General features: G+C 36.4%; 2 protein-coding genes, 1 long non-coding RNA gene and 1 other non-coding gene across 4 annotated transcripts; 1 reads left to right on the forward strand and 3 right to left on the reverse strand.

Moving 5' to 3' along the window:
• The first annotated feature begins 5,359 nt into the window (after positions 1 to 5,359).
• On the forward strand, positions 5,360 to 78,493 carry FSD2 (fibronectin type III and SPRY domain containing 2). Its single transcript, XM_012541662.2, has 13 exons — positions 5,360 to 5,548; positions 13,874 to 14,624; positions 14,703 to 14,798; positions 22,912 to 23,142; positions 30,523 to 30,545; positions 36,684 to 36,805; positions 43,190 to 43,345; positions 50,852 to 50,986; positions 53,477 to 53,630; positions 55,921 to 56,054; positions 62,772 to 62,904; positions 74,300 to 74,476; positions 77,901 to 78,493. Exons 2-13 carry the CDS (start codon positions 13,947 to 13,949, stop codon positions 78,151 to 78,153), a joined length of 2,292 nt encoding a protein of 763 aa, XP_012397116.1. The 5' UTR covers positions 5,360 to 5,548; positions 13,874 to 13,946; the 3' UTR covers positions 78,154 to 78,493.
• A 4,096-nt stretch (positions 78,494 to 82,589) lies between these two features.
• Positions 82,590 to 86,792, reverse strand: LOC116421879 (general transcription factor II-I repeat domain-containing protein 2-like). Its single transcript, XM_031955685.1, has 2 exons — positions 85,845 to 86,792; positions 82,590 to 84,040 (listed from the first exon to the last, which is right to left on the reverse strand). Exon 1 carries the CDS (start codon positions 86,758 to 86,760, stop codon positions 85,852 to 85,854), a length of 909 nt encoding a protein of 302 aa, XP_031811545.1. The 5' UTR covers positions 86,761 to 86,792; the 3' UTR covers positions 82,590 to 84,040; positions 85,845 to 85,851.
• An 851-nt stretch (positions 86,793 to 87,643) lies between these two features.
• On the reverse strand, positions 87,644 to 93,394 carry LOC100934908. Its single transcript, XR_002769415.2, has 4 exons — positions 93,138 to 93,394; positions 90,003 to 90,122; positions 88,048 to 88,208; positions 87,644 to 87,655 (listed from the first exon to the last, which is right to left on the reverse strand). It is a non-coding gene; the product is annotated as an uncharacterized LOC100934908 (long non-coding RNA).
• Positions 89,740 to 89,872, reverse strand: LOC111719168. The gene has a single exon (XR_002769425.1).
• Positions 93,395 to 112,811: the final 19,417 nt, after the last annotated feature.

Consider the following 112,811-nt stretch of genomic DNA (forward strand, 5'->3'; position numbering starts at 1 on the left):
TGTTAAATCAAATATGTGCATACATATTTATATAATTATCATGCTGCACAAGAAAAATCAAATCAAAAAGGGGAAAAAATGAGAAAGGAAACAAAATGCAAGCCAACAACAACAAAAAAGCGAAAATACAATGTTGTGATCTACAGTCAATTCCCACAGTCCTCTCTCTGGGTGTAGATGACTCTCTTCATCTACAAGATCATTGGAACTGTTCTGGATCATCTCATTGTTGAAGGGAGCCACGTCCATCAGAATTGATCATCATATAATCTTGTTTTTGCCATGTACAATGATCTCTTGATTCTGCTCATTTCATTCGGCATCAGTTCATGTAAATCTCTCCAGGCCTCTTTGAAATCATTCTGTTGATTATTTCTTATAGAACAATAATATTCCATAATATTCATATGCCATAACTTATTCAGCCTTTCCCCAACTGATGGGCATCCATTCAGTTTCCAGTTCCTTGCCAATACAAAAAGAGTTGACACAAATATTTTTGCACATGTGGATCCCTTTCCCCCTCTTTATAAAATTTTTGGGATGTAAGCCCAGTAGAAACACTGCTTGGGTCAAAAAGTATGCACAGCTTGATAGTCCTTTGGGTATAGTTCCAAATCACTTCCTGGAATGGTTAGATCAGTTCACATTTCCACCAACAATGTATCAGTGTCCCACTTTTCCCACATCCCTTTCAACATTTGTCATTGTCTTTTCCTGTCATCTTAGCCATTCTGAGAGGTGTGTAGTGATACCACTGAGGTCCTTTCTTGAGCTAAATTGCCAGACATTCAAACTCTACTGCAGAGAGCACAACTCCATTAGACTAGTCACATTGTTGAAATGCCAAATGTACATTTACCTAAAAGACTATTTTATGGAGAATTCACACAGAGCAAGAATTCACATGATGATCAAAAATAGCAGTCTAAGGACTCTCTCAAGGCCTTACTAAAGAATTTTGGAATTGATTGTATGTCATGGGAGACACTGGCACTGGACAATTTGTGTCCAACCTGTGGTAAAGCAGGTTCTGAGCTCATATTGGTCTAATCAGCCACAGTTGAACTGTAATTTAACTCTGACATGATGATATCATTTTTGGTCTTAAAGAACAAAGGACAACAACCAAGCAATCAGATTGTGACCTTTTTGAGGGCAGGCATTACTTTTTTTTGTATCCTCAGAGCTTAGCACAATAGGTTAGCACCTACTTAGCATAGTAGGTATTGAATAAATATTTACTGACTTTGACTCAGTCCCTTATCACTTCTGCTTTTGAAAATCGATCTTCTATTTTCCTGTTTCTAGTTTCCTCTCTCTTCTTCCTTCACATAGCTGGCAAAATAAATTCTCTAGTACATAGGCCTGCCCATGAAAGACTTTCAGTCACTTCCTATTGCCACCAAAAGAAAATACAATGCCTTAGCTTGTAATTTAAAGCCTTTTTTAGCTGCCACTTCTCTTTCCAGTTTTAAGGCACCCTTCACTCTTTCAGAGGAGGTAGTTGGTGGTGAAATGGATGGTGAAATGGTGAAATGGGCTTGGAGTTAGAAAGATTTAAGTTAAAATTTGGTCTTAGACATTTTCTGTTTAACTCTGAGAAAGTCCTTTCACCTCTGTTTCCTCATTTTCCTCAACTGTAAAATTTGAATAACCTGTCCTGAAGGGTTGCTGTGAGGATCAAATGAGAGACTTGTAAACTATGCTTATCAGTGTCTGGCACATAGTAGGTATTTAATAAATGCTTGTTTCTTTTCTCCCTTACATTTTTCCTAAAATGCCTTTTCTTGATTTTTCCTTTGCCCCATCTCACTTTACTCTGTCACACTTATTTGTATAAATATGGCAATCCACCCCCTCTCCCCACCTTTCCACTTTGTATCTCCAGTACTTAGGACAGCGCCTTTGTGTGGGTAATCAGTGTGTGAAATTGAATTTATATAACACTTTGCAGTTTACAAAGCATGTTTTACATACATTATGCCATTAGGATGTTAGAAAAATCCTATGAGATTGAAAAGGCAGGTCTCATTATCTGTATTTTACAAATGAGGAGCTTAAAGTTCAGAGTAGTTCAATATCCAATGCCATGGGTCCAGCTAACAAGTAGATTCCTAGGTCAGTGCTTTCTCCAAAATATCACATTGTCTCACATTCATTGTAATTTATTTGGCTCGCTCTAGTTTAACAATTATAGATGATTGAGGACAATAGAAAATAGTGGATATTGGACTATTAATGGAGTTAGGAAGATCTAGATCTGCCTCTGACACCTACAGTTGTGTTGCCAAAGGCAAATCATTTAATTAGGCTGAGCCTCAATTTTCTCATCTGTTAAACTGTAATGATAATTACATAAACACATAATTTATGTTAAGTTGCTTTACAAACCTCAAAGCTTTATATAGGTGTCAGCTTTTATTATCAAAATAAGTAAAGAGTTTTGCAAGCCTTAAAACTTATTGAGATGTCAATTATTACTGTGTTCTGTGGAACTTTTCATGACATATTCTCCTTAAAATGATCCTGATGGTGAGAGAGAAATGGTCACTGAGAAATATAACCAGAAGGAAAGAAAAGTTTCCAAATGAAAGGAAGAACATTCTTTTGAATGCAAGTAGACAACTATTTCATTTTTCTAGTCGGCTATTTTCATTCTGACTTCCTTTCATACAAGCTTATAACTTTCAGGACCACATAAATAGAAATTTAAATCATTGCTTCATTATTTGGGATCTTATTTAAAAAAAAGAAGTATCCAAGACAATACCAAAAAACTCAGCATGATGGAAAATTCTATTCACATTCAAAGAACTGATAGACTTTGAATATAGATAAAAGCAAAGTATTTTCATTTTTTTGCTTATTTTTCCCCATTTGTCCATTTTCTTCTTTCATAACATGACTAATGTGGAAATACATTTTATACAATTACATATATATGATCTATATCAACTTGCTCAACTCTTGGGGTTGAGAAGGGAAAGGGGAGAAAAATGTGGAACTTAAAATTTTTCAAAAAGTAAATGTTGAAAATTGTCTTTACATGTAATTGGAAAAAAATAAAATATTAAATTAAAAAATATATTAAAAATTTTAAATATTATTAAATTAAAAGAAATGAAAACATCTGATTAAAATTTCCATGAAAGATGCTGTATAATTTCTTGCTCTGTACAGAGAGACCTATACCCTCATATTCGATAAGAAAAAGATCTTCTCTTACTCAATTCTAACACATTCTCTTTTGGAGCAAAGTGGAAAAGATTAAATGGAAGAGCTGTAATTACCATCTAATACCAGTAATGTGACTTTCCTATTTCTTTCCCACCCACTGGGAATTCAAAGGTTTAGAGGAAAATAGAGGAGAGGATGACAGGAAGGAAAAAACAATCTGGAGAAATTTTGTCATTGTTCAGAAGCAGAGAATCAGACTGAAAGCATTTGGACTAAGAAACAGAACACTCTATTTCTCTCTCCACCCCCTACTCCTAACCCTAGCTTTCTAAGCATTGTCAAAGAGCCAAGGAACATTGGATTCTAGAAGACAACTACTCTTTCCAAAACTGACAATCTATAAACACATACCATTTTAATACTCACTTTTCTATGACACCCTGAGAATGCGTCTGGAAAATATCAGAGCAAGCACTTAGTACTTGTCTTTATATTCCCATAAGAAATTTTAAAATACCCATGGTTATTACAGAAAAATATATAGAAGTACACATGTTAGTTAATTAATTTTTTTTTTCCTGAGACAATTTCCCAAGGTCACACAGCTAGGAAGGTTAAGTCTCTGAGGACAAATTTGAATTCAGGTCCTCCTGACTTTAGGACTGGTACTCTATCCACTGCACCACCTAGCTGCCCCTGTTTACTTAATTTTTAGGAAGGCTTTGACCTTGGAGTCAAAAGATCTGAGTCTCTGATTCTCAGTTTTGCCATTAATTTGTTTGTGATCTTGAACAGCTTACTTTGCCTATTGCAATGTTCACCTTACATAAAATGTCTTGGATTAGATAACTATGGCTAGATAACATCTTTAATTCCTTCCAGCTATAACATTCTGATTTTATATTCTAATGCTATAATAATCTGAAACCTCTCAGAGAATCATATCAGACCAGTTATGAAGTAATAATAATAAAAGGTAGGTCACATTTCTTCATAATTCACAAAATAATAAGGATAGCATGATGTAGTAGATAAAGTACTGTTCATGAAGTAAGAAAGATCTGTGTTCAAATTCCATCTTACACACTAGATGTGTAATTTTGGTCAAATCATTTAGCTTTTCTAACCTTCAGTTTTCTCAACTGTAAAACAAAAGGGTTGAAATCTGTGATCTCTTCCAGCTGTAAATCTATAATCCAACAACAACCCTAATAGGCAGGTAGTATAAGGGTTATACTATGACCGTTTTACAGATTCAGAGAGATTAAATAATTTGCTTGAGGTCACACAATTAGTAAAAGGAAGAAATGGTACTTGAATTCATGTCTCTTGATGACAAGTTTAGTGTTTTTTCTATCCCACACTGGCTTGTCTCTGTAGCCCTAAATTTCAGGACTTCCATAGATTGTGACCTGAAATATAGCCAAGGAACTTCATATTGTTGGATTTTATTTTGAAGAGTATCTGCTTCTGAGCTATCTCTCAAAGCCAAGGTTGATCTGAGGGAAGGATGCTGTGTTTCTCTAGTCTACTCATAATTCTAGACCACTTTGGGATGAGTTCTTAGAAAAGTTCAGAACTATCCTCTCTCATTTTAGGATCCCCCATAACTTATCTAGCCTAGAATTGGACCTTTTGAGGGGTACAGCTATTTCCCTACCCTATCTGGCACCTATAGTCCTCTCTGTACCCATCTCTCTCTTTAACCCTGAGTTCTACTAGCTGATGCCTTTGGAAGCTGCTCTGGAATACTAAGACACCATCAGTATTTGTGCCAGGTTGCGGGGGCCACCCAGGAGCTCCTGCTACTCTGCTATCTCAGTGCCACCTAGAAAAATCTTAAGCTGAGGGACCACTTATGAACCTGATGGATGGACTGAAATATTGGAGCTCCGGACAATGTGGCTCCTTTCATTTGGGGCAGTGATGGTGTTAGGCAGCCCTCCTCCTTAACTTACAGACTCTGTCCTCCCCAAGTTTCCAGTAGCATAGTCTCTAAACAGCAATTGAAAGAATTAGGTTAGCAATGCTTTGTAAGATGAAACACATATTAGACAGAGGGCTTGAAACACTTGGTTCCACACCATGATTTCCAATTAGCTTTGTAGCATGTGACATTCTCCCTGATGACACCTGAGGAGGGGAAACTGCAGGACAGCTGGGCTGGGTCTATATTTGTTTCCTTTGCTCATGGTTGGCATGTTACTATTTGGGGGAAGGAGCAATCTAGAATTACTCCAATATAGTTTTCCTAAGTTACTCTCAGAAAGCTGGCACTGAAAGACTGAAGAGAATTTATTTTTTTTCTTTGCAGAAATTTGGTGTCATCTGAGTTAAAAGAAGAATTTATGGATTCTTAAGTTAGAAGGCAAGTTTATATATAGTCATAGTCACTCGTTTTTAAACCATTTTAGATTTTTTAAAACCCTTACTTCAGCATGCTGCATTGTAATGTGTCTGTCCTTGTAGAATAAGCAAACCACTCAATCCAAAAACTTTCTCTTATGTAAAAAAAAGCAATATGACTAATTAAAGATATGTTATGTAGGTATAATTTAATGGCAATAAATGGCATAAATCACTTTTATCCTTTTTAAAATCAGTAGTAGTGACAAATTCTCATCTTATAAATAGAATATTTTTCTATGCTAATGAAAGCTTTTGGAAGTGGTGAGAAGATAGTCTTTAAACAACTTGTTTTAGTCTATTTTAAGTACAGTGGCCAATTTAATATCCTACCAGTTTCTATAACATAGTATATTTCAATTATTTAGCTGTGTTTTTATTGATGAATTTTACATATGCATACAGATATATTTTTTTTATCACCAGATTTATGTATCCTATGTCATCCAAATGTGCTCATTGAAGATGCCAATTTCAGAAAATATTCTCCCATTTTCATTTTAGGATTGCTTCTCTTCTCTCCCTCTTCCCCACTGTTCCAAGCTCTAGAGAAAGAAAGTAGTTTGACTGTATAGTCAAGTTGTTTTGATGGAGCACTGAAGACTGGAACTCAAATTAATAATAGATTAAAATTTGTCACAAATATGTAATCCATTATTATTAATTTGAGCTCCAGTCTTCAGTGATCCATCCATATGTATGTATATGTATATCTTTATACACACACATACACTATATCTGTGTGTGGGTATATTCATAAATATATACACAGAGAAAACAGAATATAGTGGGTATAATGCTACACTTACAGCCAGGAAGAATTGAGTTCAAATAACCTCATTGAAGACAATCTGTGACTTTGACTTCTTGTAGCCTTAGCTTACTCAAATGAAAAATGAATCATAGTAATTCATTGTGTTAGTGAAGATCAAATGAGATTCAATGAACTTTGTAAAACAAAGTGCTATGTAAATGTTAGCCCAAATAAGCTTTTTTATATAATGTTTTGTGGTAGTAAAGTGCATTTCTCACAGCCATTCTATATGAGAGTACAAACAATGGCATCTCCATTTTATATATGAAGAAAATGAGATTTAAGAAAGTTTAAATGCTTTTAAAATTATTATACTAAAGTTTGGATTCAAACAGATATTTTTATTTCAAATTGTGTGTCCTTTTGTTTTTTAATAGTTTGTTACTTACATTTTTAAATTAACAATGAAAAAAATTAATCTGCCCTTTCTATTATATTCCCTTACCAACCCCTTCCCCTACCATACCTACCATTGATCAATGAAAAAAAAAAATTACTTAACAGCCTGGTGAAACAAACTCCCACATCAGCCATGTCCAAAATTTTTTTCATTTTAAGTTTGTTAATTCTTTGTCAGAAAGTATGTTTTATTTTTTTCTTTCAGGTTCTTTTTTTTATTATCACTGATCAGAGTTCTAAAATCTTAAAAGTTATCTTTTTTCCTCTAATGTTATAATTATATAAATTATTCTCCTAATTCTGGTTATTTCATCAGCTCATAAGATCCTCCTAGTTTATTCTGAAATTGTTTATTACATTGCTTTTTATGGCACAAAAATATTACATTCATAGCCACCATTTGTTTAAGCATTCCCCAATATAAAAATACTATTTTAATCTCTCATTTTTGCCTACCATTAAAAGAATTGCTAACAAGATTATACAATGATCAATTCTGATGGACATGACTTTTATCAACAATGAGATGATTCAGGCCAATTCCAGTGATCTTATGATGAAGAAAGCCATCTGCTCCTAGAGAAAGGACTGACTGAGTATGGACCATAACATAGCATTTTCACTTTTCTGCTGTTGTTTGCTTGCATTTTATTTTCTTTCTTATTTTTTTCTTCTTTTTGATCTGATATTTCTTATGCAGCATGATAATTGTGGAAATATGTATAGAAGAATTGCACATGTTTAACATATATTGAATTACTTGCCATCTAGGGGAGGGGATAGGGAGAAGGGAGGGAAACATTTAGACCACAAGGTTTTGCAAAAGTGAAATTGAAAATTATCCATGCATATGTTTTGAAAATCAAAAGCTTTAATAAAAAAATAAAAGAATTGCTATATATATATTTTTATAATTTTGGGTGGGGTATGGGCTTAATCGGGGTACAGTTGGGTCAAAGGGGATACATTTTGCCAACTTAGTAGCTGGAGTCCACTAACAATATACTAATATATGTTTTCCCATAGCTTTACCAACATTTGTCATTTTATTCTTTTGTTGTCTTTGCCAGTCTGATAAATGTGAAGGGAGATCTCAAACTTGTTTTAATTTGAATTTCTCGAGTTATTAGTGATTTAGAGCATTTTTTAAACATGTGATGATTTATAGCCTGGATTTCTTTCTTTGAAAGCTTTCTAATCATATTCTTTGACTATTTATCCACTGGGGAAATAACTCTAAGTATTTATTTCAATTCTTTTCATTCCACTATGTTGCTTCTTATATGCTATTCCATACTTAATGTTTTTTCTTTTACTTTTTAAAATTCTAGACTTAGTAATCCACCAGCAAAAAACATTCATCCAAATGAAACAAAAGGTGATTGTATATCACAAACTTCAAATGATGTATATATTATTTTTTTTTAAAATGTATATTAACAAATTCATACTATTTATTTTCAATTCACCTTCTCATTTCTTTTTCTTTTATATATTTTTGGAAGTTTTATCATTCTTTTATTATTATTTTTACATAGTCAGAGAAGTACTGTTTTGCTTTAGGAGGTCTAAGGGGATCTTTCTTACTGTATATTGCTCTTTTCTATATCTCCCAATTCACACTTTTACCAGTGTTTTGTGGAACTATGTGCCTGTTTTTCTGCAACTCTGTCAATATTGAATTTTATTGATTTTAACTTTCTTTGTCATCTTAGGAAAGGTGGTATCTCAGAGATACTGTCATTTGTATTTCTTTGCTGTTTGGTAAGTTTGGCCAATTTTTTCAAGAGGTTGTTAATATTTATTGAAGACATTTCTAATTAAACCTATAAATTGTGGACTCTCAGAAGTGTGTTTTCTGGGACAAATGGAAATAATTCTTTTTTATTTGATACTTTTTGGGGACTGTTCTGTGAAGTGAGATTGAACTGTAGTTAAGGAACTGAGTAAAGGCTAGGAAAGAAAATTGATGGCAAAGCAGGGACCAGAATGGCTTGTAGCTGAGTTTCTTTTGTTTCTTTAGTACAAACCTAAGGTATCAGAACTTACTTCAAGTGTTTTTCCTAGTTTTATGGGCATATGTAGAGTAAATTTAGTACAACAAAAAGTATTCTGTCTTTAATGTCTTATAGACGTAGTATCTCACAGGTTTTAGAATTAGATAGTTAGAGGTGAGTTCAAATACTGTCTCTGCTATTTACATGTGAACATGACTCTTATTCTCTCTGAGTCTCAATTTTATTATCTGCAAAATTGTAATAATAATCCTGTGGTACCTATCTTATTCGATTATTGTGAGGGGCTAATGACAAAATATTAATAACATGTTTTATGAACTTTAAAGTATATAAATGCAAGCTATTATTACTAGTTATTATCATCATTACATGCTTTTCTCTCCCCCTTTCTTTTTCTTTGACATTACTTTTCATCTATTCTGTCTGTATCTTAAATGTACTGTTATTTATATATTGTCTCCTATTAAGAACGTAAAATCCTTGAGGGTATAGACAACATATTTCTTGTATCCCTAGGACTTAGCAAATAGGCAGTGCTCCATCCTTATTGACTGACCAATTGATTATAACTTAAACCCAATCAATTCCCACAATTGAATTGAGTCTTTGACCAGGAGAGATTTCCATGACTTGAATGTCAGTAGACTGACTATGGCTATCACAGCCCAATTCTCTGTTGTTCCTTAGTGTGTTTACTTAGTTCCTAGGTTTTGTTATATTAATGTTCATAGACCATGACACATGAGTTCCAGGGATCTTGCTTTCAGGCCACACTCAATCATAGTCTAACTATCTGTCTTCCTTTAAGATTCAAGGGAATTTATTATCTCTTATTCATCTTTACCTTTCTCATCTGTAGAGTTGGGCTGGATGACCCTTCCAGCTTTCAAGTTCCATGTTTCTGTGGAGGGAGATTATAACAAAAAAGTTATCATTATTGGGGGATGAGAGGGAGTGCTCATGCATTGGGGATTTTTTTTTTTTATCTTTTAGCACTTTGTCTTATTTTCAATTGTTAACAGGACACTTAAAGGTCACATATATCAAGCCCTACCCTCAGCCCTCTGTATGTCAATTTAGTTTTTTTATGTGTGATTTCATCAGTGTAGTGGACTTCTAGAGAGTCAAGTTTTCCATTTTTCTATAAGAGAAGAGTTCAGAATTTGGAATTTTAGGAGCCATGTTAGAGTCCTATTTTTACCATTTAGGCAAATCTCAACATCACTGTGCTTCAGTTTCCTTACCTGTAAAATGGACAGGTTGTACTCTATGATTTCCAAGTTTCCTTGCCTCTTTTACATCAGCAAACTGGAGGAAACTTTATCCAATGCAGAAAAGCAACTCAGCTATGGATTGTTTTTAAGAGTTGCCCAGAATACTGAGAGGTTAACTGACTTATCCAAATGTGTCAAAAGCAGGACTTGCATCCAAGTGTTCTTTACTTCACAGATGGCCCCCCTACTCATTATATCACATGGCCTCTTAAACAGGGTTGTGCTAGAGCTGGATGAGACTAATGCCAGCAGGAATGTTAAATTTTCTATGTGAGGATTTACACTTCAGAAATTGGCAAAGGCTGGAAATCACCTATTGTTCTGATTTATTGTTTCATTGACTTTCTACATTTAAGAAAGTGTTAACACTACCGATTAAATTAAAAACTTCTAAGCCAGTTGTTAAATTTTTTTTTCCCAGCACATCTCTATTCTAACCCAAATGAAATCATTTAAACATTTAAATGTGACTTATCCAAACATTTAAATCATTTAAGAGTTTACCTCTGCTCATTGACTATAGGTCATTCCAGAATTTTGGTACCAATGAATTTTAGATTTCCACAATTTTATGTGTCCTGTGGTGACAATTAAGAAGCCAGTGTTCTATCCATTTTGAGTGCCCAGGGCAGAAATAGTATCCTGGTTGTAATTAACTCTGAACTCACTCCCATTATCAGATGTAAGTGACAAGTGGCAGACCTAGGAGGGATGCATGTGTAACAGGAAAGAATTAAAATATTTGGCAACTGTTGTAGTGAGAATAAAGCTGTTTTTTTCCTAATGTTTTTCAGTATCCTAATGATGGATACCAATTTCACTCAATTTTAATTTTTTGAAAAATTTCTTAATTTTGTAACTTAAAAAAATAAAAAAGGCTTTTTAAAGGCATCTTTTTCTTTGCATCCTTCACAGTTTCTAGGAAAAAAAGTTCTTGAACACAGTAAGTAGTCAACTCTCTAAAACTATATAAGATGCAGAATAGTTGCTGAGCTGCACTGAGATAATTTCCTATGCCACTGGATGAAATCATGGATCCAGACCAAAAGAGTAAAGACAATAACAAAATTAACTAAAATAATTGTTATGCGTCCATCATTGTGAACATCAATGATTGTCCTGAAATTTATATTTAGAAAGCGTGGCTTACAGGACTGAATATTAGGTTGACTTTGGGAGGCACCCCAAAATTTTTTTGAAAACCATAAATATCAGTTTGCTTTCTTGTCATTTGCCTAATATTATTCATAGTGAAAGTAGACGTTAGAACTCATGTCTTCAAACCATCTCATTTTACAGATAATAAAACCAATCCCAAAGAATTGAATGATTTATTAATAGCAGAATCTTGGTTCCACCTGAGGTCCTTGCTTTTCCCCCTATACCATGCCACTTCTATATTATAAAAAGGGAGCATAAAACATGCAGTTGCAAGTATCCCAATTGTTTTTTTTTTTAAATAAAATGAATGATTGAATTTCAGGCTGAAACTACCTTTTAGATTGTTTTCTTACTTTCTAGAACTTTTCCCTGACTTCCTCAGCATCCTTTGAACTTTCAGTGACATTCATTATATTATTTATAAATAATTAATGTAACAGACCAATTTCCATCCAACCTCACAAGTATTTATTGAGTATTTCTATATGAAAACATATTTATTATGTGTGAGGCAGTTGGGTGATTCAGTGGACAGAGTGTTCCACTTGGAGCCAGGAAGACAAGTTCAGATCCTGCTCAGACTCTTACTAGCCCTATGACCACAAGTCATTATTTCAGCCTCAATTTTCTCATTTATAAATTAGGAATAATATTAGCAGCTACCTCACAGGATTGTTGTGAGGATCAAAAGAAATTATATATGTAAAATACTTTACAAATTTCATAAATCTTAGTTGTTGTTGCTATGATGATAATGATCCTGGCCTTCAAGGAGTTTGCATTCTTTCCAGAGGTTACAACTTATCAATAGAATAATATATACATAAGACTTTAAGGCAAGAGAGAACTAACAAGTAGAGGGATCAGGAAAGGCTTCTTGAGAAAGGCATGCGTTCTAGGCATGGGGCACAGCTTGTACAAAGTCATGGAGGTGGGAGATGGAATGACAAGTTTGAGTCACAGCAAGTAGATTAGTTTGACCAGACTGTAGAGTATATGAAGGGGAATGATGCTAAATAAAGCTGAAAAAAGTACAGGTTGCAAAAGGATTTAAATGCCAAGCAGAGGTTTGTATTTTATGCTAAAAGAAATAGACCCTGAAAGTTCTTGAACAGAGTGAAATGGTCACATGTACTTAAGGAAGATTATTTTAGCAACTATCTGGAGTTTGAATCAAAAAGAGAAGACAGGATACTGGGAATCCATTTCTACTTCTGTTAGCTTTCACACTCCTTCTTATCTTAAAGTGTTTGCTAATGAATCATGTAAGATTATCTTTCATCATTTCAAGCTATTTTCTTTTTCAAATCTTGCTCATGATTTCAAAGATTTGTATTGGTACATTTTCTCCTCAAGACCTTAAGTCAAGGCTACAAAGTTTTCATTATTACCATTATTAGAAGACATAGTTCCAACCCCAAACTATCAACAAGCTCCTTATTATCTTTAAATTTTTAGCAGAATTCTAGGCAGAAGACACTTTAAAAATGACATATTTTGATAGGCTGCCAAAGAACACCATTCCTTGGTATAGTCTTTCAGAATGTCAATGAGGCTTTGGTGCAGGCCTTTTAAGGAGAACAAAGATATTACCAGACACATCTTAGTTCTTCAAGGTGAGGTTTTGAATTGTCTAACAATGGGATAGTTATTCTTGCAAAAGTATGAAGTTTCTGCAGAAGTTCAGGCATACAAAAAATAGATTGAAACCAATTAGAAAAAGTTGTCCTTTTCTGTGTACAAAAGCTCTGCAAACAACAGGTAAATGTATGACATTGTCTATGCTGATAAGAACAATTTTCCAGATACCAGAGATTTTATTTCATGGGATTCTGCAGCATGAATACTTTGAAGAACAGCCAAATTGTTCTTATTCTTCTTTAATTTCCAACACCCATCAGAATAAAACTGGGTGACCAGACTCAAAGAGACCAGTTTCATCAATATGGTTTGGGAATAAATTGTGTTCAGAAATGAGGCTCTTGAAAAACAAGATATTTTACAATTTCTTAGTTTGCTGACTATGTATGTTCAGAAAGGAGATTTTGACATTTTAAAGTGAGATATAGCATTAGAATATATGCTGGAGTAGATTTTTAAAAGTCAGTCAGTGATATTTGCTTATGAAAATCTTATACTTTATCAGTGAATATCATTCCAGACTTGTGCGTTGACTGATCTTTAAGTGAGAATCATTTATAAAATATAGTCTGGATCTATATTTTGGCAAATTCTGGTCCTCTAGCAATTTCATCATGGTATTCTTGCATTTTTAGTGGGATCTTGTCCAAAACACAGTTGTACAATTCTAGAAAACAAGATTCTCTCCTAAGAACTTTGAACATTCTCCAGGCCATATGATTTTCATTAGGACCCACTATACATAGCTAACTCTTTTCTTATTGATTGTGTAAAGTGAAAGTCACTCACTAAAATTTATTAAGGCCATACTATGTACCAGGCACCTTGCTAGGATGCAGAAAGAGGCAAAAAACATTGTTCCTGCTCTCAAGGGACAAACATTCTAATGGGGATGATTACAAGTCATCTATGAAATCCACCAAAAATTTGGAACTAGTGGATTCCAGACATATTAACATTTCATCTTCTTTACTGTCCAGGACCAAGAAAATCTCTACCATTTATCTGGAAAGGCCAGGAAGAGCAGGCATTCATTCCTGGGTTGTTGCTGCCATGGAGGAAAGAACTGGCAGGGCTCCAGCGTATACCCGGGACTCAGCCACTAGTCCTACTGCTGACCAGAGCTTCAACTTTTATCACATGGATCTCTATGACTCTGAAGACAGACTGAAAATCTTTCCAGAAGAAAAAATTCAAATGAGAGGAGAAGTCCTGAAAGAACCAAAGAGAGGTGAGAGGACCCCAGAATTAAGTATGGCCGCCCATGATCAAAAGGAAGTAGAAGAACTGGCCAGTTATTATGGAGTTGAAGATGATAAGGAGCTGGAGGGTGAGATTGAAGTAGGGAGTGTGCTCCGGTCTGGGGGTTCAGATTACCAGTCAGCAACTTCTTCCCTCAGACCCCATATAGTTCCAAAGAGGAGAGAACCAGGGAGAGAAGAGAAAGACTGGCAATATCTGGGGGAAGCAGAAGATGAAGAGGATGACGGATTCCCCACCTGGGGCTCTCGAGGTCACTACCAGGAATTGAGGGAAGCCTACAGGTACACTCGGGGCCGTTCCAGTGAGGAATATGAGTGCTATGTCATCCCAGAAGAAGAGGATGAAGAAGAAGCCCCCGATGTTTTCTGTGTCACCTGCAAAATTCCAATCAGAGCTTTTGACAATCTTTTTGGTGAGCACAAGGATCATGAAGTGACCCAGCTTAACACCGCAGCAGAAAATGCCCGGGTAAATAAGACACTTTTTTCTTCCTGTTTCTATTTAAAGAACATTCCAATTGCCACTCATAACTCTTTTGTTTGACAGGAGGAAATTCATAAAAACATGTTCAAATTGGAAGAGCAGATTATTCAAATGGAAAACTTTGCAAGTCATTTGGAGGAAGTTTTCATTACCGTAGAGGTAAGAGAACTAGTTTTTTGAGTTTTTTTTAAACTAACCCACTATTATGTGCCTTTTAAAAATCAATAATTGGTGGGTTAATATATCGACTCAACATAGATCTGATTGTAATAGAGACCAGGGGAGACAAAGAAATTAATGCTCCTCTCTCCCCTTTACCTGTTGGATGTTATATACACTTAAGCTAAATATACACTCAGAAGACATTCCAGTACAACCCCTGATTTTTACAGATAAGGAAACTGAGGTATAAGGAAGTTAAGTGCTCAGGGTCACACAGATAGTAAACATCAGAGACAATCCAGGTTCTCTGACACTAGAGTATGCTCCTCAGTATTATACTGGGGAAGAGGAAGGGTCAAGCCTCTGGAATTGCTGTGAAGGTGACAGATCAGTTACCCCTAAAATCCATATGCTGTTGATAAAAGTGACTTTTCTGTGTTTCCTTCTACCACATACTAAAATTAAGTCCCACCCATTTACTATGCTCCATTGTCTTATGACTTAAACTAGCATATGCTGCCCCACTATTTAATGAAAGTGGTAATTAAAGTGCTTCCTGGTTATAGATTTAGACAGTTGAGCTAAATGACTGCACACTCACAATGCAATGAGTAGAAGCAATAAGTGATAGTATCCTGTTATAGATGTTTATAGCTGGACAGGAACTTAAAGTACATCTAGTTCCACTCTTTCACTTTACATATGAAGAAACTGAGCTGTCTATTAAAAAGCCTAGCTATATTACCATAATTACTTTCTAGAACTAGTGGGTGGTAGGGGCAAGAATCTGATCTGAGAGGTGATATCTGTGTTTTGGCTATATGAATCATACAGAATCCCCTCTCCACTCCTAGTTCCGGGGACTTATCTGTGCTTCTGAGGCATCTGTCATATTACTCCTCTATCTGTAAACCCCTGACATTTAACAGCTGTCAGTGAGAGAAAATGCTGGCCACTCAGCAATTTCACCAAACTTTAACTCAAGGAGGAAAGCCCAGGCCAGCAAACTGCTAAAAGCAATGCCTCCATGAGGGAATAATTCACTATTTTCATTTGAAATCTCCCCACCATGTAAAAGAACATATTAAATATATTAATGAAGCATTTTTAGAGACATTAAGAGTTTTCCAATCCTATATTGTATTGTTTCTCAATCAGCAAAGCTATAACTAGGACAGAGTGAACAGAAATATGCCCTGGAACACCAAAATTGTTTACAGCACAAAGTACAGTTGTGATAGCAATTAATTCCCTCTCCCACTCCACTAGATTTTTCCTCTTTTTTAAAAATAATATTTATTTTTCCAAATACATGCAAAGATAGTTTTCAACATTCACCTTTGCAAAACCTTGTGTTCCAAAATTTTCTCTTTCTCTCTCTTTTCCACCTCCCTAAAAAGTAAACAATTTGATATAGATTAAACATGTGTATTCTTCTAAGCATATTTCTATATTCATCATGCTATGCAAGAAAAATTCGATGAAAGGGGGGAAATGATAAAGAAAACAACAACAAACAAACAACAACAAAAGGGAAAATACTATGTTTTGAGCCACATTCCACTGGATTTTTCTTAATGATTATTACATTATTTTCATAATTATAAGTTATAAAATTGATCTGAGAATTTTCTTCTCCCCTACCTTGGACATGCTATGATCCCAGGGGATAAAACAGCTAGTCACAGCTCTATGCACCAGTAAAAACTTATAATAGCAAATTATAGTGCAAGGTTTCCTTCAGGGAAAGAGAATCATAAGAGAGGTTGCCATCTATACCAAAGGAAAACACTTGCAAGCAGAAGCCCCTTTCCTGTGAAGGAGGGTTTACCATCCTGGGGCAAAGACAGGACTTATATACGTAAAAAACCACAAGTGGGCTGGACCATGACACAATCATTCTTATGTCTTGTGTACCAGTTCCCAACAGGCTACTGAATGAGCAATACAGGTGTTCCTGGCTCCTGTAGAATAGTCTCCAAGTTGAGCATCAGAGTTAGTATGGTAGGAACAGGATTGTAGTACCTGGTTCAGTTCACTTAGCAGTTACAAGAAAGGGTTTGTGAGCATGTCAAAAGATGTGATGGATAGTTCTCAGGTTCTGGGAAATAAGAGGACCTCCAACAAATCTAAATATGAAAATCATAAATCCCTCAGTGAACACCTGGTGCTGGTCAAAATAATACACTTTTGCTAGAGAGTGAGATCACTCCGCCTGCAAAGGATTTTTGTAATGTCAAGCTTAGGGAATAGCCTGCTTTCTGGGTCTTAGCTCTGAGAAACAGGGTACCTCCAAATATCTTGACTGTGGGGAGGAAGGGAAGGAATTAGGGGAAGATTTAGTGCATTTTAACATATATCAGTAAACCTTTCATCACACAGCTAAGGCTCAGCCAGCACAATGTGGTACCCTGGCTTTGAGCTCTGCAGTTCCAAAGGGCAGTGACTGATTAAAGCAAATTAGCCCCACCTGGTACAATCCTTGCCATCCAGCCCCCTTCTGCTTATCTCTTCATTCACAACCTGTTACTTCTGCCCAGAACCTAATTAAACTTTTACTGGATCAGACACAGATGTAGTCATTTAATTTGTTGACCTACAGCGCTCAGGCCTGCTTTACCTAAGATCTTTTCAAAAATTATCTGCATGCCTGATGCAAACTCACATTGTTGTTGCACTTGACAGATAAACTGACTGTTCTCACCTTTGGATTTTGAGAATATCTGACTGGTGGACCTATGGGATTTATGAATTTGTTCCTCTCTTCTTTAGTGAATGATCTTCCTCTTCCAAAAGTCCAATTCCAGGCTGATGTCAAGTATGAGAGAATACAGTAAAATATGGAGAAAGAATTATCCTGAGAATCATATTCTAGTCCTAGTCTGTCATTAATTAGTCATATGACCTTGGGTAAATGCATCACTCTGGATCTCAGTTCCCTCCCATCCCAACATTTGTATAGCCCCTTAAGCTTTGAAAAATACTTTACACATCTTATTTGGTTATAACAGCAATTCTGAGGTAGTTATTATCTCCATTTTATAGATTATGAAACTGAGGCTGTAAATTCTTAAAGGGATTTACCCAGGGTCACTTAGCTAGTAAGTATCTGGAGCATGATTTGAACTTGAGTCTTCTTTAGGTATTCTAAGTCTAATATCCTATATCCTATATCATACTACCTAACTACTATCTCCTGGCTTTCCCATCAGTGAAATTGAGGAGCACACATGAGGCTTTCTGTAAGGTCTCTTTGAGTTCTAAAATTATTGTTTTTAGTAGTATTTTTTCAATACATTTAAAGACAAATTTTATTGTTCATTTAAAAAGTTGAGTTTCAATTTTTTTCTCCCTTCCACACCCCTCCCTAAAATAGTAAGCGATTTGATATCAATTATATATGGGGAGTCATGTATATATCTTTCTATGTCAGTTATGTTGTGAAAGAGGAAATAGGCCAAAAGGGAGAAAAACATGAAAAAATAAAGAAAGTGAAAATATTATGCTTTGATCTGCATTCAGACTCCATCAGTTCTTTCTGTATGTGAATAGATTCATCTTGAATCCTTTGGAACTGTCTTGGATCATTATATTACTGTCAAGATTATAAAATGAGATAATGAAAAATGATATTTAAGGGAGAGAATTAAAGAAATGACATTTAGGAAATGTATCAGTGGATTGGAATGGGAAACACTTCAATTCAGGAAGATCAGTTCCTCCTTCCCAATGGGAAATATACATAGTTAAAATGTATTTGGCTACTATTAATATATTACATTTGTATGGTCCTTTATGTTTTCCAAGTGCTTTCATATACTTATCTCATTTAATATTCAGAACAACCTTGTGACACAGACAGTGCCCATATAATACTGTCCTATTAGTATTTCTCATTTGCAATGCTCCATATTCCATTTTTGAGCTTGGGTTCTACTGCGGGCTGTCCCCCATTCCTGGAAGGCTCTCTTTCCTCATCTCCATCTCCCAGAATCACTCAGATTCAGCTCAAATGCCACCTTCTGTTGAAAGTCTTTCCTACTGTTAGTGCCTTTCCCTCTGACATTAACTTCCATCTTCTCTGAAAAATCTTGTATGTACCAATTTATATCCATGTTATTTCTTCCAGTAGAATGGGAGCTCTTTGGAGGCAGGAACTGTTTTTGTCTTTTCTTTGTATTTGTGCCTGTCATGAAGTAGATATTTAATAAATGATTGATTTAGTAATAATACTCACAGCTGACTACATAGAGCACTTGAAAGTCTGCAAAACAATTTACACACATTACCTTATTTAGTCACTAATACCCATCATTATCCCTATTTATAGGCCAAATGAGACTTGAAAAGGCTAATTGATTTATTTAGTAAAACAATTAAAAAGTTAAAGATACAAAGAGAAAAAAAAAAACATTCTGCTCCTTCCCTCAAGGCTTTTACAGTCAATTAGGAGAAACAACATGTACACATATAATCAGATTATACATACACACACACACACACACATACCCCAAACACAAGAGTACTTGAGAGGCAGTCACTAGAAACTGGAAAAATCAGGTGAAACCTGGAGTAAAGGACTTTGAATTCTAAAAGGTAAGTACATAGTGTGTGGAAACCAGAGATAGAATGTCACATATGAAGAATAATAAATAACAGTTTGACATTTCATAGTGCACAGATTAGGTAATAATTTGTAATGAGTCTGGAAAAGTAGGTCGGAGATAAGTTGTGAAAGACTTTTAATGCCAAATGACTGTTTGTATTTCATCATAGAGGTAAAAGGGGAGCACTGGGGCTTTTGGAGCAGAAGGAATGACAGTATTCAGACCACCACTAGAAATGGGCAAGGGGGTAGATTGGAGGTAGGGAAACCAATTTGAAGACTTTGGGAATTAGTCAGTAAGGGTATATATGCTAGTGTATATTTAACAAATGGCTGAAGGAGGAAGTAATATCCCCACAACACATTTTTAAGTTTAATTTGCCCTATTTATATTTTTTCAATACTTTTTTAAGTCTAGACAATCACCAAAATAATAAATCAAGCCCAGATATATAGCTGGCCAATTTTCTAGGTGTAAATAGTCACACTAAAAATTTAACAATCAGCTCTACTACAGCTTTAGTTAGGCAAAAACTGATGAAAGCCTGAAAAAGAGTAGCGGCGATGTGAGAATGAGAGATATCCTTCAGGTAGAATTAACAAGGCTGGATACATAGCAAGGGCAAGTTGCAATTCAAAGGTGACCCTAAGGTTGTAAATAGAATGAGTGAAAGAGGAAGATAAGACCTTAGTCAGAAATGGGAAAATTGCAAAATTGGTGGGTTATAGATGGGCTACAGAGTTCTGTTTTAGAACATAATAAAGAATTGTTTTAGTCATTGTTTATTCTGAGTTGTATCAGTTGGAAATGGCTAATAGGAACTTGTTTTTAGGATAAAATACAAACTCTAGTTTGATTTTTTTTTTTTTTTGCTGAGGCAATTGGGGTTAAGTGATTTGCCCAAGGGTCATATAACTAGTCTGAAACCAGATTTGAACTCAGATACCCCTGACTTCAGGGCTGGTGCTCCATCCACTACGCCACCTAGCTGCCTCTTAGTTTGACTTCTAAAACACTTCACATGAACAACTATGATGGACATGACTCTTCAACAATGAGGTGATCCAGGTCAATTCCGATAGACTTGGGATGGAGAGAGCTATTTGCATCCAGAAAAAGAACTGTGGAGACTGAATATAGATCACAAATAGTAATTTCACCTTTTTGTTGTTAGCTTGTTTTTTTTTCTCTCATTTTTTTTCCTTTTTGATCTGATTTTTCTTATATAGCATGATAAATGTGAAAATATGTATAGAAGAATTTAAAAAAAATAAAAATAAGACACTTCACAATCTGATCTTTGAGGGTGTCTACAATCTTTTTCAGTCCCTCCTACACATCTAATCTTCTCTCTTTAATTGTTTCTCCATGTAAACTTTCTACTTTAGCCAATCTAGCTCCCCTCAAAAGAAACCATAAATAGATTCACCTCTGACTTTTTGCTCATGTTATTCCTTCTGACTCATTCCCTTTCCCCTAACTTTACTAGAGCCTATTTATTCTTCAAGACTTATATCACTTTCCATCCCCTCCACAAGGCCTGTCCTTATCTCTGCAGCTCACAGTGAGCTATCTCTCCCTTTTCCCCTGGCAGCTCCATAAAATTAGTACTTCAATTATGTGCCGCCTTATCTGGGATTATAATTGTATTGTGTTTTTTAGTCTTATTTTTTCAATGAGATCATAAGCTCTTTAGGTGCAGAGACTGTCTACTGTTGTGGCATCCACTGCCCCTAGCATAGCACTGTTGGTAAATGTGTGTTCATTGGTGCAAATGATAGAAAATACGTTATCAGGAAACATTAAAGAGGCCTCCTTCTGATTCTAAGATTTTATGATTAAATCTCTAACTCTCTGAAAGCGTGGGAAAGAGCATTGAAAATCCTTTCTTCATTCTTCCAGAAGATGAAATTATAGGAAATACATTTCAATAGCCAAAATAGAGATTGGAAGTTAGATACTTCTGTAAGTAAATGTTGGTTTTTTAACATTATATAAACTACACTTCAAAGGTTTCACAACTGAGTTTCCCAATGAGAAACTGATAGAATCTGACCTTGATAGCATTCAAGGTTATATAGTAGAGAAATGCTGCAATCAAATTTGGGAGAACTAGTCCTAAGTTCAGGTTTTGCCAATAATGTAACTGGATAGCCTTGATCAAGTCCCTTAATTCGAATGAGCCTCAGCATCCATTGAGAATAGAAACTAATTCAAATGATTTCAATTATTGTTGCTGTTTAGTTGTATCCAATTCTTTGTGATCCCATTTGGGGTTTTCTTGACAAAGATACTGGAGTAGTTTTTCATTTCTTTCTCTAGTTCATTTTACAGATCAGGAAACTGAGGCAAACAGGATTAGGTGACTTGCTCAGTGTCATACAACCAACTAGGAAGTGTCTGAGGTTAAACTTGAACTTGGAAAGATGAATCTTCCCGACTCTAGACTTGGCACTCTATCCACTATGACACCTTGTTATTTATAAAGCTATGTAATCCTTGCTTTATGTTGTTTCTGGAATGGTCAGAAAGTGGGTTGGGTTTATGATCTTGCCCACCCTCCCACTCCTCTCCCCAACCTTTTCTCCTCTCCCTCCATCCCTGAGATCATTCCTTTTGGAGTATGAAGACCTGGATTTTTATTCTGGCTCTGCCACTTACTACCTTGTAACCTTGGATAAATTCTTAACCTTTTTACACCTGCTTTCTTCATCTGCAAAATATAGAGGATGCAATAATTAATCTCTAAGGAAGGAATGAAACATTTAACACCTACTGTGTGCCAGACACTGTGCTAAGTGCTTTGCCAATATTATCTCACTTGATCCTCACAACAGAATTGAGATGGAGACACTATTATCAATCCCATTTTATGGATGAGGAAACTGAAACATAGGAGTTATTTGCCCAGGATCACACAGCTAATAAGCATCTGAGTCAAATTTAAGTCTTCCTGACCAGGCTCAGAGCATTATTCATTATGCTATTTCACTGTCTCTAAAGATATCCTTTTCCAGATCCCAGGCATTTTCACTGTCTCCCACCTTATACCTTATACAAGAAGCTGTTTCCAATCTCCCTTTATTAAAATGCTTCCCTTTGGTTGATTATTTCCAATTTATCTTGTCTATAGCTTGTTTGTAATAGTTGTTTGCATGGTGTCTCTCCCATTAAACTGTCAGCTCCTTTAGAGCAAGGACTATCTTTTGCTATTTCTTGTGTCTCCAATGTTTAGCACAGTGCCTGGCAACACAGTAAGTATTTAATAAATGTTTATTGACTTACTAGGACCAGGAATAAAAAGAACTTTGTCTTCCATTAACCACCTTTAATTAATCAAGTCTTAGTTTTCCTTTTCTACATACTGAGAGTTTGAATTAATCTTAAAATCCTTTTTAAATTCAAAAACTGAACATTTTAAAGTATTTAACTAAAACTATGGCTTAAATTTTTATGACTTGCAGTTAGGTAAACTAAAACAACTTATCTCAAATATCTTACAGGAGAATTTTGGAAGACAGGAGCAGAACTTTGAGTTGCATTATAATGAGATCTTGGAAATTCTTGCTCAGAAATATGAAGAAAAAATGCAAGCTTTAGGGGAAAAGAAGAGAGAGAAAATAGAAGCATTGTATGAACAGTTGGTCAATTGTGGTGAAAATCTTGACACTTGTAAGGAACTGATGGAAACAATTGAAGAGATCTGCCATGAGGAGAAGCTTGAATTCATAAAGGTAAGCAATAATACAGAAAAAAAAATTAACTGGGATAGATTTTGCTCATCTCAGCCTAGAATAATCCAGATTAACTGAGAGTGTAAAATGGTTTGATGCCATTGATGGTGAATGACATTATCACTTTCCAAGGGTAAAGAGTCATGACCTTCAGTGAAGGTGAAAACTGGGAAAACCAGTAGAATTAACAGGATGGGTGTCAAATAATAATGCACTGGACCTGTGACCTCATCCACATGGGCACTCTATACATTGGTACAGATTGCAACTCATCTGTGCCTTCTTATCTTGTACTATTCTTGTCCATATCTGTCCAAAAGATTCTCCGAAGTGGGTCCAGATGATTAACATTTTGGATATCTTCCTTTAAGCTATTTGTTACAAATAATCCCAAATGGTGCTAGAAAAACATTTCCTCCAAGTACTCTTGCTACTCCTGGAGATACAAAACCATGAAACCACAAGATTTCTCACAATAGAATGGAATGTAAGCTTTTCTTAGTTTCTACTAACTTCTGCCTACCTCCATTTTTTGCTAACTATATAGAACACATAAATGTGTATATCTCAGTTTAGAGAGATCTCTAATGACATATATTTTTAAAAAATAATTTTACTTCTAACTCAATAGAGTCATTCAAATAATATTTATGATCAGGTCCTATTAAGGGGAAGGCACTATGCTAATCACTAACATATAAAGGTGTATGAAGGTTTCATAACAAAGATTCTTCCCCTATCCTCAGAAAATAGCAGTAATACAAGGAGAGAGGCTGAGGGCCTATGTCCACAGCCTGTGGAGTAATATTTGGATTCCTTTCCAAGATTCCCTCATCTGCCTAGCTAAGTTGTGTTTACTGTTTATCAGTATGAATCAAAAGTGGAGACTGGAGCCACTACTAGGATGGAGAAGGATCTGTGCAGGTTGCATGACTTAGAAAAACATGTGAAAGTTATCAGTGTTTTATTATATTTTTGTTTTGCTAAATATTTCCCAATTACATTTTATTTTAGTTTGAGCCTTAGTTGAAAGTGTTATGGCCCTCATGTTCTATCCCTCTGCTATAGATAAATCTTTTAAATTCCAAAAACTTGGCCAGAGAGTAGAGGACTAAGCAGGTAGGTGTGAGCTGTCAAATCTTTAAAAATCCCCTGGCAGCTATCAGAATAACTACTGCAATGGATTTTTTTTCTGACTGCTACAATTGTAGACCAGGGGCTCTGAAGTATTCTGTTTTCTAATTTTTTTTTTTTTTTTTTTTTTTTTTTTTTGCTATTGCAGCATCTTTTCAGTATTGATAGATTTCTTGTCTTCAGAAATACTGGTGACACTGCATCTGTCTTGCCATTTAATATTCAGGACTGGACTTTGGGGTGTAGCCAATCCGAGCTTCCTTATTGCTCCCTCAGACCAGATTTAGGATTATTCCTCTTCATCCTGCACTGGCTTTTAGGATAAATGACCTAGCCTTGCCCTCCACATTCTTACTTTGTCCTTAGGGTAATGCAAGCTTTGGTAAGCATGAGGTAGTATAATAATTCTCAGTTGATCTCATTACTTGGCTGGCCCCAGTCTAACAATATGATGTTAGGAATGAGTATGGTTGAAAAGAATAATATGTATTCCTTTCCATCATATCCATGTTATCTGCTTTGCAATGATAGCTGGTAGTTGTCAAAATTCTTGATCTGAAGACCCCTTCATACTTATAAATCGAAGATCCGAAAGAGCTTTTATTAAGTAGATTATATATCTACCCAATGTTTACCCTTAAAATATCTCAGTATTACTAAGAAAATAGTCTCGACCTCGTAGACTTCCTGAGGAAGTCCCAGACTCCCCACATTGAGCCAGCCTCCAAGGAGTTTAATGGCTATGTTTAGAGCTGAAAGGGCCTTTGATTTTTTGGTCCAGCCCCACCTTATACTGAGGCAAAGAGCAGTTTGCCCAGGGTCCCACGAGAACTCCAGTACCCATCCCATCATTGCCCACCTCAGCCAGGTTTGCCCATTCCTTGAGGCTGCCCACCACCCTGTGACAGTTAGCAGCGGCGCTCCCCTAATAAGAGCCCTGCTTCAGTGCCCCTTCTACTGTTCCATCTTCTTTTCCCCTGCCCCACTGAACAGTTGCCAGATTCTCCTGATTCCCATTCTCCTGTGGATCTCTCAGCATCCAGAGCTGCTGCATAATTATCCCTCTGGTGCTGGCGCTCTGCCTAGGATGCAGGAGTCTGGTGGAACAAGGTCAAGAGCCCTTGGTGATTTGGGAGGAAGAGGGAAGAGCACTGACTATATCAGGAGTCAAGAGACCGGGCTCCTAGCCCTCTGACGTAACTGTTCTATCTGCCTCCCTTGTCAAACAGAGATAAAAACATTTTTGTACTATCTGCCTCACAACATGGCACGGCGAGTGGCGATCTGGGCTGATCTGGATTCAAGCTTCACCTCTGGCACATACTGGCTATGGCACGTGGGCAATCATGAGATCCTCAGTATTCTAAGGAATTCTAAGGCAGTTCTTGGCACGTGTGTGTGTGTGTATGTGTAACAGAGAGAGAGAGAGAGAGGAGAGAGAGAAAGAGGAGAGAAAGAGGAGAGAGAGAGAGAGAGAGAAGAGAGAGAGAGAGAGAGAAGAGAGAGAGGAGAGAGAGAGAGAGAGAGAGAGAGAGAGAGAGAAGAGAGAGAGGAGAGAGAGAGAGAGAGAGAGAGAGAGAGAGAGAGAGAGAGAGAGAGAGAGAGGAGTAAGAAGAGAAACAGAGAGAGACAGAGACACAGAGAGAAAAGAGAAAGACAGAGACATACACAGACACAGAGAGACAGACCCAGAGACAGAGACAGACAGACAGAGAAAGAGAGAGAGGTGTGTGTATGTGAGATAGACAGAAATCCTTTAGAAATCTGGTAAACCTGTGAACCTCTTCTCAGAATAATTTTTTTTTTAAAATTTCAAAATGGAAAGAAGTGCTGAATTTCAGTTAGAGGTTACAAGAAATATTTAGTTTCCCTCTCACATAAACTGATGGCTACTCCCCACCCCTCCTGAAATCTTCCCATGAACCAGTTCTGCATTCCCCAGGGTAAGAGCCCTTGCTCTACTACACCTGTAAACTGCAGAGGAGATTCTGATCTGCACTTAACTGGTAAAAGAGGTTTCTCATTCAGGAATTTCCTGGTATCAATGAGAGCATAGGTCCCACACTTAGCTTTCCTACCCCAGAAAAGGTAATAAGAGAAAAGATATAGGAAAATAAATGTGGAAACAGTTTACAAATCATAAAACAGTGCAAGGCCATGTACCTACAAGGTCATGTAATCCATTTATGCTTTTGAACCTGCTCAAGGAAAGAAAAGCTAAGTTGTGACAGGCGCTCTGGAAGCCATAGACATGGTCAGGGGAAAGGTTGGACACCACAAGCGAGTCCAGTTCAAGAGTACACAGACAGGAAATGTTGACCTCCCTAAGTCACTTCTCCATTCTCTTGATCTCTGCATCAGTAAAGCACATACTCCCTGGTTTATCAGTGAAAATTTTTGGCTCTGGATGGGGCTTCCCTGGTGCATTACCTCAGGTATTTGGGGGATTTAGTGCACAGCCCAAGGATTATTTTTAGTACACATACTTCAGGCCCTATAGGAAGCTGACAGCAAGGTCATAAAAGACTAAGAACCTTGGAATAAATGATCAGACCTTCCCTAGAACTACTAGAACTTGAAGTGAGATGACTGAGTCAAATAAGGACTGTTTCTGTGCCATCATGCTTACCCATCATCCCCCTGGCACAGGAACAAATTATGGGATAGTCAGATTGAAAGCTATGAGTAAGTTAGATAATTCAAATAAAAATAGAAAGTAAGAGATCAAGGGGATCCATTTAGGGCTATCCATATCTTACAGGCTAGCTTCAGAGACAGTGAATTAGTTCTCTAGAATCTCATGGATAGTTAGTGGGGAGGCCAGGCCTCTGAGATCCTGTCTAGTATTCTTTGCAGTTCCTCTTCAAGACTGCTACTCTGATCACTGATTTTACATGTCTTGTTATTCTGATATATATATGAAATGTTTTATATACATTATTTCATTGGATCTTCACAACAGCCCAGTCAGATAAGTGCTATAGATATTGTATAGATATTGTTTTCCCTATTTAACGTATGAGAAAATCGAGTCTGAGACATTACCCAAAGAGTCTGAGACATTACTCAGAAAGATGGTGAGAGAGTGTGGTCGTGGGACTTGAACTTCCAAGACTCTAGGAGATGCTCGATCCGCTGTGTCACAAAAGAAGGCTATTAATTCAGAGTTAAGAACCAGGAAAGTGCTGTGACCTATCTAGCCAAGTAGCTTACAGGTTCATGGTGCAGTTTCTTCCTTGTGACAAGGAGCGCCCCAGGTTGATGATGGCTTTGATGATATGGCTTTGAAGAATCTGGAGTGCATATTTATAGATTAGTAAAACTCTAATTGAGAAGTAAAGCTTTGCTACCCAGGAAACTTTCTTCCACTTTGTAATTATATCACCTATTATCCATTGCTGAGATTTTATTTTTCACCTGAGGATGGGAATCACATCAAGCATTCTGTTTTGTTCATTTTTCTTGACAGTTCAGCAAAATAGTAGAATGTTCAGAAATATCCTGAAACATACCTAAGGAAACCCCCTAGTGACCAATTAATGATCCCATTAGCCTTTCCTTTCCAGAGGCACCATTTTCTTTGGCAGGTGCCCCTTTGGGGGAAATAATAGGGATTTTCAAACACAGCATTTGGTCCTTTTGATCTGAACTGCCTCGTGACCCCTGTGCGTAGGTGCTTTTCCGCTCAGCACAGCAGTGGCTCTGGATCAGGATAGGGAAGGGGAAACTTTACATGCCAACAGCCTCCTACTTTCATTGTATCAAGCCACCTTGGGGCCCTTCTAGACCTTTTACCATTTGACATCATGCTTCTTCCTTTTCCTTTCTTCTCTCAAGATTAATCCCTATGTTCTCCTTGGTTTAGCACAGCTAGCTCTGCTGTTGTTCCCCTTTGCAGCTCTCCCTGGGTGTAAAGCAGATGTGAACAGCCCAAATTGTTTTTAGCAGCTGATACAACCTGAGAAGTATAATTGCAGTAATCTCCAAAGTAGCTGGGGCAGACAGTTCTTTTCATTGCAGAACAGGGACTAGCTTTGAGCACTCCACTCATTTCATGGTGTTAAGCTTTCTACTAAAAGGAAAAAAAAAACAAAAAAATTAACACACTAACTAAAAATACTCCCTAATGCCTCATTCCAGGAGAAAGAGAAGCTTAATGTTTTAATTGCTTCCAGATTTCAGAAAGCTTCCCCAATTTGTCCTAGGTGGTTTATTTTCTTTCAAGGAATGTGTCTTTGTTCCAATTGTGTTTTCTCCTGGACTCATCTGTATTCTTCAACAAAGTTTTTTTTTTGGTTTTTTTGGCAATAGGGTAAAGTGTCATTGTAAACAAAAGCCAATTGCCCTGTGTTTAATTTTTAAAAATAGACTAGTGGACATGACGTACTTTGATATTGAGACTTCTGATAAATATTAAAATGAAACGTGGACAGCCTGGGGATGAGTACAGATATAAAGCAAATCCTTTATTTAAATTTTCAATAGGGAAAAATTCAGTTAATTTTCCTTAGAATCTCTATTGTATACCACCAAAGAAATTCTATTTCTAAGAGGCAGGAAGACATAGTGGAGAGAATGCTGGGTGTAGAGTCAAGAAGGGCCAGGTTGAATTTCTACCTTAGAAACTTAGAAGTTGTATGACCCTGATAAGTCACTTCATCTCCTTTTTGCCTCAGTTTCTTCACCTGTAAAATAAAGTAATAGGAGTTGATGGATTCTAATTTTTTTTTCAGCTCTAAATCTTTAGTCCTACATGTAACCCCAAATGATACTTACTTCAAGCATAGATCAACTATATACCAGGCAGAAATAGTAGGCTATTCATTAATTATTATTGCTTATTCTATCTAAGCCTTCCAAATCTGCTTGCAAGTTACTTCAATTTCTGCAAAACTTTGCTATTAATATAATTAATCACCAAATTATAGCCTGTTGTTATGAATGGTTTGCAGTTTTCATGGCACCTGAAGGGAGTGCATTAACAGACCCGTTTTTCCTTTTCCTTAGCTCAAATTAGAAAAACCAAAATTGCTTAAATTTAGCCTTGCTTGAACTGGGCTGTCACTTGCTAGAGTAATGAATAGCTGCTTATGTCCTTAAATAAATTTAATCTACCTTTGCCAGTTTTGGTTTTAGGGGGCTAGGGAAAATGTTTTGTTCATCATAGTACCTTGCCCCTAGTTGGCACTCATTAAACATTTATTGAATCTAATGTAATATTTCTTTCTCCAATGAGATGCATTGTTCCATTTTGAAAAGTGGGGCAAGGTTCCAAGTACATGACTAGGGAAACAACAGGAAAGACAACTCTCAGATCAATTTGGAGAACTATCTCAGTTGAGAAGAGACTGGAGGGAAAAAGGACAAAGTGCCTTGGGACACTGTGAAGAGGCTGCTTCTGGGGGCACTGGATGGATTTGAATTTTTTAGTTTACCTGTATTATGGCCATCAGGAAGAAGGAACCGCCCAAGAGCTTCCTATTTTTAATGACTAATTTTCATAAAATTTCTAAAATTAAAATTGTATTTTTTAATTAGAAATATGCCTGTTCCTTCCTCCCCAATTACAAATGAAAGAAAAAAACCTATTAGTTAATATTATTTTTAGGTGCTGAGAGGCATTGTTGTGTAGTGGATAAAAAATGAATCTCTCACTCAGAAAGACCTGAGGTTAAGATCTGAGAGTTATCTATATCACCTGCAATCACAAACCCAGTCCTACTTCCTTAAGCCTGACTAAATCTGGGTATTTTAAGTTGCTAGAGGATTGGAGATGCAGTCAGCACCCTCTAATTTGAGTGCATTTGGACAAAGAACAGGTCTTGCACATGAGCCACCCAAAAATATTTGTAGTTGGAAGGATTTTTCCACAGCATATCCCTAGAAACTAGGACGAGACAGTACACACAGAAAGAAACAAGAGGTTCGAGAAACAATTTCTCTCTAGAAGTCAAAGGAGTGAAACTCACTTTTCTTATCTCAGGTGTAGGAGGAGGTTGCTTACATCAAACCAGATGTAAGGCAAGGTAAGGTAAAGTAATGTAGTGTTTCAACACTAACTTTCTACTTAGCTTTGGCATCAGTTAATTTTTGCCAAGATTACCTCAACTAGAATAAAAGTTGATTAAATTAAACCTGATATTGTGTAGTTCTTTTTTTTTCTTTATTTAAACACAATTCCTACTGATATGGAATACTGACCATTTTCATTTAAATCCTATCTCCACTCTTTTCTTCTCTTTCTAGGATGCAGTAACTATGGCTGACAGGTAAATATTTTTATTTTGGTATACATCACATTTTCTTTTTTCCCCCTTTTCCCACTCTGCTGCATGTCCAAGCACATTCAATTCCAATTAGTTGATTTGCCAGAATATTCTTCTGCGGTATGAATACTTTAGAGTGAAACCTAAATGGCTTTAGAATAATAATATTTTATAGCCAAAGACGAATCAAATCCCCTCACTTTGCAAATGAAGAAACTGAGGTCCAGAGAGATGATGTAGGTAACCAGTTATTCAAGATAGATAGGCAGAGACTTTCTACTTCCTAACCTTTCCTATCATTCTATAGTTTTTTCATCCATAAGTAGTACTCTCATCACTCTCACTTGATCTACTACAATAGCCTTCTAATTATGTCTCTACTTTGAGTTCCTCCCACTCCAATCTATCCTTCACCCAACTGCCAATGCATTCTTCCTAAAGGCTCGTTCTGACTCCATCACATACAATAAATTTCAATGTCTTCTTGTTACTCCCAGGGTCAAATATAACTTCCTCTGACATTTAAAGCTCTTTGCAGTTTTCCTCCTCTTCCAGTTTTCTTAGACTTTCCCCCTCTCTTTGCAGTCCATGGACCAGTCACACTTGCCTACTTTACTGTTCCTTACACACATCCCACCTCTCATCTCTGTACCTTTGCACTGACTGTTCTCCAAGCCTAAAATGTTTTCTTTCTTTATCTCCATCTCTTAGAGTCCATAGTTTCCTTAAGATTCAGCTCAACTTTGCTCCAATCCTACCTTCTGCAAAAGGCCTTCCAGTGGCTTCCTATTTGAGAGATTACCTTTTATCCACTCTATCTCTTATATATGTTGTTATTTTCATGTTTGTATTTGTATTACATCAAACCAGATGTACGGTAAGGCAGGGTAAAGTAATGTAGTATTTCATTAGATGAACTTTTTGAGGGCAAGGATTTCTTTTGTTTTCTTTGTAGTCCCAGTACTTAGCACAGTGCCTGACACAGCAGATGCTTGATAAATACTTGTTGATTAATAAATCTAGAAAAATCAACATAACTGACCTTATATATAGCCAATTCCTTAGAGATATGTTTTCAAAAACTGAAAAGTTAATATCCAAAGGGTTTGGAAATAGTTTTACATATTTTAATAAATAGATAGATATGTGTGTGTGTAGTAGTAGTAGTTATAGTAGTAGTAGTAGTGGTAGTAGATAAATGTCCTATAAGAGAGAAAAGTTATTGAATCTTGGAAGTCACCTTCTCTAGGAAGCCTTCCCTGATCACTTGATCACTTCAAATTATTTAATATTCTCTCCCTCTTTAAATAAATTCCTAATCTCTATTATATTCATGTTATTCTTTAACACTACCATCCTTCACGTTGCAATACAATGTAAGGACCTTGAGGCCAGGAACTCTCTTAGGGTTATTCTTTTTTTTTTTTTTTTTTTGGTATCTCTAGTACCTGAGAGGTAGGCTGACATAGTGGATAGATAACTGGCTTCAGAGTTAGAAAGACCTAGATCCAACTACTGCCTCCTACAAAGGAGTGTGACTATGTTACCCAGGGCAAGTTATTTAATTTCTCAAGGCTCTGGGCAACTCTCTAAGACCATGACTTATGGAGAAGATACCAATCTGAATAGATAGAGTTTTCTCCTTAAGGCTTCCCTATATCATTGCACTCATAGATGCTCCAATTACCAGCCACCTAGTGCCTAGCATATATCATGTATGATAAATTTTTGCTGCTTTGTTGAATGTAATCTGATCAGAAAAGAGCACAGTAGGACAATTATTTCTCCTGTTTTGGGCATCATATTTCTATTAATATACGGACTGTTTCATTTGTCTTTATGTCCCTAGATTTTAGCATAATGCCCTGCACATGTAGACACTTAACAAACACTTATTAAATTGAATTGAATCGCTTATGTATGCTACTAGTAACTTAACTACTTGAACATCAATGAAAAATCAAAACAATATTTTTAAAAATTTTGTAGGTGTAAGTTAGCTTAAAGAAAAAATAAAAGGCACTACCCTGCAAAAATCAACTGCTTTAGAATTTAATCAGTATTTGTAAGACAAAATTTTAAAATGCCATACTAAGTATACTAAGCTAAGGATATTCACAGTGCAAAAAAAGGAAAAAAAACACTGCCCCATAAGTCTGTCTTGGTTGATATGTTGATTTTAGAATTAAACCCTTTCAGATTTTGGATGTGTGCATACATGCACACACACACACATTTCCATGTGTCTGCGTCTCTATTTTTCTTTCTCTTTTTTGTCCCTTCTGTATGTGAATTTCTCTGTTTCCCCACAAGATTGTTTGTTCTATTGCCACCAGAAATACCAGAACTAAACTTTCTTGGATGTGCTATTCTCCTCACAGAATGTCTTTGCCACAGTAACATTCAGCACTACACACTTGTTATTGATGCATACACAACCCACTAGGCTTATCTTCATTGGCTTATAATGGCTCTGCAACACTAGGGTGTGATGATACCTGATATGACTGCTGGTGGTTACCAGTAAGGGAGGATGGGATGGGATCTTTAGAAAAAAGATCCTACCTATACCCAGCTATATAGTATGCATTCTATTGCCACTCTCTAAAGCCCTTGGGGACCATGAACAGCACTCAAGACTAAAGTCTCTTTTTGTTAGTCTTTCTGCTTCTTTCTTTTTTCACCATGGCTGCCCTCCCCACCCCTCTGCCCTGCCTTTTCTCCATAATTAGACATAACATAGTATGAAGAGTATTTGTATTCTGCATTTCACATTTCTCTGTAAGAAGCAAAACATTTAGGTTTAGGTAAGTAAAATTACATTTTACTTACATAGCCTGATTTCTTCTCCTGTAGAACAGATGATATAAGACTCCTTTAATTCTAAGGTCGATTTTAGGATTGTCCCAGCCTGCTTTGGATCATCTATCAGACCATGAGTAACTCACTTGATTTTAGTTTCCTCATCTGGAAAAAGGGTTCCACTTGACGATCCTTTTGGCTCCACCATTCTATGATACTGTTACTATGATTACTCACCACTGCTGTTCCTGATGCTGTATAAATGAAATCCAAATAGTTAATTAAGTAGTGAAAATATTTGGAGTGGGAGAAGAGTCAGAGGACTTTGATTAGAATTCTGGATTTGTTACTTGTTACCAAAGTATCACTTTAGGTAAGTCACTTCTCTCTGGATCTTAGTGTATATATCTGTAAAATGAGAGGATTGAACAAGGTGATCTAAGAGATCTCTTCCAGTTGTAAACCTATGATTCTATGTTTTGAGTTTTGCCTTCTCCCCCTTGCCTCAACAATCTAATTAGGGATCATTTCATAAGCCCAAGGTGGGTGGGAAAAGGAAAGAGAAGTATCTGTATCATTTCTAAAACATGCATTGGGCTCCCTCTCATTAGACTCCGAAACAGCCTTTGCCATAAAAATCTAAGAGTTACAGAATTGTATGCTCTTAAAGAGTTAGAAATGATCTTCAGGATCATCTAACTCCTGCCATCTAGATAATATAGGAATCCATTTTTATTATGTCCCTGATAGACGAACTTTCAACTACTGCAGGGAAATTTTTAGTTATGGAAAGCCAATCTATTCTATTCTAAGCCAATCCATTCAATTATTGCATGATTCTGTTGTAAGAAATTTCCTCCTATGCAGAATTCTTCCCTAAATCTGCCTCTCTGTACCTCCCAAGCTAGTTTTCCATGATGCTAGTTTTGTACTCAGAATTATGACAAAAGATTCTGCACTCTTGGATGGTCACTGCAGAGGTTCCTTTCTTACATGTCTACTTTGATCATTTTTTCAGCTTGCAAAATACTTTCCTCTACATTATCTCATTTCTTTCTTATACCAACTTAGCAAAATAGATTGGACATTATGTCAGTTTTATAGAAGAAACTGAGGTTTCCTATTTTGACTAGTTCTACATTATCAGGGAATGATGGGATAAACAAATTTTATGGCCATCCTGTTTAAGTCTATAAATGAGAATTCTGAGAATCTTTATTTGCAGGGTTGTTGGATGTGCGATAGAAACCATGGGACTATTTTATATAACTTTTCGTTGGATAAAATCTCTATGTTTGTAGCAGTACTGGATGAAGTTATGATTCTAGGCCCCTAAAATTCATGGTCTTACAATGAATGTAAAAATAAACCAGTGATGAAGGGTCCCTCAGTCATGCCTCCCTCAATGTTTCTGGGAAAGAACAATAACAAAGCACCTGAAGGGAAGAAGAGCATGGAGTGGCAATCAGTGGAGGGAATAAGGGGCAGAGACCTCTTCATTGAACTGTAGGACCTCAGAAAGCTCTAAGAGGGATATGGAAGGCCCTGGTAGACACATACATGGGTGAAATGATCTTTGAGAATTCTGAATCATACTGAAACTCTAAGAACCCTTCATAGCACAGTTTGGAATTTAGAGATCAGTTGCATTTCAGAATCTCTGAGGTTAGTGGTCAGAAACCCCTGCATGTCTCCTGAATCTCTAACCTGGAAATGCATGCCTATTTACTGCATTCAGTCTCCTTTTATGTCTCCTTGGTTGGAAATGGTTTCTAATGTACTCCCTTATGTCTTTGCTTTGTAAACATCAAAGTACTTTTTTGGCATGAATTATTATTGCTGCTTTTATAAGACATTTACCCAGAACTAGGAGAAAACATTTGTATGACCAGGTAAGATTTGAAAGCTATAACTATCCTAGTTGTCATTCTTCTCCTCACCACTATCTTTTATGTGTTGCTGACCAACAAACAGATTTTGAACCTTTCATTTTAATTCTTTTGACTTCTTAATGTAACAAATACCTAAGTACCAAGGAAAACAGAATTTTCTTTTTTTCCCTTAATAAAATAATTTATTTTCTTTTTTCTTTTTATATTAAAGTTTTTTTTTTATTTTCAAAACATATGCATGGATAATTTTTCAACACCAACTCTTGCAAAATCTTGTGTTCCAAATTCCCTCCTCCTCCACTCCCTCACCTAAATGGCAAGTCATCCAATATATGTTAATATGTTAAAAATATGTTAAATCTAATATATATATATTTATACAATTATCATGCTGCACAAGAAAAATCAGATCAGACTACCTGCCAGCTAGGGGAGGGGATGGAGGGAAGGAGAGGAAAATATGGAACAAAAGATTTTGCAAGGGTCAACATTGGAAAAATTACCCATGCATCTGCTTTGTAAATAAAAATAAATAAATAAATAAAAGAAAAATCAGATCAAAAGAAAAAAAAAATGAGAAAGAAAACAAAATGCAAGCAAACAACAATAAAAAGAGTGAAAATGCTAGGTTGTGGTCCACAGTCAGTTCCCACAGTCCTCTCTCTGTGTGTAAATGTCTCTCTTTATCACAAGACCATTGGAACTGCTCTGAATCACCTCATTGTTGACAAGAGCCATGTCCATTGGAATTGTTCTTTGTATAGTATTGCTGTTGCTGTGTATAATGATCTCCTGGTTCTGCTCATTTTACTCAGCATCAGTTCATGTAAGTCTCTCTAGGCCTCTCAGAAATCATCCTATTGGTCATTTCTTACAGAATAATAATATTCCATAACATTCATATACCATAATTTATTCAGCCATTCTGAATTTGGGCATCCATTCAGTTGCCAGTTTCCTGCCACTATAAAGAGGGCTGCCATAAACATTTTTGTACATATAGGTCCCTTTTCCCTCTTTTAAGATCTCTTTGGGATATAAGCCCAGTAGAAACACTGCTGGGTCAAAGAGTAGGCACAGTTTGATAGCCTTTTGGGCATTGTTCCAAATTGGAGAGCAGCATTTTCTGACCTTACAATATGTGCAGTTTTAAAGTGTCCTTTCTTGTACACTAACCATAGCTTTCATGCAGGGGTTTCTTATTCCTGATTCCAGCACTGAGCATATTTAAAACAGATGATCAAAACTAGGCAGATTTCCAGAATTCCTATTCACATTTTTTATGCAACCAACAGAAACCTAATACTAAGAAATAAAAAAACACTTTCTGTATAGAATAACAGAACAAAGAACTCCCCCTTCATCCATTAGCAGTGACAGAAGAGTGTGAGTAATATCCCAATGGCACCATTCTATGCATTGTTAACATGGTGTTTTAAATGTGCAGACTCGGAGAATTCCTGAAAACCAAAACAGATGTAGAACTTTCTGCACATCCAGATTTTGAAGACCAAACCATCGATTTCTCTGACATCGAGCAGCTGATGGATTCTATTAATGCCATTCCAGGTAGTGTTTAATACATGGACAAGCTTAGAGACAATTTCAGTTTGGATACTTGATACTTGGGAAATGTCTATTGTGACAAGCTAATGTTCCTTATTGCCTAAAAAAAGATTCAACATCACATTTTAGAAATACATATTTTTCCTAGCCTTCATGTTTGTTTTGTTTTGTTTTGTTTTTTTTAATATTTCTACTTCCAGAAGCACTTAAGAGATAGAATCCAGGATATTACTTGTTAGTGGGTAAAGGTGCCCATGGTAACTGTGCCCTTGGGTGATTCTAAGGCCTTAGATTTGTCACCAGGCAATATTAAAATGTCATTTTGAGTTCACAGCTGGTACAGATTCGTAAGTAGCTACCAATTCATGTAGTTTGTTCCAGGCAGGTATTATTGCTTTTATTTCTTTCACTGTACTTGTAATACTGTAGTACTTGTAGTACTGCCCAAACAAGTGAATCCATAAAGGCTTTGTATTTATTTATAAAATTACTACAGGAAAAGTTGACTCGGTTCTGTTTTTTCCATTTGAAGAGTTGTTCATTATAAAATCCTGTGAACAATTACATTGTAACTACAAAATGATGAGACTAATTAGTCTAAACCACATATTTTTAAAAAATCCAAATGTTCTCTTTAGGTTACAACTCCAGCTTAGCAGCATTCCATGAAAAGGAAATGAATCATTAGCCAGGAACACCAGGAAATGATCTTTTATTTGGATTCCTTTAAGAAACCAAAGTCTAATGCTGTAGAAAGATAATAGTTATAACAATGACTCATTTGTATATACTTTCAGACTTACAAGATGATTCATATCTCTTTGAAGACTTGGGGAAAGCTCTTTTCAAAATGTTAAGGTGATGAAGGCCTACCAAAACAGTCCAAATTTAGGATCTTGCAAATCTTGCAAAATGAATTTTATTCTCTAAACCTTCCCTCTTCTTTCCCTTTTAGTTAAAAACCCAAACAAACAAAAACCTGTGCCTCCCACCCTCCCCTTCAAGATCTAGCCAAAGATGTGTCAAAGTACTCGATTACAAATTTAGAAGTGAGATCTTGGTGGTAGGTTAAGATCAAGAAATCAAACTTCTTTTCCAAACATTTTCAATAATGGTAGCAACAGATCCCACAGCCAGCAGGTCAGCATTGGGCTCTAATTCCTATTTTATGCTGATAGGTTATAGAAATAAACCTTTTTGTTTAAAATGGTTCTTCTATCTTCTTCAAATGTGTTTTAAACTATTTGCCTGAAAAAAGATGCCTTTAAGATTTAGTGATCTCATGCTATTTATTTGTTTGTTTATTTGTTTGTTTGTTTATTTATTCAGTTATTTATTTTAAGGAGAAGGGGACAGGCCACTGGAAGATTGCTTTAGGATTACCAAGGAGATCAGCTTTATGGAAATATAGAACAAATAAAAGGAAGAATGAAGGAAATAATTCATAAATCAATTACAGTTATATTTTTGAATGGAAAATGACCATCTTGGGATTTTATAGAGAGTTTTCTCACTTTCTAATTCTGGCATCCATTAAAAGAAGGCTTAGGAGTCAGAGATAGAAGGGAGTGAACATGGAGTATGTTTAGAAAGTAATTTATGTCTTTTCTCTCAGGTGTATTTCACCTGAGAAAATTAGGCCTAATTTTCTAGAGTGCTCAAAAGTGCAGATAAGTTGCCTGCAAGGGCTTGAAATACCCTAAAGTCTTGACGTTCATAAACCAGAGCTGGAGCTATCCAAATGTTCTAAAAGTATTTTCTGTGTGAAGAAAAGGATCAGGATGAGTTTAAAGGCTGTCTTCTGCTTGAGGAAGAAGGAAGGCCATTAGAAGATTAAGCAGTAATTCATCATAGTTGAAGGTTAATAAGAAAGATAATAAATTATAACTAAACATTTGTATTTTAAAATCTTGCTTAAAACAACAAGAGCCTTTTAAACATGTTATGCTGAGTATAAATTAATGTTTAACTAATAAGTACACTTTTATACTTTTGAATCTTTAATAGAAAAAAACCATAGATTTATACCAGGAATGCAGGGCTGGTTCAATATTAGGAAAACTATCAATATAATTGGCCATGTCAATAACCAAATTAACAAAAACCATATGATCATCTCAATAGATGCAGAAAAAGCATTTGATAAAATCCAACATCCATTCCTATTAAAAACACTTGAGAGTATAGGAATAAATGGACTTTTCCTTAAAATAATCAGCAGCATCTATTTAAAACCATCAGTAAGCATCATATGTAATGGAGACAAACTGCAACCATTCCCAATAAGATCTGGAGTGAAACAAGGTTGCCCACTATCACCGTTACTATTTAATATTGTATTAGAAACGCTAGCTATAGCAATAAGAGCTGAGAAAGAGATCAAAGGAATAAGAATAGGCAATGAGGAAGCCAAATTATCACTCTTTGCCGATGACATGATGGTATACTTAGAGAACCCCAGAGATTCTGCTAAAAAGTTATTAGAAATAATCCACAACTTTAGCAAAGTTGCTGGTTATAAAATAAACCCACATAAGTCATCAGCATTCTTATATATCACTAACAAAATCCAACAGTCAGAGTTACAAAGAGAAATTCCATTTAAAGTAACTACTGATAATATAAAATATTTAGGAATCTATCTGCCAAGGGAAAATCAGAAACTTTATGAGCAAAATTACAGACCACTTTTCACACAAATTAAGTCTGATCTAACCAATTGGAAAAATATTAAATGCTCTTGGATAGGCTAGCAAATATAATAAAGATGACAATATTACCTAAACTAATCTATTTATTTAGCGCTATACCAATCAGACTCCCAAAAAACTATTTTAATGACCTAGAAAAAATAACAACAAAGTTCATATGGAAAACAAAAGGTCAAGAATTTCAAGGAATTAATGAAAAAAAATCAAATGATGGTGGCTTAGCTGTACCAGATCTAAAACTATACTATAGAGCAGCAGTTACCAAAACTATTTGGTATTGGCTAAGGAATAGATTAGTTGATCAGTGGAATAGATTAGGTTCAAGGGATAAAACAGTCAACAAATATAGCAACCTAGTCTTTGACAAACCCAAAGATCCCAGCTTTTGGGATAAGAACTTACTGTTTGATAAAAATTGCTGGGAAAATTGGAAACTAATATGGCAGAAACTAGGCATTGATCCATACTTAACGCCGACACCAAGATAAGGTCAAAATGGGTTCATGACCTAGGCATAAAGAATGAAATTATTAATAAATTAGAGGAACATAGGATAGTTTACCTCTCAGACCTGTGGAAGGGAAGGTTTTATGACCAAAGCAGAACTAGAGATCATTACTGATCACAAAATAGAAAATTTCGATTATACCAAACTGAAAAGTTTTTGTACAAACAAAACTAATGCAGACAAGATTAGAAGGAAGCAATAAACTGGGAAAATATTTTTACAGTCAAAGGTTCTGATAAAGGCCTCATTTCCAAAATATATAGAGAATTAACTCTAATTTATAAAAATCAAGCCATTCTCCAATTGAAAAATGGTCAAAGGATATGAACAGACAATTCTCAGATGAAGAAATTGAAACTATTTCTAGTCATATGAAAAGATGCTCCAAGTCATTATTAATCAGAGAAATGCAAATTAAGACAACTCTAAGATACCACTACACACCTGTCAGATTGGCTAAGATGACAGGAAAAATAATGATGATTGTTGGAGGGATGTGGGAAAACTGGGACATTGATTCATTGTTGGTGGAGTTGTGAACGAATCCAACCATTTTGGAGAGTAGTTTGGAACTATGCTCAAAAAGTTATCAAACTGTGCATACCCTTTGATCCAGCAGTGTTACTACTGGGATTATATCCCAAAGAGATTATAAAGAAGGGAAAGGGACCTGTATGTGCACTAATGTTTGTGGCAGCCCTTTTGTAGTGGCTAGAAACTGGAAACTGAATGGATGTCCATCAGTTGGAGAATGGCTGAATAAATTGTGGTATATGAAAATTATGGAATATTACTGTTCTGTAAGAAATGACCAACAGGATGATTTCAGAAAGGCCTGGAGAGACTTACACGAACTGATGCTGAGTGAAATGAGCAGGACCAGGAGATCATTATATACTTCAACAACAATACTAGATGATGACTAGTCCTGATGGATCAGGCCATCCTCAGCAACAAGATCAACCAAATCATTTCTAATGGAGCAGTAATGAACTGAACTAACTATATCCAGAAAAAGAACTCTGGGAGATGACTAAAAACCATTACATTGAATTCCCAGTCCCTATATTTATGCACACCTGCATCTTTGATTTCCTTCACAAGCTAATTGTACAATAATTCAGAGTCTGATTCTTTTTGTACAGCAAAATAATGTTTTGGTCATGTATACTTATTGTGTATCTAAGTTATATTTTAATATATTTAACATCTACTGGTCATCCTGCCATTTAGGGAGGGGTGGGGGTAAGAGGTGAAAAATTGGAACAAGAGGTTTGGCAATTGTTAATGCTGTAAAGTTACCCATGTATATATCCTGTAAATTAAAGGCTATTAAATAAAAAAAAAAAAAAAAAAAAAAAAGAAAAAAACCATAGAATGGAAACAACACATTAGGTCATGAACATAAAAGCCATATACCTATTGGTAGCTATTTAAAGTCTAGGCACACTATCTGAAAAGAAATAAATAGCCTCTTGTGTTCCAGCTTTGGGAACTCAAATCTATAAAGGGATAATCCAGATCTCATTTCCTCACACTCCTTTTCTTCCCTGCCCCTTAAAATATAATGTTTTGGCAGTCAATTTACCCAATTACTTGTTCTTGGTTTTTTTTGGGGGGGAGGTGTGTGTGTGGGACAGGGTTAGGCGACTTGCCTAGGGTCACACAGCTAGGAAATACTAAGTATCTGAGGCTGAATTTGAACTCAGGTCCTCCTGACTTTTTATCGACTGCATCATCTAGCTGCCTCCCCAAGTCACTTGTTCTATCCCACTCCCTCATGTCTAACTTCTTTCCTGAACAGAGGCTCATTTCTGCTTCTTGAGGCGGTTTACAACTGAAACCAAAGGGTCTCCAAGGTTTCTCTTCCCGCCCCCCCAAACACAGGCAATCTTCCTGAATGATGTATCCCATTTCTTATCAATTCACCAGTTACAGCAAGATTGCAATTCCTTTTTTCCTGTCTCATTTTTGTCCTGGGCTTTTGTCCCTGCCCTCCTCATTCTGGATGAGGTAGACGCTCCTGGGTGGGGTGATGATCAGCTAAACAGGCTCTCTCTGGCTCTCGGCTTTCTAGGTGGAGAATATCAATAGCTCCAATTCATAACAGCTGACAATGGGGCTATAAAGAATGTAGGAACCTAGCAGGAAGTAAAAACACACAAAAGTTGGACTGAAATAAATAGACTCACACAAGCCTTCATAAAGTAAATAGTCAAAACTTCCTGGCTAAAGTTGAATCTGTTGTATAATGCTTTCTGGTGGAGAGGTTAAGGGGTGGCAAGGGTGTGTTGTACAGGATAGGAGGAGAGTGTTTATATGGACAGCAGAGCCAGAACAACTTTTCTCTAACTATTGCTACTACTTTAAGCATTAACTTTGAGTTATATCTTGTAACTTCTCTGATGCTGATGATCTGATTTCCAATTTTTTCTTCATATTCTTAAGAGAAGTTATTGGAAATTAATCATACTGTTTCTTTCCACAGATAATTTATATGCATCAGCTCTTATTTTCTAAAGAGTCCAGTACCTAGAAAGGCATTAATTAGTCTATAGTTGGGGGAAAGGAATATGATGGGAGGGACTATTTGAGTTGCTTAGGTTACTAGGGATGTTGGCCATTGAATAAGAAAGTAGCCACCACTCAGCCTAACTATGCAGAGTATAACATCTCCTATCTCTTTATGGGAATATCTGGGAAAGAAGACTGAACTCTGTCATGAAAACTGTTATCTATATATTTATTAGTAATGAAGTTTTGGGGGACTGACTCATTTCAGCTGTAGTCACAAAAGACATTAGTCTTTGGCAATGGGAGATTTACCAATCAAGATAAGAAGGGTTGAACATATTCTATGTGTACAAAATAGAAAGCTCTCCTTTTTGTAGAATACATTATATTTTCTACATATAGGATGTATTCTACAAAAAGGAGAGTTGGAGAATAAGAATTTTCCTTTCTTCAGGACTGTTCAGGGAAGGAGAAGCTCTGTTTCTAGATGATTGCTCTTGATTATTGGAAAGAAAAATAGAATGGAGAAAGATCATTATGAATTGGACTAGAAAACACTAAATTTCTATGAATTCATCAAGCAAGCATAGTTTGAAATAAATCTCTAAAGCCTTTGTCTGTAGCTTATTTTTTTTCTTTCTTCACTATATATAGCTCCTTGTGCTCCAGTGATCAATACACAGACACCTAACTCAGCTACTGGGACATCAGTTAAAGTGTGCTGGAGTCTATTCTCTGATGACACTGTAGAAAGTTACCAGCTGTCTTATAAACCTGTCAGTGATGGTGCACCAAGTGAGGAGCAAAAAGGTATGATTTCACAAGAAGCATTTGTATAGAGCAGACTATAAGCAAGAGAATTACATTTGCTAAGTTAAATCTAGTGATCATGCATAGGATGAATTGAAGGATATGGGACTGGAGTGGAGGAATTGGAGCAGGTACTCCATAACTTCTGAGATCTGTGATCCTAAGAGACATCAGTTAGGAAACTTTGCTTCCAAATTTGCTAGTGTTGTTTCTCCTTTATTTTTTATTTACTTATCTATATACTTCTTTCACTCTAATATAATATGAGCTCCTTGAGGACAGAAATCATTTCTTTTTTTGTCTTTTTATCCAATGTGCTTAATACAGTGTTTGATAGATAATAGGCATTTGATAAGTCCTTTTAATTTATATTAAATAAAAGAAGTTAGGTGATACAGAAGCAGCTTAGGTGGTAGATGTTTTGAGTCATAAAGATTTGAATTCAAATCTTGCCTCAGACTTACTAAGTGTCACCCTTTCTGTTTGCTTCCATTTCCTCATCTATAAAATGTAGATCTTACCACCTAAATCCCCAAGGCCAATGTGAGGACCAAATATAAAGAACTAGTTATTATTTTTATCTGAGAATTACTGTAGTCTCAAAGGCTAGAGAAGCAATTTGGCATTGCTTGAAATAGGTAGTAAGTACCTCTCTACCTCCAAGAAGCCATTTAAAAACTAATTTTTCAAAGCAAGTAATTCTATCTCTACTTTCTGATATCCCAATAAGGAAAGGGAGAATAGGTAGATCTAACATTATAAAGAAAAAATATGTCACAGGACAAAACATCAGATTTTAAATTAATGTTGTTGTTGTTGTTTAGTTATTTTCAGTTATTTTTGACTGTGATCTAATTTTGAGGTTTTCTTTGCAAAGATACTAGAATGATTTGCATTTCATTTTCTAATTCATTTTACAGATGAGGAAACTGAGGCAAATGGGGTTAAGTGACTTGCCCAGGATCACATTAAATGTAGTAAATGTCTGAAACTGAAGTAGAACTTGTCTTTCTAACTTGATATAATCATCTTTCTTTGTAATTTTATATATTTTTATACATTTAAAAACATTATTTTGAGAAGGAATCCACTGTTTAACAGACTGCCGAAAAGATATATGACATAAAATAAGAGCCCCCACTCTTAAGCACACAAATAAAGACAAGCCATTTTTCCTACCCTTTGGTTGAAGAAATAAGCTATAAATATATAAAAAGTTGAATAACCCATGATTTAAAAGCCTATTTAAGATGACGATAAATGTCATAAAACCATCCATGATTACTTGCTAAATTAGTCATACACTTAGTAAGTGAAAAAGATGGTGAGATGTCAGCTGTAATAGTCCAGAGCCTTTTTATATTGCTACTTTTCATTCTAATTTGTAAATATGTATTCAACATAAAAATTATGTCAAAATGCATTGAGTGCCCCCAACCCAAAATATAATTGGGAAGATGATATTTAATTTCACCATGTCATCTGATTACTGACATTGAGTGGCTGCAGAAGTGCATTGGCTAAGAAATATTGCTGTAGGGACAGCTAGTTGGTACAGTGGTTAAAGCACCAGCCCTGAAGTCAGGAGCACCTGAGTTCAAATCTGGCCTCAGACACTTGACACTTCCTAGCTTTGTGACTCTGAGCAAGTCACTTAACCCTAATTGCTCCAGAAAAAAAGAAAAAAAATGTTGCTGTTCTTCCTTTGTCTTTGGAATTGCTATTTAACTTCCTGTTTAATTATTTAGGCTTACTAAGTGATAAGCTCAGTTGTTGAAGGTGAAAAAGAGGGAAATATTATTAACTCTCCTAAATTTTAATTCTCTAAGACAGAGCCATTTCTTCTTGGGCAAAGTTGTATTAGAAAATTTCTTGGTTAAGCACTTCTAGAAATAGAGCACTTTCATCAGTCACAAATATTAAATCCCTGTACATGTAATTCTAATATAGTTTGAAAAAGGGCCTCCTCAAACTATAAAATGCCTGATAGTCTTACCTGAGGAAAATTAACCAAATCTAATTGTACTTCTCTAAATTGGGGGGAGGGGAAGATAAATTTTTTTTTCCTGCTTTTAGTGAAACATTCATAGAGGATCATAGATTTAGAACTGGAAGGGATCTTAGAGATTATCTAGTATAACTCTTAAACTTCTATAAATGGAGAAATTGAGGCCCAGAGAGATTAAAAAACTTGTTTGGGATCACACAGGGAGCAATAGCAGAGCTGAGATCTCTTCCCACTGTATTAATCTGCTGTTATAGTTAGAGATCTAAAATTTGACAGGTAACTTTTAAAAAATGTAATTTCATTTAAAAATAAACATGGTATCAGGAGAACTAAGAAAGAAAAGAGGAAAAAGATCTAGAAATGGGTTTGTTACTATTTATGTCTAATTACCATGTAGGAATTTGTGATTATTCCTTTCCTTAAATGAGTCAGATTGATTTGAGTTTGAATATGATTTGATTATGACATTGAACTATTCCGTATACTCAGCCCTCATAGTTGGCTCCTGAGAATTGTCTTCTCACAACTTTAAAAATTAGAGGGAACACTGGTTCTAATGATACACAGCTTTTTCAGAAATAGAAATAACACAAGGGACACAGGAATTTATTCCACGATGTCAGAAAACTGAGGTTTGAGCACATAAATCTTACCAAATGCTAATTGAAATAATAAATAATTAGAAAACCACAGATATGTGTCTTCCAGTCTTGAGAAAGGGAGAAGAATATCAAAGGAGGAAGGAACTAACTCATATGGACAGACTATAAACTCTTTTTTTTTTTAGCTGAGGCAATTGGGGTTAAGTGACTTGTCCGGGGTCACACATCTAGGAAGTGTTAAGTGTTTGAAATCACATTTGAACTCGGGTCCTCCTGAATTTAGGGGTGGTGCTCCAGACTATAAACTCTTTAAGGTCAGAAATGGTTTTAATTTTTGCCCTTCTATTCCCCAGTACCTATCATTATACCTGAAGGATCATATAAGATAATATATGCATTACAAATCTTAAGGAGATATATGAATGCTAACTATTATTATTACATAGTAGATGCTTAAATTAATACTTGTTGATGTTGATTGAATGAAAGTTTTGGAGACTTTGATTAGACATTGGAAATCTACCTTGAAAATTCTAGAGATAACTAGATTTGAGAACTGATGCTATCAAAGGCATTCTAGATCTTATCTTGTCTAGAGGAGGAAGAACTATTTGAAAGGAGACAGATTAAGACCCATTACTTTTGGCCTATTTTTTTTTCCCCTCAATAATATTTTGTTTTTCCAAATACATGTAAAGATAATTTTCAACATACAACTTTTCTTTTTTCTTTTTTTTTGCTGAGGCAATTGAGGTTAAGTGACTTGTCTAGGGTCACACAACTAGGAAGTATCTGAGGACACATTTGAATTCAAGTCCTCCTGATGCCAGTACTGGTATTCTATCCACTGTGTCATTTAGCTGCCCCCAATGTTCATTTTTGTAAGACTTTGTGTTCTAATTTTTTTCTCCCTCCCTTCCTTACCTCTCCCCTCCCCAAGACAGCAAGCAATCTGATATGTTATAAATGTACAATCCTTTTAAATATATTTCCATATTTGTCATATTGTACAAGAAAAATTGTACTGAAAGGAGAACAAACCATGAAAAAAAAAGTGAAAATACTATGCTTTGATCCACATGCTGTCTCCATAATTCTTTTCTGGATGAGGATGGTATTTTCCATCCCAACTATGGGAATTATCTAGGATCACCACATTGCTGAGAAGAGTTAAGTCTATCATAGTTGATCATCACAACTTGCTATTACTGTGAACAATGTTTTTCTGGCTCTGTTCACTTTACAGAGCATCAGTTCGTGTAAGTCTTTCCAGGCTTTTTTAAAACCATCCTGCTCATTATTTTTTATGGAACAATAATATCCCATTACATTCATACACCATAACTTATTCAGCCATTCTCCAGTTGATGGGCACCCATCAATATCCAATTCCTTGTCACTACAAAAAGAGTTGCTACAAATAGTTTTGCACATGTGAATACTTTTCCCTCTTTCTATACAAACCCAGTAGGAACAATGCTGGATCAAAAATTATACAGAGTTTTATAGCCCTCTGGGTGTAGTTCCAAATTGTTCTTCAGAATGGGGTTGGATCATTTTATTACTTCCCTAGTAATGCATCAGTGTCCCAGTTTTCCCACATCCCCTCCAACATTTATCATTATCTTTTCCTATCATCTTAGCCAATCTAATAGGTATCAGGTGGCATCTTAGAGTTGTTTTAATTTGTATTTCTCTAATGAATAGTAATTTATAGCACTTTTTTTCATTTGACCATAGATGACTTTAATATCTTCATCTGAAAATTTTCTATATATATATATATATATATATATATATATATCCTTTGACCATTTGTCAATTGGACAATGCCTTGTATCCTAATAAATTTGACTCAATTCTCTATATATTTTAGAAATAAGGCTTTTATTAGAAACATTGGCTATAAAAAATTGTTTTCTAGCTTTCTGCTTCCCTTCTAATCTTAGCTGCATTTGTTTTGTTTGTGAAAATTTATTTAATTTAATGTAATTAAAATTATCCATTTTGCATTCATAATGTTCTCTAGTTCTGCTTTGGTCATAAATTCCTCCCTTCTCCAAAGTTCTGGCAGGCAAACTATCCCTTGCTCTCCTAAGCTTATAGTATTACCCTTTGTCTAAATCATGAATTTCTTTTGACATTATCTTGGTATAGGGTATAAGATGCTGATCTATACCTAGTTTCTGCCACACCATTTTCCAGTTTTCCAAATTTTTGTCAAATAGTGAGCTCTTCTCTCAGAAGCTGGAGTCTTTGGATTTATCAAAAACTGGATTACCATAGTCATTGACTGTTATGTCTTATGTACCTAACCTATTCCACTGGTCCACTATTCTATTTCTTAGCCAGTACCAAATGGTTTTGATAACTGTCATGTTATAATAATAGTTTCAGGTTTGGTACAGTTAGACTACCTTCCTTTGCATTTTTTCCATTAATTCTCATGATATTCTTGACCTTTTGTTTTTCTAGAGAAATGAATTTTGTTGTTATTTTTTCTAGCTCTATTAAATGATTTTTGTCAGGTTGCTATGGCACTGAATGAGTAGATTAATTTAGGTAGAATTGTCATTTTTATTTTATTAGCTTGGCTTATTATTTCAAGTAGTTTTTTTAATTGATTCTTTTAGATTCTACAAATATATCCTCATATCATCTACAAAGAGTAATAATTTTATTTCCTTGTTGCCTTTTCTAATTCCTTCAATTTCTTTTTCTTCTCTTATTACTAAAGCTAACATTTCTAGTACTATATGGAATAATAGTGGTGATAATGGGAATCCTTGTTCTACCCCTGATCTTTTTTTAAAAAAATTATCAATGGTATTTTATTTTTCCAATTATATGTGAAGATAATTTTCAACATTTATCTTTGTAAGACTTTGTGTTCTAAATTTTTCTCCTCTTCTCCCTTCCCTTCCTCCCTTCCTAAGACTGCAAGTAATATGATACAGATTAAATATTTGCAATCCTTTTAAACATATTTCCATATTTGTCATTTTGTGCAAGAAAAATCAGGCCAAAATGAAAAAAAAACCCATGAAAAAGAAAAAACAAACAAAAAGGTGAAAATACTATGCTTTGATCCACATTCAGTTTCCACAATTCTTTCTTTGGATGTGATTGGCATTTTCCATCCCAAGTCCATCACAGTTGATTAGCACCTGTTAATATATAATGTTCTTCTGGTTCTGCTGTTTTCACTCAGCATCAGTTCATGTTTTTCCAGCGCTCTCTAAAATCATCCTGCTGATCATTTCTTATAGAACAATAATATTCCATTACCTTCATATATAATAATTTATTCAGCCATTTAACAGTTGATGGGTATCCATCTAATTTCCAGTTCCTTACCCATAGAGCTGCTTCAAACATTTTTGCACCCCTGATTTTACTGGGAAGGCCTCTAGCTTATTCCCATTACCTATAATAATTGTTGATATTATTAGTTAGATATTGCTTATAATTTTAAGGAAAACTCCATTTATTCCTATGCTCTCTATGAATTTTAATAAGAATGGATGTTGTCTCCTTTTTTGATCACTGATAACTGATTTTTTTCTTGTTTTATTTGTGGGAAGGCTATTAGAATATTAAATTACTGGGTACCTGCAATATGAGAAAAACTTATAGTTGAGGTAGGCTTTGGTTATTGAAGATCAAGGTAAATGATTGATATCAGATTCTTTCCTTATTTGCAGCTGACTCTCAAGAGTAGTAGAACTTTAGTACTAAAAAGAACTTAGTCCAATCATCTAACTTTACAGTGGGGAAAATGGAGGGTCAGAGAGTGAAATAACTAACTTACTGGGATCACAGAATCACAGAACTTGAAGTAAAATCTCCTGACTTCTGGTTCAATCAGTGTTCTTTTCATTAAATTAGACTAATTTGGAAGGAGAATTTGGAGGTAGGATTAAGGTAAGGGAGCAAGTGAGTGCAGAAAGATAGGAAATGAATGAAATCTTAAAAAAAAAAAAAGAAAAACTGAGATACTAAGCATAAAGTTATACTTCATTGACAGAAGACTGCTCTATTCTAGTTCTTCTAATTCTTCTCAGTCTTCTTTACTGGTTTTCCCATCTAATGCGCTATAACCATAGAGGTCCCCCAAGGTTCTCTTTTGGGGTCCTTTCTCTTTTCAACTTGTATTATCTCAGAGAATGATCTCATCTGCTCCTATGGGTTTAATTATCATCTCTATGCAGAAGATACCCAGATTTATACATCTAGCCTCAGTCTCTCTGTTGAACTAGATGAACAAATTCTCAAATGCCACATGGCCATTTCAATCTGGTATCCTGTAGGCATTTCAAACTCAATATATCCAAAATGTCCTTCTCTCTCTCTTTTCTTCCTTCCCTCCCTCTCCTCTTCCTTCCTTCTTTTCTGTTTCTCCTCCCTCCTTTCTTTCCTTCCCTCCTTTCTTCCTTCCTTCCCTCCTTTCTTCCTTTCCTCCCTCTCTCTTTTCTTCCCTCCTCCCTCTCCCTCCTTCCTTCTTTCCTCCTTTTCTTTCTCTCTTCCTTCCCTCCTCCCTCCCTCCCTCTCTCTCCCTTCTTCCTAACTCCTTCCCTCCCACCCTTCTTTATTTCCTTCCTTCCTTTCCTCCTTCCTTCCTTCCCTTCCTTTCTTGTCTTTGTATCCCTTGCCCTAAGACAGTATTTTGCACTTTGTAGGTGTTGTAAAGGGTCGCTGATTTGAATTTAACTATAAAAACTTCATTGTTCTGAGAAGATTCCTTCATCAAAAGATGACTGTGCTTAAAGGGACTGGGCGGAGGACTGTTTTCAACATTTAAAGCAATGAAAATTCCATGAACATTCTGCCCATTTTTATGTTTTATAACAGAGATAAGGTCATGTTTCTTTTCTTTTTTTTTTTTTTTCATTTCAGCATTTTCAGTGAATGTCAAAGAATCACATTACTCTGTGACTGACCTTGTGCCTAATACCCAATATGAATTTTGGGTCACAGCTTCGAATAGCACTGGCATCAGCCCACCAAGTGAACGAGCAGTGTACGTGACAGGTAATGTGTTTCACTGATGTTTGGGGAGCCAGGCCTCTCTGCATTCATTCAGAGACACCCTGAATCTTGACCGGGCAGGAGAATCAGTGCAGTTTTGTGTGCCATTCAGATGAATAGATTGTGTGTTTTTGAGATAAATATTGGTATTTTCCTTTGGGACTTCCCAAGCATAATTACTCACTAACAAATAATTTTTTAAAAATGAAGGCACAGCACAGTAGTATGCTTGAAGAGTGGGGATGGGTGTAGGGGAATGGAGATGTGGAGATATGTGATTTACTTTGATTCCTAAACAGCAAGGATCTTAGAGTGGTTTGAAATGAAATAAAATCAGGACTGAGAATGAGAGAATCTCAGAGTGAAAGAAGAAGTGTATATAGTGATAAGGAAGAGTGGGGACAGGCGAGGAAAGGGCCAGCTGTGCCCAGAGACTCTCTCTTTTCACAGTATATCTAACCCTGTCCCAGCCTCAATCATATCATGTGATAGCTACCTCATATCATAGCTACAATGTAGTATAAGATCTTCTCATTCATGTCTAAATCAGACTCTGGACTTTTTAGTTTGTTTATGTTAGATTAGAATTATAGATTTAGAAGCAGAGCCCTTCATTGTACAGCTGAGGAAACAGGCATCTCAACCTTGACATGTCCAAAACAGTACTTACCACCTTCCTCCTAAAATGGTCCTTTCCTCTAACTTTCCAGTTTCTATTGAGGGCAGTACCATAATTACAGTTATTCAAGTGTCCAACCTTGGAAAGATATTTGAGTCTTCACACTTTCTTACTCCATTCCCCCTCATCCAATTACCAACAAAGTTTTATGACTCCTAGGGTAGCTAGGTGGTACAATGAATAAAATGCCAGGTTTGGAGGCAGGAAAAATAATCTTCCTGAGTTCAATCTGGCCTTAGACACTTATTAACTGTGTGAACCTGGGCAAGTCACCTAATCCTGTTTGCTTCAGTTTCTCATTTGTAAAATGAGCTGGAGAAGGAAATGGCCAACCACTACAGTGTCTTTGCCAAGATTCCTAATTGATCTTATCTTGTGTCTCCCCTCTCCAGTTCATCTCCCACAAAACCGATATTTGTAAAGCACAGGTCTGATCAATCATGCTCATGGTCAAGAAGGTTCAGTTGCCTGAATTATAAAATACTAGATCCTCTGTCAACCATTTAAAAAGCTTCATAATTTGGTTCCAGTCTATCTTCTCAAAAATATTACTCCCCCTCATACATTCATGGATTCCAGCAGAACTGACTTCCTCACTGATCCTGTTACACAACATTCTATCGCCTGTCTCTGTCTTTAATTACCTCCATCTCTTGGGATCCATTATTCCATTTAGGACTCAGCTCTGGTGCCACAGCCTTTCCTAGTGCCCTCCCCACAACACCTGAATTGCTTTGTATTTACTTGTCTACATATGTGTCATATTCCTTAAGTAGACTGTGGGCTATTTTAAAGTAGGGATTGTTTTGCTTTTATCTTTCCCAGAGTCTGTCTCAGAAATCTAGCCCAGAATTTTTCATATAGTGGACATTTGAATATTTGTTGAATTAGTTTGAATTTCAGCCCTAGCGTTTGATATCTCCTAATTCCAAAACAATTTGCCTGATACTCCCTCTCTGGTTTCAATATTTGTCCTTTGATCATGAAAAGTTTTCTTAGCTTTTCTCCCATTTTCTTTACAGGAATTTGCAGCTTAAAGTCCATACAATATTGGCTCTAAAAGCATAGGACTTAGAAGCAAGAGGTCCGAGTTAGATTTATAATCCTGGTAGTTATTAGCTGTGTCACCATGGGAAGCCACTTAACCTCTTTGTTCCTCAGTTTTCTCATCTATAAAAAAGAGATAATATTTGTATTACCTACATGGGTTATTGTGAAGCAAGTGCTCAATAAACTTATGACATACTAGTGGTACTAGTTCTTTTGTATTAGATCAATTGATTGAAATTTGGAAGGGATTCTGACCCAACAGTCTCCATTTTATCAATGAAAAGACTGATTGATACCCAGAGAGGAAAAATGATTTGTTTAAAGTTACACAGAAAAAATGAAGGCAGTATTCAAACCTAGACAATTTCAATTGTCTGTCATTATTTCACCCAATCTGTCATTATTTCACATGGTTTCCTAAAGAATCTTCCTTGATTTTTAATTGCAAAATATGTTGGGGAAAAGAATGGGTCAGGGAGGATTGCTTATGCTTATTTGCAGCCAAATATTAGATCAGAAGCAAATGAATCACAAGACCATAGATTTAGAGAGAGAACCAACTCCTTCATTTTACAGATTTAAAAAAAAGGGTGAGAGGGATATGGAAAACCAAAATGTGACTTGCCAAAGGTTACACAGCTAGTTAAGTGTGAGGTGAGATTTGCACCCAGGTTATCCTGATCCCAAGTTCAGTGTCCTATCCACTGTATACCACATGCCTCTCAAATGGTTTCCCATCTGCTTTTTTCCCCCCTGCGTCTTAGCTCCTTCACCTCCCATTATCAAAAGCAAAGAGATCCTAAGCTGTGAACATGCTGCCTTGGTGCGCTGGGAATCTGGAAACATGAATCCTGTGGACTCCTACACTATTGAACTGTCTAAAGTAGACAATGAAGAACCTGGGAATGTTGTTACAGAGTGAGTCAATGCTATAGCTAGAGAATGCCCCACAATCACTTTGATATCACACAGGACAATGCTCTCCAATCACATTGCATGTGAAACACAAGTTGCCTAGAGAAAGAAAATTAAATTTTGAAACAAGTAATATCTTTAACTTGGTCTTCCTTAGTTGTGGGGAAAAAAAAGAAAAAATATAAACCCCTCCCAGGATGGAAAGATACAGGGAAAATCAGAAAGGGCAAGAACTCAAAGGCTTTTCTTTATATATATAACACATATACATATATATTCATCTTAAATGTAAACCTTATGAACACAATAATCTTTTTTTAATTCCAATTTTTTTTCAAATAACTTAGGATTTTATTCATTTTCATTGGAAAGTGGAGCAATTATGTCTTTGTGACATAATCTCTCCTCCCTAAAATAGCAAACAATCTGATTTAGATTAACTATGTGTAATCCTTTTTACATATATTTCCATATTTGTCCTGTTGTGCAAGAAAAATCAGACCAAAAGAGGAAAAAAACATGAGAAAGAAAAAGCAAACAAATGAAAAGTGAAAATACTATGTTTTGATCCACATTCAATTTCCATAGTTCTCTTTCTGGATATGAATGGCATTTTCCATCCCAAGTTTTTTGGAATTGTCTTGAATCACCACATTGCTGAGAAGATGCAAGTTCAGCACAAGTGATTATTATATAATCTTGCTGTTATTGTATACAGTGTTCACTTCACTCAACATCTACTTATGTAAGTCTTAACAGGCTTTTCTGAAATCAACCTGCTCATCATAGAAAATACGTAATTTTAAATTAACTATAAAAATATTTAGGAGCCTACTTAGTAAGATATATTCAGGTCTTGTTTGACTACAAAAAGAAAACAAAGAAGAAATATCAGTTGTTCAAAATTGGATCAGGCCAATGTAATAAAAAATTACAATATTTTCTAAATGGATTTTACATCTTTAGTCTCATAATAATCAAACTTTCAGAGTTATTTGAAAAACTAAACAAAATAATAACAAAATTAGAGAAGTAATGAAAAAAGCAAGAATGAAGGGAGTCTAGCACGAAAAAATTAAGAGTGAAATGAACAGAACCAAGAGAATGTTATACACAGTTAACAGCAATATTGTTTGAAGAATTGTGAATGACCAAGTTATCATGAGTATTACAAATACTCAGAAGAACTAAAAAGGACCTATGAAGGAAGATGCTATCCACCTCCAGGGAAAGAAATGATAGAATGTATATGTCAAATGGTGGCTTTCTCTTGCATGAGACGGGGAAGGAGGGAGGGAGACATTTAGAAATTTAAAATGTATCTAATAATAATAATAATAATAATAAAAAGAATTGAGTCTAGTAGTACTGGATTTAAAACTCTTTTACAAAATTATAATCATTGAGACTATTTGGTACAAGTTTTAAAAAAGCAGAAAAATTGATCAATAGGTATATTTGATCAACTTGATTTTTAAAAATCGATTAAATTAAGTAAACAAACTTCAGAAATAATTAAACATAGAATGGACATGAAATGAGGAAGACATAGTGTGGACCTAGAATGAACACTTAGAATTCAAGTTGGGCTTCAGGTTCCCTGTACATAGAACCAAATCAGTGATAACAGGGGAACAAATGAGGAAGACCTGGGGCTGTACCTATACTTCAAAGGCTTCTCTGGTCTAGAAATTCAGTCTTAGGTATGATTAGAAATCAAACTCATTTGTTTGGTTATTCAGTCAGTCGATAAGCATTTATTAAGTGCCTACTATGAAACAGACACTGTGTAAGCACAAAGTCATTTAAAATTAGTTTTTCTTTTGGACCAACAGTGGTCAAAACAAGTCTCAAGTAGCTAGAAAACTGGGTTAGTTTTTATTCACTCTCAAGGGAATTCATATTGTATATTATATTCATATTGTATATTAGTTGGCTATACAATGTTTTAAAATTTGCAACATGCTTTATATCCATTATCTCATTTAATAATAATGATAATAAACTAGCATTGAGGTAGTGCCTTTAAATATGCAAAGCATTCTACTTATGTTATCTTGTTTAACAACCCCGTAAGTGAAGTAGGTACTACCCACAGGTGTTACCCCCATTTTAGAGATGAGGAGAATAAATCTCAGAGATCTTAAATGACTTGCCCATAAGCCTACTATGTCCTACTGCCTGGCCTTCAATAGTAGCAAACATTGGAGTGCCCAATGTTACGTGAGATGTTTATCAAGTACTTTATTATTAACACATATCATTATTTTTTGTTTCATCACTTTATTTTTAGGTCTATAGTAGGAATCCCTACCTGTGAATCTCTAATTCAGCTGCAACCTGGAGAAAGCTATCTAGTCTATGTAAGAGCCATCAATGTGGGAGGCCCTAGTGAAAGAAGTGAGCCTGCTACTATCCACACTACAGGTATAGTTTAAATTCACATTTGCTATTGGGAGCAAAGCTTTTGAATAATAAATTGAATATTGAAGGAAGCAGTGATGATCTCACTATTCCTGACATCTTTAAGTCTGGCATGCATGGGTCTGATTCTATTCTCTGTTTTTCTGCTCACTCTTTCCATACAGTAATGTTCTTGGACTATTCACCTACATAGTGGGTCAGTCATAGGAAGTTGATTTCAGGAAGTCTGTCCCCTTCCCTTCCTATTTCTAACTGTAGAATTAATCTAGGTTTGGAATTTGCATTCAACAGGCACAGACTTAAAAAGGTGAAATACAGAAGTTTAATACTGCTCAGAACCTTAAGATATCAGGGAAAAGGAAACTTATAGCATAATAGTAGTGCACAATTAATAAATAAGGCGATCACAAGAAACATATAAGAATCAGACAACAGACAACATACATCTTCACTTTGAGGAAGCTCCAACATCTGGATTCCAACAGCTGGGAGAACCTGAGTCACAGCTATCCAGTCTTGAGTGGGAAATGGTGTTAGGCAAGTAGTACCAACTTTCTAACTGAGTTCTCAAAGTCCTGAGTTCTCAAAGTCTCTTTTCACTAAGGGGTTTTTATTGGCAGACAACAAAGAAGGCACTGGGCCAAATATTCCCATTTTTGATACGTGATCCTTGAGATAGAACAGCCCCTCAGGCACAGGGATGTCCTATCACAAGAGTTCCATTAAGAGAGTATTATTCCTTTAGGAGGACTGCCTTTACTCCAGGAACTGGCCAGGTTTCCAGGGTAAATACAGACCTACCATTAAGGATGTTCATTAATCAAGGCACCAGGAAAATGCCCAGCAGCCCTCCCAGTGCCTCCTGAGATTTTTTGGATGGCTAGGAGCACATTTCAAAATTCTCAGCAAATAAATTTACACAAAGACATGGCTGAGACTCACTGGGATTCCTCACTAGGATTCCCTACACTAACCTTGGAAGGAACATGGCAGAGTGCAAAGACCTAGGAATCAGGAGACCTAAAGGCTGGTCTCTGCTACTGACAAGTTACTGATCATGAACAGGGCATGGCCTGGCAAACATGGATGTGCACAGAGACCTTGTCCTGGCTCTGAAGCCTCAAGAGGGGGGCAGCTTGCCTGGCATCTGCAGCCCCTTATTGCAGCCACTGTTCCTGCTTCCCAGCTTCTGTCAAGCTCTGGCTTGTGCAGCTGGTGATCTGGTGGTGGTGAAGGTCAAGGCAACTTTCGTGGCAATCTTGCCAATTTTTTCATGCTGCCTCACTGCCCCACTGGTACTTCTTGGCAAAGCCTGATTTTTATCCTCAGTACCCCCAAGAAGCTTGTGCCCAGGAATCCCAACTGGGTGTAGCGGGGTTGGAAAACAAATCAACTAGTCCTTTATTTCCCCTTTACTCCTCTGGTCACCTCGTTGTCCATGGCCTTGGGGTTCTAGTTAATATGGGGAAAAAAGGCAAAAATAAAATTTTAAATTTTAAAGGGATTTACCACTGGTTCTTCCTTACAACAGAGAGCAGAGTCTAATATGAAAGATGTCTTTAAAACAAAACAAAACAAAATGAGGCTTAAAAAATTGTTTAGATTAGAGAGCAAGGATAAGGGTAAGATTTAGAATGAACCTTGTGAAAAGTTTTTATTTTAAAAGTAAAACTTACTGTTTAACTAAAAAAAAACTCGTTTTAATTTCTTTAATTTGATGAGTAAAAGTGATATGTTTTATGATATAGTTACTATTCATCTTTAAAAAAAAAAATTCCTTAGGTGCATGCCTCAATGAAATGTGTTGTATGTGTCCAAAAACACGAGCTAGGGCAAATTACTTTTCTAAGCTTCAATTCCCTCATTTGTCAATGAGGGACTCTACTAGTGATTTCTCAGGTTCCTTCTGACTCTTAACATTCTACAACTGTATAATTCTAAGTTTATAATTATAATTTCCATATTAAAATTCCAAATTAAAACAGACAAATTGCAAGATTCTCACTTTTGGGTTGTTCTTTCATATATAAATCACATGGACTAGAGTTTCATTATGCTCTTTCTGCATTGTTCAGTTATCTACTTAGCCCACATATAAGAAATTAAATATTCCTGTGGAACTTGTTGTATTTATTTGAAGCATTTCCTGGAGGAATGACCTCTTACTTTAGCAAAGAAAAGCAATCCATCGCAATGGCTTCTGGAGATATGAATTAACTTTTAGGAAAAGAACACTTGTATAGCATTCATTCATTCATTCAACAAATATTTACTGGGTAAGATCATGATAAATGCTGAAGATACAAAGGTTAGATACAGTACTTTGAGTAGTGGTGCAGATTATTAGTTCAGTAAGAGCAGAGATGGGCTCTATATGATCTTGTATCTCCACTATACCCTCAAGACTTTGCACTTAATAAGCTAATGGAACAGTCAATAGAATGCTGCTCTTAGAGTTAAGAAAACCTGGGTGTGAATTCCACCTCTGATACTCACTGGGTGTATATCCCCAGACAAATCACTGAATGGTCCCAAGCTTCAGTTTCTTCATCTATAAAATAGAAATAATAATAACATTAGGTAACCTCACAGAGATGTTGTGATAATCAGATGTATGTAAGCTGTCTTGAAAACTTTAAAGCACTATAAGAAGATTGAAAAAGAAACCCAACAATCATTTAAGTGTTAAGTGTTTACTATGTACAAAGCATGATGGTGAGTGAATGCATAATTATTCTTGTTGAAGGAGTAGGCTATATCAACAACAGATGTGGTATCAGCTTAAAAGGTTCAGTTCTTCAAAAAAAAAAAAAAAATACAGGCAAAAACACACACCACCAGCAAGAAAAGCCAAGAGAAAAAAAAAGTCTCCTCGAAGTACATTTAACTACTGACCAAGCTGTCCAAAACTAACATGTGAAAAACAATTTCTGATAATACCCCTATAAAGTAGTTAAGAAAAAACTGTTATCTTTATTTTCATTTGAGAAAATAAATATCAAGGATGTGAAAATGCATTTCACATCATGACAAGTAAAGAATGGATATGTCTCTTCACTCTAAATATGCATCCTAATTGAGATATTGTAGGATATTGAACATAAAAGAATTATATTAAGTCATGAGCCAATAGCCAACATCAACAACAATCAAAGCTCTGGGCTACAAGTTTTCTGGAAGAGTTCAAAGAGAATGCAAGATCATAGATTTGGAATTGGAAGGGGAGTCAATCGCAGCCCTTACTTAACAAAGACAAAGGTTCAAAGAGAGTGAGTTGCCCAAAGACACCTGGGCTGTAAGTAGAAGAGCCAAAATTCAAACCCAGGTGCCCTATTTCAAATCTTGTCTCTTTTTGCCACATTAAAGAGCAAATGATCCAACTCCTCTCATTTTTCATTCAGAAGACTTGTCTACTTTGGGCAAAGGGCAGAACATCTCCTCTTTTTATCTGCATAATGAAGATTAGTAAGACTTGATCTCAAAGAATTGCTGTGAGAATCATCTAAGAAAATGGATGTGAAAGTGCCTTGAAAAGTATTGTGTGATGCAGAAGAAAATACACAATGCCTACAATGGTTAAATGAAGATAATACAAAAAGACCACGATTTTAGTTAATATAGTGATAAATAATGATTCCAGGTGATTGAAATATACTCCCTTCTTTTTTGTTAAGAAACAACCAACTGGGAATGGAAAGCTACGTGTGCTGACAATTGCAAACACTATATATTTAAATGGATTTCCTAAGCTGCTTTTTTTTAAAGTGAAGATCTTACATCAGACTTGTTTATTGAGAAATGATTGTAAGTCCAAATAAAAATGTCAATTAAAAACAAAATATTAACTATTATATATAAATTTTCAGATATCTGTTTCCATATTAGAGTTAGAGACCCTTAGTCTTTATTGTTTATCCGTATGGGGGAAATCAATAATGAATCATACACAAGTAAAAAACAATTTGATTGAAGATGATTTTTTTTGAGAAGGAAATATAGAACATTCAACTCATTTACTTTCAAAATTAGGAACAAAGAATATAAAATTATGTTCAATGATTTCAGTGAAAATATTTCAGTTCTGTATTGTGTCCAGTTAAGATAGAGAGGGAGAGAAGCTTGGAGAAGTGGAGGGAGTTAAGGGAGAAGAAAAAGGAAGAGATAGAAGGGAAAATTAGACAGATGGAGGTTGGAAGGAGAAAGAGAACAATAAGAAAATAACAAAGATTGGAGAAACATAAACAGAAATGAAAAAGAGAGAAGAAACAATGGGAGAATCAAATATGGAGGAGAGTAGTAGAGACAGATTCAGAGAGAGTGAAATAGATTCAGAAGTTCTGAGGTGCAGATGGAAGCCATATTAGGGTTTTTATCATACTCTATGATTCACTTGGACTGTGAACATCAGATTATGTTTTTGATTAAACTGCTCCCTCCAAGTGTTATGAACTTTTAAGGAATTAGTTTCTACCCACAACTATTCATTGATTTTTTTTGTTCTTTTAATTAATCTTTTCTACAAAGAAACTGATCATGGAATTCTAATTCTTTAGACTGTGGTTCTGGGTTGCTAGAGCAATACATTTATGTATTCATGTATGCATGTGTATTACATATGTATATGTACATATACAAATATATACTCATATTTTGTGCATATGTAATCCCATAACTCACATATAGATACATACACACATATATCATGGATAAAATATACATCCTATGTACATATATGCACACATATACACTTATATATACATACTATTTGAGCAGATTCATTCTAGAGCAAAGTATAATATATGTTTATGTATTATGTATCCTACATAAACATATGTATGTCCCATGTACATATGTTATCCTTTATACATATCTTATGTACATACATGTATCCTATATATAAATTATATATGTGTATATATTCTATATATATATTCCACAGCACATATGTGTATATATATATGACATAAATATATATATATATATATATATACACACACACACATACACTTTTATATATATAGGATACTTTGTTTTAGAATGAATCTGCTCAGATAACCCTCATTCTCTTCTTCAGCCCTTAGCTATTACTTATCTATCCTATCTTCAAGTTTTAGAAGATATGCCTTGGGTTTGACCATTGGTTCCCTGTACCTTCTGCTATCGTCCTTCCTCACCCTCTCCTATTAAACAACCGTTTATTATTTGCATCTTTTATATACGACTGCTTTACACTTTTTTAAAGTGTTAAATAAAAGTTTTCTATTATTCGAAAAATAATTTCAAAATTGCTTAAATCCTGAACACATGCATTTATTGGGTACTCCTTTGTTGAGGGCAATACTGATGCTTCAAGGGATGTGAAAGAAAAGACAGTATCCACTACCCTTATGGAGCTCACAGTTTAGAAGGGAGATAAGAAATGTATGCAAATGATGAGTGGAAAGAACAATGAACTAGCTTCCAATTCCAACTCTGTTATTTATTCTCTGCGTAATATAAGACAAGTTATTTGCCTTCTCTGGGTATCATCTGTTGAAAAAAAAAAAAGAAGGAGGAGGAGGAATCTTCATAGATGGTCCCTTTCAGTGTCAAAACTCTTACTCAATTGTTTATATGGACTGAGCTCTCGACTTGAAACTACGAGGCCTAGGTTCTACCTGTGATTTTGTCACTAATTTGATGTTTGACTTGAAATAAGTCACTTGATTATGCTGGACTTCCATACTCTTATCTGAAAAATGGAGTCGGGGGGGGGGGTTATAGTGGGAAGAATGGATTAAGAATCTTTTAAGTTCTCTTCCAGTGCTGACATTTAATGAGTTTATGATTCCAGACTCATTATAGTGACTAAATTAAATTTAGAATTTCTCAGAGCTGTCTGTGAAAAAAAATATGCAATGCATGATGATAGCTCTTCTGGACATAGAGTCAGAGGATACGAAGGGGATGCAGCTTCTAGGAGAAATATAGCAATAGATCTAGTAGTTATAAGCCTATACCAGAGACTACAAACAAATCACTTAAATTCTCAATTATCATTAGTCTTTCTCTTTGGGAAACTCTTAAGTAATAATCTGAGACTCCCCAGACCTTAAGAGTGCTATTGTCAATGATCCTAAAGTCTCCTGGTTTTAGAAATACTGTTTTATAAACTGCCAGATAACAATCTGTCAGTGATTGTTATCACTCAGTAACTGATGGTGACTGAGACAAATGGTGAAGAGTATCCCAGACTACTCCTCTGTTCTACCTCTGGGCCATAAAATTAGCATATCAGTGACATGAAGAACCAGATCTCTCTGTCTTTTTCCTATAAATTTGTCTTCTTACTCCTGATTCTTTGCTAAATCCTTTTTGGAACTTAGCCTGCTTCAATTGGGGTCACAATTACAATAAACTTTACCCCTTGACTTAGAGATGGGTTCAAGTCTGCAAATTTTTTTGAGACACCTGGGACACCAGTCTGTGACCGCAACCTCTTGGGGTCTCTTTTGAACCTCAATAGATAAGGAGTTAAAACTCAACTCATCTACTTTCTCTCCATATGACACTGGACAAGTGTGTCCCTCTCTCTGGACTTTATCTGCAAAACTAAATGGTTGAGCCACATGACCTCTATAATCTCTTCTAGCTTTAAATGTGTGCTTCTTTGACTTTACATCAGTGACATGCCCAGTTAGCTCAAATTCACGTACTTGCTATGTATTCTTCCTTTCCTAGGTACCTACTTCTACCTTAACAAGGACACCAATCATCCTTTGCTGTCCATTTCAGAAGATGGGTTTACAATTGTGCGCAGTAAAGGAAAAAACTCGGCAAGTGAGCCCTGTGATAGTGACACCAGATTTACAAGGTACTTAATCTGTTGTAATCTCAAATTCTCACAGGGAAATGTCATGCAGCAGAGAAATATTCTGGGATGGAATTAGAAATGACATATGTTTAAATCTCAGTTCTGGGTTTTTACTGCTTCCAGGCTCATATCTGTGACAATCTCTTTATTTTCCTCATTTTCAGTTTTCCCATCTGTAAAACAATCATAATAATACTTACTATCTACCTTAGAAGTTAATAAGGGGAAAGTGCTTTGTGAATCTTGAAATGCTATGGAAATATAATCTACTACAACATAAAACTTGCCAGGCTTATTCCACTTAACTTACTCTACTATGTATCTCTTCCAGATCTTAAATCCAACAGTTTTCCTATAAACAGTAAAAATAACTTTTCATCTTGAAATTGCTTAAATCCCAAACCATGCTCCAGGAGCACAAAATCCTGAAATATTACCCCAAAAGGATCCCATCCTACACAGGAACAGCTTTAACTGTGAAAAAGTGAAGATAAATCTCCCTTTGGAATGTCCATTCATCATTAAACCTCCTAATTCTACCCTTTGGGGCAAAGGAGAATAAATGTAATCTCCCTTCTAAATTTGTAGTGCTCAAGCTTGACCCTAAAAAAGCTATATGGGAAGGTCCTTTTGTTGAAGTTGGGAAGGGACCCTAAAAAGTTTGGGATTGCAAACATGTCACAAGGTGTCTCAAAAGAATTTGCAGGGTTGAATCCATATACAAGTCAAGGAGCAAAGTTTATTGTAATTGCAATGCCAATTGAAGTGGGCTAAATTACAAAAGGATTTAGCAAAGGAGAGATAAAGTTATAGGAAGAAAAGAGATAAAGTTAAAGGACAAAATTAATCAGAGCTTCATGTTACTTTATTTGCTCATTTTAAGGCTTACAAGTACGTCTGAGGGGTGGTCTATACACTATTGTCTCAAGAACTTGTTTATCCAACAGATTATCTATCTGACAGTCAGTAATGTTTGTAGGACTATTCTGAGGCTAGAAGACTGAAATCATTGACAGATTGTTAGAACAATAGCATTCTTAGATCAGAGGACCTCAGTATCAGTTATGTATCTTCCCTAAAATCTAAGGAAAGAAATATTATTAAATTCCTAGGCCAGAGGATTTTTACAATCATTGACGGACAGATTGCAAGAATAATAGCACTCTAAGGTCAGAGGGACCTCAGGATCACAGATTTCAAAGCCAAAAGACTTTAGAATCACTGACAGATTGTTAGAACAAGCACCCCAAAGTCAGGAGGGCCTCCCCACTACTGTCTTCCCTAGAAGCTATACTTTCTCATTTTCATTTAGGAACAATGAATTTTGTGGTGGTAATTCTTTCCATTTGTGTTGTTTGTGATGATTGTGTATACTGGTTTCCCATTTCTGCTTACTTTACTTTGCATCAGTGCATAAAAGCTTTTTATAGGGCAGGGACTGCTTCACTTTTGACTTCTCAAGAACAGCATGCCTGGGGCATAGCAAGCAATTAATAAATTCCTGTTGATTGAGTGAGGGATACAACAGGGTTCTGTGATCCCTTTTGTGTGTGCAAGTGGCTACTGAGGGCCAGAGACTGCAGCTCAGTACACTCAGCGGATAAAGCAGGGCATATTAAACTTTTTCCACTTGCAATTTTTACATGACCCAGGGAATGTGGATATGAAATAGGTGTACAAATTAAGCACTTACTAATAATAAATCATAATTTGTTACATTCAATTACAAGACCCCATATGGGGTTGTGAACCACAGTTTAAGAAGCTGGTGGGATAAAGTATAAATCTAGGAGTTATAAGCCTATACCATAGACTACAAACAAATCACTTAAATTCTCAATTATCATTAGTCTTTCTCTTTGGGAAACTCTTAAGTAATCATCACACTCTACCTACCTACACACACACACACACACACACACACACACACACTCCACCTTTAAATATGCACACTAAGGGAAATAACCTCAGGCTTATGAAGGTGTTGAGAGGTTTAATTAGAGGAAGGTTTTTCATAAAGCAATGAGATGCTCCTTAATGATGGGTGGATCAGGGTGCAGTGAATCTTTCCTGTATTTTTATGGGCACCAAAAACCCACGCCCAATGAAATGCCCTAGAAAACATTTTGAGAAGAGTAGGGCTGGTATCCAAATGTGACTCAGTCCATTAAAACTATCAGCAAAGGGACTAATGGGAGCTCAGTCTTCCTAATGGATCTTTAAGAAGTTTCTGACCCATCTCTGCAGGTGCTAAGTGAGGAGGATCTGTTTTGAAGCCGAGATCTAGATGAGTTCTTCTTTCAAGCCAGGTGGGCTGTTGGGCTGAAAATATATAAAGAGCCCAAATAACTGTTTCACTACATCTAAGTCAATCATTGCACATTATTATTTTTCTTAATGTAAGTTTAATCAGCCATACATTTAGGCCTCAAGTCATTCAGCTCCAAGTCCCAGACCCAAATGGCACTAATAGTTAAGCTACTGCAATAATAATAGCTCGTATTTATATAGTGTTTTGAAGTATACATTATTTCATTTGGTCCTCAACATAAATAGTCCTCTGAGATTGGTGCTATTAAGCATCTATTATGTGCCATGCACTGTGCTGAACACTGGGGATAGGATGACAAAACATAAAATAGCCTATTTCTCAGGGAACCTATGTTCTGGGAAAGGAGACAACATGTATATTAGAATAAATACCAAATTAAATCAAGGTAGTTAAGTTTAAAGTAATTTAGGAGGGAAGGCACTAGTGGTTGTAAAAGTTGGTGCTTAAGCCGAGTCTTAAAGGGAGTGAAGGATTGGGGGGAATTTCAATCTTATGCAGGAAGAACTGAGGCTCAGAGAGATTGTGACTTGTCTAATAAAGCATCTAAGAAGGGATTCAAAACCAGGACTTATTGACTTTGAGTCCAGCAATCTATCTCCTATACTTCAAGAAAGCTTTGTTGTTTTTATGGTTGCTCAGCTGTGTCCCAGTCTTTGTGACCCCATGGACCATAGAGTGATGTCCAATGATAATAGAGTGGTTTTCTTCTCCAGCAGATCCAGTGGATCCTTTTGTCAGGCAATCAGAGATTGTGACTTGCCCAGGGTCACACAGCTAGGAAGTAGCTGAGGCTGGATTTGAACTCAAATTTTCCTGACTACACACTCAGGGAACATTGAACATGTTCCACTGAACATTGAACAACCAGCTAACTGCCTTGGGAAAGCCTTGGCCATGGGTTTATATTTCACACATAAGCTGTCTTAAATTTACAAAGATGTACTATCAAGTACATTGAAAGGTCTTCACAATCTTGCCCCTAACTTATTAATCTTTTTTTTAGCACTCTATGGCAGACATATTGGTCTGCTCATTGTCCCTCACACAAGACAAGCCACATTCCATCTTCTGTCTCCATGTTTTTATATTGGCTTTTATCTTTCATGCTGGGAATAGTGTCTCTCCTAAATTCTCCTTTTAGAATTCCAGACCTCCTTAAGATTTAGAGCTCAAATATAACCTCTCCCAAGAGGTTTTTCCATATCCCCCTAGATGCTAGTGCTCTCTCCCATCTCCCATCTACTCTGGATGTATCTTATATGTACATGTATATATTGTCCCCCATTATGGTAAACTCCCTGAGAGTAAACTAGTTTTTTTTGGTCTTGTTTTTTTGTTTTGTTTTTTTTTGTCTCCCTAGTACTTAGCACAGTGATTGGCATGTAGGTGAATGCTTATTGATTAATATTGATAATTCAATCAAGAAGCACTAAGAGCTTATTATGACCAAGGCGCTAAGATACCCACTGAAACTAGCAGGACATAATGAAAAACAGCCCCTGTCCTCAGAGTGTATATTCTTTTGGACAGTTGGGATAGGGGCTAATTATGTGATTTCATTGACATAGGGAACACCAAGGTTCTCGTCATAAATATCCAACTGCTTCTAGAACATCTTGAAGTGAATGTCCCAAATGTATTTCAAACTCATTATGTCTGAAACAGAAGTTAACATTCTCTTCTAGCTCCCTCACACCTTCCCAACTCCCCAAAGCCCCCAACAACTATATTCCAAATTTCCTTATTACCCAGTCACCCAAGGCTAAGGCTGACAGGTGATTTGTTCTTAGTAAGCATTTAATAAGTGCTTTCTAAATTAAATTATCAGGGGAGGAAACTCTCTCTACCAATTGACACCTCTGCAAGTTTTTAATGTAACTTTGCTTACTGAGAAGTTGAGACTTGCTCAACCCAGCAGGGCTGTGATAGAGGCAGGGTCTTAGCTTAGGTATTCCCTACTCTGAGATCTGCTCTCCATCCACTGTATCACATTTTATACTACATTTAAGCATATCAATAAAGGAATTTGAGGTAATTTGAGTAGAGATAGGGCAATAATAATTGCCCTATATGGACAGAGGGAAGGAAAGGAAAAACAAAGGGAAAGAAAGGGTCTCACTCCAAGTGCACCAGCTAGCTGTCTCTAGGTATCTCTTGAACTGGACCTTGAAGGATGATTAGGATTTAGATACATAAAAAATTACTTCAGGTGGGGGCTGGGAAGGGCAGAGAAATGAGCAAAGGTGGTGGGAAAACATACAGCATCTTTTTGAGAGAGAATCTGGCTAAAGAAGAAAGTTTCATATTGAGAAGTAATAGATCAGATTGGAAGGGTGAGCAGGGATCATATTAGAGAAGGTCTTCAGTGCCAGGATATCAAGTTTAGATTTTTATTCTGTAGTTAAAGAGAAAACAATGAACATTTCTGAGCAGATGAGTGATATGAGTGATATTTTGCTTTAAAGTTTTATTGGTATTCAAAGTAATTTCCAGATATACTCTTCCACCTACCCTATGAGTGGGATTTTATAAAGATTAAAGTGACAGCAATGTGCGGGATGAACTGGAAGGGGGATAGATGAGTCATAGAGACTACTGACTATAGTGGGATATTACTGTGCCTTAAGAAATGATAAAAAGGACAGTTTGGAGAGACTTGGGAAGATATGTATAAAATCATGTACAGTAAAGTAAACAGAACCATGAGAACAAGTTATACAATAACAACACTGGAAAGATAAATGACTTGGAAAGACCTAAGAACTCACCAATGCAGTAGCCAGCTGCTGAGATTCAGAAGGAAACTCCAAAAAGTTGGGGTCACAAACCAGTGTCATGAGGTGTCCCAAAAGAATATGCAGACTTGAATCTATCTTCAAGTCAAGAGGCAAAGTTTCTTGCAATTGTAATACTAATTGAAGTGAGTGAAGTTCCAAAAGGATTTAGCAAAGAATCAGGAGCAAATTTATGCTATTCTTCATATCACCGATAAGCTAATTTTATGGCCCAGAGGTAGAACTAGGAGTGGTCTCAGGAATTTGGTTAAGACTGACCGGCAAATTACATATCTGACAGTCAGCAATGTTTGTAGGACTATCCTAAGACCAAAGACTTTAGAATCATTTACAAATGATTAGAACAAAATTACTCTAAGGTCAGGCCTTAAGATTATTGCTCAGTTTCCCCTAGAAGTTGTACCCTATCACAGTCATGATTCCAGAGGATTGATAAGGAAGCTAGCTATGCACTTCCTGACCGAGAGATGATGGGCTCAAAATGCAGGAGACATGCACTTTTGGACACAGCCAATGAAGTGCATTTTTGTTTTTTGTTTTTCTTTTTAAAAATTGAGGAGGAGGCACTGTGTAAGTGATGGAGATACAAAATAAGGCAAAAGACTGTTCCTATCCTCAAGGAACTTACAATCTAATGGGAAAAACCTAGCAGGAAAAAGATAATAAATGATTGTTAGTTGGAAAAAGTTAAAATAAGGAGACTATCACAATAATCTGGATGTGAAGGGTAAGGAGATCTTACCAAGGAAGAATCAAAAGAACATCATAAATGATGTGTATAGAAGGGAGAAGGAAGGGGCAAGAGACAATGAGGGAGAATAACTGGGTGAATAGGGGAATGAATGGCATTACAAAGACAGGGAAGTCAACAAGGGGAGCTGTTTTGAGGAGGAGGCTGGGAAGGTTTTCTGAGGTTCTTGGGAACCCTGTTCAATTATCCTCCTAAGTGAAAGTGTTGTCACTCTTGAGCAATATCTTCAGGATTGTGGAAGGACTAAACTTGCCAGTGTTTATGAGGTGTATATTTTTGAAGACACTTAGAAAGTTTAACTTGGGCAATCAGAAAGTGAGATTTTTGAGAGTGGGTGAATAGGCTCAATGACTCCAGTTGAATCAGGAACCTTGACAACTTATAAATTAGATCTTGGATAGTGTAGGAGGCTTCTGAAGAGCCAGTGAAGCAGAAATACTGGTAATGACATGCTTTGATGGATGCTTAATTTCCAGTGAAGACCTTCTTTTGCAAAATCCCCTATATAGGACAAGATACAAATCTAATGTTTTGTACATTCAAAAAACCTAAAGTTATTTCTAAAGGTTTGCATCGGTATCAGACTGCCCAGATCCCCTATGCTACCAAACCCCATCAGTGACTTTTGAGTCTTTTCTTAATACTAAAACACTAACACTCCTACCCATTTCACTCTTGCTATCCTGTGGCTTTTCCCTATGATTGCCTTGAAAAATTGCAACCTTGATAATGAAATCTGCTTGCACAGCTGTAAGATAGGGACGCTATGTTCCATTCCCTCCCCTTCACACTGCTGGGCTCTCCACTGAGATACCAGTTCTTATTAGTCTCTGCCACTGATTCTAGGTGGAGTGAATTATCCCCCATTATAGCCATTTCTATTATAGCAATTAGCTTAATAATCCTCCACACTGGCTTTGCACTTTATGCTCTGGAAAATTATTTCGTCTGCAAGCTTCAATGTATATAGTTGTCTTTCTTCTTTTGTGAGCTGTCAATTCATTCCCTTTCCTCTTGTGATTTACAATTTTAACTTTAGCCAAGTTCTTATTTTTATAACTCTAAAAACCACAGTGATTTTTGTAAACAATCACCTCCTTTTTGGTGTGTTTCTTCTTTATTCTATTTCATTACCATCAGAGTAATTTTACTTTTCTCATCTTCAGAAGAACTGAAGTTATTGAATTGTTTTGAGAGGATAGTGCACAGAAAGATGAATTAAATGGTAATAGCACCTGAGAAAGTGCAGCAGCAAAGTGGCCTTGGATACCTGATGTGATGGGGTTTGTCACCAGATGATGGCAGGCACCAAAAATTGGGGTTCGGTCATGTGAAGAATTCACAATGGCCATTCTCTTTGTTTTTTTTTTTTTTTTAATTTAATAGCCTTTTATATACAGGATATATACATGGGTAACTTTACAGCATTAACAATTTTTTTTTTTTAATTTAATAGCCTTTTATTTACAGGATATATACATGGTAACTTTACAGCATTAACAATTGCCAAACCTCTTGTTCCAATTTTTTCACCTTACTTCTACCCTCCCCTAAATGGCAGGATGACCAGTAGATGTTAAATATATTAAAATATAACTTAGATACACAATAAGTATACATGACTAAACATTATTTTGCTGTACAAAAGAATCAGATCTGAATTATTGTACAATTAGCTTGTGAAGGAAATCAAAAATGCATGTGTGCATAAATATAGGGAGTGGGAATTCAATGTAATGGTTTTTAGTCATCTCCCAGAGTTCTTTTCTGGGCATAGCTAGTCTAGTTCATTACTGCTCCATTAGAAACGATTTGGTTGATCTCGTTGTTGAGGATGGCCTTGATCCATCAGAACTGGTCATCATCTAGTATTGTTGTTGAAGTATATAATGATCTCCTGGTCCTGCTCATTTCACTCCAGCATCATTCGTAAGTCTCTCCAGGCCTTTCTGAAATCATCCTGTTGGTCATTTACAGAACAGTAATATTCATAATTTTCATATACACAATTTATTCAGCCATTCTCCAACTGATGGACATCCATTCAGTTTCCAGTTTCTAGCTACTACAAAAGGGCGCACAAACATTCGTGTACTACAGGTCCCTTTCCTTCTTTATAATCTCTTTGGGATATAATCCCAGTAGTAACACTGCTGGATCAAAGGGTATGCACAGTTTGATAACTTTTTGAGCATAGTTCCAAACTACTCTCCAAAATGGTTGGATTCGTTCACAACTCCACCAACAACAATGAATCTGGCCATTCTCTTTGGCAAAAGGTAGATTTATTTAGGGCAAGAGGTTACAAAGTGAAGGGATACAATAGACACCCAGAATGGTAAATACCAAAGAGTGGGAGAGTCCATGAAATTCAAGTTCTTCAGTAGAACTCATAATTACAGTAGAAAAGGAGCACCCCATGAGGCAGGGGACTTATTGGACAAATCCTGAAAGGACTTAGCCCCCTAGTTAGCTGTAAGGAGAAGTGGGGTTGGGAAGCAGAGTGGAGTTAGGGGAGATACCATGTGGCACAGGAGAAGGGGAAAGATGCCAAGAGGCAGAGGGCCTTGGTGGGCCAATCCAAAGAGAGATAGCAGCAAAGCCATGGGCCATAAGTTGCATTATAGGGAAAATTTAGCCTGAGGGTCTTGATATAACTTGGATTTCTGACTGAATTATTTTCAGAGGGTGGGACCACAGAACTAACCAGATCTCCATTATTAGAGCTTTCTTCCTGTCTGCCTCAAGGATTAATTTTTATTAATTCCTCTGCTAACCACACCCAACATTTTAGATCTCCTCTTAGCCACAAATCTGCCTAGAGAGTGGCTCAGGTTGTAGACCAACACCATTCCTTGTTTTACAAATGGCAACATGGCAGAATGGATAGCATATTGGAGCTGGGAGATCTAGGTTTGAATTCTGCTGCCCACTTAATAATTGTGTGACCTTGGGCAAGCCACTTAACCTTAGTCTGTTTCCCAATGGGGATAAGCAGGATGAATACAGAGAGGCTTGGAAAGATTTACATGAACTGATGCTGAGTGAAATGAGCAAAACCAAGAGATCATTATAAATTCAAAACATACTGTATGAGGATATATTCTGATGGAAGTGGATTTTTTAAAAAGAGAAGATCTAATTAGTTCCAATTGATCAGTGATAGACAGAATAGCACAACCCAGAGAAGGAACACTGGGAAATGAGTGTGAACTGTTTGCATTTTTGTTTTTCTTCTCAGGTTATTTTTACCTTCTGAATCCAATTCTTCCTGTGCAACAAGAGAACTGTTCAGTTCTGCATACATATATTGTATCTAAGATATACTATAACATATTTAGCATGTATAAGACTGCCTGCCATCTGGGGGAGGGGGTGGAGGGAGGGAGTGCAAGGGATAATGTTGTAAAAAATTACCCATGAATATGTACTGTCAATAAAAAGTTATTAAAAAAATAAAAAATAAAATGGGGATAATAGTGATGAGGGGTGAGGAAGTAGCAAGCCTGAGAAACCCCACATCTGGCTGCTTGAGATCGCCAAGACTCCTGGTCTTGAATGTCACAAACAGTGCTGGCCAATAGCAATAATTCAATACTGACTCTGTTGGCTGGTAAGCTGTAGAACTCAATGATGAGACTATCACACCCCTACCATTCCTCAATTGTACCTCTAAACTATAATAATTTCTCTTTCCCATAAAGTTATCTCCCTGATTCTGACTTTTGCTAGATTCCTCTGGAATTAGCCCACTGTCCAGCGACACAGTAATTTCTTGCTTCTGCCCCTTTGCTAAGCTCCTTTGGAACTTTAGCCAGCTATCAAGCAGCATAATAAATAAATCTTTGTCCTTAACTTGGAGACTGACTGTACAAATTCTTTTGTCAAATCCACAACACTGACTAGAGGGCCCTAATCTTATTGGGGTGTCTTTTTCCTCAGCAATAGCAGCACTTACCTCCCTGAGAATGAGATGTGCTATACAAATATCAGATTTTATTCTACCTACAAATACAAAAATCTTGCTTTACATTAAAGTCCCCTACCCCCAAATCCTTCACAAGGTTCCTAGTACCTATCAGATAAAGTTCAAAATCCCCCCATAGCATTTGAGGGCTTCTTTAATCTGGCCTCCATCTACTTCTCCAGCTTTCTCTTTGACTCTTCATTACCCAGGAGCTTACTCTCCCATCTCTGCTCAGATGATTCTCACTCTTCCTCCTACCACTGGTTAGGACCACATCTAAGTGTGAAGGGGCAGTTCTATTCTCTGAAAGCCCCCATAGCTGTGAAACACAACAACCCTGAAGGAATTACAAATCAGCCTTTACTGACTCAGATGTTGCTTGTAGATTGGGAATGAAATAAAATGGAGGCAAGAGAGGAGAAAGGTCAGAGAATTCAACTGCTTCTCAGTTTCCTTTTATCATTATTATTCTCTCACATGAAGAGATCTGTTCTGCTGGTCAGAATTAAATCCCCAGCAGCCACTAGCAGGTAGCTCCTGTAACATACCACCTCTGCCTCTCTGTCATATCTACTCTGCACAAACTGAAATGCTACCTCTTCACAAGACCTTCATGAACCTCCCCCCCTCCCCCATTCACTTCATGCAAAGGGTATAATCTCTTATATTGTATCCTAATATGCAGACTTTTTCTTCTACTTAATGAAAATAAGGTCCACATCACATTCATCTTTGTAGCCCTCACAGTGTTGAAGTTCAAGAGACCCCGAAAAGTTGGGATCACAGATCTCAAAAGAATTTACAGGCTTGAACCCATCTCCCAATGAAGGAGCAAAGTTTATTGTAATTGTAATGCCAATTAAAGTGGGCTAAGTTCCAAAAGGATTTAGCAAATTACCAGGAGCAAGACGACAAATTTATAGGAACAGACAGAGATCTGGTTCTTCATGTTACTGATATGCTAATTTTATGGCCCAGAGGTAGAACTGCATAGTTCTGTCTCAGAACCATTTGTCTCAGAAACCCTGTTGTCATTGATCAACAGATTGTTATCTGGCAGTCAGCAAAGTTCCTAGGACTGTATAACAGTATTCCAAAAGCCAGGAGACTTTAGGATCATTGCCATAAAGACTGTTAGAACAATAGCATTCTTAAGGACTGGGGGCCTCAGGATTACTGCTATATCTCCTTGAAGTTGCACCCTCATCAACAGCACCTAAAACAGTGTCTTGCTTGGCTAGTATGTGATAAAAATTGAAAGGCATTATGTAGGAGTGGATAGAGTGTGGTGTTGGGAATTAGTGGATTCAAAGCTTGCCCTGGACACTCACTTGCAGTGTGATCATAGGCAAATCATTTAACTGCTCAGAACATCAGTTTTCCCATTTGTAAAATGGGGATATTAGTAGTACTTACTTTTAAAGATTATGTGAAGATCAAAGGTGCTTTTTGCAAACCTTATGGCATTAATATAAATGTAGCCTGTTACTATTATAAACATTTGTTGAATGAATTAATGAAAAATAGTACCTTTATATTCCCCAAATTAGATGTGTTGCTGTTATGGGAAGCCTGATACCTATTAAAGGACGGCATTACTGGGAGGTGGAGGTTGATGAACAGATGGACTACAAAGTTGGTGTGGCATTTGAAGATATCAACAGAAGAGGGGACCTTGGGGCAGACAGCTCTTCCTGGTGCATGAGTCATACTTATATATCATCAAGGTAAAATAAAACCAGGCTTCTCAAGGATTAAAACTGTCCTCTAAAGGACTTTTAATTAGCAAGTGAATGTCAACAAAACAGTCTAGAAATAAGATCTTCATTTCACAGCGTTTCATTTTTATGCTTTCTCTCTCAAACCAGGAAAAACAAAAACAAAAAACCAAGACCCCTGGAAATTACTTACCTATTTAGGTAATTACCATTTAAGCTTCACTTTGTCTTGTAATGCTGGAGAAACTGAGGCAAGATAGAGATTATAGAATTTTTAATATTTTATTTGAGAGGGAGAGATTGTGTTGGGAGCAAAACAGGATCCCTCCAGGGCTCCTCCAGGACTGAAAAAAGACTCTTGTCTCAAAGAATCCAGCAAGGAGTGAAGAATTCCAGGGGTTCTTATAGGGCTCCAGCAGATCAAGGAAACAAAAGCAGGGTGGGGTTAGAACTCTGGTAAGCGAACTTCCAGAAATGGACCATAATTCAGTTCTGACAATTTTGGGGGAAAGATCATAAATCCTGATAACTTAGGAGACTAGGAGCCAGAAGGTCCTGCCACCTTCATTTTATGGCTCTATGGAATGCTAGTAGTCAGGACTAGTTATCTCTGTCTTAATTTACATCAGTTCTAATGGTCAGGAAGGGGGGGGTTGCCATTGAGGCAGAAGAATTCAGGGAAACTGAGGCAGAAGAATTAAAGGAAACTGGCATAACAGACTGTGTTGAGAACACACATATTTTAATTTCTTCTTCCTAGTATGGGTGTGTCTGTGTACATGTGTGTGTTACACTGTGGCTCTTTTTGATTTGTAGTCAGGGACAGAAATTTCTTTCCCTAGATACTCTAGGCTAGTGTCACACTACTCCAACAAAACAAGTCTGGGTAAATTCCCATGGTACAAAATTTCCAAGAGTCATTCTTGCACCCAAGACTTCCACTTATAAAATTGTAAAAAAGGCCAGCTTCATTTGACTATCAGGAAAATGTCTAATTGCTTTTCTAAGTAAGTCTGACCTTGCCTGGGACCTCACTGGCTTTGAGGATCCTTTCTGATCTGCATTATTCTCACAAATTGTTACTTTTCACTGTTCTTCAAGGGATTAGTGTTATAACTCTAATTGCATTTTTTGTCCAAGCAGATAGAGTAAGTCTTTTTCCCCACAAAACATATTCAGTAAGTATAGAGCTGAAATTTCCACTGTATTGGAAATCCAATTTGAGTGTTCTATGGATTACTGTGCCCAGAGCCAGATTACAAAAACTATCTCCAGAAATGAGACTGAAAACAGAATGGTAGGTAGGAATATTTGACTCTTTAGAATAGATAACAAAATTATTTAAATATGAATGGGAAAGCCTCATCTATTCAGATTCCTAGACTTCTGCTTTTTTATCTGAACCAAAGGTGACCCAGGCTAAAATCCAGGAAAGAGGAGTTTGCTGAGTGTAGAAAGATCATCAGACCCCTCAAGTCCAGTAGTTATTATTCTAACAACTTCCTAGCTTTTAAATCAGTATCTCTGATCGTTCCAATCTGCTTAATTCAGCTGGTCTGGGCAATATTTTAGCAACCTTTTCCCATACAACACAACTCTCAAGTTTTCCATCACACATCAAGAGAAATATAGAGCTCTCTTAATAGTCCATGGCAGAGATATATGGTAGATGAGGGGATGGAGACAATGGCACCCCCAAAAATGACATTTTTTAAAGTCCTGTTTTACAGAAGAAATAGACCAAGAGAGTTATAATAGTTATAATTCATAACTGAATTTATAAAAGTGATTAAAGTTTGTATGGGACAATAAACCCAAATTAAAATCAGAGACTCTCAAAGTAAGAAAAGCAAAAAGGGGCTTATGATCTCAAGAGATAGGGCAACTCCCTTCTGACAAAAGAATTTGTCAGTAAAGGAGTACAAAGCACAAACTGCAAAACACAAGAGCAAATAGGGCCCTGAAGGCAGAAGCCCCATTACCACCTGGCCTTTTTTCCCATTTTTGGGGGAGTCTTGGGTTTACATTTAAAACAAGTAAATCTATCCCAGAAACAAAAGACTAAATTGCCTTTAAAAGAAGTACTTAAATGCTAATTAAGAGCTGGGGGGGGGGGGGTAGGGGGGGAAGGAAGGAGAGGACTATTCATTGGAGACCATCAGAACACCTGCTGCTTTTTAGCTATCGCTCAACTTGTTATTGTCGTTTCCAGTTATAATTAGGGTATAAGGTAGAAGCCACATCTTTATGAGTCTTCAATTTATTCAATACAAGATGAAACATAGGATACAAAAGGTTAAATTTAATGCCTGGCCTACCCACACTGGATCAGGGGTATGGTTGTTGAATGAAAGATTAGAACAAACTGGGAAGAACAACAAAAAGCAGGGATGGGGTTGAAATGAAGAGAGAAATGGGAGGCAGCCTGGTAGGATTAATTCTGGAGTGCAAAGACCTGGATTAGAATCCTGACTTGGATACTTAAAACCTTAGGTAAATCTCTTTAAAAACTTAAGAACCCAGGTCCCTCTAAATATAGCTCTTTCCACTCCACCAGGAAGCCTCTTACTAGAGATTTCTTTGGGGTCCCACCACATCCTGACTTAACTAGCTTTTGTGAGGTACAGGACAGGTAGCAGTGGCTGGCCTAAGAGTCTTCATTCTAAGGACTGTTGCTCTTCTCACTAAGAGAAATCATTCTCACAACCTAGTCATTTAGCTCCTTGGAACTGCTAGGATTCTTGGGGGGAGAAGCAGCTCAGCACAAGGAAGCAGCGGTGTGCTGTGATACTAGCAGAGTGTCTAAAAGGTGAACCACAGAATTTCAGTGCAGTCACTGTGGCTTAGAGCACACAGGGCAAGTTATTCACTCAATCAGTTATTGAACTAACCAAAGTTCAAGATTTTTCTGTAAAATAAAAGGTGCTAGAGATAGGGGAAAATAACCTCTCTAGAAGTAAGATTTCCCATTTCTTTGGGCAAATAACTTCTTTTTAAACCAAAAACACCTAATTATATTGTTGAGTATTTACAAGCATTTTGAAGTTCTTTATACTGTCATGTTAATTCTGAATTTCTTTTATTACAAAGCACACTTTTTCAACCAAATACTATAAGTTCCCTAAATTTATGTTTTATAAGCTTCCTACAGGAATTTTAATGTAAAATGAGCTTCAGGAAAACACTATATTGAGTTTCTTAGGTGGAATGATTTACCCAGCACAAAACAAATTTGAAATGAGTCTCTTGAGTCAAGGGCTGAGAGAAGACACAGCTTGGAAAAATATATAAGCTTGGAAACAACAAATTACTTTGGTATTCATTTAATGAAGGAAATGTTATAAAAATGTTAATAAAATCAGAAATATAAAATGTTATGTGCAATAGCAAAGCCACGAGTTTTGTGAAGCTTTATTTGTTTTCAACTTTTTAGGCATAAATATGAATTTCTGCACAACGGGGTTACTCCAGAGATCCAGATTACAGTTCCCCCAAAGAAGATTGGAATCCTACTTGACTATGACAGCTCTAGATTATCTTTTTTTAATGTGGATATTGCACAACATCTTTATACATTCGGCTATCCGCTGCAACATTTTGTGCAACCCTGTTTTTCTTTAGAAAAGCCTGGATTGTTAAAAGTTTGTAATGGAATTTCAATGCCAAAGTTTGTCACACTCTTCTAGACCAGAATGGTGTCTAACAGTGGGCTTAATTCTAGGATTAAAAAAGTGAAGTTGACAAAAAATGCTCCTTGATGTGTCCTCCCCCCAATTTCCCCTTTTGTATTCCCCCCCCCATCTTTGCTTCTTGGCCTTCACCCCCAAAACAAGTACAGATGCACTTATGCTGGTCAGGCCTCTGTAGTAAGATGGAATAAAAGAATCAGATATAACCATTTCTGTTAAAGTTTTGAAAAAATTATGCAAACATTACTCATAAAGTTAAAGCTGGAAAGGATCTTGGGGGAAACTGATGGCTACAGAAGTAGTGACTTCTCTAAGGTAACACAGACTTCTTCCAGGACATAGATGGTATTATGCTCCTAAGAGAATCTAAAATGAATCTCTAACAAATTTCAGGTCCAGGGGAGTGAGACATTGTGGGAACTCCTTGGGAATCTTCAATCATATCAATTAGTTGGCTCAGCTATTAGAGTACAATAGAACATGTCACAATTTGATTGCTCTTCCTCCACCCTTACCCCCAACTTTTAGCAACTTTTCAAATATGATCAAGTTTGGATAGCGTATTTTGCATAAGATAATTTGGGATAGCATGAGGAATAAAACACAACTAAAACAGTTCTAGCAGCTCTTAATGTGATGCTTAAGAGTTGAGGCTTGAGGATACATACCTCAATTGAGAAATGACTAAAGCTGTAGTTATGATTGTAATGGATTACTATATTATAATGAAAAAGGCTGAATTCAGAAAATATGGGATTTACACAAACTGATACAAAGAGAAACAGAATGTAGCATGCAGAAATAGCAATACTATATGAAGAATTATGAATGACTCAGCTTTTCTCTGCAATATAATGATCCAAGACAATCCCAAAGGACTAATGATGAAGCATACTATCTAACTCCAGTGGAAGAACTAATATTGTTTGAATACAGACTGAAAAATGCTATTTTTCACTTTCTTTTGAGTCTTCTTGCAAAAAATGATTAATTTGGAAATATTTTACATGATTGCACATGTATAACCTATATCTGCTTATGGTCTTAGAGGGTAGAACAGAATTTGGAACTCAAAACTGTTAATATATATTTAAAAAACAACAACTTACACACTGTACCTAAAATGAGAAGACAGAAAATTATAAAAAATGCCTGAAACAGCTAGGTGGTGCAGTGGATAGAGGACCAGCCCTGAAGTCAGGAGGACCAGAGTTCAAATTTGGCCTCACACTTAACACTTCCTATTTGTGTGACCCTGGGCAAGTCACTTAACCCCAAATGTCTCAGCAATTAAAAAAAAAGAAAAGAAAATGGCAAGGCTTTCATGTCATTTCTGGACCATTTCCAAACCATGCTACCACTCATATATACATCTTTCTCTTTTCTAACTTCCCTTTGTGTTGCCTTCCTCTAATAGAAAGTAAGCATCTTGATGACAGTCTGTCTTGACGGTTTGTATTTGAATCCCTAGTGTTTAACACATAATGCTTAATAAATGCTTTCTTATTCAATTTGGAGAGAGATCATTGTGTACAGGGAAGAGCTTCAGAGGAGAAGCAGGATTCGATTTTGACCTAAGTATCAAATTACATGGTTATCCCATAAACAAACATTCAAAGGATAGTGATTATGTTCCTATCTTCTTTTTTTAAAATTATAGCTTTTTATTTACAAGTTATATGCATGGGTAATTTTACAGCATTGACAATTCCCAAACCTTTTGCTCCAATTTTTCCCTTCTTTCCCCCCGCCCCCTCCCCCAGATGGCAGGATGACCAGTACATGTTAAATATATTAAAGTACAAAATAAACACAAATATGTTCCTATCTTCTGAAAAAAATAGAAGGGAAACAAATTTATGGGATCAAGAGAAAAATGAGCAAACAGGGAAAAGTTGGGTTTCTGGGTACTTAGCAAGTTTGAAGAACTTAATCTGGGGTACATATATTTCCTGAACTATGAGTAAAAATTTCAGAATGAGATAAAAGTTATTGTTATATCATACATCATAAATGAATTTATAAAAGTGGACTCATATATATAGCCAAACTATACTGTTTGTGTATGGGATATTCTTGTATTTTAAAACTCTTCCCCTTGGCTCCTGGTACAATGATCCTTCTTGAGGACTTATTACAGGAGAACTACTGCCAAGGCTTCTAATCTACTTTATCTTTAATATACCCTTCATACTATGAGATTGATCATAATAAGACGGTTTGTCTTATTTCTTCCCTTCTCAAAAGGCTAGGGGTTCTCTTAAGTGTCTCTACTTTCTTAGAGAATAAGTCTTAACATCATACTCCATCTTAGTTTTTATATATTGGGGGTTTTATTATCTTTATAAATATATTACACATTCCCACTTCCAGGTCTTAGTTCACACCAACAGTTCACATTTACAAAACACGCAGCCTTCAAACTGTGAGATAAGCACTGCAAGATTATCTCTATTTATAGAGTGGTAAATCAATGGAATAGGTTAGATACACATGACAAAATAATCAATGATTACAGTAATCTACTATTTGATAAACCCCAAGACTACAGTTTCTGGGACAAGAATTCAGTATTTGACAAAAATTGCTGAGAAAACTGGAAGATAGCATATCAAACTCAGCATATACCCATTCCACCCCATACCAAAATAAAAAGTCAAAATGGATACATGATTTAGGTGTAAAGGGTGATACCTTAAGCAAAGTAGAAGAGCAAGAGATAGTTTACTTATATCTTTGGAGAAGGGAGGCATTTATGGCCAAAGAAGAACTAGAAAACATCATGAAATGCAAAATGGATAACTTTAATTACATTAAAAAGTTTTTGCACAAACAAAACCAATGCAGCCAAGATTAGAAGGGAGACAGGAAGGAGTAATTTTTTTAGTCAGTATTTTTGATAAAGGTCTCATTTCTAAAATAAAGAACTGAGTCATTTCCCAATTACCACCAAATGATCTAAGAATATGAACAATTTTCAAAAGAAGAAATTAAAGCCCTTTATAGTCACATGAAAAAAATGCTCTAAATCACTATTAGAGAAATACAATTAAAACAACTCTGAGGTGTACTCTCTCACACCTATCAGATTGGCTGAAATGACAAAGAAAATAATAAATGTTGGAGGGGATGTGGGAAACTGGGACACTAATGCATTGTTGATGCAGTTGGAATTCTCAGTTCTGGAAAGTAATTTGGAAAATTAGTTGTAGTTGGAAAAGGAACTACATGTACAAAAATATTTGCAGCAGCTCTTTTCGTGATAGCAAAGAATTGGAAAAGGAGTAGATACTCATCAATTTGGGGAATGACTGAATTAAGTTTTAGTTTATGAAATTAATGTAATATTATTGTTCTATAAAAAATGCTAAATAGGTCGATTTTAGAAAGACCTAGAAAAGACCTACATAAACTGATATTGAGTAAAACAAGTAAAATCAGGAAAACAGTGTACATAGCAACGACTGCAATGATCATAGATTTTGTTCTTCTCAGGTTTCAGTGATCTAAGGCAATCTCAATACACTTTGAATAGAAAATGCCGTGTGCACCCAGGAGAGTGAATGTAAACCAACACATGCTATGTTCACTTTTTTCCTTTTGGTTTTTCCCCGATTTTTCTCTCCCAATATGATTCATGTGGAAATAAAAAAAATGTATATGTATAACCAAAAAAAAAAATGTTGTTTTACATGTAACTGGCTGGGGGAAAAATTATCTCTACTTCTTAAACAGACCAAGACAAATTAGAACTCATCAAGCCAGAACTTCATCTGCCTTTTCTCACTCTGCCTAACTCTGTTTTATCACAATTCCGATCTAGGCTATAACTATAACAACTCCTTCTCTCTAGACTCCTTATCAGGTCCACTACTAATTCTATCATTCTGACCACTAATAATCATTGCTAGCCAAAACCATCTAGCCCATGAACCCTTGACACGAAAAAAAATCTACCTAACCACACTTATTATTCTCCAACTATCCTTAATTACAGCTTTCACCTCATCTGAGCTCATCATATTCTATATCTTATTCGAGACTACTTTAATCCCCACCCTCATCATCATCACAGGATGAGGCAGCCAAAACAAATGACTCAATGCAGGATTATATTTCCTCTTCTATACACTAACTGGGTCCCTCCCTCTTTTAGTAGCACTATTGTACCTACACAACAACCTAGGTTCCCTTCACATACTAACCATATCACTTGTCTCACCCACCCTAGATGCCTCTATATCAACCTCCCTACTCTGATATGCCTGCATAACAGCATTCATAGTAAAAATACCACTATATGGCCTCCACCTTTGACTGCCAAAAGCACATGTGGAGGCCCCTATTGCAGGCTCCATAGTCTTACCCGCCAATCTACTAAAACTAGTAGCTTTGACTAACAATCCCACTCAAAACATTTTTCTATTTCCTCCTCTTTATCTCTGTCAGACATTTTCAAGATCCAGCTGAAATGGTTTGCATAAAGCCTTCCCTGGTTACCCCAGTCCTTGATCTTTTCTCTGAGACATTTCTAAGTAGACTATATTGTTATTTTTGAGCTTTTTTCCTCCTCATCGAACAAGTCAGGTGGATTGGCCCATGATAAACTTCTCTAGCACAATATCATATATACAGTAGCTGCTCAACATCTGGTGAATGATAGAAAGTTCATAGGGGCCATTAGTTGGATTTATGGATAGAATGATGGGCCTGGAGTCAGAAAGACTGAGTTCAAATCTCATCTTCCTGAATTTAAATCTGGCCTCAGATCCTGTGCAATCCCTTAGGCCTATTTGCCTCAGGTTTCTCATTTGTAAAATGAGCTGGAGGAGAAAATGGCAAACCATTTCAGTATGTCTGCCAAGAAAGGTCCCACTGAGGTCAAAGAGTCAGACACCGAAACAACAAAGAATACATTGCAGTCGATGTCTTTTCTGAGAGTTGAGTGTAGCTCTTCTCAAGTCAGTTAATGGGGAGCCAATAGACGGGAATTTCTGGCAAAAGGAAGATCGAGGGGAATCAAAATGCAACAGAAACTTGTTAACAGCATATAAGTTGGTCATTTATGAAAGGCTTAATGTTGTCTGCCTCTGCATGAGGATGTGTGACTGCTTTGGAAATCACTGATCTACTATTCTCACCACTACTCCATTGTAGTGAGATTCATTTGTCAATAAATGCTATTCTAAGCAGCTTTATTTCTACTTATTGTTTCAGTTTCCAATGGTAAATTTAAAAACTTGGCAGTCAACTTTAAGCTATGCATGTATATTAGTTATAAAACTGTTATATGAACTAAATTGAAACTAGAATGATTATACAGTAGCCAAATGAATGTTATGCATCTCAACTTGTCTATATTCTAATCTCATCACCAAATCTATCACATTCAATATATGCCTCACTTAAAATTTCCCATCATTTTCAGCAATTATTGAACATGACAAAAAAGAATAAAACAACTTTATGTTTTGAAAAGTCCCATCTACTGGAAAAACAGTAGCTTCTAATCTAATATTAATTCATGAATTACCAATTTATCCAATTTGGTGGGTTTATTTCCAGAACAAAAAATGTTAAGCAAATATAGTGAAGACACTGCTCAAAATTCTATGACTTCCTAAGACAGAAGAAGCCAGATGCTAAGATTTTAAATAAAATTTTATTTGTCTTAAGGTAATGATACTTGAAAAAGAAAAATGCACATCAGGATGATTCAAGTTACCTTTCTTTTCTTCATCAGTAAGGCATATTAATTACTGTTTCCACATATCCTTTCTACCAAACATTAAGAAATATGCCTGGTCCACTCTTTCAATACAGGGGTATTGTTCACATTGCTGCTTTCCATCAAGAAGTCACACCCAATCACCTTTATATGAGCCTGTTGGGGGAAAAATAGCCAAGCAATTACACAGAGAAGCTGCCGAATGAATAACAAAGATTTCTTACAGAAACATAACAACTGAAGAGTTAGCTGTAAAAGAAAAGGAAATATCAAAAGCTTTCAGTTTCTTAACTGGTTTTATTTCTAACTTGTTATGTAGTTCCCAGCAATTTATCCAAGGGATGTAAGCTTTGTATTTCAGGACAAAGAATGAATTAGTATAGGCCTAATATCATTGATTGCATCATGAAATTATTGGAAAGGATTTTTTTTTTTTTTTTTAAACTGAATGGGATTGAAAAGTCATATCATGTAAAAAGCTAGATAACAATTCTAGTAGAATTAAGAGTGATTCATTAGAATTGTTACACAAATGACATTTTTTTCTGCTGATATACAAGCCCTTAAATATATCCATTAAAGTTTTTGAAAATACAGGTTTTTATTAACATTGAGTAAAGGCTTAAAAAGTACCTGGCTAGAAAGATAACATTTTTAACAATATATCACAATCAAAGAAATACTAAATTTAAGGGTCCTTTAAAAAGTAAAGGACTTTTTGACTTATCTCCTCTTCTTCCACATGCCTATACCCTTGAAAAAGGATTCCAGCAAGGATCCTAAACAACCCAGAACAAACAAAACTGAACTTCTCTTTCTGCCAATACTTTCTTCTCACTATAATCAAGAGGTCTGAGTGGTAGAGAGAGCACTGGACAGGACTTAAGAGTCAGGAAAATGATTGGAAGACTGTTACTAGAGTTTAGTTAAGAGGCAATGACAGCCTGAAGCAGGAGAGTCAAATGTTATGGAGGTGGGCAATGAAGATTTGGCAACTGAATATATATTTGCAATGATAGAGAATGAAAAGTCAGGAGTAGAGTTTTGGAAGTTTTGGAACTGGGTGACAAAGGATGGTAACTTTCCCCTCCGTAGTCCCCCCAAAACGGGGGAAAAAAAAAGGTCAGAAAAATTGGGGATAGAGGCACATTTTAAATGCTTGCTCTGTGCCAGGCACTGTGCTAAGTGCTTTACAAATATTGTATCTAATTTGATGAAGGGGAGAGATAAGGAAATATACCTATGTTCCATCCAATTAAGAGATATTCAACAGTACACCTAGGGCTCAGAGACTAAAAGGTTGTAGGGAATCACTTGCATAGGGATTAACAGCCACTTGGGAATAGATGAGGTCACCAAGTGAAAGAAGCATCTGATTCCAGATTCTATCCTTTCCTACACACAGTATAGAGATGAAAGTCCAGAATACAGCAATTAGATAGAGGATGAGCCAGCAAAGGAGAGGTGATAGACCATTCACACCTATCAGATTGGCTAATATGACAGAAAGTGTTGAATATTGTTAAGGATATGGAAAAATTGGGACATGAATGCACTGTTGGTGGAGTTGTGAGCTGATCCAATCATTCTGAAAAGCAACTATGACACAAAATTGTGCATACTCTTTGATGTAGCAATAACACAGTTAGGTCGACAGTCCAAAAAACATCCAAAGAAGGGTTAAGGTCCTATTTATACAAAACCATTTATACTAGCTCTTTTTGTGCCTAAGAATTGGAAATCAACGAGATGCCCATCAATTAGAGCAGGGGTCCTCAAACTTTTTAAATAAGGGGCCAGTTCACTGTCCCTCAGACTGTTAGAGGGCTGGACTAGAGTAAAAACTAAAACTTTGAACAAATTCCTATGCACGCTGCATGTATCTTATTTTGAAGTGAAGAAACTAAATGGGAACAAATACAATATTTAAAATGAAGTAAAGTTAAATCTACAAACTTACCAATATTTCAATGGGAACTATGGGCCTGCTTCTGACTAATGAGATGGTCAATGTCTGGTTCCATATTTGTCACCGCTAGTCGTAACAAGGGATGCAGGTTTGCATCCGTTAGTCTTGATCTGGTTGGAGATTTCAAATGTTTCATTCTAGAAAAAGTGTTTTCACAGAAATAAGTGCTGCCAAAGATGGTTGCCATTTTGAGTGCATGGTTCCTGAGATGAGGATATGTCTCAGAGGGGAGAGATGCATAGAAATTATGAAGGCTGCTTGACTTGAATGCGTCTTTCAGAGAGTCACAATTCTGCAGTTCAGCCAGTTCCATTTGGTAAATTGTATCCACATTTTCAATGTCAACAGAAAATGGGTTACGGAAAAGCTGTATATCCTGTTCATGGAGATGAAGCTCTTTAAATCTAAACTGGAACTCCTTTTGCAAATTTTCCAGTGAATCCACACATGTTTTGTTTGGGAATGCAATCAGCGGTTTTTCTGCTAACAGATTTTGAGTTGTGGGGAGATGGCAGAAGTTTTCTTCCTTCACTTGTTTGATGAGGAGGCCTAATTTTACTTCAAATGCTTTGACATGTGATTGCATATCACAGATGAGCTTCCCCTTTTCTTGAAGTTGCATATTGAAATTGTTGAGTAGCTCTGTTACATCTGTCAGAAAGGCAAGGTGCCATTTCCATTCTGCATCATTGAGCTCTGGTATTTCTTTGTTTTTTGAAAGCAGAAAAGTTGTAATCTGTGGAAGTAAGTCATAGAAACGTTTCAAAACTCTCCCTCGACTCAGCCAATGGATTTCTGTGTGAACATCTCCATATTCAACATTTAGCTCAGACAGAAATCCCTGAAATTGTCTGTGATTTAGTGCATTAGCTCTAATGAAGTTAACACAAGATACCACAATTTTCATAACAGAGTTCCACTTCAATGATTTACTACACAGCGCTTGATGGTGGATGAGGCAGTGTATGGCTATTGGATGAGAATGGTTATGTTTGTCCATCTCCTGGTTAATGCAAGCAATTACTCCTTTCTTAGACCCCACCATGCTAGGAACACCATTAGTTGTCACGCTGACTAGTTTAGCCCAGTCCAGCTCTAAACCATTCATAGTTTGGCAGACCTTTTCATAGATATCCTCTCCTGTAGTTGTTCCTTTGATGCTTTGCAGTGCAGCAAGCTCTTCTATGACTTCAAAATAATCATTCGTCCCACGAATAAAAATTAGAAGTTGTGCAGAATCACGAACATCATTGCTTTCATAGAGTGCCAAGGAAAAATATGAAATTTTTTTTAAGGAGTTTTGCAAATGCTGATGCAGATTGTCTCCCATTTCTTTAATCCTCCGTGTAATTGTAGGTCCTGAAAGACTCACTGTACTAAATAAATCGGCCTTCTCTGGACATATCTCTTTGGCAACAGAAAGAAGGCATTCTTTAACAAATTCTCCCTCCATGAATGGTCTGCCAGTGCGTGCTATTAGCTTGGCAACTTGGAAACTTGCTCGCAGTGATGAAATATTTAGCTGCTTCTGCTTCACAAAAGTATTTTGATGAGCTGTCAATGTATTTTTCAGTTTTAATATTTTATCTTTTCTCACTTCTCCAACCAAACAATCATATTTATCTTTATGTTGTGTTTCATAGTGTCGACGCAAATTATATATTTTGAACACAGACACTATATTCTGGCATATCAGACATACAGCTCTTTCCTTGTATTGCATGAAAAAGTAATCATAAGTCCACTGTTCTTTGAATATCCTACACTCCGAGTCAATTTTTCTTTTTCTTGACATCATCATCCTAGGGATTCCAAAGTGCTATTAGTAAAATACATACATACATATACACACATATACATATACATATATAGCGCTACAAAAACAATATACCAGCAATAAAAGCCCACACAGAGACATACAGACTGCAATGCCCAACTTCCTCCAAGCTGTCTCTGCGCTGTGATGCCTCCATTTCCCACATCTCTCTCCCGCTCTTCGCACTCCCGCTTCTGACCTTCACTTCTGCAATGAATTCCCCCTGCAGTGGCCGTGACATGCGCAGCATGCATTGTACATCCCGCGCCTGTCTGTTGTGGTGGCTGCCGTTACTGTACAAGGCCGCAGGCTATCAGTTCTCCGTCTTCTGCATCTCTCTCCCTTCCCCACACCACACACCCCAGCCTGGAAACTCACCTCACCTCGCTATTGCCTCACACTCTGTCTCAGAGCCTCAGCCCAGTGCTGGAAGTATGCGTTGCTAATGCAAGTTTAGGTCGAACATCATTTCCAGTCTGATTTTGCCATAACCCAGCGGGCTGCATAAACGTCCTCAGCGGGCCGTAGTTTGAGGACCCCTGCATTAGAGAATGGTTAAACAAACTGTGGTGTATGATTGCAATGGAATATTATTGTGCTGAGGGGCAGCTAGGTGGCTCAGTGGATAGAGCACCAGCCCCAAAGTCAGGAGGATGCAAGTTCAAATCTGGTCTCAAGGTATTTGACACTTCCTAGCTGTGTGACCCTAGACAAGTCACTTAACCCCAATTGCCTCAGCAAAAAAAAAAAAAAAAAAAAAATTATAAGAAGAAATATTGTGCTGTAAGAAATGATAAAGCAGGATGATTTCAGAAAAACCTGGAAAGATTTACATGAACTGATGCACAGCAAAATGAACAGAAACATTAGAACACTGTACACAGTAATAGTCAATGAAGATATTAACTATTTTCATCAATACAATGATCCAAGATAACCCCAAAGGACTAATGATAAAGCATACTATCTAATTCCAGAGAAAGACCAGATATTTATTGAATTCAGATTGAAGCATCCTATTTTTTACTTTCTTTTGTTTTTTAAAATATTAAGCATTGTTGTATTTGTACTTTTTTTGCTTACATCTCAAGGATGAGGAAGTGAAAAAGGATAGAACTTGTAACTCAAAACTTTAAATGGAAATGTTTAGGAAAGAAAACAATGATGGGAGCAAGCTGCTCCAGCAAGATAAGATAGGATCAAGGGTTGATTTAAAAAATTGGTTTCAATGAAGTGAAGGATCACCTCATTAACAAAAACTGGAATAAATGAAGAAATAGTGGGATATAATGTCAAGATTTTCAGATATAAAGAAGATGAAGTTTATGGTGAAGGGCTTCTATTTTCTCAGTAAGCATAATGCAAGGTTCTCAGTGAGAGGAAGTTTGGAACAATCTCTGGGCAGAATATGATATAGAATTAGGGAAGAGTAAAAGTATTGCTGCTATAGTGACATGATTTTCTTGCTGATAGCAGTTGAATAATATTAACTAGCTCCTTACAGAAGCAGCAGGGTAGGAGTGGAAGTGAAGGATGCTAGGAATGATACTGGGTAGGCACATGATAAGGCATGAGAAATGACACTATATTAGAACAAGAGATCTGAAAGAAGACAGTATGAAGTTGAACTAGTTAATTACACTTTAAAATGTGAAGGGAAGAAAGTAAAATCACAACATAAGTAAATGGTGGTCCCAGGAAAGATGAAGGATAGATGCAAAACTGAATTTTTTAAGTTTCCTAGCTGTTGATTGAAATCTATTGAGTACATTACTGATCTCTCAGCTACTGAGGTTTATAATCTTGGAATCACTGGCATTACCTTATTTTCCATATCCACTCTGGGTATGTTGAATTTAAAACACTGATGAACATCCAGGAGGAAAGCCCAATAGGGAACTGGTGATTTGTTTGGAGATACTGCAACAACAGTTATAGCCACTCCAGGAAAAAGTAAAGCCTACCTTCCTGGCCAATTCCACAATGACACATCACTGTAGGAGTTATAACTCCAAGAATCTAATGGGCTGGAGTCATGTTATAATGTCAGAATATGGTTAATTTTACATTTGCTGTTGGTTGATGAAGTAGGACCTTAAGTCATCTTCAAAGGCAGGGCCTGTTCTCACAACCTTTTCATTTAGGAGGCTCGTATCAGAAGAGTCAGCATGACTTCAATGACTCCACTTTCTTAGGCCTCCAGGACATTCAAATCCTGAATCAAAGCATTTTTCCCTTTGGAAGGTCAGAATATTCAGATCAGAATAGACCAACTCTCTTACTTTCAGAAATTCAAGCTCACATTGGAATCTTATAAGTCTCTGGATACTTACTTCATTCCAATTAATAGCTGCTCAATCAATGCACTATATCCAAGTAGCAGATGAACTCATTATCTGAGAATAAGCCCCCAGACAGCAGGTATTTCCTCTGTTGGCTATAAGTGAAAAGTCCTGGAAAGAATGAAACAATTTACTGGACATAAAAACTTTTATCAATTTTGTTAATTTCAGTCAAATAGCCCTGCTTCTCCCTTAGATTTGTGCTGGTTTGTTGCTTCTATTTAAATTATTTCCCAAAACTTTATCAGCTACTCTCTTATTTCTCCCCCTCCTGGCCAAATGAAGCAATACTAATACAAGAATAATTGCTGCTAGTTTTCAGCTTCCAATCTACTTTTATTTGCTTAATTCTATACCAAAAACTTGAGTTTTTGTGGTTTCCTTTGTTCACACTGCTAAAGCCTAATAATGAGGCTTTTCTCAAAGGCAAATTGGTCTTTCTCCAAGAGTTTTTATAAGTTCAAAAAGGGACTAGTGACACAAAAAACTTAAGGGATCAATGCCAAACAACATGTGCAACAGGAAAGCACCAGTCCCCTAAGAATTTTCAAATTATATACTTTTGAAGAACAAGAAATGACATCCTGAATAACTAAATTCGATATAGTGCAGTCCTCAAAATGCTTCACATGTAAATCTATCATTTTGAGCACCTACAAATAAAAACTATCTGGCACCCCAGCCATTCCCCTAATTCCTTCAATACTTGCCTCTGGACTTTGGGATATGTCTCATAATATAAGACTAATCTACCATTAAAAAAAAATTTCTTTCCTTATTAAAAAACAAAATTCAAGACAATAAAGAAGGAGAAAGAAACATTAAGCCATATTGAGAGAATCTCATATGAGATAGACTTGGAAAATGTAAGGTTTGTAATTTTCAATCTTACAAGACTGTATAAATGACAAAATTGTCAAATCTTTTTGAATGCCATCTTAACCTTCAACTTCACACTAACCAAAAAGTATTAGAAACAAAATGTCAAATGTAAGTAATTCCTGTCGCTCTAAAGTTATCTGTTTACAAGCACTAAATCATAAAAAAAAAAAAAAATTATCTCCTTTTCCTATGTAATTTGCATTAAGTTTTAGAAGCCTATGTAGAGAACAGCTATTGAGTTAAAAAATTAACCGAAGCTTAAAACTTTCCCAAGAAATAAAATTTAAACTCACTATCTCATAGAAAAGACAAAAGTTACAAAAAACTTTGCTCTAGCTCAACATTACTTTTCACTCAAAACCTAAATAGCCATGATGGCATCTCATGAGGTTGAGTTTTTTTTAAGGAAAAGGGAAAATTGGGAGCTACTACCCATTTACAACTGTCTTTTTTTTTTAAATTTATTTTTATTTACTTAACATTTTCCCCCAATTACATTCAAAACAATCTTTTTTCATTTGTACAACTATCTTTCAATGAAACAGATAAGCATATTTTTTTGCATGCTTAAAGCCCTAATTTGTCCACAATATTTTCTATTATTCTTCCCATGTATCAAATAGTAAAATTTTATATTTTAATGGCATATTTACTAAATTTTTTTTTTTTTACCCTTCTGGTCCATTAAAGAAAATCTAAATCTAATCTAAATAGGAGATTTGCCTAGAACTTAATAGGAATTGGGGATTATCTAGCTAATTAACTCTGCCCTTACCAAGTACAACTTTGAATGGCTCCTTATTTACTAAATGAAGGTGAGACTATTATAATGATAATAGTATGTTGTAGTATTGAAATAGGTTCAAATTGGTGTGAATAATTCCCTGATGTAACTTGAATTTACACTGTATAGTTCACTAGGCTGAAATAACTACAATTTAAATCATTCTAATTGAATTTGATTTATTTAGTTTATCTCATTTCCAGCCTAGATGTACGAATTCTTTGTTCCTAAATTTCAAAATGTAGAGTCAAAAAAAATTTTTTTTTAAATGAAATCCTCCCTTGATGATGTTATCTTAGGTGCTTGCCTACAGTAGAGATGAAGACAGTCTTTTTAATTCTAAACAAAGCAAAGCTCAAGATATAGAAGGTTGAAAAAGAAGTAAAGAACTACCCGTAAATTTTTTTATTTTATACGTTTGTAAACGAGCCAGAGATTCTGAGGTACCACTTAAAGACATGTGTAAAACATAAAAGCCATCTGACTTTTAAAAGAAACTCATACCCTGAATATAAACAACAAAAAAATTGTGTTCACTATCAGAAAAAAAAAGTCTCTTCATTAATAAATAAAACAGAAATCAGATACATAGTAAGAAATGCTACAAATATAATTTTAACTTCTGAGCCATATCCCCAGAATGGAATCTGAAGCTTTCTAAAGTATTGCAAGGACTAAAGCATATTTCATGAGTGACTCAAAATTTCGAGCCATTATATATTATATATATTATAATATATATAATATAATATATAATATATATATATTAATATACAAGGCATTACAACCCTTCCCCGCTCGGCCCCTTCCTGCTTTTTCCAAGTCTTGCAACTTGCGCTCTTCTTCCACACCTAAAGCCGCTTTGCCCACCTCACTATCTTTGCACTGGAAATCTCCAAGCCTGGAATTTCTTATCTCCTTTTATCCAATCCCATTATCCAGTACTCCAAGGTTTAGTTCCAGCCCCATGGTCCGCAGCCCTTTCCAGGTCTCGGCGCCCAACCCGCGTCCCATTTCCTTCCCTCCCCTCGGCTTGTTCCTTTGTTATTCCGAGGTAAAGCTTCTGAGGGCAGGCATCCCCCAAACTAAGCACAGAGCCTGCACCATAACGAACTATGGCTACTGCCTGAATTCCGGATTTCTTTCTAGGTCCTAGAGGGGCAAAGAACACCAGATTTTGGGTCGGAGGTAACGGGTTCAAATTTCAGTTCTGCTCTTTGCTCCCTGTTGTGACGTTGGTCCAATCAAAATCCCCGCAGGCCTCAGTTTCTCCACCCAGCCCATCCGTAGCTTGGGTTGGAGTGGTTAAAGTTCTTTCTAGCTCATTCTAGAAAGCGGATAGGCCCGTCAGGGGACAGAGGGCCCAACTTCCCCGGGAGAGCATCCAAATCTCTCCCTACCCTCCAGGAAATAGCGAACTAGGGTCGGGGCCAGCCCGGCTCTCGGCCCTTGCTACTAACCCCTGACATCCGCTCTCCCTCCGACCCCGCTCGCGTTCCCCGGCCTTCTCCGCACATCCAACAAAGGAACGGAAAACCGTCCGAAAGAGAGCCGATTCCATAAGACATTCCGCGCAGCCGCCAACGGTTTCGAACTACAGGAAAGGAAGATCCTATTTCCGGCGGAAGCGGTGCTAGCCCCAGAGAGGAAGTCCCACCCCTACGCTTTGGCGAGCGTGATGACGTAGCCCCTTTAGCGGCCGCCTGCAGAAGGCGTGCCTCTGAGTTGGAATTAGTTTTAGAGCGCTTTTCCTCCTTCATTCATTCAGAAGGTGCAGCCGAGTGTAAGCGAGTTGAGCGGAGTGAGGAGAAGGGGAAGCGGCTCGGGGACGCTGAAAGGCGCGCGAAACTTGCAGTCCTAGGAGCCGAGTTGGAATTCCGCGTCGCTGTCCCTCGCGGCTCTGGGAAGCCGGGACCGGGCTCTGGTGAGGAGAGCCTTTCATCCGTTTGGGGCAGGGCCCGCGCTGACGTCTAGATTCTGAGCCGGGAGCCGGCGCGAGATGGTAAATGCGTGACGTCACTCTCTGGGGGAAACCTGTGCCCTCTGTGTCATTTACACCTTCCCCGCGGACTGCTTACAGGCTAGGCAGCCGAGGAAAAAAAAAGCCAGGCTCCTGGCGGGCAGTAGCGGCCCCTTTCCGAGGCGGAAGCGCTCACCGACCGCTTCGCGATCCGCTTCCGGTTGGAGCCCCTTCCAGCCCAGCCTGGGAGACCCAGACTGAGAGACGGAAAAAGCACCGGCGTAGGGGTCCGGGCTCGGGGAGACGAACCCCTGCCGGCCTTAGGCTAGTCGGTGAAGCTGGACCTTCGTTGCCTTCTTACAGAAGGAGCACTTGGACCGTGACCTTTAAAATTCATTCTGATTTATACTCCGAACTTAGGATCTAGGCCTAATGCCTTTTTTGAAGTTGCAGAAACGGACTAAGTCTGTCACAAAAGCTCACACAGCCGTCTAGTGGCACGTCATTCACCCTGTAATGATCTTTCGCTGATTTCGTAAACTTTTTAATCCGTTCACTCTTCGGGAAGAAGCACTGAGAGGATGTGCGGAAGGTCCACGGAGCACTTAGGAAATGAAGCAATCTCCATTTATCAGAGTTCCTCCTAGGGTGTCTTCGAATATGTGTATTGATGGGAAATGATACATCTCCTTTCCCTTCCGCTTCATAATTATATATCAGAATTTCATGTTTGGAAAGGATTCCGGAGCTTCTGGAGTCTCAACCACGCCCGATCAAAAATCCTCCACTAAAGCATATGCAGTTTTGCCTAATCAAACCAAAATCTGCTTCTTTGACGTTTCCACCTGTTGCTCCTAATCCTACTCCCTGCCGCTAAGCAGAACAAATTTCACATCTTCCACTTGGTGGGTCCTTAAAATGCTTTAAGGACAACCTTCACACAGTGCCCCTGAGTCTTTTCTCCAGGCCATACATCAGTCCTCAGGTTAGGAGGCCCATTCCAGCTTGTCAGTTTTCTTCCTAAAACTATGCATGGAGCCATGCACAATGGTCTAGTTATAGTCAAAAGGGTGAAATGCAGTGGAACAATCACCTCCCTGGTTCTAAACACTTGTGCTTGTGGAACTGATTAAAGCCCATCCAAGCATTTTCAGTGCTTTGCGTTAAGCTACACAAACAATAAATTAAAATTTGATAAAATTTAAGTTTGTATGCTATGTCAGTATTAAATTTATTTTGTAAAATTTTTTTTTCTCATGAAGAAGAATTTAAGTTTTAGGTTGGAAAGCGGGTGCATGCCTAGTTTATGGGACATGACATTGAACTTGCCCTCTAAAACCTCCGGTTCTTTTTCATATTATCTTGTTAGCAATACCTTCCCCACCTTATATTTCTTAAGTTGAATTTAGTTTTTTCTTTAAAAAAAAAATCTAAATACAACATTGAAAATAAAGATAAACATGAATAATGATTAACATTTTAATGACATTTAAGCTAAATTTAACAAAGTTATCAGTAGAAAAAGAACTGGGGCAGTGAGGCAAGGCAGTAGATAGTGGGGAGGAGTCAGGAAGACTCCTCTTTTTGAGTTCATATCTGGTTTCAGATACTAGATATTGACCCTGGGAATCTCACTTATCCTTGTTGGCCTCAGTTTCCTCATCTGTAAAACGAACTGAAGAGGGAAATGGCAAACTGCTTTAGGATCTCTGAAGAAAATCCCAAATGGGGCCACAAAGAGTTGAAAACAAGAAAAACAATCTGTTAAAATGTATAAAGAGGGGAATTAGGAAGACCAAAGTTCAAGTTCAAAGCGCAATTTATTAATTCCTGGTTCAGTTCCCCATTTCACTGTAAAAACACATTCTAATAGAGAAGATATGAGTGGAGAAGCCCATGAATGCAGCTCACAATTCTGGAGTGCAAGTCTTGATGTCCTTGGTTCTTTCAGGAACAATTTGTACTCTTTTCTTGTGCTTCTCTGCTAACTACTCCCCTCTTGTCAATTTCTTCCTATAATTTCTCTTTCTGGCTTTTGATAGCCTTTAATGCTTCAAATCAGAGCCTCCTGGTGGGGAGTGGCTCATGAAGTAAAGCTCAAGAAATTTACCTTTCTGTCAAGCATGAATCTATCAGCTCATCTATAAATTTCCCATAATCCCTACACTAAAAAAGTTCTTATCTTTTAAATCCTGTCCTATCTTTATGGTAAGAAATTAGAAAGTAAAGGAACACTAAAGTACAGAAATGGAATTTAGCTGCTGCATGAACTCAGCTACTTCCATTGTTGACAATAAGCAGTAACAAGGACCTGCCCACACTTAAAACTCATGCAAAAGAATTTGGAGGCAGTAGCAGATTTAGCCTTCAACAGAAGAGCTACAAAGAACATTGATAATGTCATAGAATCAAAGACTCTTCAGAATTGGAATAAAAATCAAAAGACATTTGGTGTAACTTGTACCTGAGTAGAAATACAAATTCTTAACAAGCCTGTGTTTGAAGACCATTAAGCAGTGGAAACATTTCTTTCTAAAAGATACCATTCCATTTTGGGAGACATCTAATTTGTTAGAAATACTTTTTCTTATACCAAACCAAAACTTTTTTTAACTTCTGGCGATTGTTCCTAGTGCTGCCTGGGCTAAGGCAAAACCAATCAAGTCTCTCCTCAGTATAAGAAGCTAGGTGATGAAGTAGATAAGAGTGCTAGTTTTGGAGTCATAAAGATTTAGATTCAATTATAATTTCAGAAACTAGCTCTGGGTAAGTCACTTAACTTCATCTGCCTTAATTTCTTTATCTGTAAGATGACAGTAATAAAAATAACTTCTTGTGAGGATAAAGTGAAATAATACATTTACAAATCTTTAGTGCTATATAAATGCTAGCTATTATTATGACAATACTTTTAAAATATTTAAAGATAGCTTATTATATTCCATCAAATGTTATCTTCCATAGGTTAAACATTCTCTTAAAAAAAACATTTTCTGTGGTTTCAAGTCTTTTCTGCATTGAATTTTTTTTTGGATAGTACATGCATGAACTAGGACACATTCTCATGGTAGTCACATTTTTAAGTACCTACCACTACCAGGCATTGTCTTAGACTTGGGATATATACAAATACAATGAATAAAATACTTACAAGGAGCTTGCATGGAATTGGGAAAGACAATTCTATAAGTATATACAGAAAGAATAGGTACAAAAAAGTAATTTAGGCAAGAAGGCACTAATAGATATCAGGAAAGACATGTAAACAGTAGTGCTTGATTTGTATCTTAGGAAAGAGAGGGATTCTATGTTGCAAGTGAAAAGGGAATGAAGGCATATTAGGTTGGAGATAGCCAGGGCAAAGTCACTGAGACTGAACATTCACAGGGGCCATCAAATAGATGATGAGGCAACAGAGGAGAAGGAGAAGGAAAGGTCAGACAGGTAGGAGACAAATCAAGAGACGGTATCCAGGAGTATCCAAGAGACAAACCAGAAAAGAGACAGTATTCAGGAAGAGATGGTGGTCCACATTGTCAAATGCAACCAATGGATTGAGAAGGATGGAAAAAAAACGTTAGGTTTGATGAGAGATTGTTGATAACTTTGGAAAGAGTACTTTAAATACAGAAGCCAGTTGAGCAATGAATGAGAAAAAACTGAAAATAGCAAGTGCAGAGAGCTTCTTCAGAAATTGGTTAAGAAAGGGAAGAGATACGGTTTGAATAGCTTGAAGGGATAGAAAGGTCTAAGATTTTTTTTTTTTTTTTTTTAGGATAGAAGAGTTGGGTGTGTTTGAAGGTAGGGGAAAAAAAACTAGAAGATAGGGAAAAGCTAAAGATTTAAGAGAAAAAGAGGATGATTGAGGTTATCTGCTGGAGATGATAGGATCAAATGTATATGTAGAGGCCTTTTAAGAACTCTATTTGACAAAAAGTTTGGAAATGAAATGGGTACACAAATGAAAAGAGAATTGGATGTAATATTGGAGGACCTAGATTCAATTCCTGCTCTAAAATTTACTGCCTGTGTGGTCTTGAGCAAGTTAGTTAATGTTTTGGGGTAATAGAATATATGTAGAATAACCTCATATATAATAGAATATATGTAGAAGGTTAGGCTTGTTAAGAATATTATATTTCTACTCAGTTATGAATTATACTAAATGTCTTGTCTTCTCTAATTCTGAGTCTTTGGTTCTATGACTTTGTCCATCCTTTTTTTTATCTCTTTGTTGACTCTTTCTACATTCCAATGACCCATGAACTCTCATTGTACGAGGTGAATGGGAATGACCTTTTGCATGAATTCATTTGGATACCTGGTTCCACAACTACTTTGCTGTTTGGATTCTGGCACTTTTAATTGCCAATCCATATTTCTAGACCTGGACTCTTGCTTCATACCCCTCACTATTATTCACTATTTGATGACAACCAGCCGTTTGACTTTTTTTTATTGCTTTTCATCTCTGAAACTATTATGATTACAGATGGTCTTTATTACCCTGGCTTTTGTTGACGATTGTAGTCTGTGCCAGGGAAGACTCTCAGGAGTACACTATAAAGTGATATTTGAGGAAAAGCAAAATGTGGTAACCAAATAACAAACATGGGGATGGAGTGGTCACAATTTCAAGAAATTAGAGTAGATATAAGATATTGTCATTCTAGTTAGCTATTTTACAGTTAGAACCCACAAGCAAGTAATTTTCCTGAAGTAGTTCTTTATAGAGAGAGAACTCTATGATGAATGCTCTCAACATATTTACAATTTTCTGTGAGGCTTGGTGAATTAACCACTTATTAACAACTTATAATTTTAAAGGGAACAAACAAGGGACCAGGCCATTTCTCTGGAAAATAATGCTTTACTTAGAGGAAAAGATATCTTGAATCAGACCTAAAAGGCTATTAATCTAGGGCTGTAATTAATCCCTAGGAAATGTTGTAGACCAAGGTCTTTAATACTATGATAAGCTGCTTTTCAAACTGCTCCTTCTGGATGGGTTATGAATCTTATATTTCCATTGATTTGCTGGGTCACATGCTTGGCTGCCCCAGGAGCTGCTGAAGCTTTGATGTGAGCCAACTGGATTTCTTTAGTGATATGGCTATCCCCAATATAGTTCTTAATATTTTTTTCCTAATCTTACAAAGTTAAAAGTGTCTACTGATAGCAAATTTAGCTTCTATAGACCTGTTACAATCCACATAGCCACTACCATTATCCAAAGAAATATCATTCTTTCCCCCATAATCATTTTGCCTTTTCCTTCTGGGAATACTTTCTCTTTTCATTTCTCCATTTCTTACTAATTTATAATCCTTTTCATTTTCCTCATTTTCTCCAAGAAGCAACAGTGTTTATATAAAATTTAAAAGATTATAGCTTGAGCACAGAAACTTAATGCAAGGGACTTAACTTCTACCCTATTTATTTATTTGTAAAACTATAAACAATATAACCCTTTCTCTAGCTCACAGAGATGATTTTAAATAATTAAAGAAAGAATTGGGAGAGAAATTAGAATAATATAGAACTTCATACCTTGGAGGGAATTTTAGAGATCTATTCTATCCCATTCATTTTATAGATGAAATAACTGAGGCTATGCTAGATACAAAAGCTATATAGTCCCTGCCTTCAAGAAGTTTAAATTCTAATGGGAGAAGCAACACATAAAGGAGTTGTGGCCAAAAAAAGATTTTTTTCATTCAGGAAATCACAGATATAGCAAATGGAAGTCTATATGACATTTTCTTTCTTGAAGCAATGGTAATGTTTATTTGATTATACCCAGAGGTATAATAAATGAAAAGCTGAATGGGGTGGATTGAGGAAAAGAAAGGAGGCTATGTTCACAGTAACAGGACAGAAAAACCTTTAAATTTTGTCTACTACGTTAGGAGCATCTGGACTCCAGTTTATTGATAACTAGTTCAGTGTGTCTTTGAACTTAAGGGAAAAAAAATTCCATTAAAGAATCTTGGTACAATGCTGTAATAGAAAGATATCAGAGGAGAAGACCTATGTTCTAGTCTCAGTTTTGCTACTTGCCACCTGTGTGTCCTTGGAAGAATAACTTTGCTACTCTGGTTTTCAGTTTCATCAGTACAATAAAGGGTTGTACTTTATGATCCTATGAATGCAACTAGAGTAATATCCCTTTATAAAGTACAGTGACTTCATTCAGTTGTACTTACTTGATTTTACATAAAATTCTAACAAGTGTAGTTATTTGATTTCTCAAATCCAAGAAGATTGAATGCAGCAAATTAGAAGGAGACACTAGTAATATGATGACTAGTAAAAGTCAATTTTGTTCATGAAGGGAAAATCTAAGTTTAGCAGGGATAAAGAAGTGCCACTTTGATAGAAGAAATATTAAGATAATGGAGCGAGAAAGTAAATAGGGTACAATGGGGACAATGATCACATTACAGAGGAGGAAGAAGGATAAAAGACATTTGAAACTGACGAGAATGATATAACCTTATCAGTAATCTAACATATTGAGCATTTATTGTGTGTAAGATATTGTAGGGAAAGAAAAATAAAATAGAAATAGTTCCTGTCCTCAAGAAACTTAGCCTAGTTGAAGAATTTATAATTTTTAAAATTTAATAGTATTTTTTCAGTTACATGTACAGATATTTTCAACATTCATTTTTGAAAGATTTTGAGTCCCAAATTTTTTTCTGCCTCTCTTTGTTTCCAGAGACAGCAAAGCAATCTGATATAGATTATCCATGTACAGTTATTTAAAACATATTTCCATATTAATCATTTTGTGAAAGAAGAATCAGAACGAAAGGGAAAAACCATGAGAAAGAAAACGCAAACAACAAACAAACAAAAAAGATGAAAAGGATATGCTTCAATTCATATTCATTCTCCATAGTTCTTTCCCTGGATGTGTAATGCATTTTCATCCCAAGTCTTGGAATTGTCTTGGATCATTGTATCCAAGAACTACTTCTATCATAGTTGATCATCACATAATCTTGCTGTTACTTTATATAATGTTCTCTTGGTTCTGCTCACTTTACTCAGCATCAATTCATGCAAGTCTTTCCAGGTTTTTCTGAAATCATCCTGTTCATCACAAGAATTTTATGTTATATAGCAGCATAATCATTGAACTAAGAATCCTGAAACCTACATCTTGGCCCAGGTTTCAGTACTAATGAACTCTATGACCTTGGGCATATGAAATATGCCTTTCTTGTCTTCAAATATCTGTCAGATGAGGAGACTGGACTGGTTTCTAAAGTCTTTTCCAACTCTAACATTATTTGTAATATACTCTTATTACCTAAAAAGCTTTATAACTCCATCTACTTCCCACCAAAATAAGTTTATAGCTCCTTTTCATCTTAGCAGATGTTTTCTTAGAAACGCAGAATTTCAGTATTGGAGGGGACTGATTTATATGTGAACAAGGACATACCCTCTGTGACATTTCCATCAAACAGCCAGTCAGCCTTAAACTGAAGACTTTATGTGAGCCTCTCAAGATAGTACATTCCATTTTTGGATATCGTCAATTGTTAAGAATTCTTTATGTTGTTGTTTAGTCATTTTAATTGTGTCCAACTTTTTGTGATCCTGTTTGGGGTTTTCTTGGCTAAGATACTAGAATGGTTTGCCATTTCCCTCTCCAGCTCATTTTACAGATGAGGAAATTGAGGTAAACAGGGTTAAGTGACTTTCTCAGGATCACCTAGCTAATAAGTATCTGAGGCCAGATTTAAAATAAGGAAGAGGAGTCTTCCTGATTCCAGACCCAAGGCTATATTCACTGTACCATCCAGTTGTCTTCAGAATTCTCTTTTTTCCTCCCAGAAAAACTGGTTAGGCAATAATTTATTTATTTTTATTAAAGCTTTTTATTTTCAAAACATATGTATAGATAATTCTGCAACATTAGCCCTTGTAAAACCTTGTGTTCCATTTTCCCCCCTTCTCTCTCCTAGATGTCAAGTAGTCCAACATATGTTAAACATGGTAGAAATATATGTTAAATCCAAAATAAGCATACATATTTATACAATTATCTTGCTGCAGTGTTACTTCTGGGCTTATATCCCAAAGAGATCATAAAGAAGGGAAAGGGACCCGTATGTGCACGAATGTTTTTTTTTTTTTAATTAATTAATTAATTAATTTTTTTATTTAATAGCCTTTTATTTACAGGTTATATGCATGGGTAACTTTACAGCATTAACAATTGCCAAACCTCTTGTTCCAATTTTTCACCTCTTACCCCCCACCCCCTCCCCTAGATGGCAGGATGACCAGTAGATGTTAAATACATTAAAATATAAATTAGATACACAATAAGTATACATGACCAAAACGTTATTTTGCTGTACAAAAAGAATCAGACTCTGAAATATTGTACAATTAGCTTGGTTCACGAATGTTTGTGGCAGCCCTCTTTGTAGTGGCCAGAAACTGGAAACTGAGTAGATGCCCATCAATTGGAGAATGGCTGAATAAATTGTGGTATATGAATATTATGGAATATTATTGTTCGGCAAGAAATGACCAACAGGATGATTTCAGAAAGACCTGGAGAGACTTACATGAACTGATGCTGAGTGAAACGAGCAGGGCCAGGAGATCATTATATACTTCAACAACAATACTGTATGATGATCAAGTCTGATGGACCTGGCCATCTTCAGCAATGAGATGAACCAAATCAGTTCCAATTGAGTAGTAATGAACTGAACCAGCTACACCCAGCAAAAGAACTCTGGGGGAGGACTAAGAACCATTACATAGAATTCCCAATCCCTATATTCTTGTCTGCCTGCATTTTGGATTTCCTTCACAGGCTAATTGTATAATATTTCAGAGTCCAATTCTTTTTGTACAGCAAAATAATGGTTTGGTCATGTATATTTATATATAAACAATTATCTTGCTGTACAAGAAAAATCAAATCAAATCAGAAAAGAAAATGATGAAGAAAATAAAATGCAAGCAAACAACAACAAAAAGAGTGAGAATTCTGTGTTGTGAACCACATTCAGTTCCCACAGCCCTCTCTCTTCATCACTGAATTGGAACTGGTTTGAATCGTCTTATTGTTGAAAAGTCACGTCTATCAGAATTAATCATCATATAGTCTTGTTTGCTATGTATACAGCATTTATACTGTTTCTGCCTTTATGGGATCAAGCAGAATAGTCTTAATTCCTTTTCTATTTGGCAGTCTTTCTCACTTGATGAAAGCTGTCATACTGGGGCCTAATCCCATCTCATTTTCTCTTCTCCAGGCTAAATATCCACAGGTCCTGTAACCCCTATTCATAAATCCTGAATTTAAGGCCTTTATCAACTTGGTTTCCCTCTTCAATGCAATCTTTAAGTTCCCTGCTCAGTACCATTTTTTTTTTTTTTTTTTGGCTGAAGCCATTGGGGTTAAGTGACTTGCCCAGGGTCACACAGCTAGGCAGTATTAAGTGTCTGAGGTCACAATTGAACTCAGGTCCTCCTGACTTCAAGACTGGTGCTCTATCCACTGCACCACCTAGCTGCCCCTTGTTCAATACAATCTTAAAATTGTTCTTTCTAAAATGTAACTTTCATGAGATGTTATAGCCCCAAATTGTCATTACCTAGTGACTAACTAAAAACTACAGACCCCAAGCAGCTCTAGCAGCAAGGCTCTCAGCACTTAGTACTTGGGAAATAGTCAATGGATCTCTATCATCTTAGAACAATGTAGAGCCACACAGTTAGCTTTTCCTCATTTTTTAAAACCAATTTTTATTTATTTTTACCATTTTTTTTTTTACCAATTATTAATCAAAGTTTAGATGTTTTGTTTATCCAATTTTTAGACTGAAAATTTAATCAGGATATCAAACTATATAACACAGGGTTCAAAAAAAATTCTGTAGGCTAGAGCAATAGAAAGAATATAAGATAAAATTTAATAGGTTACATGAAATCATAATAGTTCAGAGTTGGAAAGGACCTTAAAGATCATTGAGTTCAATTCTCTTATTTTATAGGTAAGAAAACAGGTAGAAAGGAGAAGTAATTTATTCTTAAGATCACATGGTTGATCAAATGACAGAGCCAGAACTAGCAAGTCCTAACTCCCAGTACAAAGGTCTTTCCAATATATTTTGTCTTCTCAAAATACATTTTAAAAAACTAGAGACCACAACTAAGGACTTTTTGGCAAAAAAAAAAAAAAAAAAAAAAAGAAAAAGAAAAAGAAAACAAAGCCAACATACTAATGATATGGGCTGAATCTGACTTCAGTTTTCTTGTCTGTAAGATGAGAAGATTAGATTAGAGCAGATTCTTAGCCTGTTTTATGTCATGGACCCCTCTGGCAGTTTGATGAAGCCTATGGATTCCTCAGAATAATATTTTTTAATGCATAAAATAAAATGCATAGGGTTACCAAGAGAAGCAATTATATTGAGATACAGTTATCAAGATATTTTTTAAAGTTCATGGTCTCCAGGTTAAGAACCCCTGGACTACAGGAAAGGGTTCCAAAGTCCCTTGTAATACTAAGATTCTATAATTCTTAAGTATTCAAAATGCAAGTCTATTTGGAGTGTGTATGTGTGTGTGTGTGTGTGTGTAACAAATTGGGTACAATTGCAGGAAAGTGGGACAAAGATTACAGCTCCAGCCCTTCCCCTTCTCTAGCCATGGTAATTAGAATTTCTGGGTAATTTGTACAGACTAAAAAATGCCTGACAGGGATACAGTGGAAGTTGAAAGGAATTTATTCAGCTGAACCTAAACATCAGGGCTGAAGAAATTGTGAAGGAGTGGGGTAAAGAAAGCAAAATGATTTTAAAAGACAGGTTTGACTCAAAGGACTTGGACGATTGATTGGGCAAGCTGAGGGTCTGCTTTACCTAAGAGTTGAAATTGTCTTGAGGCTATCGGTTATTTTCCAAAAAGAGTTTTCAACATTTGCCTTGCTGGAAAGAGGTTACATGACATCTGTAATTGTATATGGTGCCTGCAGATGGTAGTATACACATAGGAAAGATGTTTTGAGAGCAGTATTTCTATGGAGAAACATGAAGGCATTCCAGCTGGAGTGCAGATCTAGAAGGATGAGTTGCCAGGTCTACAAATGTTTCCTCCCCCGTCAATCATGTTGGAGAGTGAATCCTTGTATTTATGATTATAGATTGTGGAAGCTTTTCCTTGTTATTTACCTTGCCACTCTGTTAAATGCCTTGGCTTTGAGACACTGCTTTGGTTGCTTTGGTCCAGTTAAAAAGAAAAACAGTGTGGAGATTTACAGCTGGAAGTCTGAATAAATGCTGACCCTAAATATACCTTGAACCTGAGTATAGCTTTAGGGGCCTATGTTTGAGAGGTACTTAAGTTATAGTTGAATATGAATAAGATTTATCAGCCTATTTTTAGTTTTAAATTTTTCCTGATAACCTAATTAAAATCTCTATTTCTTTTCTTTAGAGATATGGTATATGATATTCTTATTCTTAAAACCTTTACTGAACAAAATTAATTCCATAAAACTGTAGTATCTTCTTTTTATCTGAGTGTTTTTGTCATGCCCTAGGCCATAGTTAGAACTGACAAAATCTAAAGCATTAACTTTTATTTTTCACATACTTCAATCTCTTAAGCTCTATCTTCACACATATACAGATAACACAATATATTTCAGAACCACTGCTTCTAGAGCTCTTTTTTATAAATACAGCTTAGATGTATTCTGTCCCCTTAAGAACCTTACCTATTCCTTGCAACCTCCCACCTATCAGTTTGTAGATCTTTCTACTCCTTCTCCTTGCCTTTAGTTTAATCCAATATTGATTTACAGGCCTTCTGTTTACAGAACACCGTACCAGGCAAATTTGTAGACCAGAGCAAAATAGAGACACTAGACAAAAATACAAAGTTCATATGGCTATGATCCCTGTCCTTATGTCTCTTTGTACTTAATATCATATATAGGTAATTGTTATGTGAAATAATTCATGATCAGTGCATTAGAGAAATGCAAGCAAATACCAACTTGGTAACATCTGAGGATTAAAAGAAGATCCATTCAGAAAGAGAAAATAAGAAGAACTGCTAAGGCAAAGGGGATATTTGGGTTAGGTGATAAAGAATTTAGCAGGAGAAGAAAGATATTTTTCATTAAGGTGATATGAGCAAAGACCTGGAGCTAGAAAAACACAAGTGTCTTTGGACTGCAAGTAGTCTCACTTGAACTAATCAAGAGTGTAAAATGCATGGAGGGGAATAGTGTAAAGTAAAGCTGTAAAAGAAAAGTGGCATCAGGTAATGGATAACCTTAAATGCTGGGCAAAAGAATTCGAACTTCTTGTAGGTACATTTTACCATAAGGCCTGAAAAGGGGAAAAATATTATCCAGTTAACCAACAGGTGTCACTCAAACACAAATCTTTGGAAAGAACACATCACTTCTTAGAATTACAAAAATATAAATCTCTCACACACATGAAACCTAATAGCCCTGTTATATTTTCTTTAGTTTTTATGATTCTCATGCTTCTTCAAAACACATTTTCCTTGAGTTAGGAAGGAAACAGCTTATATGTCAACATCTCATACTGACTCAATTGCTGAATGGGCAATTTTAAAAACAACATATTGGTTTGGACTTTGTGATTCAAGTCATGTGGAGAGCTCCTGGTGTAGAAATCCCTCCATGGATCCAGGTGAGTAATTAATCTGTAACTTAATAATATTAAAGTATTGCCTAGATAAACTAACAGATTAAGCTAGAGATAAGTAACTTTTCCATGGTCCCCAAGCCAGCATATTTCAGCAGCAAGATTTGAACCCTAGTCTTCCTGATGTAAAGCTGGCCTTTTATGCCAAGCTAATCTTGGATTGGCATTGTCCCTTTTATGTAACTCGGCGTTACTTTTCCAGCATATGACCCAAACACTTAAGCATGAACATATGAGGAAATATTCCAAATGATAAATCTGGAATCACTTTGTCCCATTATGAGATTTCCTTGAAAGAAAAAACACCCCTTGTTATAACAAATCACATTATGACTACGGCTTTGTGGTGAAAAAGTGCTTCACACGTATCTTCTCTCTTAATTCTCACCATATCCCTTTGAAGTCAGCAGGACAGGTATTATTGTTAACATTTTACAACTGAGGAAACTACTCAGAGATGTAATGACTTGCTCAAAATCATGTCATAAATTGGTGAGCTAGGACTTTAAATAAAGTATTTTGATTTCCAATCTGTTTTATTTTCCAGTACACTGTAGTTCTACTATATACCCTAAAGTGTTGGGGAGAGAGTGTACAAAGCATGGGGTGCAGCTGGTGTAAAGATAAAGTCAGAGTCATGAGAGTGTTATGTGTAAGGGACAGAAAGGATACCAACGTACTTGGATCAGAGTTCGCAGAGAGGAGGAAAGTCTAAGGGATCTGGAAAATAGAAATAGGCCTGTGAGGACTATTGCAGAGAGGATTCTTTATTTTTTATTATTTTGAGGAGAAGGTAGAAGACAGAAACTAGAGGAAAGTCCACCATGTGGAGTAAGGGGAAAAAGTGAAATAGCATGGCAGAGAATAGTTTGACTAGAGCTAACTTGCTCCAGGAAAGGAAATGTCTTTCTCTGAGAAAGTCCCGTCTTGACCTCCATGATTTAAAGGGGCAAGATAGGCCAAAGAAAAGGGTGCCATATTATAGTACCCTGAAGGTGGCCCCTGAGGCTAACTGCAGGAGCAGCGGTAGACAGTGGCACAAGACAGTGGCAGACTGGAGCACAGGTCCATAGCTGAGTATGGATCCCAGGAGGAAGGCACCCTTCCCCCAAGGGCTAGCAAAGCCCCTGTCTTGCTGCCTAGTAAAAATCCGAATTGTTGACTTTGGAGAGAACAGTAGAGGAGTTGTGCCAGAAGCCAATTTGTAAGAAATGAGTGGATGACTCAAGCATGTGCTACCCTTCCTAAATGTTTATCAGTGAATAGAGGAGGCAGTAGTTTGAGAATACTCAAGGAAAGGCTTTTTAGGAAAGTGGAGAGCAAAACGCACTGATGCACTGCATGGACAGAGCTTTAGAATTTGAAGGCAATAGAGAAGCAAAGATTGACCAAGAAATGGAATGAGATTAAAAAAAAAAAACCACGTTTCAGGCTAGGCCCCAATTAGGCTTCACTTCACTCACAACTGGACTCTCTGGACTTCTGTTTTCTGGCCACTGTGACCTGACATGAGTACCTTTCTACCCCCTTTCTGCTCCCCTTTTTATGTTTTCTTTTCCTATTAGAATGTAAGCATCCTGAAAGTAATGACTAACTTTCTCATATGTATTTGTATCTCACATGTATTTTTATCTCCACTGCTAAGCACAGGACTTGTCACATAGTAAGTGCTTAATAAATGCTCTCCCTTTCTAGCTAAAGGGAGCATATGTTAATGCTGATCTAGCCATCAGAATTTCTATAGGTACCCATGAGGTCTTGGTCATTTTAGTTCCAGAGGGTCTTCAGGGAGATCTCATACCAGCTTCCAGCTCAGGACCACTGGTCTCTGACATGGGTTATATACCAGGTTCCAAAGATGTTCACTTTGGCTTTGTATAAATGATAATTATAGTCAGCTAAATGAACTGCATTCCCTCTCCAATTACCGTGTGAGCTCAGTAACCATTATATATGTCATTAAATCTGTGTCAAATGAGTTCTGCTCAACATTTTATTCTATTATAACACTAAACTCCATTCCCATGTGCTGTAGTCTTTATTGTTTGTTGCTAATATAACACAGTGTTCTAACTGCAACTTAGAAACATTAGCTGGAACACTGGTGTCAAAATTCATGAAACAGCTCAGTTTTCTGAGGATTCTTTTTACTCTTCTACCCTGTTATTTTTTGCCATGAAGTAAGAAAGCAAAAGTGTTGGTGTGTGGGTAACAAAGGAAAGAGTAACAGAGAGGAAGGTCTAGACCTGTTTGGAGGGGGAAGTCTCCCCTTTCTCTTTGGGAAATGAGTTCTTATCCCTGGGATTGAACAGGAGTCTAATGCTGGAAGCCATCTACATGTTCCACTATGAAGACAACATAGCTCACTTGTGATAGCACTTCTTAGGACATGTCACTGGGAAGAAAATGATCTCCTTTAACCAAAAATGTGCATCAAGTTGGGTATAACCCAAATCTTGTTTCTGTTCCTATCTACTCTCTAACATGCTCCCAGACACCTCAAGGTGTCTCATATATCCTGACCTTTTTTATTGCCCCTGTCTCATAAAATTTACCCATCTTGTGTTTCCTTAGGGTCTTATCATCCGTCTAGGTAATGATAAGATTAATCAGGTAAAATAATCCCTGCTCATGGACCAGATAGTTAATCCATCCTTCAACATCAGTTATTCAGTATCTTTGCCTGTTCTAGGTAATGTGGGCATTACAACAAGATATAAACTGGTCACTCCCCTTGCTGAAATTAGTGTTCTACACATGAAAAAAAGAAAGTTTAAGACAATGTACAATGAAGTATTAAGTCATATTATACAGATGGTCAGTACTGGAAAAATTTGGAAGTCATTGTAGGCTGGAGGAGTTTCATGGAAGAAGTGGAACTTGGAAATTGGGTTGGATTTGGTGAAGGAGAAGAGAAAGGAAGAGCATTTTGTGTGGTGGTGGGAGGGTGGCCCAGAGTACTGCATCTCTGAAGAACAGTAAGGACAATAAAATGGCTGGAGAAAAGGGCTTCTATTGGGAAACACCAGAGATCAAGGAAAGTCATTATCTTTATCAGACAGAATTTAGGCGATATTAGATGAAGCAAAATATTGAGGAGAAGTATTGTCTTTGAGCAGAACATGAAACAACAAAAATTACCTTTATGGATTTCCAAGAGACAACTTCTACCCCATGAGCTAGAAAATTTTTTAAGTACCATTCATGGAGTCAAGTGGCAGAAACAACATTAAATTTAGAGTCAGAATCCCAGCACTGTCACTAGCATTCCAGGAGTCAGGATGATGTGGCAGAAAGGGCCTAAGATTGAAGCAACCATGATCAATTTAGGAGTTAGTAAGATTGATGGGATGGGAACAAGATCTCCATGTTCCAGTTGCCTTTGCCCATGCCACTTTGTCAAGCTACCAAACACTTGTTAAGTCAGATAGTGGGCTTAGGGCCAGGGATACCTTAAAGAAAGGGGTGAAGGGAGTCTCTATTCTCAAAAACTTTGAAATTTAATGGAGAAGCTCATACTCCAAATGTTTGAGCCTTATTTTCTTCATATATAAAATGAGGAATCTGGATTGGATGAAAGTATCTTTCAGTTCTAAATCCCTACAATCTATTATTAACCTATGAATCCAAGGGTACAACCCACTGTTCCTAGTCCTTGGCCCAAGGAAAAATGCAATTAAGCTCAGTATGTACTGGGTTATGGTCAAACATCTGTTTGTCCCCGGTGTCATTAGCATTTTCCTTCCATTTTCCTCCCCTCTTCCCTAAAGCAGGAATGGAGGCAGATAAGTGGCACAGTGCATTAAAGCCTTGGGCCTGGAGTCAAGAAGGCTCAAGTTCAAATACAGTGTCAGAGACTTAACTAGCGGTGTGACTCTGGTCAAGTCACTTAATTTTTGTTCGTCTCAGTTTCCACAACTGTAAAATGGAGATAATAATAGTGTCTCTCTTGCATCAGTTGGCATGAAGATGAAATGAGATTATACCTGGCACATAGTAAGCATTTAATAAATACTTGTTCTTTGTCCCCTCCCTACCTACTATTTCAGTCTAACCAGATATTTGAATTCCCTGATATCACCACAAAACAGGGGAGTAGAAAGAACACTGCAGTGAGGTGTCTTATATGGTGACCCTAACTCTGTCCCTACCATTTGTGGCCTTGAATACATAATTCATTATTTCTGTGCCTCAGTTTTCTTTTCTGAAAATGAGGGAGTTGGGTTCCATGCTTTCTAAGTTTTCTTCTATCTCTAAGAGACTATGAATTTAATCTTTGAGACAAATACTATATATGATGTGTAATTTCTTTGTGGAATATATGACTGAAGTTTAAGTTTGTAGATGATGGATGAATAAAGAACCTATAAAGCTCATAGCGAAAAAAAGATTTTATTAACCCACTTGCAGATGGGAAAAATGAAGAATAACTTTCTCAAGGTCTCATGGCAAGTTTAGGGCAGAAATCTAATCCAGGTCTCCTCCCTTTTATCCAATATCTTTGGGGTTTTTTTTGGGTGACAAGAATTTGAAGAAGGGAGTATAGGGAATACCATAACCAATCCAAACCAAACCAAATTAGTTAGGATTTAGGCAGTAGGGATAGGAGTAGGGCTGGCAGGGAGACAATATTAACTGGCTGGTTTCACCTTTCGGTCCTCAGTTCCCATATGCAGGTTGGGTTATAATGAAGGGAAAGCATCCACACAATGCCCATTGCTCTGAGTCAGAGGGACAGAGAAGGGAACATAATCCTAGGATGTTTAGAGGCAAAAGGAATTTTAGAGGTCATTCTAGGACAATCCCCAAAATTGTCAATGTGGAAACTGAGTCCCAGGGAAGTGAAATGACCCAGGACATGAAATAAGTAATTGCGACTCCCAAGTGACTATATAGAAAAAGTTCTATTTTACATCTGTTTTTTACCATTACCATTTTCCCCCTCTTTCTTACCCAATAACACTTATATTTTGCTTATATGTATAACTGAATTTCTCATTGAGAACTATTCAAGAGTTATTCCCAAAATTGCTATTAGATTATGAAAAATTTGTTTGTCCAAAGATTTTTATAGTAACATTATACACAATTGCAAAAAACCTGGAAGTAACCCAAATGTTCAAAATAGAAGAATGATAAATTAATTGTAGTCCATTAATGTAATGGAATACTGTAAAGCAATTAAGATGAACAATTATGAGACATATAAAGACATCTATAGAAACCTTTATGAAATAATACAAAGGATTTTTTTTAAGCAGAACCAGAAAAATGGAGCACATGCTCATATAAGAAAATGATATGAAGAAGATCATATGAGGAAAAATGAAAATAAATGGGCAAGGAATCCTGATAGGAAGTTAGCAGGAATACCTGAACAAGTTTTGCACTTTATAAATGGAAATGCATTTAAATATAAATAAGTAGGAATAGTTGTATTGATGATGAAAGCTAAGTTTCAAAGAAAAATTTTAATTATAAAATAAATGGCATTGTCTGAGATTCTACATGCTAAAATTACTATATTAAAGTGTTAATAGTCTGGAGTCTATTTTCTGTCAGAATTGGTGTCAGTTATTATGCAGAGCTTTCTCTGTGGAATTGCTGGGAGAAATTTCACCTCCCTTCTGTAGTAACCACTTTAAAAACCTGTATGTTCATTTTTTCTTTTATGTAATTTCAGGTACTAAGATGAGAGAACTATTTAGTGTCTGAGCATAGTTGAGGGGGAAATAGGATCAGAATATATTTCAGTTGCTCAAGGTCTATTTTATCTTTTAACTGAGAAAAGATTACATAATTTTCACATTCCTGCAGCACGTCTAAATGGTACACAAAGTACTACCCATAATCTTTTATTTATTTATTTATTTTTATTAAAACTTTTTATTTACAAAGCATATGTATGGATAATTTTTCCAACATTGACCCTTGAAAAACCTTTTTTTTCCAAATTTTCCCTTCCTTCCCTCCACCCCCTCTCCTAGCTGGCAGGTAGTCCAATATGTGTTAAATATGTTGAAATATATGTTAAATCCAATATATATACATACATATTTATACAGTTATTTTTCTGCACAAGAAAAATCAGATCAAGAAGGAAGAAAAAGAAAAACTGAGAAAGAAAACAAAATACAAGCAAATAACAACAGAGAGAGTGAGAATGCTATTTTGTGTCCCACACTCTGTTCCTTTGGTTCTCTCTCTGGGTGTAGATGGCTCTCTTCATCACTGAACAAGTACAACTGATTTGAATCATCTCAATCTTGAAGAGAGCCACGTCCATCAGAATTGATCATCGTATAGTCCTGTTGTTGTTGCCATGTATAATGATCTCTTGGTTCTGCTTATTTCACTTTGCATCAGTTTATGTAAGTCTCTCCAGGCCTCTCTGAAATCATCCTGCTAGTTGTTTCTTACAGGACAATAGTATTCCATAGCATTCATAT

This window comes from Sarcophilus harrisii, chromosome 2, assembly GCF_902635505.1.
Source record: "Sarcophilus harrisii chromosome 2, mSarHar1.11, whole genome shotgun sequence".
Classification (NCBI taxonomy): Eukaryota; Metazoa; Chordata; class Mammalia; order Dasyuromorphia; family Dasyuridae; genus Sarcophilus; species Sarcophilus harrisii.

What these genes read in the sequence shown, in the direction of transcription:
- LOC116421879 (XM_031955685.1), bottom strand. Translation starts at nt 86,760, where the DNA reads ATGAAAATTGTGGTATCTTGTGTTAACTTCATTAGAGCTAATGCACTA.
- FSD2 (XM_012541662.2), top strand. Translation starts at nt 13,947, where the DNA reads ATGGAGGAAAGAACTGGCAGGGCTCCAGCGTATACCCGGGACTCAGCC. An exon ending in TTCTATTAATGCCATTCCAG is followed by an intron (nt 36,806 to 43,189) that starts GTAGTGTTTAAT and finishes CACTATATATAG; the next exon opens with CTCCTTGTGCTCCAGTGATC. An exon ending in CCTGGGAATGTTGTTACAGA is followed by an intron (nt 53,631 to 55,920) that starts GTGAGTCAATGC and finishes CTTTATTTTTAG; the next exon opens with GTCTATAGTAGGAATCCCTA.